The sequence below is a fragment of the Leucopleurus acutus genome (assembly GCF_964270905.1).
Source record: "Leucopleurus acutus genome assembly, chromosome: 1".
NCBI classification, from domain to species: domain Eukaryota; kingdom Metazoa; phylum Chordata; class Mammalia; order Artiodactyla; family Delphinidae; genus Leucopleurus; species Leucopleurus acutus.
In genome coordinates this window covers 168,053,427-168,197,605 of record NC_139142.1, presented here as the reverse complement: position 1 = coordinate 168,197,605, position 144,179 = coordinate 168,053,427, and the positions used below count along the sequence as shown (strand labels likewise).

Here is a 144,179-nt window from a genome sequence, read left to right as displayed (position 1 = left end):
ACTATTAGCACACAGGCAAGTCACCTATATTGGGGAATAAACCCAGGCAGGGTTCTGATCATCTCTAGAAAGACAATGCCAGAAGACAGGAATGTTAGACAAGAATAAAAACTCCATGCTTCACCTAACAGGATGCTACCATTTTTTGTACAATAAAGCTATCACACCCTTCCCAAAAAAGCAATACAGCCATCACTCTCTTCCCAAATAAGCAATATACAAAAACCTAACAGTTGCTATTTCCATCTCTGGGTGAGGCTAGTTTCTCTTCTAATTCAGTCAGAATCCCATGTGAACCATTTGGAACACAAAGACTAATATTAAGCCTTACATGAAATTGACCAGGGGAAAATGAACCCCATTTCTCTAACTGGTACTCAAGCTGTAGTTGTTGTATCCAGCTTCTTGTCTCACTATACATTTTAGTCCCCTTTATCCTCAGCCAGTCTCTTGGCAGATCCAGATTCTTTGGGGTAACCCAAACCTTCATTCCTGAACCATCTGACCCCCAGTGGTCTTCATTTAGTTTCCTATTAACTTTCTTTCTACTGGACGTGGAAGCACTAAGAGATGCCTTAAGAGAATCCACTGAGTTCCATTGTGTCTTAGCAACTCAGTTCCCTAATATGATTGGGATCACCCCAGCCAATACAATGACCCCCTTCTTTGCCTGTTAATTGAATGGCACATTAAAGTCCAAATTGGCCAATGGTAGTCTCAACTTATAACTCAAGGATGTTAATCAATTATGATCCCTAGTGGAAATATTCTTCTATTAGAAACTAAGACCTCTAAGCTAGCAAAAACCTATCATATTTGGAAGCAAAAATTTTGTGAGTGGGTTATTAAAAACACTCCCATTTCTACCCCTTGATTTTTAAACCCGAATATCCTGGCTATGGAAAAAATAGCACATAGATTGATCACTGGTACAAGAAGAAAAGAAACACATTTTGTAGGATATACCCCAACCTTTCAGAGTTATTGCCTTCCAACGTACACTGTAGCTGTCTTCAGTAGTTCATTCTACTGTTCTCTCAGGCCAGCTGTTTCTGAGTGTTGGGGTCCATGGTAAAGCCAGTGAATTACATGAGCATGAGCTTGTTGTGATTCTCCTTTCGCTGTGAAATGAGTTGTCTGGTCAGAAGTGATGTATGAAATACTTTCCTGGTGAATAAAGCATTCCATAAGTCCAGGGAGGGTGGTACTATCAGAAGCATTGCAGATAGAAAAGGTAAATCCATATCCATAAATGATTATTCCAGTGAGAACCAATTACTGCCTACTTCATAGTATGGTATCATCATTGGCCTGTGCTGTTGGCAGGTTAGACGTTCAGCTACATCATCCTGGTGAGGAGGAGGTCTACGTGTTGGGCCCATTGCTGCCATCACGGCCACTTTGAATACGGAGCATTCAGCAAGCAGTAAGGTGGCTGGGAAAAGAGGCTTGCTGACCTCCTCAGATCATGTCTTCTTATCTACTTAATTATTTTATGGTAGATGCCCTTTGGTGAGCACCCACATGGGGCATAAATATCCTTACACTCTGTGCCCGTTCAAGGAGGTCCATCTTCATATCTCTTCCCTAGATCTCCTTTTCACTCCAATATTGTTCTTTCCAAGACCCTGGCCAACTGGCCAACTCATAAACCTCTGCCAAGAGATAAATATAGATTCTCACCTCTAGTTATTTCATGTTGAATGAATTATCAGTGAAATGGACCACTTGAAGTTGTGGGAGGTGAGGGAATTTTTCTCCAATAATGTCTTTCAGGAATATTTCTAATTAAGGTTGGGGCTCGTTCCAAGACGGTAACAATCAGTTGAAGCTTAGCATGACTGTCCCTTTTATAAGGGGCTCCCCAGTTTGCCACAGTCCTCACTACTGCTTATCTTGTACATAGTTTGTTTCAACCACTTACATTTCTTGCCTAGCCCAGTAGTCATTTGAGTATAGCCAGTCTATTGAGAAATCCAACTCTTATTTTTTTTAATTGAAGTATAGTTAATTTACAATGTTGTGTTAGTTTCAAGTGTACAGCAAATTGATTCAGTTATATATATATATTCTTTTTCAGATTCTTTTCCATTATAGTTTATTACAAGATATTGAGTACAGTTCTCTCTGCTATACAGTAGGTCCTTGTTGTTTACCTATTTTATGTATAGTAGTGTGTATATGTTAATCCCAAACTCCGAGATTTATCTCCCCTGCCCCACTATCCCCTTTGGTAGTCATAAATTTGTTTTCTGAATTTGTCTGTGAGTCTTTTTCTGTTTTATTTATTTGTATCATTTTTTTTTAGATTCCACATAGAAGTGATACATTTGTCTTTCTCTGACGTACTTCACTTAATATGATTATCTCTAGGTCCATCCATGCTGCTGCAAATGGCATTGTTTCATTCTTTTTTATAGCTGACTAGTATTCCAGTGTGTGTGTGTGTGTGTGTGTGTGTGTGTGTGTGTGTGTGTGTGTATACCACGTCTTCTTTAACCATTCATCTGTTGATGGACATTTAGGTTGCTTCTGTATCTTGGCTATTGTAAATAATACTGCTATGAAGGTTGGGGTACATGTATCTTTTTGTATTAAGAGTTTTCTCCAGATATATGCCCAGGAGTGGGATTGCAGGATCATATGGTAACTCTATTTTTAGTTTTTTAAGGAACCTCCATACTGTTCTCCATAGTGGCTGCACCAATTTACATTCCCACCAAGAGTGTAGGAGGGTTCCTTTTTCTCCACACCCTCTCCAGCATTTATTATATGTAGAAGTTTAATGGCCATTCTGACTGGTGTGAGGTGATATCTCACTGTAGTTTTGATTTGCATTTCTTTAATAATTAGTGATATTGAACATCTTTTCATGTGCCTGTTGGCTGCTGTATGTCTTCTTTGGAGACATGTTTATTTAGGTCTTCTGCCCATTTTTTGATTGGGTTGTTTGTTTTTTTGATATTAAGCTGTATGAGCTATTTGTATATTTTAGAAATTAATCCCTAGTCAGTAGCATCATTTGCAAATATTTTCTCCCAGTCTGTAGGTCGTCTTTTCATTTTGTTTATGGTTTCCTTTGCTATGCAAAAGCTTTTAAGTTTAATTAGGCCCCATTTGTTTATTTTTGTGTTTATTTCCATTACTCTAAGAGATGGATCCAAAAAAATATTGCTGTGATTTATGTCAAAGAGTGTTCTGCCTATGTTTTCCTCTAGGAGTTTTATAGTAGCCAGTCTTACTTTTAGATCTTTAATCCATTTTGAGTTTATTTTTGTGTATGGTGTTAGAGAATGTTCTAATTTCATTCTTTTACACGTGGCTGTCCAGTTTTCCCAGCATCACTTATTGAAGAGACTGTCTCTTCTCCATTGTATATTCTTGCCTCCTTTGTTTTAGATTAATTGATCATAAATGCGAGGGTTTATTTCTGGGCTTTCTATTCTGTTCCATTGATCTATATGTCAGTTTTTGTGCCAGTACTATACTGTTGTGATTACTGTCACTTTGTAGTATAGTCTGAAGTCAGAGAGCATGATTCTTCCAGCTCCATTCTTCTTCTCAAGATTGTTGTGGCAATTCAGGGTCTTTTGTGTTTCCATACAAATTTAAAATTTTTTTGTTCTTGTTCTGTGAAAAATGCTATTGGTAACTTGATAGGGATTGCATTGAATCTGTGGATTGCCTTGGGTAGTATGGTCATTTTTAACAATATTGATTCTTCTAATCCAAGAACATAGTACATCTTTCCATCCATGTCTTCTTCAATTTCTTTCATCAGCATCTTATAGTTTTCAGAGTACAGGTCTTTTGCCTCCTTAGGTGGGTTTCTTCCTAGGTATTTAATTCTTTTTGATGTGATGGTAAATGGGGTTGTTTCCTTAATTTCTCTTTCTGATATTTCATTGTTAGTGTACAAGTGCAACAGATTCCTGTATATTAATTTTGTATCCAGCAACTTTACCGATGAGCTCTAGTAGTTGTCTGGTAGTGTCTTTAGGCTTTTTCTATGTATAGCATCGTGTCATCTGCAAACAGTGACAGTTTTACTTCTTTTCCAATTTGGATTCCTTTTATTTCTTTTTCTTCTCTTATCGCTGTGGCTAGGACTTCCAAAACTATGTTGAATAAAAGTGGCAAGAGTGGGCATCCTTGTCTTGTTCCTAATCTTAGAGGAAATGCTTTCAGCCTTTCACCATTGAGTATGATGGAAATCCAACTTATTTATTCTTAATAACCATTTATAAAAAGTTTACTCTGTGCCATGTATGTTCCTAAGTGCTCTACAAATAGCAAGTTGTTTAATCCTCAGAATAACCTTGTGAAATAGATACTCTCATCATCCCCATTTTACAGATGAGGTAACTGAGTCCCAGAGAAATTAAGTAACATGTCAAAGGTCACTCAGCATTAGCTGAACCAACAAGTCAGTGCAGGGAGTAGTCTGGCTCCAAAACTTGTTTTTAACCACCACTATGAAATAGTTTTATTTATTATTTTCTTCTCTGGAGAAATCTTTTTCCTGCTGCGGAGAGGGCTCTCTTAACCTCTCATACTAATTCCCTAAATTCAGTTACCTTTTCTTTTTCTTTTTTAAGATTCAGTCCAGTTGACTTTAATGTATCAATTGCAAATGTGGTTTAAAGCTCCCTCTCCACTTCACCATCCTGACTAGAGTCATGTTGTAAAGTGTTGGTAGCAGGATAGATCTGTTCAACCCCCACCTCTTCCTGGTGACTTCTTCTCTCTCCAGGGCAGGAGAAGGATAGAAACCTGGGGTTCTCCACGTTACAAACCTCTCTTAGCTCATTGTCTGTTGGTGTGGTGTGAACAATGGTGAGGGGTTAGCACTGGTGCCATTAGGAGACTTGGCCACATCTTCGCCATGATTCCCCAGCTGGTGGTATGGTGTTGCATTCCTAGGATACCTGTACAATGTCATTCCCCCTTGTGGTGGCCCCTGAAAGACTAAGGATCCCTATATCATCTGCTCTCCATGGCAACCTGTGTGACTATAAACAAAGAATATCATCTGCCATATCAGAAAAAAAGAATGTTGTGGCCATCAAGCCAGCAGCCACTGCAGCCACCCACAACGGTGCACCCTGAGGGGAGTCAAGATGGAGAAAAACAGGATCCTGGCCCTAGATAGTTAAGGTGCATATCAAAGGAATGATTTCATTAAGCCCAGTCTCTCGCATCTTCCTGTACATAGAAAAGTGTTAAATTCATTAACTTGAGGTATCTGGTTTTTCTTTAATTAGCAATCATCTTTTGATGCTCGATTACCTGATTTCTTTTGTTTTGTTTCGTTTTTGCAAAAATTCCTATAGATCCTGGCTCCTCCCTTACCTCTTTGGAATAGTCCCTCAGAGCTGAGAGGCTGCATCCTGGTCTTAAATCCTCAGCAATGCCCCAAATAAAACATAATTCTCAACTTTTAGGTTGTGCTTTTTTTCAGTTGACAGGCCCTTGGAGTTCTGTGGGATCTCTCTTCTATATGTTTGGCTTCTGCGAAGTACAGGACGTGGTCCTGGCCCCTCGTCTGTCTTCTGCAGTGCTCTTTTCCCTTGCTCTGGTATCCCAGGGAAAGGTCAGCAAGTCAAGTGACTAAGCAAGAGCACAATCACAAATGGAAACCTCAGCCTCCCCATCTCACAGACTTTCCCAAATTCTATGAGTGATTCCCTTGGGGAATCCCTGACTTGGCTTTGAAGAGGTAAGTGGAGGAAAGAGTCTCTTCTCAAACACTGCACTGCCCTGCAGGGTGTCTTCCTCCCCTTCCCACCACTTTGTGGAGAGGAAATCTTGTGCACTGAGGTACAACAGCATCTCCCAACCTCTGCTCCCTGGAGCACCCATCCTATAAGATGTTCCAAGAATAAAGGATCCTGAGGATGAATTCATTTGACATGAGCTACATACTTTGTCCCATTGTGAAGATTAAAAATTTTGTTAGATTTTTCCCCCATTTATTAGATTCTCTAACATATTAGAGGCTCTAAGAATCCCCACAGTAAAGATGGCTTAACTGTGCTTTAACTTAGCATTTGCCAAACTTATGTGACTATGTAATTCTTTTTGCCCTACACTTATTACTGTACCAGTCACAGATCCAGACGAGAGGAATCCTTGCCCTGGGCCCTGCATATCACAAACATTGTTCAGGACCCAGAGAAAAGCTTCTCTGCATCACTTTCCCTGCATCCTCAAAACCAAAGGAGACTGTGTCAAAACAAAATGAAGGTTTGTGGGTGGCTCTGCTGCCAGTGTGAATGATCAACACCGGCTGGAGTCTGGAGAAGTTCTGAGTGGGAGAAGTGCTTAGGTAAGAGAAAGGAAAAATTAACTTGTCAAATCCTTCTCTGATAGCTTGAATACGTTTTTGCATAACAAATATCTTCTCCAGTAGGACTGAGTTTACTTGTTTTCCTTTCTTTGTATTCCAATTCATCGTTCTGGTGTGAATTAGTAAGGTTTCAGCCAACAATTGCACAGGGTGGAGAAGAATATGTTGCAATACTAAACAATTAAAACTAATTTTAGGGGACTTCCCTGGTGGTCCAGTGGTTAACACTCCGAGCTTCCACTGCGGGTGGTGCAGGTTCAGTCCCTGGTTAGGGAACAAAGATCCCACATGCCACACAGCCAAAAAAAAAAAAAAAAAAAACTAATTTTAAATGTGTATACATATATATATTCATATAGGTATATCATATATATCATATACTATACAATACTGATTCTTTACCTTGGCATAAAATGGACATTTTATGCTCGAATGGCAAATGCTTTTATTTCCATGAAAATACTTTATGAAGTTTAATTGAAGTTAAAATTAAAACATTTTGGTTTGGGGACTTCCCTGGTGGTACAGGGGTTAAGAATCCACCTGCCAATGCAGGGGACATGAGTTGGATCCCTGGTCTAGGAAGATCCCACATGCTGTGGAGCAGCTAAGCCCTTGAGCCACAACTACTGAGCCCACGTGCTACAACTACTGAAGGCCCAGTGTGCCTAGAGCCCATGATCCACAACAAGAGAAGCCATCGCAATGAGAAGCCTGCACACCACAATGAAGAGTAGCCCCCCACTCGCCACAGCTAGAGAAATCCTGTGCGCAGCAACAAAGACCCAACGCAACCAAAAATAAATAAATAAAATAAAATAACATTTTGGTTTTATATAAATTATGTAAGTAATGTCAAAAATTGTTGAGGGGGCTTCCCTGGTGGTGCAGTGGTTGAGAGTCTGCCCACCGATGCAGGGGACGCGGGTTCGTGTCCCGGTCCGGGAAGATCCCACATGCCGTGGAGTGGCTGGGCCTGTGAACCATGGTCGCTGAGCCTGCACGTCCGGAGCCTGTGCTCTGCAACGGGAGAGGCCACAACAGTGAGAGGACCACGTACCGCAAAAAAAATAAATAAAAAATAAAAAAATTTTTAAAAAATTAAAAAAAAAAATTGTTGAGGGCTGTTTTTCCAAAGAAGATATACAAATGGCCAACAGGTAGAAGAAAAGGTGCTCAGTATCACTAATTATCAGGGAAATGTAAATCAAAACCACAATGAGATATCACCTCACACCTGTGAGAATGGCTATTCTCAAAAAGACAAGAGACAACAAGTGTTGGCAAGAATGTGGGGAAAAGGGAAGCCTGTGCACTGTTGGTGGGAATGTAAAGTGGTGCAGCCACTATGGAGAACAGTATGGAGGTTCCTCAAAAAATTCAAAATAGAGTTACCATATGATCAGCAGCCCCATTTCTGGGTATTATATCTAAAGGAAATAAAGTCACTCTCTCATATGTGAACTCATGTGTTCATTGCAGCATTATTCAGTGTAGCCAAGATATGGAACAACCTAAGTTCCCATCCATCAATGGATGAATGGATAAAGAAAATGTGGGGTGTGTGTGTGTGCGTGTGCGTGTGGTATGTTGTCGACTGAAAGAAAAATGCACAATGCAAGAGTTGTGAGTTAAACTTGCTGAGGACTAACTACAGCCCGGGAGAGCTGAAGAGGGTTCTGAGAAACTGCTCTGCAGAGGTGGCAGAAGCCTAGTTTATATGTGACTCTTTTTTTTTGCCGGGGAATACACGCAGCCAAGCATACATCTTTGTAAAAGCTTGCCACTAGTCACAAAGAGAAGATATCACAAGGTAATGATATTAGTGCTTTTCTATGTATGGGAAGATGCAAGAAGCTGGGTTCATTAAAATTCTTCCTGAGATACACCTAACTATCTAAGGGGTCTGCTTGTCCAAAGCACAGAGCATCCTCTTATCGCCTTTAATTTCCTCTGTCTGAAGCACAGATTGCTTCATCCTGTCATCACCTTAATTTTTCTGTCTGAAGCACAGGGTGCACTGTCAGTCAGCGACTACAGTGGGTTAATCTTTGTAAAACTGGATGGTGGGCAAAACACTCAGCTCTGCTTTTTTGGGATCTTAGTTCCCCAACCAGGGATCAAACCCGTGGCCCCTGCAGTGGAAGCACAGAGTCCTAACCATTGGACCACCAGGGAATTCCCTGTTGTTCTTTTGTTTTATATATATATATATATATATATATAAATGGAATATAATTCAGCCATAAAAAAGAAGGAAATTCTGCCATTTGTAACAACATGGATAAAACTTGAGGGTATTATGCTAAGTGAAATGTCAGACAGAGAAAAAAAAATACAGTTGACCCTTGAACAATGTGGGTTTGAACGGCATGGGTCCATTTCTAATCAGATTTTTTCCAATAGTAAATACTACGGTACTACACAATCGGAGGTTGGTTGAATCTGCAGATTTGGAACTGTGAATATGGAGGAACCACATATGCAGAGGGCCAGCTATGAGTTATATGCAGGTTTTCAACTGTGAGGAGAGTCAGCACCCCTAACTCCTACACTGTTCAAGCGTCAGTTGTGCTGTCTGATCTCATATATGGAAACTAGAAACACTAAACTTATGGAACAGAGAGTAGATTGGTGGTCGCCAGGGTACCAGGAATGGATGATGGTGGTCAACAGGTACAAACTTCCACTTATAAGATGGGTAAGGAGTTCCGGGAAGATGGCGGAAGAGTAAGACGCGGAGATCACCTTCCTCTCCACAGATACACCAGAAATACATCTACGCGTGGAACAACTCCTACGGAGCACCTACTGAACGCTGGCAGAAGACCTCAGACCTCCCAAAAGGCAAGGAACCCCCCACGTACCTGGTTAGGGCAAAAGAAAAAACTAAACAGAGACAAAAGAATAGGGACGGGTCCTGCACCAGCGGGAGAGAGCTGTGAAGGAGGAAAAGTGTCCACACACTAGGAGCCCCTTCGCGGGTGGAGACTTCGGGAGGCGGAGTGGGGGAGCTTGGGAGCCGCGGAGGAGAGCACAGCAACAGGGGTGCGGAAGGCAAAGCGGAGAGATTCCAGCGCAGAGGATCGGGCCGACCGGCACTCACCAGCCGAGAGGCTTGTCTGCTCGCCCGCCGGGGCGGGCGGGACTGGGAGCTGAGGCTCCGGCTTTTGTCGGAGCGCCGGGAGAGGACTGAGGTTGGCGGCGTGAACACAGCCTGCAGGGCGTTGGTGCGCCGCGGCTGGCCGGGAGAGAGTCTGGGGAGGGGTCTGGACCTGCCGAAGAGGCAAGAGACTTTTACGTCCCTCTTTGTTTCCTGGTGCACGAGGAGGGGGGATTGGGAACGCTGCTAGGGAGAGCTCCGGAGACGGGCGCGAGCCGCGGCTAAGAGTGCGGAGCCCAGAGACGGACATGGGACGCTAAGGCCGCTGCTGCCGCCGCCAGGAGGCCTGTGTGCGAGCGCAGGTCACTAGCCACACGCCCTTCCGGGGAGCCTGTGCAGCCCGCCGCTGCCGGGGTCCCGGGATCCGGGGACGGCTCCCCCGGGAGAGCGCACGGCGCGCCTCAGGCTGCAGCGTCACGCCGGCCTCTGCCACTGCAGGCCCGCCCTGCACTCCGTGACCCTCCCTACCCCCCGGCCTGGGTGAGCCAGAGCCTCCGAATCAGCGGCTCCTTTAACCCCGTCCTGTCTGAGCAAAGAACAGACGCCCTCCGGCGACCTACACGCACAGGCGGGGCCAAATCCAAAGCTGAGCCCCTGGGAGCTGTGAGAACAAAGAAGAGAAAGGGAAATTTCTTCCAGCAGCCTCAGAAGCAGCGGATTAAAGCTCCACAATCAACTTGATATACCCTGCATCTGTGGAATACCTGAATAGACAACGAATCATCCCAAATTAAGGAGCCCTGTGGATGAAAGGCTCTTGGTGCTGCAGCCAGGACTCAGTGCTGTGCCTCTGAGGTGGGAGAGCCAACTTCAGGACACTGGTCCACAAGAGGCCTCCCAGCTGCACATAATATCAAACAGCAAAAATCTCCGAGAGATCTCCATCTCAACGCCAGCACCCAGCTTCACTCAACGACCAGCAAGCTACAGTGCTGGACATCCTATGCCAAACAACTAGCAAGACAGAAACACAACCCCATCCATTAGCAGAGAGGCTGCCCAAAATCATAATAAGTCTACAGACACCCCAAAACACACCACCAGACGTGGACCTGCCCACCAGAAAGACAAGATCCAGCCTCATACACCAGAACACAGGCACTAGTACCCTCCACCAGGAAGCCTACACAACCCACTGAACCAACCTTAGCCACTGGGGACAGACTCAAAAAACAACAGGAACTACGAACATTCAGCCTGCAAAAAAAAAAAAAAAAGGAGACCCCAAACACAGTAAGATAAGCAAAATGAGAAGACAGAAAAACACACAGCAGATGAAGGAGCAAGATAAAAACCCACCAGACCTAACAAATGAAGAGGAAATAGGCAGTCTACCTGAAAAAGAATTCAGAATAATGATAGTAAGGTTGATCCGAAATCTTGGAGATAGAATGGACAATAGAATGGACAAATTGCAAGAATCAGTTAACAAGGACCTAGAAGAACTAAAGATGAAACAAGCAACGATGAACAACACAATAAATGAAATTAAAAGTACTCTAGATGGGATCAATAGCAGAATAACTGAGGCAGAAGAACGGATAAGTGACCTGGAAGATAAAATAGTGGAAATAACTACTGCAGAGCAGAATAAAGAAAAAAGAATGAAAAGAACTGAGGACAGTCTCAGAGACCTCTGGGACAACATTAAACGCACCAACATTCGAATTATAGGGGTTCCAGAAGAAGAAGAGAAAAAGAAAGGGACTGAGAAAATATTTGAAGAGATTATAGTTGAAAACTTCCCTAATATGGGAAAGGAAATAGTTAATCAAGTCCAGGAAGCACAGAGAGTCCCATACAGGATAAATCCAAGGAGAAATACGCCAAGACACATATTAATCAAACTGTCAAAAATTAAATACAAAGAAAACATATTAAAAGCAGCAAGGGAAAAACAACAAATAACACACAAGGGAATCCCCATAAGGTTAACAGCTGATCTTTCAGCAGAAACTCTGCAAGCCAGAAGGGAGTGGCAGGACATATTGAAAGTGTTGAAGGAGAAAAACCTGCAACCAAGATTACTCTACCCAGCAAGGATCTCATTCAGATTTGATGGAGAAATTAAAACCTTTACAGACAAGCAAAAGCTGAGAGAGTTCAGCACCACCAAACCAGCTCTACAACAACTGCTAAAGGAACTTCTCTAGGCAAGAAACACAAAAGAAGGAAAGGACCTACAATAACAAACCCAAAACAATGAAGAAAATGGGAATAGGAACACACATATCGATAATTACCTTAAATGTAAATGGACTAAATGCTCCCACCAAAAGACACAGATTGGCTGAATGGATACAAAAACAAGACCCATATATTTGCTGTCTACAAGAGACCCACTTCAGACCTAGAGACACATACAGACTGAAAGTAAGGGGATGGAAAAAGGTATTTCATGCAAGTGGAAACCAAAAGAAAGCTGGAGTAGCAATTCTCATATCAGACAAAATAGACTTTAAAACAAACACTATTAGAAGAGACAAAGAAGGACACTACATAATGATCAAGGGATCAATCCAAGAGGAAGATATAACAATTGTAAATATTTATGCACCCAACATAGGTGCACCTCAATACATAAGGCAAATACTGACAACCATAAAAGGGGAAATCGACAGTAACACATTCATAGTAGGGGACTTTAACACCCCACTTTCACCAATGGACAGATCATCCAAAATGAAAATAAATAAGGAAACACAAGCTTTAAATGATACATTAAACGAGATGGAGTTAATTGATATTTATAGGACATTCCATCCAAAAACAACAGAATACACATTTTTCTCAAGTGCTCATGGAACATTCTCCAGGATAGATCATATCTTGGGTCACAAATCAAGCCTTGGTAAATTTAAGAAAATTGAAATTGTATCAAGTATTTTTTCTGACCACAACGCCATGAGACTAGATATCAATTACAGGAAAAGATCTGTAAAAAATACAAACACATGGAGGCTAAACAATACACTACTTAATAATGAAGATATCACTGAAGAAATCAAAGAGGAAATCAAAAAATACCTAGAAACAAATGACAATGGAGACACAACGACCCAAAACCTGTGGGATGCAGCAAAAGCAGTTCTAAGGGGGAAGTTTATAGCAATACAAGCCCACCTTAAGAAGCAGGAAGCATCTCGAATAAACAACCTAACCTTGCACCTCAAGCAATTAGAGAAAGAAGAACAAAAAAACCCCAAAGCTAGCAGAAGGAAAGAAATCATAAAAATCAGATCAGAAATAAATGAAAAAGAAATGAAGGAAACAATAGCAAAGATCAATAAAACTAAAAGCTGGTTCTTTGAGAAGATAAACAAAATAGATAAACCACTAGCCAGACTCATCAAGAAAAAAAGGGAGAAGACCCAAATCAATAGAATTAGAAATGAAAAAGGAGAGGTAACAACTGACACTGCAGAAATAAAAGAGATCATGAGAGATTACTACAAGCAACTCTATGCCAATAAAATGGACAATCTGGAAGAAATGGACAAATTCTTAGAAAGGCACAACCTGCCAAGACTGAATCAGGAAGAAATAGAAAATATGAACAGACCAATCACAAGCACTGAAATTGAAACTGTGATTAAAAATCTTCCAACAAAGAAAAGCCCAGGACCAGATGGCTTCACAGGCGAATTCTATCAAACATTTAGAGAAGAGCTAACACCTATCCTTCTCAAACTCTTCCAAAATATAGCAGAGGGAGGAACACTCCCAAACTCCTTCTACGAGGCCACCATCACCTTGATACCAAAACCAGACAAGGATGTCACAAAGAAAGAAAACTACAGGCCAATATCACTGATGAACATAGATGCAAAAATCCTCAACAAAATACTAGCAAACAGAATCCAACAGCACATTAAAAAGATCATACACCATGATCAAGTGGGGTTTATTCCAGGAATGCAAGGATTCTTCAATATACGCAAATCTATCAATGTGATAAACCATATTAACAAACTGAAGGAGAAAAACCATATGATCATCTCAATAGATGCAGAGAAAGCTTTTGACAAAATTCAACACCCATTTATGATAAAAACCCTGCAGAAAGTAGGCATAGAGGGAACTTTCCTCAACATAATAAAGGCCATATATGACAAGCCCACAGCAAACATCATCCTCAATGGTGAAAAACTGAAAGCATTTCCACTAAGATCAGGAATAAGACAAGGTTGCCCACTCTCACCACTCTTATTCAACATAGTTTTGGAAGTTTTAGCCACAGCAATCAGAGAAGAAAAGGAAATAAAAGGAATCCAAATCGGAAAAGAAGAAGTAAAGCTGTCACTGTTTGCAGATGACATGATCCTATACATAGAGAACCCTAAAGATGCTACCAGAAAACTACTAGAGCTAATCAATGAATTTGGTAAAGTGGCAGGATACAAAATTAATGCACAGAAATCTCTGGCATTCCTATATACTAATGATGAAAAATCTGAAAGTGAAATCAAGAAAACACTCCCATTTACCATTGCAACAAAAAGAATAAAATATCTAGGAATAAACCTACCTAAGGAGACAAAAGATCTGTATGCAGAAAATTATAAGACCCTGATGAAAGAAATTAAAGATGATACAAATAGATGGAGAGATATACCATGTTCTTGGATTGGAAGAATCAACATTGTGAAAATGACTCTACTACCGAAAGCAATCTATAGATTCAATGCAATCCCTATCAAACTACCACTGGCATTTTTCACAGAACTAGAACAAAAAATTTTGCAATTTGTATGGAAACACAAAAGACCCCGAATAGCCAAAGCAATCTTGAGAACGAAAGAAGGAACTGGAGGAATCAGGCTCCCAGACTTCAGACTATACTACAAAGCTACAGTTATCAAGACGGTATGGTACTGGCACAAAAACAGAAAGATAGATCAATGGAACAGGATAGAAAGCCCAGAGATAAACCCACGCACATATGGTCACCTTATCTTTGACAAAGGAGGCAGAAATGTACAGTGGAGAAAGGACAGCCTATTCAATAAGTGGTGCTGGGAAAACTGGACAGCTACATGTAAAAGTATGAAATTAGATCACTCCCTAACACCGTACACAAAAATAAGCTCAAAATGGATTAAAGACCTAAATGTAAGGCCAGAAACTGTCAAACTCTTAGAGGAAAACATAGGCAGAACACTCTATGACATAAATCACAGCAAGGTCCTTTTTGACCCACCTCCTAGAGAAATGGAAATAAAAAGAAGAGTAAACAAATGGGACCTAATGAAACTTAAAAGCTTTTGCGCAGCAAAGGAAACCATAAAGAAGACCAAAAGACAACCCTCAGAATGGGAGAAAATATTTGCAAATGAAGCAACTGACAAAGGATTGATCTCCAAAATTTATAAGCAGCTCATGCAGCTTAATAACAAAAAAACAAACAACCCAATCCAAAAATGGGCAGAAGACCTAAATAGACATTTCTCCAAAGAAGATATACAGAGTGCCAACAAACACATGAAAGAATGCTCAACATCACTAATCATGAGAGAAATGCAAATCAAAACTACAATGAGATATCATCTCACACCAGTCAGAATGGCCATCATCAAAAAATCTAGAAACAATAAATGCTGGAGAGGGTGTGGAGAAAAGGGAACCCTCTTACACTGTTGGTGGGAATGTAAATTGATACAGCCACTGTGGAGAACAGTATGGAGGTTCCTTAAAAAGCTACAAATAGAACTACCATATGACCCAGCAATCCCACTACTGGGCATATACCCTGAGAAAACCATAATTCAAAAAGAGTCATGTACCAAAATGTTCATTGCAGCTCTATTTACAATAGCCCAGAGATGGAAACAACCTAAGTGTCCATCATCGGATGAATGGATAAAGAAGATGTGGCACATATATACAATGGAATATTACTCAGCCATAAAAAGAGACGAAATTGAGCTATTTGTAATGAGGTGGATAGACCTAGAGTCTGTCATACAGAGTGAAGTAAGTCAGAAAGAGAGAGACAAATACCGTATGCTAACACATATATATGGAATTAAAAAAAAAAAATGTCATGAAAAACCTAGGGGTGAAACAGGAATAAAGACACAGACTTACTAGAGAATGGACTTGAGGCTATGGGGAGGGGGAAGGGTAAACGGTGACAAAGCGATAAAGAGACATGGACATATATACACTACCAAACGTAAGGTAGATAGCTAGTGGGAAGCAGCCGCATAGCACAGGGAGATCAGCTCGGTGCTTTGTGACCGCCTGGAGGGGTGGGATGGGGAGGGTGGGAGGGAGGGAGACGCAAGCGGGAAGAGATATGGGAATATATGTATATATATAACTGATTCATTTTGTTGTGAAGCTGAAACTAACATACCATTGTAAAGCAATTATACTCCAATAAAGATGTTAAAAAAAAAAAAAAAAGATGGGTAAGTTCTGGGGAATCTAATGCACAGCATGGCGACTGTAATTAACAGTACTGAATTATATACTTGAAAGTTGCCAAGAGAGCAAATCTTTTTTTGTTGTTACATTGGAGTATAGTTGCTTTACAATGTTGTGTTAGTTTCTGCTGTACAGCAAAGTCAATCAGCTATACATATACATATATTCCCTCTTTTTTGGATTTCCTTCCCATTTAGGTCACTACAGAGCATTGAGCAGAGTTCCCTGTGCTATATAGTCGGTTCTCATTAGTTATCTATTTTATACATAGTAGTATATATATGTCAGTCCCAATCTCCCAATCCATCCCTCCCCCCTTGGTAACCATTCGTTTGTTCTCTATACGTGTCTCTATTTCTGCTTTGCAAATAAGTTCATCTATACCGTTTTTCTAGATTCCACATATATGCGTTAATAGAAATGGTAACTACATGAGGTGACGGTTGTGTTAACCAACATTATTGTGGTAATCATTTCACTATACACATGTATATTAAATCATCGCATTATGAACCTAAACGTACACAATGTTATATCTCAATAAAGCTGGCAAAAAACTGTCAAGGGTACTAACAGTTAAGAAAAGGGTGGATAAGCCAGAATTTTGGCCCTGGATATAGATGTATTTTTTGTGCCGTATATGGCATATTGTTCGAATTTAATATTAAAAGATGAGGCCTCATCTGTTCTGGTAAGAGACATACCTGGAAACAGTTCAAAGGTTATGTATAATATTGTAGGAGATCAGAAGATGCCACCTCAAAATATGCCTCTTTGGCATAAGGATTATTTTGAGCTGAAGGCAATTAAGAAGGTGCAAATGAAAAAAAAAAAAGCTTTTTCCCTAAAAGCAGGTCATAAGTTTCCCTTTGTGAAGGTGTTCCCCTTCCCCTCTCCTATACCAGGAGGAAAACGATTCTTATTACTGGAGACAGAAAGTCAGCACCAAGATGGGTGCTGACAAACAAATCTTACTAAAATCATCATTATCTTCCATTAGTTTCCTCCCTTCCCATAATTTACCACCCGTAGAAGCCCAAACCCCTTTTCCTTTGACTTGTCACTTCTCTGCATTGATTGTTCTTTGTTAACATGGTATACAAGCTCCTGGGTCTAACTGCTTTTTCGGGGTCCTAATTGCTTTTCTATGAAGGCCTCCATGCATGTAAAGATTAAAATACTAACATCACATAAAATTTGTGTGCCTTTCCTTTCGTTAATCTGTCTTTGTCAGTTTAACTCTCAGGCCCCAGTCACAGAACTGAAAAAGACAGAGGAATAGTTTTTTTCCTCCCTTACAATTTTTCTAGGTCTGCCCAAAGATAGAACAATATTGATGAAAATATATATAAACTGTGACCTTACAACCATTCTAGGACACTAATTATATCCAGCTGAATGTTGTTAAGTCTATTAGACTTAATTTAGACAAGATATGAAATGCCCAAAAAGAGTTCAGTGAAATCACAGAAAATCCTCAGATGAAAAACAAATCATGGTATTTGTTGGAAAATTAAAATAATTTTGAATTTGCATTATCCAGTTATTTGGTATAAACTGTTGCTTGCTACTAAAAGTATTAGCAGAAGTTTATTTTTTAAAACTATTTCACTTTTAAAAGGATTAATGCTTTTAATTTTTTGAGAACATGTTTTTCTAAATCAAAAGAAGCTACATATGAAATATGCAAAAAAAGTGATAGTCCAATAAAATAGTAGGATATCAGAACATGGAAACAGACAATTTGCTTGATTCTGAAGGAGAGGATTTACTTACAAATGATCCTAAAACTAATTCTGTGGAGACCCCTTTCTGGTCAAATTAAATCAAGAAGTAGTCTTCTTTGAAAGAGAAATTTGCACCAATGAAGCAAGATACTGCTATTCTGGTTTTCTATAGAATATTTCAACATTGAAAAATATTTGAAAATAATTGAATAAATACTGTATGTATACAGATATTCCTTTAGAAGATGATAAAAAATCATAATAAATATTAACAGTATATGATGAAATTAAAATATTTTTATAATATATTCTGTAATAATCATTTTATATATGCAACCCCATTGTTGCATATCATGATATACATGATATATAAAATATGTAAAATTCTTGGTTTCTTTCCAAATGTAGGTATTGCTTTGAGAATATTGGCAATTACAGTTGTTACTGCCCCAGCAGAGCAACATTTCTCCAAATTGAAATAATTAAAAAAATTTTTTAAATCATCCAAGAACTACAGTGTTATATTACAGACATTAGTAATGTCAAATTGACATCATCATCAATAAAATGCATGTTATGGAAATCTTGATTTTGCTGAAATGAAGGCAGGAAAATAAATGTTATGGAGTAAATATATAAACAATTGATTAACCATGTATACCTTTAATTTATTACTCACCCAAACATCACTGGACCATCAACAGAACAGGAAGACCTGCACGATAATAATTATATCCATCATCTTTGATTTTTGCCATGTTTCAATCACATAAAGATTATAGCTGCTTACACATTTTTCAGTTTTATCATTTTGAAAGTACGCTTGCCAAAGTTAAGTAGGCAGAACATATTTTATCTAACAGTATGTTAGCTTGACTTATAACTTCTAAATATTTTTGTATGATACCTGGCTTCAATTTACACTATTGGCCTGGGTCTCACAAATGTTAGGAAACCTGCTTGTGAATATCCTAAAAAAGCAGTATTTGTTTGGGAAAAGTTGATGTGTAGACACTAGAGGTCATAAGTACTATTTCTGATTCCCTTTCCATTTCACTTTGACTTACTGCCAACATCCTTTACTATTATTTTTCTTCCGATCAAAACTTAACTTCCTCCACAGTAATTATTTCTACAGATTGATTCACTGACTTTTCTCTAATATCATCCATTATTAGCTTAAAAGCCTTTGGTCCTATGGTGAGTTCCTGGGCAAACAATTCTCTTAATTGAGTGCTCTGCATCATCAACCAAGATCCCATGGTTGTGGCCTCTTTAAACCACAAATGACAGGTACGTGTTGTGTGTGCCATCATTTTTTATCTGGTACCTATGGCAGACACTGCTAACTGAACACAGAATCTTTCCCACTGATCCTGGATGCAGTTTCAATATACATTCTCCTACATGGTGTTCCAGGTAGCCATTATTAATAATTTGGAGTTGGCACAGTTAGTGAAATCTATTTGCCATCCCTGGCCTAAAGCTAGGTCAGACCTTGTGATAGGTGCTGGGCATACAGAAGTAAATGAAATAGTCTCTCTTCTTGAGAAGTTCAAACTTTATTGGTAAGTGGTCCTTGATGATCTGGAAAGGATTCTGTATACTTTCTAAGAATTATCTCCCTTTCCTGAAGTCACTTTGAAAGTCAGAAATCCCCTTTATCCTTTAGGGATTTGTCAAGGAAAGCAAACATTAGACATAAAAGCATGTACATGGAGTTGATTTCAGAATTTTTAAGCCATAGTCCACCAATTTTTAATTTGAAATAAACTTTATTCAAGTATAACAATTATAAAGATGTGAATAAACATGCCTGCCATGTGCACAGCGTGATTATCATAAAGTGAACACACGTGTGTAAACACCCCCCAGGTGGAAAAACAGAACATTACCAGCACCCAAAAGTCCCCTGTGCCCATTCCCAATTATCATCTCCATCTTCCTTCCTAAAGATAACCACTATCCTGACTTCTAATACCATGGATAACTTTTGGACTTTTTGTGAATGGAATCTCATAGTACTTATTCTTTCATGTGCCTGGCTACTTTTGTTCAACATTATGTTTATAAGATTAATCCACATTATTACATGTGGTAGTATTTATGGTATTTATGGGTATTGCATCCCATAAATTATTCTATTATATGACTGTTCCATTATTTATCCATTCTAGTGTTGATGAACATCTGGACTTATTCCATGTTTTAACTATTATGAATAACACTTCTAAGAAAACCCTTGTACATGACTTTTGTTGTACTTATGTTCACATTTATATGCCTACGGAGTGAATTGCTTTATATTAAACTTTAGTAAATATATTCAATTTCAGTAAAATAATGATAAATTATTTTTCAAATTGGTTATACCAACTTATACTTCTGCCAGCAGTGTTTGAGAGTTTCAATTACTCCACATTCTTGCTGACACATGGAATTGTTTGTGCTTTTAATTTTAGCCATTCTCTTAGGAAGATAGTGCTATTTCATTATTATTCTAATTTGCATTTCTCTGATACCTAATGATTTGAGAAGCTTTTCCTTTTTTTTCTTCCACAGGCCTAACATCTTTTGTGAAGTGCTTGTTCAAGATTTTTAACCATCTTTCTTTTGGATTGTTGCTTTTTCTTATTGATCTGTAGGAGCTTTTTGTATTTTCTGAATACAAGCCCCTTGTTGATTACATATCTTGCAAATATTTTCTCACACTCTGTGTGGTTTGTCTTTTTACTCACTTCTTTAGTGTTGTCTTGGCTATTGTTACCTCCTTGCATTTTATACAAGTTTTAGAAGCAGCTTGTCAATTTTCACCCCCCCCAAAAAAAATTGTTGGGATTTTAATTTGGTTTAATTAGATTCCATACATCACCTTGGGAAGGAATAACACATTTATGATATTGAGGCTTCCAATTTATGAAAATGGTATATCTCTTCATTTATTTAGTTCTTCTTTAAATTCTCTAAATAATATAGTTTCTGTGCAAAGTTCTAACAAATCTTTCATGAAATTTATTCCTAAGCAGTTGGTGTTTTTGATGCTATTGAAAATGATAGCATTTCTAAAATTTCATTTTCTAATTGTTTATTGCTGGTGTATAGAAATGCAATTGATTGTTTTTCTATATTGACCTTTTGTTGGTGACATTGTTGAATTCACTTATTAATTCTAATAGTTTATAGGTTCTTTCAGACTTAGTACATACATAATTATGTCATCTGCAAATAACAGTACATTTATTCTTTTCCAATCCTCATACTTCATTTTTTTTCTTTTTTTATAAATTTATTTATTTTATTTATTTATTTTTGGCTGCGTTGGGTCTTCATTGCTGTGCACAGGCTTTCTGTACCTGCGGTGAGCAGGTGCTACTCTTCGTCGTGGCGTGCGGGCTTCTCATTGCAGTGGCTTCTCCTGTTGCAGAGCATGGGCTCTAGGCGCATGGGCTTCAGAAGTTGTGGCTTGCAGGCTCTCGAGCACAGGATCAGTAGTTGTGGCACATGGGTTTAGTTGCTCCGCAGCATGTGGGATCTTCCCGGACCAGGGCTGGAACCCTTGTCCCCTGCATTGGCAGGCGGATTCTTAGCCACTGTGTCACCAGGGAAGTCCTTGTTTTTTCTCTTTACCTTAATTCATAAGCTAAAGAATCTAGTACAATCGTGAACAGAAGGTGTTATAGCAGATATCCTTGCCTTGTTCACAGTCATAGGGAAAATTTTCAATGTTTCACCATTAAGTATGATGTTTGTTATAGATTTTTGTATATACCCTTTATTCTATTAAGAAAGTGCCTATCTATTCCTAGTTTGCTGTTGCTTTAAAAATATATGCTGAATTTTATCACTTTTCCTAAATTTCTTAAAAGGATCATGTGATTTTTCTCCTTTACTATATTAATGTTGTGAATGACATTAATTTTCAATGTTAAACAATCTGCACTCTGGATTAGATTCAGATTTGTCATGATATATTATTCTTTTTATGTATACCAGCATTTGGTTTGCTGACATTTTGGTTGAGATTTTTTTATCTGTGTTGTGAGAGTGATTGGTATGTAGTTTTCCTTTCTTGTATTATATACTTGTCAGATTTTGATATTAAGATTGTGCTGGCCTCATAAAACAACTTTCCAGTCTTCTCTCTTTTTCTGTTCTCTGAAAGAGTTTCTGTGAATTGGCACTATTTCTTCCTAAAATGTTTGGTGTAATATATTAGTGAAGCCATCTGGGCCTGGAATTTTCTTTGGGGGCAGATTTCACTTACAGATGGAATTTCTTTCGGTAGTAGATTTAGGACTAGTCACAGTTCTCTTTCTTCTTGTTTGAATTCTGGTAAGAAGTGTTTTCCTAGTATGTTGTCAGTTTCATCTAAATTTCCAAATGTAACAGCACAAAGTTGTCTGCAATGACTTTTTTATTATTTTAAATATCTGTAGAACTTGAATTGATGTCCCCCTTTTCATTTCTCATTTGTTATTTGTTCTTTCGCTATTTCTTTTGATCAGTCTTGACAGAGGCTTATCCATTTTATTAGCCCTTTAGAAAACAAGCTTTGTTTATCCTATGATATATTTTTATGGTTTATTAATTTCTGCTTTTTGTTATTTCCTTCCTTCTCCTTTTTTGGGTTTACCTTTATGTTCTTTTCCTAAGTTGTTGAGATGAATGCTTGAGATCATTGCTTTTCATCCTTTTCCCCCTGGTATATGCATTTAAGACTCTCTACACAGCTTTAACTTCATCTCACAAGTTTAGATACATTGTGTTTCCAATATTATTCACTTCAAAATATATTTTGATCTCCATTGTAATTTCTTGACTCATGGGTTATTGAAAATTAGACACTAAAAATATTGTTTAATTCCCAAATATTTTGGAATTTCCAAGTTTTCTTTTTGTTACTGACTTCACAGCTTAATTCCACTGTGGGCAGAGAACACACCATGCCTAATTTTATCCTTTGGAAGTTGTCGGGATTAACTCTAAGAACCAGCATACGGTACGTTTTGGTAAATGTTCCATATATATTTGAAAATGTGTATTCTATAGATATTTGGTACTGTGTTCTAAATATATCAATAAGATTGTGTTTATTACTTACGTTACTTAAATCACATACATTCTTTTTTTAAAAAAAACATCTTTATTGGAGTATAATTGCTTTACAATGGTGTTTTAGTTTCTGCTTTATAACATAGTGAATCAGCTATACATATACATATATCCCCATATCTCCTCCCTCTTGCATCTCCCTCCCACCCTCCCTATCCCACCCCTCTAGGTGGTCTCAAAGCACGGAGCTGATCTCTCTGTCCTATGCGACTGCTTCCCACTAGCCATCTACTTTACATTTGGTAGTATATGTAAGTCCATGTCACTCTCTCACTTCATCCCAGCTTACCCTCCCCCCTCCCCATGTCCTCAAGTCCATTCTCTATGTCTGCATCTTTATTCCTGTCCCGCCCCTAGGTTCTTCAGAACTTTCTTTTTTTTTAGATTCCATATATATGTGTTAGCATACGGTATTTGTTTTTCTCTGACTTACTTCACTTTGTATGACAGACTCTAGGTCCATCCACCTCACTACAAATAACTCAATTTCATTTCTTTTTATGGCTGAGTAATATTCCTTTGTATATATGTGTCACATCTTCTTTATCCATTCATCTGTTGATGGACACTTAGGTTGCTTCCATGTCCTGGCTATTGTAAATAGAGCTGCAATGAACATTGTGGTATATGACTCTTTTTGAATTATGGTTTTCTCAGGGTATATGCCCAGTAGTGGGATTGCTGGGTCATATTGTAGTTCTATTTTTAGCTTTTTAAGGAACCTCCAAACTGTTCTCCATAGTGGCTGTATCAATTTACATTCCCACCAACACTGCAAGAGGGTTCCCTTTTCTCCACACCCTCTCCAGCATTTATTGTTTGTAGATTTTTGATAAATCACATACATTCTTATTCTTTTTTTTTGTCCACTTCTATCAGCTCCTAAGAGAACTTTGTTGAAATATCCCACCATAAATGTGGATTTGTCTCTTCTCCTTGTAGTTCTGTAAACTTTTTGCTTTATATATTTTAGGGCAATGTTATTAGTGTATGCATTAAGCTTTTGATTTTTTTCTGGTGAATTTACCCTTTTATTTTTATGTAATGTCCCTTTATAGCAGCATTTCTCAACTGTGGTGCTATTGACATATTGGGCAGGAGAATTCTTTGTTGAGTGGGTATGGTGGTGCTGTCCTGTGCACGGTAGGATGTTTAGCAGTATCCTTGTTGTCTACCCACTAGATGCCAGTAGCATCCCGACCCTACCCATGACAATCAAAACTATATGAATAGGGACTTCCCTGGTGGTCCAGTGGTTAAGACTCCAAGCTCCCAATGCAGGGGGCCCAGGGGTTAATCCCTGGTCAGGGAACTAGATCCCACATGCTGCAAGGAAGATCCTGCTCACGGCAATGAAGATCCAGCATGTGACAACTAAGACCCGGCACTGGGACTTCCCTGGTGGCTCAGTGGTTAAGCATCCACCTGCCAATGCAGGGGAAACAGGTTCAATCCCTGGTCCGGAAAGATCCCACATGCCACGGAGCAACTAAGCCTGTGTGCCACAACTACTGAGCCCACACGCCACAACCACTGAAGCCTGCATGCTCTAGGGCCCGTGTGCCGCAACTACTGAGCCCGCGCACCTAGAGCTTGTGTTCCACAACAAGAGAAGCCACCCCAATGAGAAGCCCATTCACCAAAATGAAAAGTAGTCCCCACTCGCCACAACTAGAGAAAGCCCGCGGGCAGCAACAAAGACCCAACGCAGCCGAAAAAAAAAAAAAAATGGCACAGGCAAATAAATAAATGTTAAAAAAAAAAAAAAGTCTAGACATTCCCAAATGTCCACTGGAGGGCAAAATCGCTCCTACTTGAGAGCCACTCATCTATAGTAATGCTTTGGGTTGTAAAGTCTATTTTGTCTGATGTTAGTAAAGCCATTTCTATTGATATTTGCAAGGGTTTTTTTGTTGTTGTTAATCATTTTACTTTCAGTACTCTTACAGTACCTCTCTTGAAAGCATAACGCTGATGTCTTTTTAATCCAGTCTTACAATCTTTTAATTGTAATTGGAGTATTTGTTCCTTTTATCTTTAATGTGATCACTGATATATTTGGGTTAAATAATTATGAATATTTATCTCATATTTAATCCGCTATTCTATGTCCTTTTTCTCTTCTTTCTTACCTTTTTGGGTTCTGTATTATTTTACTATTTTGTTATTGCACCCACTAGTTGAGAATTCTTTTATTATTCTTTTAGTTGTTATCCTACAGATCATAACATGAATCTTTAAATTATTAAAATGTAATATGTTTTTCCCACTTTCTGTACTATCTTAGGATCTAGGCCCTTTTTATTCCATGCACCTCATCTCACTTTTTGTGAATTTTTATTTCTCCATATATATAACCCAAGTAATTCATCATTCAAAATACATTTTAATCCATGCTTTAATAGCTTTAATCAGTTTTAGAAAATTCTTGGCCATCATGGCTTCAAATACTGCTTCTATCCCATTGTCTCTCTCTCTCAACATTTGAGACTTCATATTAGACTTTCTCACCATATCTCATAGATAGAAAATACCTTAGAAATACTAACCAATAGAAAGCTGGTGTGGCTATACTACATTCTTTTCTGTTTTTTCCTTCCTTTAATCTCTCTGGGCTTATGTCTGAATATCTTTCCTTTTGACCTATCTTCCAGATCACAAGCTCTCTTTAGCTGTATCTAATCTGCTAATTAAACCCTGTTTCAGTTATCTGTTGCTACATAACAACCCATCCCCAAATTGTGTGGCTTAAAACAATCATCACCATTTACTTGCACATGATTCTGCAATTTGAGCCAGGCTCAGTAACAACTGCCTGTAGCTTACAGGGGTTGGAGGACCCAAGATGGCTACACTCACATGTCTGGCACCTTAATTAAGTAGGGAGATCAGAAGAGTTGGGGGCCGTCTAGGTGTCTCTCTCTCTCTCTGTAGTCTTTCATTCTCCAGGGCCTGTCTCTCTCCACGTGCCCCTTCCCCTTCCATACCAGCAGGGTATTTGTAATTACAGTAACTCCCCTTCAAGTTGTGAAATTTCAAGGACGCGAACGTGCACCTGGTTCCAACAAGGAACCAGAACCTGTGCCAGCAACGTCAGGAGTGAGTGACATTGCAGCTCGCCCTCCATCTCCTATTGCTGACGATCCTTCAGCTCTACCATCTCCCACCTCCTCCCCCTCCTCCAGTCAGTAACTCTTCTTGCCTGTTCACTCGATGCCAGCCCCTGGATGCCAGCTGTCGTACTGTACTACTGTACTTTTCAAGGTACTGTACTGTAAGAGTCAAAATGTTTTATTTATTTTTTGTGTTTCTTTTATGTATTATTTGTGTAAAGTATGATAAACCTATTCCAGTACAGTACTATAGAGCCGATTGTATTAGCTGGGTACCTAGGCTAACTTTTTTGGACTTACGGACAGATTGGACTTCTGAACGCGCTCCAGGAACAGAACTCATTTGTATGTAGGGGACTTACTGTATTTACACGGTGGGCCAGGATTCCAAGAGGGTGAAAGTGGAAGTTACTACGCCTCACAATGGCTAGGGCTAGAGCTAGCAACGCATCATTTCTCCCACATCCTTCACTCCACACAGCAGCCCTTCAGATGGATACCATTAGATACACTGGCCTCTCGTAACTCCTGCAACGCTACTTCATCTGACATGTTTTTGATTCCCTCACCATCCTCCTTGTTGTCCATGACTTCTAGTCCTAGAACAATGACTGACACATAGCAGTACTTGACAAATATTTGTTCAATAAATCAATGAAGAAATGAATGCTAACTGTTGATCCAAGGCTCTCTTCAGCAGCATTTACACAAATATTGGAACAATACTAGCCAAAGTGGTCGCTAAATTTGCAAATTCTTTGTCTTTAGTACTTTCTACATATTGAATCACCTCTTCTCCCAAATAGCTGATAACTCACTAAAATTCTCCAGTTTGTTTCTCAGCCTGAGACAGGACAGTGAAGGCAGAAGAATGAGAACAGTCTTAATAGAAACAGCCTTGGACTCTCAGTATCAGGGAGGAAGATTCCCAGGACCTAAACAATATCCCTTTCCTTCCCCAAATAAGATCCAGGTGACTCAAGTATGTCTTCAGAGAACATTAACATGCATCTAGGGTTATTATTGGGGGGCTCTCTGTTTCTATACATTGTGGCCTGAGTACAGTTGCTGCTGTTACCCACCCTCCCTCCAGCAATGCTGACCCCAACCTTTGACCCCTACCCTGCCCCATCGTGGCCCATGCTGAGTTTATGATGCCTTTTGCCAACCTAGAACTTCCTGGCGCTCACACTGAGGTGGGAGTTCCCTCTCTCACCACAAGTAGTATATTACTTCTATTAATAAGGACTTCTATAGTCCTTCTATTTGACTGTCACAAAGGTGTCAATATCTTATGATCCTTTCTCTTTCAAAGAATATGAGACCAGTTCTTCTGGGACTGGGTCAAAGGACATTTGAGAGATAACCCTAGTGGCAAAAGTAATAGAAATGAACTCTGATGCAAAGTCCAGGTAGTGCCCTTCTGACACACCGAGTGTGTGTGTAACACCAAATTTTCCCAACTCCCTTTCCATAATTCTTTTCACCACACCATGTTAACAACAAAGACAACAATATAAACTAACATTTAATGAGCACTTAGTATGTGCCAGGCACTGTTCCGAGTGCTTTAGATATATAATCTCATATATAATTTGGGGTGGAGGAATAGATTGTAGGTAATTGAAGCATCGTGGAATGGTTGAATTGGGAGGCAAGATTTGAAGGAAATGTTAAAAGAGTTTTTTCAGTAAGCTGAGCCAAGATATGAAAGGGGAAGGTGAAAACAGGACAGGGTTGACAGCATGTGTGGATGTGTGAGTAAGGAGTGGCAAAAAATAGATCAGGTAGCCAAGGGCAGGGAGATGTAGTAGCCCATCGGGATTTGAGGATGCTGAAATCAGGTGATCAAAGGAAGTTGATATTATCACCATTTGTGAATGGAGATCCTTTCAATTTTCAGGTAAAATTAATGTATTCTATTTTGACATAGCAAATAGACCAGCTCTTGGGGCCACATTGATTAAAATAAAATACATCAGATTCTTTTAATGGTCTTAGTGGTATCTCTAAAGGGTTACTTATTATCTGTTAAATATTTGACTAGAGCATTGTTCTGGAATAGCCATAGGAACAATCCTTTGCATAAAAGCGAAGGACCCAGTCTGAAAGCTCTGTCTGCAGTGAAAGCCACAGAGCAATGCTTCATCCCTGGCAAAACTGTGTTGACAAGGTGGTCTGCATCCAACCTGGCTGCAAAACAGATGGGCTCTTAGCCAAGCACATTAGGAGATTCCCAATGACCAGTCAGAGGGAGCCTGTAAGGGGATCCCATGTGCGTGTGTCATTAAGTGTGACTTGGTACGGCAGGAGAGGCAGGCAGAAAATGTGTGCTGAGCAGTCAGGCCGAGGCTCAATTAAAAACCTGAAACCAAAGCCTAGACTGGGAGAAATCTCCACAGTATCGATATAACCAAACCCCCATCAAGTGTCCCTTCTTTGGACTCTGTCTTCAACCACTCTACTGGCTCCTTCTCCTAATAACAAACTCAAATTTCTCCAATCTTTAAAATCCAGCCAAATAATCACAACAGAACAACTCTCCCGGCATGCTTTTGGGCTATTCCTTCTCCGTGGCTGGGAATGAGCTGTCTACACTTCCTGCTTCCACATGTTCACCTTTCATTCCCATCTCAAGCCACTGCTCTCTGGTTTCTTCTCATCACCATTTCAGTGACACAGTTCCCAACAAGGACACCAAATACTTCTCAATCACCAGATTAAATGGAGCCATCGCCTCCCTTATCTTAACTTGACCTCCCTGTGGCATGTATCTGGACATCTCCTTCCTTCTGGAAATTCTTTAATTCTTTGGTTCCTACAGGACCACACTCCTCGTCTTCTTCTGCCTGAACCTTAAATGTTGTTGTTACCTGGCTCCATCCTCACCACCGCTTTTTACATTCTACACGGTCTCCTAGGAACCTCCCTCATGGTTTCAGCCACCACTTATCTACTGAAGTCACTCAAGTCTCTATGTTCTTCCTTGACCACTCTCCCTACGCTGTGTATTCAGCTCTCCACTAAAGCATCTCTCTCTGGATACCCCGGGAAATCTCAACACACAAAACCACTCATGATCTCATCTCCAAATTGCCCATTGTTCATGGATTTCCTCATCTCAGTGAATGTCAAAACTAATCATCCCGGGCTTCCCTGGTGGCGCAGTGGTTGAGAGTCCGCCTGCCGATGCAGGGGACACGGGTTCGTGCCTCGGTCCAGGAAGATCCCACATGCCGCGGAGCGGCTGGGCCCGTGAGCCATGGCCGCTGAGCCTGCGCGTCCGGAGCCTGTGCTCCGCAACGGGATAGGTCATAGCAGTGGGAGGCCCACGTACCGCAAAAAAAACCAAACAAACAACAAAAAACTAATCATCCCATTCATTGCTTAAGCCAGAGACCAGGGAAGAGTTTTTGACTCCTCCTTCTTCCTTGCTACATACTGCTCAGTGAGTCAGCAAGGCCTGTCTCAGCTCTTGTCTTCTCTCTTCTGGAGAGAGCCCCCCACCCGCCAGCTGAGCTCCTGCCTCCAGACTCTCACCCTCAAATCCACCTCCACCCAGGCCCCCAGAGTAATCTGTCTAAACCCAAACTATGATCGTGCCCCTCCCCTATTTAAAGTCCTCCCATGGCTTCCAACTGACCACCTTTCCCCTCTCATTTCTCTCCTCTCCCCTATCTCTAATTTGTGCCCAGAGGGAGGCGGGACCATGTGAGGAGAGCAGCCAACAGCTAGGGCTTTGGCAGCTGCTCAGAGGGATCTGGTTTTGGCATAAGAGGATATAGGAACCATTCACAGGTTCATGAGCAGGGCATGATGACATGATGACAGGTATACATGGCAGTCCTAGAGGTGGGAGACACATTAGCAGGCTGCTATAGACTGAATGTTTGTATCCTCCCAAAATTCATATTAAATCCTAATGACCAATGTATTTGAAAGTGGGACCTTTGGGAGGTGATTAGATCATGAGGATGGAGCCCTCATCAATGGGATTAGTGCTCTTATAAAAGAGATCCCAGAGAGCTCCCTCACTCTCCTCCCCATTACCCCTTACCCCATGTAAGGACACAGAGAAAAGACTATTTTCTGTGAACCAGGAAGCACGCCCTCACCAGACAAATGAATTGTCTATGCCTTGATCTTGGACCTCCCGGTCTCCAGAACTGTGAGAAATAAATTTCTGTTGTTTATAAGTCACCCAGTCTACAGTATTTACAGTATTTTGTTATAGCAGCCCAAAGGCACTAAGACTTACACAGGCTCTTCTTGCAACAGAGGCAAAAGGACCTAGACTAGTCTACAGTGAGAAAACAGGAAAAGGTGAACCTGTAGGACTGGTGAGGAAGGGTAAATATCTAAAAAGGAAAATCACCAGATGCAAGTAGTAAGGAGATGCATTAGTAGATAATGTTAAGCACTATTAAAGGAAACAATCCACAGGAAGCCTAGAGAATTTAAAGCCCCATTAAAGGAACACGAGCAGGGGTTAAAACACAACACACAATTCTACACAGCAAGTGAGGAAGGCAAATGCTGGGAGGAACTGTAGCTTCTATAAAAGGGGGAGAGGGCAAGAAAGCCTAGAAAAGGGGACAGACACAAACAAGGAGACAAGATGAGGACCACAGAAAGTCCGTTACGCTCAGGAGCTGCGTCAGCTGATCTCTTAAAGATGAGCTTCAGAATGATGAGAGAGGCAGCATTCATTGGGCAGATTCAAAAAAACTTTGTCCAAAATGTTGCCAGGACTGGAAACGAGTGACCTGCCAGAATAAGTCCCTTTCACAAAACTACAGGCCTATAAGGCCCACGCATGGAAAAGCATAACCGCTTCCGGACTTTGGAGTTATGGAGATCCGTGTTCGAATCCCGACTGTCCCCCTTGGCAAATGAGATAACCTCCGGTGACTCCAGTCAGCTTGCCCTGGGTGGGTCACACCGCATTGTGAGGGGCAGGCCTAGGGCGAGACCCCAACAAGGTCGCTGACTCCAGAGCGGTGCTCTTTCCAGCAGCCTGATGCTCTGGGCAGCGGGTCCCCTCGCGCGGCCGGCCCCCGGCCTGGAGCGCCTTTGTGCCCCACTCACCCGAGAGCACTCGCAGAAGCGGCCCGCGACGGGGAGCCGGGAGGGAGACCAGTCAGCAGGAGGTGGCCGTGGGACTGGGGACGCCGGTGGGAGCGCCCCCGATGTGGCGCGGACGGGTGGGGAGGGGGGCGGCCAGGTGGTGATTGGCTGGGCTGCGGCTGGCAGCTCCGGGCCAAGAACAAAAGAGAGCGGGCGGCGGGCGGCCTCTGGAGTAGGCGCTCCCGCCCGCCCGGCGCGGGCTTCGGTGCTGGGGGAAGACGCACCCATCGCCCGCCCGCCGAGCAGCCGGGCTGGCGCGCTCGGTTTCTGCGCGAAAGCCGGCCGTGTACCTAGGAATTAACCGGCCGGCCCTGGAGGGGAGGGGTGGGGAGCGGGAAGTGGTGGTGGTGGGGGGGATGTTGAGCGCGCGCGAGAACAATAATAAGATCGTGTTTGCGGTCGCTGCCCGAGGAGGAATTCGGAGGAGGCGCGAGGCCCGGTGCTCGCGCCGCGCCCGGGAGCCCAGGAAAGAGGCCGCCGGCGGCAGCGGCGGCATGAGGCAGGCGACGCGGCGCCTGTGAGCAGCGCGCGGCGGCGGCGGCGGCGGGGAACCTCAGCGCGGGGAGAGCCGAGCGGCCGGGGGCTCCCCTCCCCCGCTGCCGGGCGGTGATTTGCCGGGCCTGCTGCGCCCCCCGCCCACCCCTCGCCCCAGCTGCCGCCTCGCCGCTTCCCTTCGTCGGAGCGGCCGCTCGTCCGCCCGCCAGCCCGCCCGGCTCGAGGCCCGCGGGGAGCGCGGCGCAGTCTGTTGGCCCGCGGGGGGGCGGCCTCCCGGCATCTTCGCGGCGCCCAAGGACGACCAGGAAGGGGAGCGGCCGGGATGGCGCGTCCGCGGCCCCGCGAGTACAAGGCAGGCGACCTGGTCTTCGCCAAGATGAAGGGCTACCCGCACTGGCCGGCCCGGGTGAGTACGGCGGCCGCGCGCGGGCCCGCCCGCCCACCATTTTCCCCTTCATGATGGCGCGCCCGCCCCCTTTCCCCATCGCCTCAGCCCGGAGCGCCGAGCCCGCCGCGAGCGGCCGACTGCGGCCGGGGCTGAGGGCGCGGGCGGCGCTGCGCAGGGAGGACGGGGCCGCGCCGGAGGCGAGGGTTCCGGGCCGCGCCCGCACCCCGCGAGGGCCGCCATCCTTCCGCCCACTTTCGAAGGCGGCTCCGGCCCCGGCAGGCCCGCCGCTGTCTTCCTCCCGGAAAGCCGGTGGTGACCGGGAGCCCGTGCCGCCGGGAAGCGGGCCTGGAGTGGAGCCATCGCTCCGGCCAGGGTCGTTGGTAGACACCGCGGTCCCGGGCGAACGTCGGGGTACGTAGGGGAGCGTAGTGCAAATGGCTGTCGGAGAGCCGGCGGGTGCCTGCGGCGCAAATCCTGGAAAGGGGTAGTGGTCATTCAGAGCCAGCAGGAGCCTCTTGGCAGTCATTCATCCGTCTCTCGTTGCATCCTTCGCCTTCCAGACTTGTTGAGTTTTCCCTGAGCGCGATTCCGGGTGCCCCGCCAGCCCTATCCTTGTCCTGGGGTACGTGCATCCTTGGTGCCCATGGTTCTTTTAAACCGACACCAAATAGCCGGGAGCTTGCAGCTTGGCACTGGCTGGTGTGTCCTGTAAGCTCCTCGTGCCTTTTCACCTCCATGTTTGTTTTAGGTCAGATCCCAGACCTTATCCTCGGCCTCCCACAACAGTCCACAATAGCGCTCTCTTTCTGTGTAGCAGGGTTTTCGCTGGGCTCTTTCTCTAGAAAGCATCTGCGTGTAATACATAACATTAAATTTTATTAGGTCCTTTGCTAACATGTGTGCTTTGTGTCTTAAAATAAATCCCTTTTACTTTTATTTTATAACAGTTGGCAGTTAATTGCTTGAAATAAGAAACAGTGAAAAGGAGGGTCAAAGCATGTTGAAGATTATGTTAGTAAACTTGAGGAATAGAAGTAGACATGGGAAATAGTGGCATAAATATGAGTGCAGGCTCTAAATATGTTGTATTATATGCAAGTGAAGGTACTGAGATTCCCCCCTCCCCCAAATACACCCATTCACAAAAGGAAGTGACATCATGGGTGGCCAGACTGAAATTTAGTGAAGTTGAAGTAATGGATGGACATAATCACTTTTTTTGTTTTTAGTTTGTCATGATTGTAAAATGGAAAGAACACTGGGTCAGGAATTGGGGGACCCTGGCATCTGATCTGGGCTCTGTTATGGGCTAATCATCTCAACTGTCTGAATATCCATTTCTGCAACTGTAAAATGATCATCTCTAGGATTCCTTCCAACACTAACAACCTCAGATTTCAAGGGGAAAAAACAGTCTTATTCAGATTTCGTGAGGCTGTGCAAATAACTTTTCTCCACATCTGAACTGTAGGTTTTCCTTAAGTAAGGCAAAGTTTTCATGGTGGAATAATGGGTTATTTTTCCTACTACAGTGCCATAATGTTTTGGGGCAAGATTTGTTACTTTAGGAGTCCTTTAGGGAACCCCTTGAGTATACTCATCAAGTAAGAAATAAACAGCTATAGGGCACATATGTTTATACATAGTTAAAAGTGAATTGAAAGTTAGCATCACCAGTTGGTCATTTTCTTGTAACACAATGGCTTTCTTTAATCTTACCTCTGAAAAATATCTCCTGAGGGTCAAAAAGAAAATAGACTTAAAATTTCATTAACATGTTGCTTGCATATGTTGGCCACCTGTAGTAATTTTGAAACAAAAAAGTGCTGCAGAAGTAGTCATAGTTGTGTATTTAATTGTACATAAAATTCCTAGGAGTTATAATTCCAAACCAAGGCAAAATGGAAAATAGAATGAGGAAATAAAATCAATTACATTGTTAGATAAGATACAGTAAATACAGGGGGAAAAATGTGTGTCTGTTCACATTTAACGCGAGCTCCTCAAGGGAAGGCCCTAAGTCTCTCTAATTTTTAAAAAATATTTTATAGTGAGTGGCATGTTGTAATTTCCAAAGAAAGGTAAAGGTTAGAAAAAGAAGAAAGATATTTGAGTCCCTACTCTTTGTTACAGTTGAATGTGTCAGTGTTCTCGTTTTATTTTCATTCCAATTCTGTGAGATAGTATCCCCACTTTACACCTAGCTATAGCTTTGTCGATGATGATATTATCAAGTATGGGGGGGGAATCCTACTTATTTAAATTTCAAATATTATCCCTTGATATGAAGGCCAGCCATGTTGGGATTCTATCAATATATGGCCATAAGGAATGAAACATAGGAGGGAGAACATGGAGGAAACATTTCTTCAGGCTCTGGGGAGGAGCTTTCTGATGGTCAGAGCTGGTCCAGGTGGCATGGAGAAGTGACTTCTCTGCTGTAGAGAAGACATTTGTTTTGGTCCTAGGAATCCCCTTGTGAGGAATGTGAGCCTAGAGGATTCAGACATCTAGTAAATTTGATCAGGTTGGTTTCAGCTTTTGGCTGAGCTTCACACTCTGTGCCCAGGGTGTGTTCTGTAATCTAAGTTTCAGTTTACTAGTCTGTAAAATAGGGATAATTCTCACCTCACAGATTTAGTGTATGTAAAAGCACTAAGCAGCAGTACTTGAATGCTTCCATCTTTTTTGCTTTTTGAATTTCTAATTTTTCCCCTGTATCACTACACTATTTAAAATTTTCAGCTATTACATAGATTTGTTATTTGTCCAGCATTTTATCATGAAAAATTTCAAACATAGAGAATTTTAAAAATTGTATAGTGAACAGCCATATATCTACCACCTAGATTCTGCACTTAACATTTTGTTATACTGGCTATATCACCTATTTGTTCACATATCCATCCCTCTATCCATACAGCAGTCCATCTTTTTTTAATGCATTCCAAAGTAAGTTGCAGATAATTTACTCCTAGACACTCCAGACTGTATTTCATTAACTAGAGGTCAATATTTTTAATAGATTCTTTTTTTTCCTTTTGAGGTAAAATTTACATAGACTGAAACGCACTTACCTTAAATGTACCATTCAGTGAGTTGACAAATGTATACACTGGTGTAATGCTAGCCCCTACTGGGACAGAACAGTACCAGTACCCAAGAAAGTTCCCTATGCCTCTTCCCAGTTGATTCTTGTCCTTCTCCCTTTTCAGATATATTATTTTAACATTAAATAGCAACTGGCTGTTTCTAATGGAGTATACTTGCTGTATATGACTTTAAAAATTAGAAGTTCATTTATGCCTAAGGATTAACTAGCTTAATACTAAAAAATACTTATGCTAAAACAAGAGTCTCCGAAGCTTTTTTTTTTTAATTTTAAAAAAATATTTTATTTATTTTTTATTTTTGGCCGCATAGGGTCTTAGTTGCGGCATGCAGGATCTTTCACTGTGGCATGCGGGCTTCTCTCTAGTTCTTCTCTCCAGTTGTGGCGTGTGCGCAGGCCTAGTTGCCCCATGGCATGTGGGATCTTAGTTCCCTGACCAGGGATCGAACCCGAGTCCCCTACATTGGAAGGTGGATTCTTTACCACTGAACCACCAGGGAAGTCCCTCTGAAGGCTTTTGATTGTGTACCTTGTTGGTAAAGAAAAAAGAAAAATAGAGCATGCATCTCTAATATGTGTAAATTTACTTTAAAATTACATCTACTTGTACTTTGTACTATTATATATATTATAAGATAAATACAAAAAAACTAATAGGGATGACAGATGATATAGATGATATTTTATGTTTTAAAATTCTTATTGGCAAAATGTCATTAATAGTACTAGATTAAGTTTATATTTTAAAAAGTACTAATTTTTGGAATTTTTTTGCCTCCTTCTTGTGAGATCTGACTAGATTGTCACAGTTTTTATCTTTTAAAGAGATATTATAGACTAGAACTGTCAGCTTGGCCATTTCCTTGTTTGCTTGTGCTTACATTATTAGTGTCATCTTTGTAGGACTCCTTTAGCCACTTGTTCATTTAGCGAGAATTCTGTTAGAAGTAGATGTTCCATAATTCTACTCAACCAGGCACACACAAATGGCAGTAAGTCACAGTATGCCTAAAGTGAATAAATATAATTATGTAAATAAGCACACTAGTGTTGATTGATGTATTGGATATTAGTAAAATTTACTTTTTAGGCGGAAGAATAAGAAACTAAGATAGAAGTTGTACTATTTTCTTCACAGACCCCCTAAAATCATCTTGTGTATCCCCCGAGGTGTGAGCACTCTGCTTATGTTACCCCTACTCTAAAAAATGGAAAAACAAAAAACAATACAAAAACCAAAGTCTTAAAGCCCTTGTGTTTCAGTTAAAGAGCTTTTTAAAATACAACTTTATATGAGAACTCTCAAGCATCGTTAATAGGAGAGTAAATCGATATAACCACTTTAGAAAACTGGCCTGATGTACTGTAGTTAAACACATGCCTGCCTTGTGACTTGGCAGTCTGTTCTAGGCATATACCCAAGAGAATGGGTGTTTATGTCCACCAAAAGACTTGTACAGTAATGCTCATATATGGCGGCTTTATCCATAATAGCAGAAGACTGAAACAACCCAGGTGTCCATCAACGCTAGAATGGATAAGCAAATTTGTAGTATGTTTTATAGTGGAGTACTACCCAGCAATAAAAATGGGCAGACTACTGATGCCCACAAAAATATAAGGTTGAGTGAAAAAAAAGCCAGACACAAGACAGTACATTCTGTATGATCCCATGATGTTCAAAAACAGGCAAAGCTGATCAATGGTGACCAGTTTGTGGTAGGTGGAGGTGGTGGTGGGGTTACTGACTGGTAGGAGGCACTGGAAATGTTCTGTATCTTGATGTGGGTTTGTACGTATGTAAAAATTTATCAGGCTTGCACTTGGGGATTTATGCACTATTATGTATATAATGCCTCAATTTGTGTATATAATGCCTCAATTTTAAAAACACACACTTTGTATGAGGTGGGGAAAAAGAGGAATCTAATACTCCAAGTTTCTTCATGGATTCGATTTCACCATACTTAGCTTTCAGTGAGAAATTTTTTCCTTTAAGGCTTCAGTCCTACAAAGTTGCATCTTCCTTTCTATTTTAGAAACTTCATTTACTACTTCACAGCTTTCTCTTGAGGCTTCTTTGTAGTTCTGGATTCTGCCTCTGTCTTTTGCTTAACTCTACTAGAGTCTTTCTATTCCTTTCATGCTAAATCATTCATTGCTCATCATATTTTTGATCTAGCTCTCCACCTATCACTTGTTAAAACTTAAGAATAAAGCATTTGACTTACCCCTCTATGACAGTTCAAAGATCTGAACTCTCATTGAACTTTTATTGAGTACCTACCGTATGTAAGGCACTGTACTAGGTGTATTTTTTCGTTTTTCTACCAACAGATTAAATTTGCAGCAATTTAAAAACATTGTAATTGAATAAAGTGTTTCCCTATCCTCTATTAATGTAAATACTGGTTGGGAATCCTCAGTTTCTGACCCATAGCACTTTCCATTTTTTTTTTTTGCCTTTGACAGTAAACTGCTAGACTGTGAACCTTTATTTCTGCAGACCAGGTTACATATTTTCAGAGAATCAGTTGACACTTAAATTCTTTTTAATCTCGACATAAAGTAAGATGTTTATAATCTTTATTACTTTGTCCTGAGTCCACAGAAATGCATCATTGGTTCATTCCTCAGGTAGAGTGGCACAGGCTCACTCAGCCTTTCCCCAAGAGACTATATTCACATTGCCAGTTTGAGACTGGCAAACTGTCTCATTTTCTTCAGCTTAACCCTGGGAGCAAACAGGCAACTTAAACTCAATACCAACATTTACATTTTCCGTCAGCCAGGTGCATCTGTGTATGTGGCATATCCCCTTTGGAATGCCCTAATGACTACTTGTTGCCCCATGATTTGAAGAATATTAATTCTCTTAATTCCACTATATGAGGTTGTGTTTGATTCTTTTGGAAAATGATGGTTTAAAATGATATATGACTGTTGAAAATGTCTATTAGCATTAGAAAAACATTATAGACTAATAAGTATAGTAGAGCAAGAGCCGAAATATTCCTGTTTATTAGAGAAATATCTTCTATTGCAGAAGAGCCTCCAGATGTCTGATCAAAATATAGTCCACTTAATACGGTTGTTAGTCCACTGCAAAAAGATTTCTTAATCATTTCAAGCACGTACTGAAAGCATGGTCTGTGGACTGTTACCTGTCAGTGACAAGATAGATATAGAAATTGAGAACAAGAGTTTAGAAATTTTTTTAGCAATTTGATAGAATAACTTTTTGTTTGTGAATCTGATTTAAAATTGGGGTTTGTATGCCTTTTAATTTTAATTTTCTAATAATTCATCTTTAATCTATTTTATTAAAATGTCTGTAACTAATTAGATTTTTTTTAATTGCTCCTTCACCACAGAATAGAAGTACTGACTATATAGGATCCTTAACAGTCAATAGCGTTCCTTGCACCGAAAACAATTTGCTCATACTGTAAACTATTTAAACTATGCTTATTTAAAAGAGAGAATGGACTGACCTTCATGTTATATATTAATTTCAGCTGTGTAACAGAGTTACAGTTATTACACAAGTAATAATGTTCACTGTAGAAAGATTAACATCCCTAGACATAATTACAAGCATCATGAATATCCACCTATGTTTAGGTACATAATTTTTGTAATATATATACAGTTTTGCAACCTTTTTTCCCCACTAAACACTGTATCTTTAGAAGACTTTCAATGGCAATAAATATGTTTTTATAACATTATTTGTAATAGCCATCTGGTAATTTATGGCATGGACTTATTTTTATAAATTATAACTACTTGCTATTATAAGACATTTATTTTGTTTCCAGTTTTATACTATAAAAGAATACTCTGAGAAACATTCTTTTGGCTTAATTGTTATTTCCTTAGGACAAGTCTCTGGAAATTATATTTCTGAGTCAAGGGGCACGTGCATGTTTTAAAGCTTTGTATTACAAAGATTTAACTATCTTATCTTACCCACTACCAGAATAAGAGAATACTTGTTTTCTCACATATTCATTAAAAGTGGATGATTCAAACTTTTAAAAATCTTTCTCAATTTAATAAGCACAAATATTTAATAGAATTAATTTCTTTGGTTACAAGTTAGGCAGAATATATGTATCATATATGACATTCTATCAATAATGTATATGTGTCTTGATTATCAAATTAGAATGAGTATATATAATAACACTACTATGAGGTAGATATCCTCATAAGAGAACCAAGACTTAGCTTAAGAAATTCACCTAAAGACAACTTAATTGTCTTAATCCCAGACTATTAAGAATGCCACAAGAACATAAGAAATGTGATATCAGATTAGGTAAAGGACTAAAGAAGCATTTGGCAGTATGTAAAAAGAACATACATATATGTGTGTTTGTAGGGCTACAAGTTTCTGTGAAGCTGGAAATCTTCAGTCAGAGAACATTTACTATTGTAACATTTATTATATTATCTTTATATCTCTTTGAAAGTCCTTTGACACAGGGCAATATAAAAATAAATATTAGCTGTGCATTTAAAGAAAGCAGAGACCCGTTAAAATCAATTCTGAATGAGTAGCATGATGTTGACTCAGTGTAAGTTCTAAAACCTTTATGTGTGAGAGAACACATCTACTTTGAACATCAAGTAGGGTAGTTATGAGAGTTACTGGTTCAGTAGAGCCTAGAAACTAAATCATAAGAACTACTACTACTAGCCTGTGTAACTTCTTGCCAGTTTACTGCATTCCCAATCTCTGTAACAGCATTTTCCTATGTACAGTATATCACTGCCATTTGTATATGTAATCTCCTTTCAGCTGATTAAAATGGAGGTAGTAATTGAATTTTTCTACTATATCTTCTTACTTGATAAGAATTTGCTGTAGTCAGTCAGGTAAGTACCATCTGTAGGGTCACAGAGAGCCACCTAGAGGTTAAAAAGAGTGAAATAATCCAATGATTGGTGAGCTCAGACATTTAGAGTGACATCCTCCAGATTTCTGAGCAAGACTTCCTGCCATGTCGGGGAAGACAACTAGACCAGGAGTTAAAAGATAAGCACCTCATTCTACCACTCTCTTGGTTTGTTAGGTTTGGGCATCTTTTTTTTATTACAACCTCTTTGTAAAACAGGGAGAGTGATAATTCTTAGTCTCACCCTTTTTCCTAGTAATCAAATGTGAAAATATACATGAAGAAAGTGTTTGCTAATTAAGTACCTAATAATTAACCTCCTAGAAACACCGGACCTAGTAAAGTCTCAGTTATGCCACAAATGTTTTTGTGGTTTGGCAAGTGTGTCTTTCAGCAGTTTCCTTGTGACTTTATAATAGTGAGTTGGCTTTAGGCTCTGGAAGTTGTAGGGACTTCCCATTAATATTACCCCTCCAGATTTATGAGTGTGATGAGCCATCTCTAGAGGGTCCACATAGCTTCAGGATTTGGGGGCAAACTAAGCTGGACTTCGTTGGCAGTTAAATGGTGCCTATGAATCAACTACTCCTCCCACTTGATCACTGAAACTCAAGCTCTGAGTGGATTCCCTAAGCCTGATTATAGAGTCTCGAAGGCTCTCCAAAAGTGGACTGGGTAGTTCTTACTAACATATTAGTAACTTCTTAGTTTCTATCAAAATATGTTTAAGACGAGAGTTGTTGTAAGTGATGGGTTCATTTAGGTTCAGTAGTGGTTAGCAAATATAAAAATGAGTTTCACAGAGATTGAAAAACTTTTATGTAGGGAAAAATGTCAAAAAATAAACCCATGCTTTTAGAGCTTTTCTTCCTTTTTGTCACTGAAGTAGACTTTTGTACTAATGGCATCTTTAATTTTGGAGGAAATGCATATTTAGAGGGAGCAGTGTTATGAATTCTCAGTTCATTTTTTTTTTTGGAGTTAGCATATGTTAAATGGATTGAAAATTAATTCCCTCAAGACTTCTGTTTGACTTTCAAAATGAGACCAGCTATTTTCAAACAAGGCATAACTGTTCTTATCTCCTTCACTGGACTGCTACATGAGGATTAAGTCAATAATTTTGAAAAAGTATTTAGACCTTGGAAATGAGTCATGGTTGCTGATTGATTCTGTTGCAGTCTAGTCTAGTGGCTTTCAGAATTTTTTTGGCTGTAACTGACAATAGGAAATAAATATTAATTTCATACACACACACTAGAAAAAGATTTTCACCACATCATACTATATGTGATGCATCCTGATGTTTTTATATTTCATTTTGTATAAAATCAGGTTGTAACCCACAAAATCAATTTCACTACCTGTAGTTTGAAAAGTACTGGTCTGGTCTGTTAGGCCAAAGGGAAATTAATCTATGTGAGTTATATATGTTTATATAGAACAGTAGTTGGATTTTTGAGATGAGTTAATAGTCCTGAGCTTTTTATTCTGCTGTAGCCATAGTCCTACATGGAGGTCACATGAACATAAGAAATGAAAGTTATGTTAGGACACTTAACCACCCTGGCCATTGTTTTACTTGATCTCCAAAGGTATACAGATCAAATATTTCTACTCTCATTTTCCTTCTATTCTTTGAACTGCAAATATACCTACTACTTTCTTAGCTTTCTCTATGAAGCTAATTATAGTTTCATACATATGGCTTGTTGAGGGTAATAAGCTTCATACATTTGCTAACTAGTTAGTGATAAACACTATCTAGTGTTCCCTGGCTGATAATATTGAGGTTCTGGGGTTTTCTTGGGCTTTTGAGACTAGACTGTGGAGGTATCAGGCTATCTATGACTGGGATTGATATGGGCTTTTGTTAAGTCCAGAAAACCTATAGGTGGGGTAGGTTTGTGGTACCCTCTGAAGTGGATGTAAAGTCATGGGACTACCACATTTCTAATGGTTCTGTATTTTCTTTACAATCACTTTTGTCCAATCAGAAAGATTTCCTTGCTACTATTTAGATAACAGCAATCTTAGAAGAGACAATCTAATATTGATGATAGTAAGACACTTCAATTTCTGAAAAAGATATATTTCTGAAAAGTTATAGTAAGCACAGTTTTATATCTCACATCTGGCTGACTGACTCACACAAAATAAGTATACTTCTATTGGAAAATAGCCCCACTATACTAAGTGGAAGTATCTGGAAACAAAAGGGTTAGGTTAATCTTTGTGTTAAGTCAGGTATTCAAGAACTCTCGTGGTTTTCCGCTCAGCTTTTTGTCACTGCTGTTGTTCACTGGCCCTGTCTTGTGCTAGGTGGGGTGGTGGGTGAAGGACAGAGCCTTTGATAGAGTTATGAAATTTGATGGTCTCCATTGTTCATTTTTAATAAGCTCCTTGTCTGGAGCAAATATTTATTTAACTACAAGGGATCAGGTAACCCAGAACCAATGTGTCCCTTGTTTTTAATATTGTCATAAAAGCAAATTACAGAAGTAGGGCAGCTCAGCAAGAGCGGGCGGTTAGAGAAGTTTGTTGAAGTGAAATAGAGATGATGGTGATTGAAGACCCCTCCTTTGCGCCACTAAAATTGCTTCTCATTCAGTATTGTAAAATCCAACTACTGTGACCTCTCCGTTTTCTCTGGGTATCCCAGCTACCTCCTGGCTTCACTCCTTCCTTATCCAAATTAGACCTACATGATTACTTGAACTGCTCTCACCCCATGCACACTTTCATGCATTCACCCTACAAACTCCTGCTGAGACCAACTAGACATAATCACAAAGGCATGCAGACTGGGACTGCTCCAGGATTAATTTTGTTAGGTCCTCAACACTGCTCATCACTCCTTTTACTTGACCTGGGTCAGTTCCTTGTCCATCCTCCTCAGGTGTTAGTAGATATTTTTACTACCCTCTTCCAACTCAATCTCTTTCCCCTTATTTTCAGCAAATTATTTTACTTTCATATTTTATATGTTCATTTTCAAGGTGCAGTGGAAGAGCAGGAGCTTTATGTGCAGATAAAGCCGTGTCTGCTGTCTCTATCCCTCAACAGATGAATGACCTTGGGTACCTAATCTCTTTGCTTTGATCGACTGTAAAATGGAGACAATAATGCCTTCTTTTCAGGGTTATTTCAAGGATTTTGAACATAAAGAATCTGAAGTTTTGTGGGTTTTTTTGTTTTTTTTTTTTTTAAGAACCTGAAGTTTAACGGATGATCAAAAAATGTTTTTTTCCCTCTCCATCGCCTCTTCCCCATCCTCCTTACTAAGACCCTCCCCTTCTTGCTTGACCCCACCCTTTTCCTTTCTTCATTCAACATTCAGCAAATATTGATATTTTTGAGTGTTTGCTATGTCCCAAACACTAACACCCTCATAGATGCTGGGGGTAGAGAGGTAACCTAAACAAAGTTTTGTTCTCATAGACTTGAAGTCATCAGCCTCTTCCCCTCCACTGACTTTCTCTCTACAGACTAGAAAGAATAATCTCTCCTATCTTCCAGGCACTGCTCTCTCTGCTTTCCTTGGTAGCCATGCTTCTTTAAATAACTGACCTTACTGTCTCTTTCTCACCCCTCTCCCAGAAGTCACCATCACCTGCCAATTAATAGAATTCATTTCAATCCTAATTGTTGCCTCTGTGGAAATTAACACTGCTATTAAAAAATTCTCTTCTCTTGACTTCCCTCCTGTGTTTCTTTTGAAAGATTCTTCTGCTTCTCTAACCATACCTGTACAGGTTCTTCTTTGGCTTCAAGCCACCATTCTTCTAAATTTCTGTTTCAGGCCCAGACTTACTATTGTGAGCTTCAAATCCATACATCCATTTACCTACTAGACAGCTCCATCTAGCTGTCCCTCAGGTACCACAAATTCATCATCAAAAGTAATCTAGCCACCCCTCCCAACCCAAGTATTCCTGTTTTACTTAAAGATTACTATTTAGCCAGTCACCCCCAAAAACAAAGACCTCAAATTATCCTAGATGCTCCTTATTCTTTGCCTCTAACATCTTATTGATCACCTAATGATGTCAAGATGGGCTGTGCAAATGGAGGCCTGGTGGTAGTTCTGATAGAGAAAAATACTGTGAAATTTGATTCATTATACAGCCCAGGGCAGCGTAAGAGTGCTAAACACAAAAGAACCTGAGGCGTATTCATGTTGTAAACAGGATGTAATTCCAATAAAACAGTATGACATTAAATTATTAATTTAGATTTTTTGGTGTCATTTTATTTCTACTTAATATATAAATTTATCTTGGTTTTATAATGTATTGTTATAATAGTACTGTTATATTTGTGCACATTTCAGAACATGATAAAATTTTATGACAGCTGGGGTCCACATCATGTTGATATATTCCTTTTTTTTAAATTCATTTTATTTAAGTATAGTTGATTTATAATGTGTTAATTACTATACAGCAAAGTGATTCAGTTATACCTATATATACATACTTTTTCATATTCTTTTCCATTATGGTTTATCACAGGGTATTGAATATAGTTCCCTGTGTAGGACCTTGTTGTTTATCCATTCTATGTACAATAATTTGCATCTGCTAACCTCAAACTCCCAATCCATCCCTCCCTAGCCCCCCTCCCCCTTGGCAACCACAAGTCTGTTCTCTAGGACTGTGAGTCTGTTTCTGTGTTGTAGGTAAGTTCATGTGTCATATTTTAAATTACACATATAAGTGATATCATATGGTATTTTATCTGACTTGCTTAGCATGATGACTTACTTAGCATGATAATCTCTACGTCCATCCATGTTGCTGCAAATGGCATTATTTCATTCCATTTTATGGCTGAGTAATGCTTCATTCTATATATATACCACATCTTCTTTATCCATTCATCTGTCAATGGGCATTTAGGTTGTTTCTATGTTTTGGCTATTGTAAATAGTGCTGCAGTGAACATTGGGGTGCATGTATCTTTTTTTTTTTTCTTTTTCCCGGTACGCGGGCCTCTCACTGTTGTGGCCTCTCCCGTTGCGGAGCACAGGCTCCGGACGCGCAGGCTCAGCTGCCATGGCTTACGGGCCCAGCCGCTCTGCGGCATGTGGGATCTTCCCAGACCGGGGCACGAACCCGTGTCCCCTGCATCGGCAGGCGGACTCTCAACCACTGCGCCACCAGGGAAGCCCGCATGTATCTTTTTGAATTACAGTTTTCTCTAGATATATGCCCAGGAATGGGATTGCAGGATCATGTGGCAACTCTATTTTTAGTTCTTTAAGGAACCCCCATATTGTTTTCCATTGATGTATTCTTTTATTCTTATTTTTCTAAGAATTATCAAGAATGGAAGTTAAATTTTGTCAAAGTTAAATTTTGTCAAATTGTAATAGTTTTGTAAGTTTTCTCTTTTGGCCTTGTTATTAATTATATATTTTAAATATTAAATTGTACTTGTATACCTGGAATACACCTTACTTTGTTTCAGTACAGTAACCCCCCCTTATCCATGGGGATACATTACAGTACCCCCAGTGGATGCCTGAAATTGCAGATAATACTGAGCCCTGTGTATACGTTTTTTCCTATACCTATGTACCCATGATAGAGTTTAATTTATAAATTAGGCATGGTAAAATATTAAATAAATAATAAAATAAAACAGTTATATCAATACACTGTAATAAAAGTTACGTGAATGTGGTCTCTCTCAAAATACCTTATTGTATAAATTTAATGCCTTTTCCATCTTAACTAAACACTTATAATGCACTATGGCCATAACTTTTGCAGTTTGGAGTGCAACAGCAAAACTAGCATGAATTTCTTTTTCCTTCACAATTTCATGGATAGAATATTCTTTCATACAGTAGATCTTAGCAACTTCAACAAATGGTATTTTTTCTCTCCTTATTAAGTCGAGAACTTTCACCTTTTCACTTAATGAAAGCACTTCACAGCTTCTCTTTGGCATATGCCAGCATCACTACTCTTAGGCTTTGCAGCCCTCATTAAGTAAAATCAAGGCTACTTGAACACAAGCACTACAATACTGCAACAGTTGATCTGATAACTGAGATAGCTACTAAGTTATTAACAGGTAGGATATGCTGGACAAAGGGATAATTCATGTCCCACTCCAGGATGGCTTGAGATTTCCTAACACTACTGAGAATGACGTGCAATTTAAAACTTATGAATTGTTTATTTCTGGAATCTTCCATTAAATATTTTTGGACCATGGTTGGTCACAGGTAACTGAAACCACAGAAAATGAAACTGCAGATAATGGGGGACTATTGTACATACATTTCTCTTTTTGTTGAGATATAATTTAGGTAACATAAAATTCACCTGTTTAAGTTATACAGTTCAGTAGTTTTTATTGTATTCACAATGCCGTAAAACGATTGCTAATTCTAGAACATTTTTATCACCCCAAAAGGAAATGCATACCCATTAAGCAGTCTGTCATCATCCATCCTTACCCCCAGTCCATGACAATCACTAATTTACTTTGTTTCTAAGAATTTGCTTATTCTGGATATTTCATTTGGAGGTATCATAGAATATATGGCCAATTGGACTTCCCTGGTGGTGGACTTCCCTGGTGGTGCACTGGCAGGTGGATTCTTAACCACACAGGTTCGAGCCCTGGTCCGGGAAGATCCCACATGCCATGGAGCAACTAAGCCCATGCACCACAACTACTGAGCCTGCGCTCTAGAGCCCGCATGCCACAACTACTGAGCCCACGTGCCACAGTTACTGAAGCCCACGCACCTAGAACCCATGCTCCACAGCAAGAGAAGCCACCACAATGAGAAGCCTGCGCACTGCAATGAAGAGTAGCCCCTGCTCGCCACAACTAGAGAAAGCCCGCGCACAGCAATGAAGACCAAGCATAGCCATCCATAAATAAATAAATAAATAAATAAATAAATTTTATTATTTTTTTTGCAGTACACGGGCCTCTCACTGCTGTGGCCTCTCCCGTTGCGGAGTACAGGCTCCGGACATGCAGGCTCAGCGGCCATGGCTCACTGGCCCAGCCACTCCACGGCACGAACCCGTGTCCCCTGCATCGGCAGGCGGACCCTCAACCACTGCGCCACTAGGGAAGCCCAAATAAATTTATTTTTAAAAAAAGACTATATGGCCAATTATGTCTGGCTTCTTTAATTTAACATAATATTTTCAAAGTTTATCCATGTTGTAGCATGTATCAGTAGTTTATTCCTTTTATTTATTGTTTATTTAATATTCATTTATTTATTTGGTTGTACCAGGTCTTAGTTGCAGCAGGTGTGCCCCTTAGTTGCGGCTCGCTAGCTCCTTAGTTGTGGCATGCGAATTCTTAGTTGCGGCATGCGTGTAGGATCCAGTTCCCTGATGAGAGATCAAACCCAGGCCTCCTGCATTGGGAGCACGGATCCCCAACCACTGTGCCACCAGGGAAGTCCCAGTAGTTTATTCCTTTTAATGTCTGAATAACATTCCATAGGTACTCCACATTTTGTTTATCTGTTCATCAGTTGATGGGTATTTGGGTCATTTCCACTTTGGGCTGTTATAAATAATGCTGTGATGAACATATGTGTACAATTTTTTATGTGGATTTAATGTTTTCAGTCTCTTGGGTATATACTTAGGAATGGAATTGCTGGGTCACATGGTAACTCTTTGTTTAACCCTTTGAGAAATTCCCAGCCTCTTTTCCAAAGCTGTTATACCATTTTACATTTCATATAGCCTAATGACCTTGACTAGAACCTCCAGTACAATGTTGAATAGAAGTGGTCAAAGTGGACATCCTTGTCTTGTTCCTTATCTTATGCAGGAAATTTTAGTCTTCCACAATTAAGTATGACGTTAGCTGTGGGTTTTTCATAGATGCCCTTTATCAGGTTGAGGGTGTTTCCTTGTATTCCTAGTTTGTTGAATGTTTTTATCATGGAAGGATGTTGGATTTTGTCAGATGCTTTTCCCACATCTATTGAGATAACCATGTGCTGTTTTGTCTTTTGTTCTATTAATATGGTGTATTATATTGATTGATTTTTGTGTGTTAAACCAATCTCACATTTTTGGAATAAAACTTCTTGGTCATGGTACATAATTCTTTTTATACATTGCTGGATTCTGTTTGCTAATAAGAAATAGAATCCCTGACACATGACGGTTGAACTTATAATTTTTCGACTTCATGATGGTACAAAAATGATACACATTCAGCAGAAACCACACTTCAAGTTTTGAATTTTGATCTTTTCTCAGGCTAGCGATATGCAGTAAGATACTTTCTCCTGATTCTGGGCAGTGGCAGTGAGCCGTAGCTCCCAGTCAGCCACACTGTCACTAGGGTAAACAGCCAGTACACTTAGAACCATTCTGTATCCATACAACCATTCTGTAGTTCACTTTCAGAATGGTATTCCGTAAATTACATGAGATGCTCAACATTTATTATAAAATAGGCTTTGTGTTAGATCGTTTTGCCCAACTGTATGTTAAGTGTTCTGAGCACATTTAAAGTAGGCTAGGCTAAGCTATGATACTCTGTATGTTAGGTGTATTAAATGCATTTCTGTCTTAATGATAATTTCAGTTTATGATGGGTTTATTGGGATTAACTCCATCATAAGTTGAGGAAGATCTATATTTTTGTTGTAGATTTTTGCATCTGTAGTCATAAGTGATACTGATCTATAGTTCTGTTTTCTTGTGATGTCTGTTTCTGGGATCCTGGTATCAGAGTAATAACAGTCCTCAAAAAATGAGTTGGGGAGTGTTCCCTCCTCTTCTGTTTTTTGAAAGAGTTTGTGAAGGATTGGTATTAATTCTTTAAATGTTTGGTATGATTCACCAATGAAGCTATCTGGACCTGAGCTTTTCTTTGTGGGTGTTTTTTTTTTATTTTAAACAGCTTTATTGAGATTTAACTGACATGAAATATTGTGTAAATTTAAGGTGTACAATGTATTGATTTGATACACTTACACATAATAAAGTGATTACGCTAGTAGGGTTAGTTAGCACTTCAGTCACCTCACATAATTACCATTTCTTTTGTAGTGAGAACTTTTAAGATTTACTCTCAGCAACTTTCAAGTCTATACAGTATTGTTAATTATAATCACCATGCTGTATGTTAGATCCCCAAAACTTACTCATCTTATATAACCGGAAGTTTGTATCCTTTGACCAACATCTCCCAATTTCCCCTACCCTCCAGTCCCTAGCAACCATCATTCTACTCTTGTTTCTATGAGTTGCGCTTTTTTAGATTCTTTGTGGTAGTTTTTTTTTTTTATTATTTATGGTATTTTTTTATAATTCAATCTCCTATTATACCTCTACTCACATTTTCTGTTTCTTCTTCAGTGGGTTTCAATAGTTTGTGCCTTCCTAGGAATTTGTTCATTTTATCTAGGTTATCTAATTTGTTGGCATACAGTTACCCATACTATTCCCTGATAGTCTTTTTTATTTCTGTAAGGTCAGTAGTAATGTTCTCTTTTCGTTCCTGATTTTAGTAATTTGAATCTTCTCTCTTTTTTCTTAGTCATTCTAGCCTAAGATTTGTCAATTTTATTGATCTTGTCAAAGAACTAACTTTTGGTTTCATTGATTTCCTGTATTTTTCTATTGTCTATTTTACTTATTTTCACTCTAATCTGTATTTTTTTCTTCCTTTTATTTGCTTTAAGTTGGTGCTATTCTTTTTCCAGTTTCTGAAGGTAGAAGGTTAGGTTATTGATTTGTGATCTTCCTTTTTTTTTTCTTTAAATTACATGAATGAATCAACAGTTTAAATTTTATTTATTAATTTATTTATTTTTGGCTGTGTTGGGTCTTCGTTTCTGTGTGAGGGCTTTCTCTAGTTGCGGCGAGCGGGGGCCACTCCTCATCGCGGTGCGCTGGCCTCTCACTATCGCGGCCTCTCTTGTTGCGGAGCACAGGCTCCGGACGCGCAGGCTCAGTAGTTGTGGCTCACGGGCCCAGTTGCTCCGCGGCATGTGGGATCTTCCCAGACCATGGCTCGAACCCATGTCCCCTGCATTGGCAGACAGATTCTCAACCACTGCACCACCAGGGAAGCCCCATGATCTTCCTTTTTAATATAGGTGTACATAGCTATAAATTTCTCTCTAAACATTGCTTTCACTGCATCTCATAAGTGTTGGTATATTATGTTTATGTTTTCATTCATCTACAAGTAATTTTAATTTTCCTTGTGATTTCTCCTTTGCCAATTGTGTATTTAGTAGTGTGCTAATTTCTATATATTTGTGAATTTCCCAAATTTCCTTTTATTAGTAATGTCTAATTTCATTACCTTGTGGTCAGAGGACATACTTTGTATGACTTAAGTCCTTTTAAATTCATTGAAGCATGTTTTATGACCTAATGTATGTTCTATTCTGGAGAACACTCCATGTACACTTGAGAAGAATGCGTATTCTGCTGGTATTCAGTGAAGTGTTCTATAGATGTCTGTTAGGTCTAGTTAGTTTATAGTGTGTTCTGTTTCCTTTTTGATCTTCTGTCTAGTTTAGTTGTTCTATCCGCTATTTAGAGTGATGTATTGAAGTCTCCATCTATTATTGTTGAATTGCCTATTCTCCTTTCAGTTCTGTCTGTTGTAGTAAGTCTTTTGTCTGATTTCTTTCGCAGCTTTGCTGATTTGGTAAAATGTGTGGTAAGCTTTCCAAGTTTTAGATGCCCTAAAATAATTTCTATTTTTAAAAAAATTATTTTTGTTTATTTATTTTTGGCTGCATTGGGTCCTCATTGCTGCATGTGGGCTTTCTCTAGTTGTGGCGAGCGGGGGCTACTCTTTGTCGCAGTGTGCGGGCTTCTCATTGCGGTGGGTTCTCTTGTTGCAGAGCACGGGCTCTAGGCACACGGGCTTCAGTAGTTGCAGCATGCGGGCTCAGTAATTGTGGCGCATGGGCTTAGCTGCTCTGCAGCATGTGGGATCTTTCCGGACCAGGGTTCAAACTCGTGTCCCCTGTGTTGGCAGGCGTATTCTTAACCACTGTGCCACCAGGGAAGTCCCTAAAATAATTTCTATTTAGCAAGCAAGCAAGTCTATTTCCAAGACTTGAAAGACCTTAAAGCCACTTCAGGCCTGGAAACTTTTTGAGGGTTTTTTCGGGCATCTTTTAAATCAATTTCATGGTTATTGGTTTATTCACATATTACACTCTTCTTGAGTCAATTCTACCATTTTTATTTTCCTAGAAAAGTGTCTATTTCATAGATATAGTAAACCTTCTAGTGTAAATTTTATATATATATATATCATTCTACTATAATTTTTAGTCTCAGTCACTATAGTTACATCTCATTACTAATTTTATATATTTTAAAAAAAATTTTGTATTTAGATTTGCCAAAGGTTTGTCAGCTTTATTGTCATTTTTTCACCAAAACTCTAGCTCTTGGTTTTTATTTCTCCCTTTTTTTTTTTTTTTTTTTTTGGTTAATCAGTTCTCCTATTTTTTTTCCCCTACATCATGAATTTCTGATTTCATCTTCACTACTTTTCTTTTCTTCTATTTCAAAAGTCATGAAATTTCTTTGAAATTTTTTTTGAAAATGAAAATTTTTAAAGCTAGTTTTCCTAAGGTCAGATGTGGCTTCAACATGTAGATTTGGGTAATTGGTGTTTTATAATCATTTTCAACATAGATTTTAATTGTGATTTTCTTTTCTTTTTTGGCCTAAGAGATGTTTAGGAGATAATTTTAGAAATTATCATTGGTTAAAAGTTTTTATACAGGGCTTCCCTGGTGGCGCAGTGGTTGAGAGTCCGCCTGCCAATGCAGGGGACACGGGTTCGTGCCCCGGTCTGGGAAGATCCCACATGCCACGGAGCAGATGGACCCGTGAGCCATGGCCGCTGAGCCTGCGCATCCAGAGCCTGTGCTCCACAACAGGAGAGACCACAACAGTGAGAGGCCCGCGTACCGCAAAAAAAAAAAAAAAAAAAAAGTTTTTATACAATGTTTAAATTTGTTTTTTTAGCATGATTACCTTGTTATCAGAGTATGTAGTCTTTTAAACTATTTTTTAATTTGAGTTTTCTTTTAATATGTGATCAACTTTTTAAAAAATATTTATTTGTTTACTTATTTGGCTGCACTGGGTCTTAGTTGCAGCATGCAGGATTTAGCTCCCTGACCAGGGATTGAACCCAGGCCCCCTGCATTGGGAATGCAGAGTCTTAACCGCTGGACCACGAGGGAAGTCCCCGTGATCAACTTTTTAAAAGTGTTCTTTGTATTCCTAAAAAGAAGGCTTCTGTAGCAGTCAATATTTAGAGATGCAGAAGTATAGCTACCATATCTATTATATTTCTACATATCTCTCACAATATTTTTGACCATTTAGGAAATTTCAGGGCTTCACTTGCCACGTAAATGTTTAGGACTTATAACTCCAGGGTAGTGTACCTTTTGTCAGAATATAATGATCCAAGTGGGCGCCTCTCTGTGCACGGGAAGATGGCCATACAGGTGACCAAGTCAGTGCTGTTCGTGTGTCTGGGTAACATCTGTCGATCACCCATTGCAGAAACAGTTTTCAGGAAACTTGTAACTGATCAAAACATTTCAGATACTTGGAGGATAAACAGTGCAGCAGTGTCCACGTTTGAACTAGGAAACCCTCCTGATTATCGGGGGCAGGCTTGCATGAAGAAGCATGGTTATCCCCATGAGTCACGTTGCCTGGCAAGTTACCAAAGAAGTCTTTGCCACTTTTGATTATATACTATGTATGGATGAAAGCAACCTGAGAGATGTGAATAGGAAAAGTAATCAAGTTAAAAACTGCAGAGCGAGAATTGAACACTTGGGAGCTAGGAGCCACAGGAACAACTCATTATTGAAGATCCTTATTATGGTAAGGACACTGACTTTGAGACCGTCTACCACCAGTGTGTGCGGTGCTGCAGAGCCTTGCTGGAGAGGGTTCACTGACCCAGGTCCAGTCCTGCTGTGGCCCAGGCTTGTCCCCATAGGCCCGCATTCTCAGTGGAGCGACACAGTGTCACCATTCCCTCGCCAAGGCCGCAGCCCTTTCTTCAGTTGACTCACTGTTTCCTACCTTAAAAAATAATTGTAGATGGAAATCAGTTGTTGTGTTTGGTGGAAGAATAAATAAAAATTTTGATTCAGGCAGTTTATGGGGTAAATGTTCTTAGACTAGATGAACCTCCCACTTCACCCCACTTACAAAAATAGTGGAACAAACAAAATAGTAGAGCAACAAAATAGAACATAATGAAGTAAAACATCACTGTAAGGCCCATTAGCATCTGAGCCCATCGACACTTCCAAGAATCTGCACTACATCTTCCCTCTGTGTGGACGGGGCCCCCTGCCCTGCACTACCTCTTGATGCCAGGGCCTGGTGTCCAGTGATATTGGTGAGAAGTGTTCATACACGCTCACAGTGCACACTTGTGCATTGACAAGACAGGAATGAGGAAGATTTGTGGGATTTATCTTTAGCACCTTCACTCCTTAGTTTGTGTCTGTCTAGTTTATTTCATAAGGAAGTTAGCTTATTTGTTCCCATTTGAACCACTTTGCCTCTGGAAATGTAATCATGTCTGGGAAGAAGGACACTTGTGTGCTGATTTACCTTAGGTTAGTTTGAGGACCGCACCTGCTTTTACATGCAGATAATTAACCTGAATGTCAAATACTGATCAGCTTAGGTGGGAAAAAAATAATAAGTTGGAAAAAGTCCTTTTATATTGGAATGCTTAAATATTGATACGTTAAGTGTTCTTTTTTCAGTGGTTAGTTTATAGTCAAATATAGGTAATTTCTGTACACTTGGAGATGACTGATCTAAAATTTGTATGAATATATGTCAGAAAAGATTGTTTTCAAATAAACTGGGGAAATTACAAAAAATATATGTGTAATGATCCACTCTACCACTTCATACTTTTTTAGCTTGTAAGTTATGGTACTTGTAACTTGTAACATGCTTTTATTTTTGTATAGATTTGGCTGTTGTGTCTTTATCCAGCCTTTTACTCATAACTTTTCTTTCCTGTTTTAAGATGTAAATTGTATAAACAGTATATATGTAGCTTAATGTTTTTTGACCACCCCTGGGAGATTTTCCCCTATTCCACTCTTTGTTAACAGACTTCCTCAAGATTTTATCTCCTTTTTTTGGTTAGCAGAAATGCTTCCTGGTTTTAAACAGTTTGTTGTGTAACATTCTTAATTTCTGTCATTGAAACTTTCATCTTTTTAATTTCCAGTTATTTCCTTGTGAAGGCGGGGCTGTGTGAATTGGGTAACACTAGTGTTCCATCATCATATTCCCATTAAGTGTTCATTGAGTATATACTCTGGGTTAGTCTCCATGATAGACTTGATAGACTTAACATTACAAAAATGAATGAGACATGACCTTACCTTGAAAAAGCTTGAGATAGGTTAAGGAAGAGAACCATAGATGCATAAAGGAAAAGAATAAAAGTGAGATGTGTGCAGAAAGTGATGAGAAGATTTTCCTATCAACAAGGCAGCTAGACTAAATGAACAAGTAATAAAACTGACCAACCCAGAAGGAACATGAAAAAGAGAATAGAGACATTTTTTATTGGCATTTCCTTACAAAAAGGCTGGGTTTCAGCCCTTTTTTGGTTATAGGACATTGAAATGTAGTTTTTAGAACTATTTATTGTCCTATTATTTGTAATAGGACTTAACACAATTTAACTGTTATAGAGGGAGAACACTGCATCTTGAATGGACCTTCCTTTACATTTTGTGCTATTGCTTCCTGCCTCCCTGCAGTCAGTTTTGAAGTCGTTAATGGAAAGTTTAGTGATAGTACCTTCTGAGACATAAGATTTAAGATGACTTCCAGTGTTGTTACTTTGAGGGGAGGGATGAGAAAACTAAAATGCATTAAACTTCTTGACCAAGTGACTTTCTCAGAGTTACAGAGCAAGTTAGTAGGAAGAACTGCAGTACAATCCATTGCCCTCTTTACTCACCTGCGCAGGATGAGAGGGAGAAGTGAAAGAAAATACGGAATTCACTCTAACCATTTTGACAGTTAGACAGAAACCCTTATTTAATTTAGAAAATTTGAGGCTCAGGTAAGAAAAGGGTTTAAAACCAGTCTTAGGATGAGCTGTTTATGTGCTAATTGTAATTTTTTCTTTTTAATTGTGTTAAAATATACATAACATAAAATTTACTATTTTTAAGTGGACAATTCATTGGTATTAAGTACATTCACATTGTTGTGTAACCATCACCATCATCCATCTTCAGAAATTTTTCGTATTGCAAAACTGAAACTCTGTACCCATTAAACAATAACTCCCCATTCTCCTCTACTCCCAGACCTTGTCAGCCACCATTTTACTTTCTGTCTCTATGAATTTGACTTCTCTGTGTACCTCATATAAGTGGAATCATACAGTACATGTCTTTTTTGTGACTGGAATATTTCACTTAGCATAATGTCCTCAAAGTTCATCCACGTGGTAGCATGTATTAGAATTTCTTCCGTCTTGAGGCTGAATAATATTTTACTGCATGTATATCCCACATTTTCTTTCTTCATTCATTCGTTGATGAAAACCCGGAATGCTTCCACCTTTTAGCTATTGTGAATAATGCTGGTATAAACGTGTGGGTACACATATCTCTTCGATACCCTGCCTTTAATTCTTTTGGGTATATACTCAGAAGTAGAATTGCTGGGTCATATGATAATCCTATTTTTAATTTTTTTTAGGGAATACCATAATGTTTTCCATAGGGACTGCACCATTTTACATTTCCACCAACAGTGCACAAGGGTTCCAGTTTCTCCGTATCTTTGCCAACACTTTATATTTTCTGGGGTTTTTGTTTTTTGGGTTTTTGTTTATTTGAAAGTAGCCATTTTAATGGGTATGAAGTGATATCTCATGGTTTTGATTTGTGTTTCCTTAATGATTATCCATGTTGAGAATGTTTTCACGTGCTTTATTGGCCATTTGTATATCTTTGGAGAAGTATATCTTCAAGTCCTTTGCCCTTTTTTTTTTTTTTTTTTGCGGTACGCGGGCCTCTCACTGTTGTGGCCTCTCCCGTTGCGGAGCACAGGCTCCAGACGCGCAGGCCCAGCGGCCATGGCTCACGGGGTCCATCTGCTCCGTGGCATGTGGGATCTTCCCGAACCGGGGCGCAAACCCGTGTGCCCTGCATCAGCAGGCAGACTCTCAACCACTGCGCCACCAGGGAAGCCCCTGCCCGTTTTTTAATTGGGTTATTTGGGGGGTTTTGTTATTGAGTTGTAAGAGTTCCTTATGTATTCTAAATATTATTAACTCCTTATCAGATATATGATTTGCAAATATTTTTCCCACTATGTGGACTCCCTTTTCACTCTGTTGATCATTGTGCTTGTTATTTGTTTATTTATTTTTAAGTCTTTATTGCATTTATTGCAGTATTGCTTCTGTTTTATGTTTTGGTTTTTTAGCCATGAGGCATGTGGGATCTTAGCTCCCAGACCAGGGATTGAACCCACATCCCCTGCATTGGAAGGCAAAGTCTTAATAAATGGACCGCCAGGGAAGTCCCTGTAATTTATTTTAAAATAAGCAAAGAACAGGACTCTGAACAGATATTCCTGGGACAGTGAGTTTTTATGGACATCCATATGCAGCATATGTGGGGAAAGCAAGAGAAGTGAAATATGAGGTCCTGGGGTCATTGTGATCTTATTAGAAAGATGAAAAGGTAAGAATGAAGACAAAGCACAAGTTTGCCCAGGCCTAGCCTTATATGAGGCAGTTGGGTATAATTGAGAACAAGGAAAATGAGATACAGTGTTCAGAAAATGCCTGTGAGTGATTATTTAAATGTTTAAATGAGCTTTTGCATAGATGAGGCAGTCAAGATGGTTTGGCTAAGCTACCACCTTTATTTGTCAAAAACAGGCACAGTTTAAGACTATCATATGCTTTAATTTTGTTTTATGTGTAGAATTATTCAAATTTACAAGTGATGAATTTCATCCCTGAGACATAAACTGAAGGAAAGAATCTCTGAGAAAATCATCCTGTGGAATTTTTGGTGTTTCTTCCTACTGTCTACTTTCTATTATCAAATATTTGTTTAGCAACCCTGTCAGGAACACAGTCATTACATTTTTGGGGGGTTTGTTCTTTTCTTTTTTTTTTTTTTGGTCGATTGGTGCTTTTGGCAGAAAGACAAAACTAATTTCACATCTTTATCCTTAAAAAGAGATAAATTACAATTGGATACATTTAGCAGATGGTTCTAAATGCTTAGAATATTATTAATGCTGCTATAGGTTAAATTTCTGAGGCACTAGATGGATTATCATACCTGTACTTTGCTTCTGTGATTTTGCCTTTTGTTTGATATCAGCAGTCTAGGGCATAGGTCCCTGTTTTCAGAGCCATTCAGGATAATTGCTTCTATACTAAATTTGAAAGTATGCAAAGAGTATTTGCTTTTTCCAAGCTTTATGCTGTTTCTTCCCTTTCTCGCTGGCTTTTTTAAAGTCCTTTTATGCTATGCCTTATGATTGTCCAAAGCCTTTCTTTATGGTACTGTAACAAGTCTGTGTTCTTTAAATTTTTTTTTTTCGGTAAAGAACATTAGGATGTGAACAATGACTATTAAATAAGAATAGCCAGAGTAGAGTATGTAAACACCTCAGGTAACAAGCAGAATCAATAAATTAGTCAAATAGAAGACAGACTTTGAAGAACATATCTAGAAAGCAAAAGAAGTGTTTGGAGACAAATATAAGGGAAGAGATGATAAACAACAAGTATATTTCAGAGAACGTCAGCTTGCTAACAACATGAACTCTAGAAGACAGTACAGATATTTCAAAATTAATTATCTGAAGTATAATAAAGGAAAATTTCTAGACTTTGATTAAGGAAGACCTATCATCAGAAATAGATAAGGCTGATCACATTTTAGATTCTAATACATATTTTGGTTAAAGTTTTATATCTTATACTAAATTTATAATTCTGTATGCTTCCAATCAAGCAGTGAAGGAAGGTTAAACAGTATATTAGCTTGTCAAGATTCACAATAAACTATGTTGGGATTTTGATTGAATTTGAATTATATTTATGGATTAATATGGAAAATTTGACATCTTATTAAGGTTTCTAATACATGAATGTGGTCTATTTCTTCATTTATGCGGGCTTTCTTAATTGTTTTATAAATCTCTGTACATTCTTAGGTATCTTATACTTTTTGTTGCTGTTGTAAATGAGTATTTGTTTTTAAATTATGTTTTTGTTTTGTTGTTTAAAATATATATGGAAGGGTAGATAACGAAGACAAGACATTTCTGAACAGTAAGAACAAGATGGTGGGACTTGTCCTATCAGATATCAAAATGTAGAATTGTTCAAGTAGTAGTTAATAGTAAATTAAGACAGTGTTTGGCTCAGGGAGAGTTGTACTGACCAGTAGAACAGAATGGTTACCCAGAAACTGGTCCACAGATATATGGACAAGGGTGGCATTGCAGGTAGGGGAGGGGGGATATGGAGAGAGTATTTTTAAACAATGCTAGCATGATTAGTTATCCATATAGTATCCATATGGATCCCTATTTCATACTATATACAAAGATCATTTCTACATAGATGAAAGCATAAAAAGCTTTTAAAGCATATGGGGAGAATATATTGTATCCCTGGAGTAGGGAAGAATTTTCCATGACAACACAGAAAAAAATTAGCCATGGAAGGAAAAATTGATAAATTTTAGTATGTTAAAATCGAGTGCTTCTGTTCAGTTAAAAAATCCTTTAATGAACTTGAAAATATAAGCCACAACCTGAAGGAAGTTGCTACATACAGAACCAGCAAAGCTTTAGTATACAGAATGAATCAATAAGAAAAAGACAAATAGCTGGATAGTAAAATAGGCAAAAAGACATGAACAGCCATTTCATAGAAGAATTACATAAGGCCTACAAATATAGTTAAAGATGCTCAACCTTATTAGTAGGGAAATGCAAATTAAGATCATAATGAGATTGCCAAAAATTAAGAGATTTTCCAGTATCATATGTTGGAGAGGATGTGGCTCAATAGGAATTGTTTTTTGGCCATTATCTGTGTTTTATTAGACTCCGTGATTTTTTATTTTGAGTATTTTTTTTCATTTTTTTTATTGAAGTATAGTTTACAATGCTGTGCCAATCTCTGCTGTGCAGCAGAGTGACTCAGTTACACACATACAGACATTCTTCTTTAAAATTCTTTTCCATTATTGTTTATCCCAGGAGATTGGATATAGTTCCCTGTGCTATACAGTAGGACCTTGTTGTTTATCCCAATAGGAATTCTTTTATTAATTGTTTTTAAATTTTTTTATTTATTTTTGGCTGCGTCGGGTCTTCGTTGCTGCCCACAGGCTTTCTCTAGTTGTGGTGGTTTCTCTTGTTGCGGAGCACGGGCTCTAGGCACGCAGGCTTCAGTAGCTGTGGCTGGCAGGCTTAGTTGCTCTGCAGCATGTGGGATCTTCCCGGACCAGGGCTCGAACCCGTGTCCCCTGCATTGGTAGGTGGATTCTTAACCACTGCACCACCAGGGAAGTCCAGCAATAGGAATTCTTATACACCACTGAAGGAATATAAATTGGTCAACCACTTTGGAAACAAATTAGCTTTATGTTGTGAAGTTGAATTTTGCATACTTTCTGACGCTACATCTGTAATCCTAGAGAAGCTCACATGTGTGTACTAGAAGATGTGTACAAGAATATTCACACCAACATGATTCATAATAGCAAAAAAACTTGGAAGTAACCCAGATGTCCTTGACAGAGAATGGAAAATTAAATGGTGGTATATTGATGTAAAAATATTAAACATTAAAAACGAATGAACTACAGCTATATATTGGTTCCTTTCAATGTAATTAGGCTAGCTTTGCAATGATCAGTGTCAAAAAATAATAAAGCAACACTTAGTCATTCTTGAAAAAAAAAATTACACTGAATTCCTGCTATGTGCCAGGCACTGTTTTGGGTGCTAGGGATTTAGTAGTGAATGAGAATGGACGTGTTTTCTGTCCTCATAAAGCTTATGTTTTAGTTTAGAGTGGGACAGATGACTAAGCAAGCAAGCAAAGCAATCTGTAATTTAATGTAACCATAAGAGATATGGAAAAAGATGAAGCAAGCAAAGAGGATAGCATATGATGTGATGCTGTGTGGGTGGGTGTTTCTGCACAATCAAGGAAGGGTTTTCTGAAAATGTGACATTTGAGCAGAGTCAAATGTTCGAGAGGAAGGAGTCGTACAGCTCTGGGGTAAAAGTTGGAATGAACTTGGCATATTCAAGGAAGAGCAAGAAGGCAAATGAGGCTAATACAGAACGAGCTAGGGCTAGGGGCAAAAGGGCGGGAGATGAGTTCAAGGAGGTAGACAAAATTCCTATCATGGGTCTTACAGCTTTAGCAATGAGTTTAGAATTTTTTAAAATATGGAAGGTCATAGGAGTGTTTCGAGCAGAATGACATGATCTGACTTATGTTTAGGATCTGAAGAATTGATTGTTGGGGGCAGAGGTAGGGGCTAGGGAGGTGGATACGAAGGGCCCAGTTAGGAGCCTTTTGTAGAAGTTTAGGCATTAGATGATGGTAGAGTAGACCAGAGCAGACAGAATTGGATGTAGAAAGAAATGGTTAGTTTGGTGATATATTTGAGGGGGTATAATTGAAAGAAATTAGTGTTATTGAGACATATCTGTATGGGAGAGAAGTAAATCAATAATGACTTCCAGTTTTCGAATAGGAGCAGCTGGTTGGACAGTGATGTCATTTACTCACATTAGAGAATACTGAAAGATAAACGGGTTAGGCCATAAGATTAAGAGTTGAAATGCCTATGAGACACTGAAGTAGGTGAGTCTGACGCTCAAAAGGGAAGTCTGGATTTTGGGGGTAGAAATATGAGACTCGTCAGTGTATAGATGGCATTCAGAACCATGAAACTGGATGAAATCACCAGGGGACTAAGTCTGTGTAGAGAAGAGGAGCTGTGAAAAGAAGACTGAAAAGAAGTGGATGGTGAGAAAGGGAAAAAAATATATCAGGAGAGTGTAGTATCCTGGAACTCAAGAGAAGAAAATGTTTCAATGGGCATATTATATAATAGAGAAATATATTTACAATGGAGAGTATAGATATCAGGTTAATATATTACAAATGAATAGTAAAAAGACAGAAGCCTATAGAGAAATGCAAAAGTGATATGAATAGGCAATTCACTGAAGGGTAAATCCTACTAGCCGATACACCTATGAAAAGATGCTTAACCTCACCATTAATCAGGGAAATGCAAATTTAAAAGAGCAGAAATGCCTAATGCTGTCAGAGATTGGAAGGGAGGTCATTTTCATATCTTGGTGGAAAAGTGAATTATTATAACCTTTTTTGAAAGCAGTCTGGCAATATCTATTAAAATGAAAAATACCTCTAATATATGATCCAACAGTCTCACTCCTGGAAATCGTATCTCATGGAAATAGAAGCACCAGTGCATAAAAATCTTAAGTATGTTTGCTGTAGCCTTTTTTAAGGGCAAAAACACTAAAAATAAGGTAAATTCCTTATTTAACATTCCTCAGGAAAAAGTTGGGTAAATTATAGGTTATCTAATTACTGTATTATTATGCAGTCATTAAAAATAAATGAGTTAAATCTATGCCAGTTGACTTCAAGGACTTTTAATAATGCAGAGAATTTGATAAAATGTGATTCATTTTGTGTGCATGTGTGTGTGAGAGAGAAACACCATAGTCACCCCCCCCAAAAAAAAACACTTCTGCCTGTGTATAAAATATTTGTATATTGGGCTTCCCTGGTGGCACAGCGGTTGAGAGTCTGCCTGCCGATGCAGGGGACACGGGTTCGTGCCCCGGTCCAGGAGGATCCCACATGCCGTGGAGTGGCTGGGCCCGTGAGCCATGGCCGCTGAGCCTGCGTGTCCAGAGCCTGTGCTCCGCAATGGGAGAGGCCACAGCAGTGAGAGGCCCGCATACCACAAAAAAAAAAATTGTATATGAACATGGAGAAAAGCATACTTTGCTATGAATAGCTATGTCTCGATATTCTCAGGGGGATTGGTTCCAGTACCTCTGCATATACCAAAATCTGCAGACACCCAAGTCCTTTATATGTAACCTACACACATCCTCCCATATACTTTACATCATCTCTAGCTTACTTATAATACCTAATACAATGTAAATGCTGTATAGTTACCAGCACTTGGCAAATTCAAGTTCTGCTTTTTTGGAATTTTTTTTTCTCAATTTTCATTCCACGGTTGGTCGAATCAGCAGATGAGGAACCATGACTACAAAGGTTCCAACTGTAATCATTACCTTGGGATAAGTAGGTCTGAGAGAGGTTGTAGAGGTAAACCTCCACTCACCTACCACTCAGTATGTACACACGTACACACACACACACACACACACACACACACACACACACACATCTCTATTTAAAAGAAAAAGGATCTCCATGATAAAACAGCTTCTGTGACATATCCCATTTATGTAAAATATATGTGCATGTATATAAAAGACATGAAAAGATAGTCACCAAAATGATAAAGTATAATTCATTTTTTTAAATAAAATGCTAAATTGGGATATACTTGTCATCATTTTTTTCTCCTTTCAGTACTGGTTCAGATGGAGAATCTTGATATTGATCAGGTAAATTCAGTTTTCAGATAGAATAAAGATAATTTTGAAAAAAATTTACAAGATTATTATCATTTTGTGCTCTTTACTAACTTCTGTTTCAACATCCATATTTCTTTTGCAGTCTTAACAAAGTTTATTTTGGATATAAGCTAAATAATATTGAGACAAAGAATAAAAATGAGAACAGATTAATGGTCAAATCCAGAAGCAGCTAGCTGTGTTCAGTTGAGTGATAAACCTAACTGAATATTTCAGTCGTGAATACACTTACCTACTATTGCTGCACATATTTGCTCAGTAGATACGAAGAGGCTCTCATACTTTTTAGAAAGAAAGTATTTAAATTATTGTATTTATTGATTTTTAAATTGAAATTGAAACAGATACCATGACTGTCAATAATGCAAACTTCTCAGAGCACTGTGAAGACCTGTGGGTTTGGAAACTACCATTTACAAAATGTTGGATTCTAGCCTAGCTGATTTTCTCTTGCCTTGTATTCATGCATTACTCAGTATTCATCTTGACCTACCCCCACCTTTGCTATTTCTCTCTATGATTTAGCTGCTCTGACTTCTTTCTTTCCTCATTTTGCTTTTTTGAAGCTTTGTTTTGCCTCTACTCTGTTCATACCCATTTTGTGATGCTAACATTGCTCCAGTCCCTTTGGATGAAGTCCTATAACTTTTCTGATCACTCTCTGCTAATGAGAAGTCCTCAGAGCAGTTCTAGTACAAAAGCAGACTAAGTTCAATAATTAATATGGTCAATTCTGTATAATTATTTAAAACTTCAAACTTTATTTAAAGCCAAAATTTCTCCCTACCAAAGGTTGGCCTACTGTATTAAGGGGGGGTCAACTAATTTTTTTGACCTTACTTAATGTATTGACTGCTCATCCAACATTCTTCAGCCCTCTAGGGTTGAAACGGGTAGAAGGTAGCAGTAAAGTTCTTATTAGACTAATAGCTGTTGTGAGCTGGTGTTGATGCTGTCTGGACTGGGCAGCTGTTTAGGGCTGATTCTTTTGCTCATGAATTCTTTTTTTTTTTTTTTTTTTTTTGCGGTACGCAGGCCTCTCACTGCTGTGGCCTCTCCCGCCGCGGAGCACAGGCTCTAGATGCACAGGCCCAGCAGCCGTGGCCCACGGGCCCAGCCGCTCCGTGGCATGTGGGATCCTCCCGGACCAGGGCACAAACCCATGTCCCCTGCATTGGCAGGCGGACTCTCAACCACTGCGCCACCAGGGAAGCCCCATGAATTCTTTTGTACTTTGTTTAGAGCTACCCTATTTTACCTTTTGCTACATAACAGATTACTCCAAAATTTACTGGCTTAAAACAATAAACATATATTATTTCACAGTTTCTGTGGATCAGGAATCTAGGCATGGCTTACCTGGACCTTCTGCCTCTGTCTGTCACAGTCATCTTACGGCTTGACTAGGGAATGGATTTGCTTCCAAGCTCACTCCAGGAGTTGTTGGCAGGTTTCACTTCCTCATGAGTTATTGACTTTAAAGGCCTTATTTCTTCATGAGCTGTTGGCCAGAGCCATCCCTGTGTTCCTTGCCACATGGGCTTCTCCACAGAGCAACTCATGATATGGCAGCCAGTTTCCTCAGAGCAAGCAATCAAGAGGGCAAGAGTCTGCAAGCTGGAAGTGACATCCCATCACTTTTGCCATATTCCATTCATTAGAAGTAGATAACTAGATCTAGCCCACACTCAGGAAGAGGGGATTACACAAGGCCATGAATATCAGGAAATGAGGATTATTGGGAACCATTTTAGAAGCACCCTACCATCCCACCACCAGTAATCCTGGGATTATCTCATCTTCACTTCTCTTGATACAGGCAAATGTATCTCCTGTGAATAGTCACTTAGTCCAGTCCCTCCTCCCTAGACATGTCACGGTACATTTCTGCCTTCTTTCTGCCGTGGTCCCCTCACCTCCACATGGCCCTCTTGGATAGGATTTAAGACAACTTTCATACTACAGTAAGTACCCTACATACGTATAACAAGTTCTGTTCCAAGAGCGCATTCGTAAGTCTAGTTTGTTCATTAAGTCCAACAAAGTTAGCCTAGGTCCCTAACTAACACAATCGGCTATATAGTACTGTACTGGAACAGGTTTATAATACTTTTCACACAAATAACACATAAAAAACACAAGAAAGAAAACATTTTGACTCTTACAGTACAGTACCTTGATTGATTTTATTATTTTTTTTAAATATTTATTTATTTGGCTGTACTAGGTCTTAGTTGCAGCATGTGGAATCTAGTTCCCTGACCAGGGATAGAACCCGGGCCCCATGCTTTGGGAGTGTGGAGTCTTAATCACTGGTCCACCAGGGAAGCCCCTCAGTACCTTGAAAAGTACAGTAGTACAGTACAAGAGCTGGCATCCAGGGGCTGGCATCAAGTGAACAGGCAAGAAGAATTACTGACTGGAGGGAAGGAGAGGAGGTGGGAGATGCTAGAGCTGAAGGATCGTCAGCAATAGGAGACGGAGGGCGAGCTGCAATTTCACTCACACCTGACGTCGATGGCACAGGTTCTGGTTCCTTGCTGGATTCAGTTCTATCTACTCTCTTGAAAAGAACCCAGTGATGTCTGGGTACTAGCTCTTTTTCTCATCATAGATGACACGGTAGCACTGGATTGCATTCTGAATGGCTGCTGCAAGCTTTGTGTACCATTCTACGTTCGGGTCCTGTGCCTCAAAAACTAACAGTGCCTCCTCAAAAAAAAAGAAAATCCCCTTGCCATTTCCTGCGTCGTGAATCTCTTTGGTTCTTCAGTTAATTCTTCCTCTTGTCTCTCTTCGTCCTTTCTCTGGGCCTCCAGTTCCATCAGGTCCTCATTAGTAAGCTCCTCATGTTGCACAGCAAGAAGTTCAGTGAAGTCATCCTCCTGGAGATCAAGCTCCAGCTTCTCGCTGAGGGTCACTAAGTTGCTGAAGACTTCTTTGGACTCCTCATCCACCTTCTAAAATCCATAAAAATCGTGAACAAACTGCGTGAACAAAGGTTCTTCCAAACCCCATTCATGGTGACGGCTGTAACCTCACGCCAAAGTCAGTGTTTTTTCTGGCCTTGTAGATGTTACAGTCCTTCCAAAATTGTCTCAAGGTTGTTCCTGATCTGTCACTCGTCTTTACTGCCTGATGAAAAGTGTGATGCAAATAATATTTTGAAAGTCGCTGTAACTCCCTTGTCCATAGGTTGGATAAGTGACGTAGTATTTGGTGGCAGATGCACTACTTTGACGTTGGGATGAAAGTCATCCATGAATGGGGGATGGCCTGGAGCACTGTCAAGCAGCAATAGAATGTTGAATGGGACGTCCTTCTCTATGCAATATTTCTCTACCTCTGGGTTAAAGTAGTGGAAAAACCAGTCCTGGAAAATGGCCTGTGTAACCCAGGCTTTGGGGTTACTCTTCCACACAACAGGAAGAGCCCTTGGCTATATTTTTAAGGGCTCTTGGGTTCTCTGAATGATAAACTAAGAGAGGCTTCAGCTTCATATCACTGGAAGCAATGCCACCAAACAACAAGTGGTAGCCTGTCCTTTGCTGCTTTATAGCCTGGCATCAACTTTTCCTCCTTACTGATGTAACTTCGGTCTGGCATCTTGCAGTACAGTCCTGTCTGATCCACATTAAAAACCTGCTTGGGTAAATATGCACCTTCATCAATAATTTCTTGAAGCATTTCAGGAAATCCCTGGGCAGCTACCATATCTGCACTCACTGCCTCAACACTTAACTTTTACATTGTGAAGGTTGGCTGTAACCTTGAACCAATGAAGCCAGCCATGGCTGGCATTAAAAGATGTGCCCTCTGATTCTTCGCCGTGTTTCAAGTCTTCATGAAGGCTTTTAGATTTCTCTTGAATCAACATTAAGCTGAGCAGGACTCAGCGCTGATGCTGATCCTGCATCCACACACTGAGAAGTTTCTCCATGTCCTCCATCACTTTTCCACGCTTCTTCAATATTATTGTCAACATCATCAGCACGGCAGACTTCACATTTTTCATGATCGTCCTTGTTCTTTAGAATCATGCTGATGGTTGAACGAGTCGTAAGAATGAGCAACGCCTACCATCTTTTCGCCTCGTTCCACTCTCAATTATTTTCACTTTTGTTTACATCATTACCGCTTGGCGTTTCTTAGCGGTACCAGCTACATCACTGCTGCTTTTATGCTTGCTTCCAGACATCCTGACTTGAAATAAAGATACTGTACTACCGTACTCTCTACAGTGCTGTACAGTAGAGTACACAAAAGCACAACCACTTGTAGAGGATGCATGCATGTGACAGTGTATACCAGACATGTGAACTACCTTACGTGGTTGGACGTGCGGACGCATGTTTGCATCTTTTAAAAGTTCACAACTTGAAGGTTTGTATGTAGAGGACTTACTGTATCTCTAGCTAATGGTCCATGGAAGACTTGCATTCTTACCACAAGAAACTCTTGAAGTGCAAGCCAACCTCAGTGCATTCATCACCCATTTCACTCTGCCATCAGAGGAACTAACCAGGAAGTCCTGTACTCTTTCTCAGGATTTCTCAGACTTGAGTCAAACACCAGTCTCCTGTGACTCCCAAGCTCTAGAAGATATATCTTAAGCTCTCCAAGTAGTCTTCTTGAAACTTATTTCCCTAGGTCAAGGTACTTGGGGAAAAGAAGCTTTTTCCAAAAATCCTCTCCTAATCTCTATCTCTTTTCTTGCCTTCTCCAACCTTTCTTTGTTTTGTTTTGTTTTCTTATTGTGCTAGAGCTAAAGTTTACAAGGTTTTTTGCCCACATTCTTTGCAAGTTTGGCATGGTGGTTACTCACCTCATTTTGGAATGTATTATCTGTTGTCTTAGATCTTCAGCTGAAACTGACACTCAGGTAGTTCCATATCAACATCCTGTTTTATATGCTTTTGCCTTCTTCCTGCTCCTTCTTTGAAGGCGTCTCCCTTGGATAGTTGCCTACAGTCACTATAACAAGAAAAGTGATTAGTAACTAATTTATTAAACCAAACAGTAAAACATAATAGAGAAAAGATGGAGGGAAGATTAATAAAGATTGGGAAAGGGAAGAAGAGAGGGGAAAGCACTAAATATTTTGTTTCAGATTAGAATAAATAGGTAAATATTATCTTAATATTATTTGTAAATATTATTTTAATAGTGTTCTTGAAATATAGGAAGTACTTAGTGAATTAAAAATGAGGTATTTGAGTTACAATTCATGTAATAAAAATAAACATGAAGAGAAAAAACAGAGGCATAAAAAGCCAGACATTATGTCACAAACATAAATGGTTCTCCATTTGGATTGATAAATAAAACCCAGCAATGCAGTGTTTAAAAGAGACCGATCTAACACAGAATAGTAGAAGACAAAAATTTGCCCCAGTTGGAAAGATCTATTTATCAGATTTGAATAAAACAAGAAATGGCAGTAATTTATATCATATAAAGTAGAATTTAAGGGGAAAAAAATAGATATTGTATATCATTTTTTGTTGACAACATAAAGCTTGATGAGTTGACACCAAAAATAAAAGATGTTCCCAAATTGGTACAAATACTGTGAATTAGATTCACAAGTGTCTGAATTTAGTTTAACATGATTGTTTTTCTTTACATTTTTTTGATGGGGGAGGCAGGGTTTGGAGGATATGAGTAAAGCAGTGAATTCTCTCCCCATTAAAATGTGCTATATAAAATCTTGCATATAATTAAGGAAATTTTGCTGGAGGAAGACCAGCTAAGACTCCTTACTAGGGAAATAGAAAAGGGAAGGCTAAATTCTGCAAATATAGTGTCCTTAGAAATTCAAACCAAGTATATAGCTGGAGACTCATTCCAAACCCCCCTTGTAGTGGGAAAAGGTGCCTTTATATCTGATCAGGTGAGGTTCTCCTTGGTTCAGAGGGGCTGAACCACAGAGGGGCTGACGGTTTAAAGGAAAAGTCATCCAGCACACGTAGACAGTAGAGTCTGGAAGCTTAATTGTCCATTTGCTCTTTACCTAATAAAAATTCCATTCTGCTATGATTTTTTTAATCAGATTTGCCAGGGAAAGCCCTAAGCATCAATATTTTTATTGGGTTACTCTGACAATATTTTTGTTTATTTTTAATTTCAGAAGAAATGTTTTATAGTGCTACCGTTCCTACCCCATTGAGATAACTAGCATTGATAGTTTGGCGTGTACCCTTCTTAATGTTTTCCTCCACTTACATAAGCATTCACATGCACGTATGGTTTTATATAGTTAACATTTTTTATCCTGCAGCTTGCTCTCTTCACTTGTCCTTGATATATTGCTAACTTTCCAAGTCAGTGCACATAGATCTTGGCTATGAATGTGCCATACTATGACTGCACCATAATTTAGTTAACCATTCCTACCATGAAGGCCCGTTAGTTGTTTCTTCTTTGGCAGGAGAGCCTCAGTGAACATATTGGTTTGTTTATGTTTACATACTCACTCATGTTCTTATTTCTGTAGGATAGATTGGTTCCTAGAAGTGGAATTGTTAGGCCATGTGGTATGTATGTTTTAATTTTATAATATATGCAATCATATCAATTTCTTAAATGTTTGTAGCAGTTTATAGTCCTTGTAATTATTTATGTGGGTGCTCATTTCCCTACACTTACTATTAGGCACATTTCTAGCTTAAGAAAATAATTCATAGAATTATTTTGTGACTTGTGAAATCACAAAAGTAATACAAGAGAAAATATGGGATAATTTTGGGGTAATCTTAAAGTAGGAAAGGCCTTTTAAGCAAGATACAAACCCATAAGCCACAAAGGAAATGATTAATAGCTGTTACTATATAAAAATTAAGAAATTTCTGCTAGCAAAAAAAATTTTGCAGATTAAGTCAAGACAAACGGTAAATGGGTAAAAAACGTAACAAATGGTAGGAAAAGGGCTGACATAGGTAGACAGACAGACAGACAGGCATACAAACAAAATGAGCTTTTACTGATCAGTAACAAAACTAGACAACAACCCAGTAGAAAAATGGGCACGGGATATGAAAAAGCAGTTTATAGAAAACATAATACAAATAACTTTTTAACATATGAAAAGATGTTCAACATCATCTATAATTAAGAAAGTACAAATTAAAACAAAACAGCATTTTTCACATAGCAAATTTAGATAAGATAAAAAGATAATAAATTATTCATTATTAGTGAAGATGTAGGGATTTAGGGACTCACATGATTGGTGGAAGTGCAATCACTAATTGACAATTTGGTGGTTTTAAAAACTTAAAAAAAATTTTAAAATTGAAGTATAGTTGATTTACAATGTTGCGTTAGTTTCAGGTGTACAGGAAAGTGATTCAGTTTTTTATATATATTCTTTTTCAGATTCTTTTCCATTATAGGGTATTATAAGATATTGCATATAGTTCCCTGTGCTATACAGGAGGTCCTCCTTGTTTATCCATTTTATATATAGTAATGTGTATCTGTTAATCCTAAACTCCTAATTTATCCCTCCCCTGCCTTTCCCCTTTGGTAACCATAAATTTGTTTTCAATGTCTGTGAGTCTGTTTCTGTTTTGTAAACAAGCTCATTTTGTATCTTTTTTTTTTAAGATTCCATATATAGTGATATCATGAGATATTTGTCTTTGTCTGACTTCACTTAGTATGATAATCTCCAGGTCCATCCATGTTGCTGCAAATGGCATTGCTTCATTAAAAATTCTTTGTTGAATTCAGTTGTTTTTAGCTTAAGTATTGTATGTACACAGTTTTAAAAACCAACTTGGCTTATAAGAAAGCGCAACAGTTTCCTGTCTCTCTTTTTTTTTTTGGCTGCATTGGGTCTTCGTTGCTGCACATGGGCTTTCTCTAGTTGCAGCGAGTGAGGGCTGCTGTTTGTTGCGGTGCGTGGCCTTCTCGTTGTGGTGGCTTCTCTTATTGTGGAGCCTGGGGTCTAGGCAGGAGGGCTTCAGTAGTTGTGGCACACAGCCTCAGTAGTTGTGGCGCACAGACTTAGTTGCTCCGCAGCATGTGGGATCTTCTGGATCAGGGCTCGAACCCATGTCCCCTGCATTGGCAGGCGGATTCTTAACCACTGCACCACCAGGGAAGCCCCTCCTGTCTCATACTGATTTATTGACTAAACAATATCAGTTGACTCCATTTTAAGAGCAGGGTTATAACCAACTTGTTATACTACCCTCATCCTCTCTCCTCTCTTCTCCTATTTTTACCAAAATATTATTATGAAATTTTTGAAACGTATCAGAAGTTGATATAAAAAGTGAACACCATAACCCACCACACCTAGAGTCTACAATTAGCATTTTGCTAGGTTTGTTTTATGACATTTGTATCCATCTAACAATTTCTATCCATCCATCAATTTATTTTTATGTATTTTAAGTTAATTTACATACATTATTGTATTTCATTCCTAAACACTTTAGCATGCATGTAATTAACTAGAATTTAATGTTTATTTACATTTTTGAGGTGAAAGTTACATACAGTGAATATTCCATTTGATGAGTTATGACAGATTTATACACCCATATAATGCAAACCCCTATCAAGATATGAAATATACCATCACCCCAGAAAATTCTCTTATGCCTCTTCCCACAGTCAGTTACCACTCCCACCTTCCCCCAGAGGTAATCACTGTTTAGAGTTTTCTTTCATCACAAATTAGCTTTTTCTTTTCTGGAACTTCATATAAATGGAATCATGCAATATTCCATTTATTCAGTATTCCAGTATTACCCTTTTATGCAGACTTCTTTCATTTACTATAATGCTTTTGAGATTCATCCATGTTATTGTATGATTAGTACTTTGTTCTTTTTATTACAGAATAGTATTCCCTTGTGTGAATACACCACAGTTTGTTTAACCATTCTCATGTTGATGGACATCTAGACTGTTTCCAGATTTTCACTATTATGAGTAAAGCTGCCATATACATCCTTGTACAGATCTTTGTATGGACATAAGCTTTCATTTCTCTTGGGTAAATGTGTAGAGCACTATGACAGTTTGGTATGTTGAAAGATATCCACAGTAGATACCACTTCACACCTGTTAGAATGGCTAAAGTTAAAAAGACTGTCCGCACCAAGTGTTGGTTAGGATGTAGAGCAACTGGAACTCATGTATTGTTCAAGGGGGTTTAAAATGGTATAACCGGGCTTACCTAGTGGTGCAGTGGTTAAGAATCCACCTACCAATGCAGGGGATACGGGTTTAAGCCCTGGTCCGGGAAGATCCCACATGCTGCGGAGCAGCTAAGCCTGTGTGCCACAACTACTGAGCCCGCGTGCCACAACTACTGGAGCCTGCGTGCCTAGAGCCCGTGCTCTGCAACAAGAGAAGCCACCGCAATGAGAAGCCCGCACACCACAACAAAGAGTAGCCCCCGCTAGTCGCAACTAGAGAAAGCCCGCATGCAGCAACAAAGACCCAACACGGCCAAAAATAAATAAGTAAAATAAATTTTTTTAAAAATGGCATAACCACTTCAGAACACAGTGTGGAAGTTTCTTACAAAGTTAAACATATCCCTACACTATTACTCACTAATCCTTTTCCTAGGTATTTATCCAAGTAAGATGAAAGCGTATATTCCCTCCAAGAAAGGTACAAGAATAATTTTAGCAGATTCATTCACAATAGTCAAAACTGGAAACAGTAACAAATGTCCATCATCACATAAAGAGAATGGATGCAGTAGAATACTACTTGGCAATATAAAAGAATGATATTAGAATTATATTACTAATATAATATGAATTCATCTCAAAAAGACATGGAGCGAAAGAAGCCAATGACCAAAAACTTGTTGCTTTTTTTTTAAGTTCAGGAACAGGCAAAACCGATCTGTGATGATGGAAATCAGGAAGGTGGCTGCCTGTAGTGGATGAGAAATAACCAGTAGGGAGTAGGAGGAAATGTTCTGAGATAAATTAAAGTTCTGTACTTGATTAGGGGTTGGTTAAATGGGTATATGCATATATCAAATTCTCGTTAAATATATTCAATACATTTAAGATCAGTATATTTCATTATAAATTTTACTTCAAAAAAATGCAGATAGAGTGCTTCCCTGGTGGTACAGTGGTTAAGAATCCACCTGCCAGTGCAGGGGACATGGGTTCGAGCCCTGGTCCGGGAAGATCCCACATGCCGTGGAGCAACTAAGCCTGTGCGCTCAACTACTGAGCCTGTGCTCTAGAGCCTGCGAGCTACAACTACTGAGCCCACGTGCTGCAGCTACTGAAGCCCGCATGCCTAGAACCCGTGCTCCACAACAAGAGAAGCCACTGCAATGAGAAACCCGCACACCGCGATGAAGAGTAGCGCCCACTTGCTGCAACTAGAGAAAGCTCGCGCGGCAACGAAGACCCAGCGCAGCCAAAAATAAATAAATTAAATAAGTAAAAATTTTTAAAAATGCAGCTAAACCCTAAAAATGAGTTTATTTATACCTGTTCAAGATTGAACCTGTGTGGACAATTGCTTAAGACTGAGGGAAAGTTGGGGGAATAGGCCAGATTTTTTATACGTTTCAATTTAAAATGTGCCTGCTATAATTTAAAAAAAAAAAAGAGGGATCTGGCAATATAAATGAAGATCTTATATGAAGATCACACCAAATCCCTCACTTTTTACTATTCAGCCTGAGTTTTTCCATTTGTCAGATTGGCTCTCCCCAGGTATACTGTGAGGATGTGTTAATGCCCCATATATGTTCCTCCTCCAGAATCAGCAATGTAACATACGAATGAGGGACCTCAGTCAGTCATCTGGCCTATCCCCTACATAAAACCTACAATAAGTTAAAAGCACTGTGTTCTAAGTGTATTGTGACCTCTCAAAATTATTTATAATTTTCTAAAGATGAAAATGGCGAGGTTTTTGAAACTTTAATTGAGTGAAAAACAAAATGTCTTTCAATGTGAAATTGCTCTGTCAACTAACAAGTGATGATTTTTATATTCTTGAAGATAATTACGGACTGGTTTTCAACAGATTTTTTGAACTGTTATTTTGGAAGTTACCTTATGTTTGGGGTCCTAACAAAGTGTTATTTTCAGATATTAAGTTGATCAGTTACCTGTTTGTTAATCCAGATATACTCAGATTTTAAAAATTCTTTCCCCTTCCTCTTGTATACATTTCCTTTTTCCATAGTGTGCTTTCCCTTTCTTCCCCTACAGTAAATTTGTTGACTCATTTATAGACTTCTCTTTATCTAAAGCCATTTTATAATATCACAAGCGTTTTTCCCCTCTGTAATTTAACCTCACTTCATAAACTTTAATAGGTAAAATGGTCTTTTTTTCCTCCGCATTCTTAGTTAGCTAGCCCCAAAATTCTTCTTATTGGCATATTCAAAGAGACAAGTTTGTTCTTATTTCCTTTTCTTAAGCATAGAGACTCCTTTATACTATAACCCCATAATAGTTTTTCTTAGTAATCTATGATTGAAAGTGGTCTGTGGTGTACCTTTCTCTTCTTCACAGCCACGGTCACTGATTCTCATCATGTAAGTATAGGCTTCTTCAGGTCCTGAGTCAGTAAGGAAACTTTGGTCCTCGAGGAATATTTATTATGCACCAGTCATGTATCAGGTGCTGCTTTAGGCAGTAGAGCTATTGTGGAGAACAAAGCAAGTTTCCCTCTCACAAAGATTATATTCTAATGTGAAGAAACAAACAAATACTCAAGGGCAGGGAAATTCTTACAATAAAAATAAAGCAGAATAAAAGAATAGAGAATGACAGGGTAAGAGGTATTATTTTAAGTTGGGTTGTAGGGGAAAAGCCCTCTGATGCAGTGCTATTTGAGCAGAGATTTGAACAAAGTATGGGAATGAATGGGCCATGAGCATTTCTGAGAGAAGAGACACTGCCAAGGGAGGGACCTTGGTATCTCTGCCTAGCCCTCTGGCCCTCAGGACTTCTCTTCCTCCACTCAACCCCACCCCCAACTACCATCTGGACTCGGTACCTCTAAGCTACCACACATTAATAAATTTGAGCCACTGTGTGGAACCTCTTACCCCAGCATTCTGATAAGATTCCCTTGGTGTTGGTGCCTATCTGTATTTTAATCACTTCCTATTCACCCTATTGGTGAGAGAGAGGATTCCCACCATATGTTTTTGGGAATGGCTCAACACACAACACTGGGCAGATAAGATAGGCAGCAATGTATTAGTTACATAAACTCACATCCCAGAGGAGGAGGACACTGCCTGCCTTACAGGGCGACCTGGAGGTTACACTCAGAAACAGTGAACAACTCAGGCAATGGGAAGAAGACTTTGTAGTATCAAGAGAGTGGGGTTCCCACAGGAGGATGTGATTGGCTTGTCTGAATAATTCCGAGGCTAGCAGGGAACCAAAACCGGGGAGAAAGGCTAGCAGGGATTAAAAAGAAACTTTGCTTGGCCCCTTTAATGAAGAGAATTTTTTGACTAGGGGACCTTATCCACAGGAGCAGAGCGAGGAAGAGAACTTGCAGGTAGACCATTCAAGACCATCCCAATTTTACAAAATGTTGAGGCAGCACGTAATACTGCACTTTGGGTCTTACACCACAATCTGAACCAAATCATTTGTTACACAGTGAGTTCTCTGAACTCGGCAGCATCACAAGAATTATCAGACTTCATTGCTTGATTAAGATAGGAGCTTAGATATCTGAAGATAATGGATAATGACTTAGTCAAAGTAACAATATAATGTTTTAAATTAACATAGAAAGTGGTGACCCAGTTTTTTTAAAGAACTTTAACTCTTTAGCAAGGAACTTTTGTTGTTTGTTTAAAAACAAATTTAAAGATATGACAGAGTCAGCACAAAGTCCAAGAAGTTATTCTAGTGAGATATGGCTATCTATGCAGATTACAGGAGGTAAAGAATAACCTTTTACCATATTTTGTTAAGAACAGAATACTCCAAGACCAATTTCTTATTTTAACAGAGAAAACCAAATTCTGGTTTTATATTAATAAATATTTGACATTAATGGATTTAGAAACTTTCCCTTTTTAACCTTATGAATAAATCCATCAAAACTGAGCCAGCTTTGGAAAAATTTTAATATTTCATTGCATATTTTAGACTGTTATTTGCAGTTATTATAGTCCAAGGCAAATAAATTTCCCTTTCCACAAATCTACAGCTTTCAATATCCAGGTTTGTCCTTCATTATCCTCTTACACATTTTGGAACAACCTAGATACTTCACTTCAAGGACAAGACTAATCTTTTCCCATTAATAAACAAGAACACATGCCATTCATTACCTTTGCATACATGGTTGTATTTCTGTGTCACTGTTGTTCTTAGTATAGTCTCAATCTGCATATCAATTATAACTTAACCAAGGTAACTAACTTCTGTTTCACAGAGAAACTGAGAAATTTCTGTTATATACAAGTGTTTTAACAAACCAGCAAAGCTCATGGATACACCTAATACACATATCCTTTCCACTACATAACATATAAAAATTAAAATCATATATATGTTAAAACTACACTTGCTGACCAGTGTTTCAGTATTCTGTCTTACTTAGGAATTATTCAGAGATGCAAAGATGATCCTTTAACTCAATTTAATATTAGTCCAAGGTCTTAAAGTTAACTGTTGGAAATTATGTTTAATCTTAACATACCACAGAACATAATTACTGTTGATATAGAAAAGTTTGTCAGAATTATAATTTAAGTTTACGTTTTCCTTCATCTTAAACATTATATGGAAGTAATATTAGCTTATCAGTAGACCCTTTTTTCCTTTTTTTTAATGTCCATTTTTTCTTTTTTTAATTATTTACTTATTTGTTTTTATCTATATGATGATGCCTTTTTTTTATTATGATTTATTTTTGGCTGCATTGGGTCTTCGTTGCTGTGTGCGGGCTTTCTCTAGTTGCGGTGAGCAGGGGCTACTCTTCCTTGAGGTGCGCAGGCTTCTCATTGCAGTGGTTCTCTTGTTGCGGAGCTCGGGCTCTAGGTGTGTGGGCTTCAGTAGTTTGTGGCATGAGACCTCAGTAGTTGTGGCTCGCGGGCTCTAGAACGCAGGCTCAGTAGTTGTGGTGCACGAGCTTCATTGCTCTGCAGCATGTGGGATCTTCCTGGACCAGGGATCAAACCTGTGTTCCCTGCATTGGCAGGCGGATTCTTAACAACTGCACCACCAGGGAAGTCTACCGAGGGAGGTTAGGTAAGAACTTCAGAACTTAAGGAATTCAGATGTAAATTAGTATCTTCATGAGAAACCCCAATTTTATTTTCTTAAATTTACTTATATTACACTCTACAATGATTAAATCCAGATAAAGACAAATAGTTATTTTTAAACCAAAATTGTAAACCAGTCTGATTTGTTCAAAGATTCACTTTGATTACTTTAATTTGGATTCTTATATAAGAATACTTACGAGCTAACAGTTCCTGTGAGAAGGGTTTTTTCCTTAAAAAGCCACCACATTTAATATAGTGTAGCACTCCTTTAATTAAAAAATAGAAAATTGGACATTTTTAAAAATATTAGGAAAATAAACGTGCACTGATGCAATTTTGCGGTCTCAGGGCAAAAATCCCACAGATTTAAGCAGACTTAATGTTTTGTTGTTGTTGTTTTTATAACATCTTTATTGGAGTATAATTGCTTTACAATGGTGTGTTAGTTCCTGCTTTATAACAAAGTGAATCAGCTATCCATATACATATATCCCCATATCTCTTCCCTAAGCAGACTTAATGTTAATCAGAAGAAACAAAGGCAACTCATCCACAGGAACCACAGCAGGAGGATGGAATGCTTTATAATGTATATCAAAAACAGCTGGAGGCTTCTTAAAACCCTGATTCTTGGGCCTAACCCTCATTAGGGTTCTGGGCTGAGAACTAGCATTTCTAATGAGTCCGCAGGTGACACTGATGGTGAAGGCCCAGGGATGAGCTCTGAGAACAAGTTTTCTAGGAAATGTGAGGCTGCCTGCCTCCAGGCCCCAAGTCCAGCCTCAGTTCTAACTGACATTGCCTGTGTCTCTGCAGTGAACAAAGCAGACAAATAAACAATGAACGATAACAAAAAGGCCACCGTATTTGAAGTATTCTACATTCACTTTTTAATTTCTTGAGGATTCTTAACGTTCCTTTATATTAGATTTTTGTAATCTTATTAGTGTCTGTAAATCAGTAAAAACAGAGCTCTTTCATTTTAAGAAATTTATATCTAATTTGTTAATACCCTTCCCAGAAACAGGAAAATGTTTCAAACTCACCCAGGGAAGGGTAAAGACTCTCAAGTATGATAGGCACACAGAGAGCCTACGGCTTCAGGTCTACTTCAGTTACAGGTTAAAGGAAACACAAAATACATATACTCACTGATCTAGATCTCAAAGGGCTTTTCTTCTTTCCAGTAAAAGCAAGACTTATTCTTCTACAAACCAAAAGACTATTGTACCAGATTATTTGCCCTGTCATACCCAAAAGAGAATAGGTCCCCATCCTCCTATTAATGGGGAATAACACACTGGCTGTGTGCAAACCAGAATCAGAACCAAACATAGCCAAGAACCAGAAATAAAAGTGAAAATAAAAGTCAGGAAAATAGAAACAGTAGAAAAACAGAAACTCTGAAGTTAAAGTTCTATTGCCACTTGGTATTCACTCTAGAAGCCAAAACTAACAAACAAAAACCAGTGCCCAGGAGGTACACTCTTTAATTGGTTCAAGAAGGCATATATATCCACTTGAACAACTTCGTATAATTCCAAAACTGTCAAAGTGTAATTTTCAAAACAAGACTCAGTAAGATATAGTGAGTGCATGTCAACATTTAACACCTTTATGAGGGAACCAGTGTGATGGTAAAGCCACTATTTTGGCATTATTTATTACAGGGGTGTGAACTCAGATATTCAAAGGGGCCAGGCAAGCAATTGTAAGTAAGGGAAGCAGGCATTAACAACATTACCTAGAGAGTGGTGGGGAATGTAGCAAACTTGAGAGAACATACCTTGTCTGAAGGCAGCTGTTGATCATCTTCAGCTAATTGTTGCCTCCTGGGAATGCAAGCTTAGTGTTGCTTATCCCTATCTTCCATATTTTTTCACAGAGGCTATTGTTCTGGGTTTAAGATGAATCTTCCAGTTTTAAAGTGTTGATACCTAATTCAGTTTTTTAAAAACATTGTATGAGCCAAACAAAACATTTCTTCAGGCCAGACATGGCCTAAGGGCTGTCAGTTTGCAACTTCTACAGTAGATGTTAGTTATATAACACGGTGAAGGAAAAGTTTAACCAAAAGTTGTGTTTTATTTGAAAGAAAAGTTTTTTTAAAAAGATACACTTTCAGTTTTCTCACAAGAGTGAAAAAAAAACATGATGTGATAGTGTTTTGTCGGCTAGCAATTAGTGCCTCCCACATACATAAACATACATTTCCATATTAAGTTCTATTTTTTGTCCATTTAAAATATAGTTATTCATTTTCTGGAGATCTATATCATAGCGTGAATATTCTTAACACTACTGAACTGTAAATTTTAAAATGGGTAAGATAGAAAATTTTATGTTATGTATTTTTTACCACAATAATATATGTATGAGAGAGAGAGAGTGTGTGTGTGTGTATAATTGAATTTTATTCAAAATGAAATTACTCATTTTAAATTGTCTTTGTAGGGTAGTGTATTGAATGTAAAACATACAGGGTTTACCCAGAAGTTGTACAGTCGGTAACGGGAAAGCCCAGAGGCAAGGAGATACTTTGACAGGCTGCTGTGGCCTTGTCAAAAGATCTTGAGAACTTTTTTAGGGAACTAAATTTAGTAATGGGAATGGTGTTCAATTTGGAGACATTTCAGGAGCCAAATTGGGGAATTTGGTGAAAAACTGAATGTGGAGCTTGAGGAAATAATAAAAAGATTAAGGTTTCTTTCTTGGTACTGAGTGTACCAGTACTTAAGATAGGAAACAAAAACAGATTCAGAGAAAATTAGTTCAGTTTTAGGCAAGGCATGGAATTTCAGGACTTGAAGGAAACCTAGAGGTTACCTAGTGCAACCGTCTCATTTTACAGATGTGAAAGTCATTAAGTGATATCTTCGATATCACAATTGAAGTCAGAAGCAGGACTAAAGTTTCTAGACTGAAAGTCCATCTTTTCTCAGTACACCAGGGCATCTGTTCTGTGACACATGGTTCTTTCAGTTCAGAGATGAATGTTGTGATGCTGTAGTAATCCTCAGGCTGTCGCCATATGTTAGTTCAGAAGGCCTGCAGATATCTTTAGGACGCAGGATACCAGACCCTTTTCCTTGCTCTATAAACTCCAAGTATGCCTCTTCTGAAGAACTCCAGGCCTTTTCTTCATTTTAAGTTGCTTGTAGGACCTGTAAATGGAAATGGTTTGTAGATGTTTGTAATTTCATTCCTGGAGTTCAAAGGAAAGGTTGGGACTACAGATGGAGATTTAGGAGTCAAGGACCATTTCTTGAAACATTCTAGGGAATGATGTTTATATAACTATGTAGCATTCTAAAGAATTTAGACTTTATCCTATGAGAAGTTTTCAACCTCAGCTGTACATAAAAATTGCTGGGTCTGGGGAAGGATTGATGATCTTTGGTTTTTAAAAGCCCCAGAGGTTTCAGATGCACAGCTATGACAAGTTGTTGAAGGATTTGACACAATCAAATATGCATTTAAAAAGGTAATGTGAGCTTCAGTGGATGGGGAGAGACTTGCTCTAGTCCAGGCAAGAGATGATATCTTTCAATGACTACATAATATTTTGAGTTAATTTTCTATAATTCTCCTATCTTGTAGGGTGGGATATAAAAGTTTGTTACTATCCCCCAAAAGTGCATCTTCTGTTTCTTTTTTGTTATTCTTTTGAATTATTTCACTAGGACACATTCCCAAGAGTAATTCTATTGAGTTGAAGGAAATGAGTAGTTTTGGCTCCTGATTATGTATTACCATAATAGTTATAATCAATTTACAGTGTTATTCTCCATATGGTGTGCCAAATACGACCTTTAGAATCATTTTATAAGGTTCAAGGAAAGGAAAACTGTTGGGATTTTTATTAGAGTGATTTTATTTTGAAATTAACAATAAATTATCGGAACAATGTTTATATCATGTTTATGCTATTTTACATGGTTTTATCTTTAATAGATTGATGAACTCCCAGAGGGAGCTGTGAAGCCTCCAGCAAATAAGTATCCTATCTTCTTTTTTGGCACCCATGAAACGTAAGTCAACAAAACAACTTAAATTTTCAACAATTCTAATTTGATTCTGCTAGACTACATTATATGTTGTGAAAATCACCTTATATTATTTTATATGTTGTTAAAATCATTATAATCAATTATATAAAATTGCAAAGATAATATATTTTTTCTTAATGTAAAGATTTTTCATTAATTTGGCTTTTGAATATCATTTCTGTTTCTGCTTAAATGTTGGGCATGACCCAGAAGTTTCCTTTAGGACACTTTTAAGACCTAGAGAGATGTCTTCCATTCATATTTCACAGAACAAAGTAATGTTCTCTCAGTCTCCTTCAATTTGTCAGACCCTGAAGGAAACATACTACCTTTCTAAGTTTTTGTAATTGTGTTGGTCAGAATACAGATTAAGCTATTGAATAAAGGAAACTGAAAATACAGTGTCTCAAATAATATAGGAATTTACTTCTTTTTTTGGAAACAGTCCAGGGATGAGGGATCTAGATAGATAGATAGATAGATAGGTAGATAGATCTGTCTATCAAGGTAGATAGATCAAGGTGGATGTTCCGCTCTGCTCTAGGGACCCAGGTTTCTTCTGTTGTGTTGTCCTACCATTCCCTAGGGCATTCATTGCCCTTGTCTGCTTATTTAAAAAAAAAGCAAAAACTGGCTCAGCAGTACCTGTGCATCTTCCAGGTAGAGGGAAGGGGGAGAGAGAAGAGGTAAGGAAATGACACAGCAGTTGAATACGTGGCTTACAGTTGCATTTATACCAGTGGCAAGAACTTGGACATATGGTCACATCTAGCTGTAAGGAAGCTGGAAGCATAGTCTCTAGCTAGGCCACTTTGTTGGGGAAGCAAATTGGGAGGAGTATCCATTAAAAGAAAGACAATGATAATGGATGCTAGGGAACCATAGGCAGTCTTGACACACAGAACCTGACACACTGAGAACGTATATGGTTATTTACAACAAGGACACAAATGGAATAGAAACTGCAAATGGGGGGGAAAGCTAAAAACTAAGATGAAATCTTATATTCAGGGTCACCCCCTATGTTCATGTGAATGTTAGTAGAGCCAGGCATGAACTTTTTTTTTTTTTTTGCGTTACGCGGGCCTCTCACGGCTGTGGCCTCTCCCGTCGCGGAGCACAGGCTCCGGACGCGCAGGCTCAGCGGCCATGGCTCACGGGCCCAGCCGCTCCGCAGCATGTGGGATCCTCCCGGACCGGGGCACGAACCCATGTCCCCTGCATCGTCAGGCGGACTCTCAACCACTAAGCCACCAGGGAAGACCTAGGCATGAACTTTTTCTTTATTTGCTGTCTCTATCACTCTGACATCTTCCTCATTCTCGTATTGAAAGAGAGCTAGCTGGGAGAGGGCCGTTTAAGGCATATTTCTTTCTTGTCTTCATGTGAGAAATTTATGTTTTTTTCAAGAGGTTAGTTTTATTTTCTTTGTTTTATTTTTATCTAATAGACACTTGTGGACTATGCAACTTAACATGTTTTTCTCCGTGAAGAGGTTGCTCGAAGCTTAGAAATAAATGTTTTACCTATAGTAATAAGTGCGTAGGGGTTTGTGATACCCATTTTTGTATTTCTCTCATTCCTGCTTCCCTTTTATGTCTGTACCATTATTTTGCTTTTCCTTTAGAACCTAATTCCAAGTGATCTGATTGTACATCTAGAACAAGGCAGGATTTGATAAACAAGATTATGACGTTTCCATTGCATACACCAAAATCAACCATTTACTAATATTATGTGGTAACTTTCATTCACTTAGTAAACATTTTCTAGATATTCTTTAAGGCACTGAAAATAAAAGTTGCCCTTAAAGAATTTGCCACCTAGTATATTGCTAGTACAAGTAACAGAATCATTCCAGTAAACAGTGTGAAGGATTTTATGGAGTTATTTCTTATAGCATCCTTAATATAAGTCAGTGGCATAATTCCAAGTCTCAATTCAGTAAAAGCAATTCTACCAAGGAACAGTGTGATACAGTCCATATGTGAGTTTTTTTGCTGGATTAGAAAACCTGTTATAACATTGTTTCAGCTGATCATTTACTAAGTATTGGGTGTCCTTAAACCTGAGATTATATGCCCTGGCAAGTACCTAATATTCAGTCTCCCTGTGAAGGCAGAGATTCTGTGGATGTTGCTAAGCCCTATATACACAGTGCTTTACACAGTGCCTGGCCCATGGTAGGTGTTTTTTTGTTTCTTTGTTTTTTTGAATTTTATTTTATTTATTTTTTTATACAGCAGATTCTTATTAGTCATCAATTTTATACACATCAGTGTATACATGTCAATCCCAATTGCCCAATTCATCCCATCCCCACCCCCCGCCGCTTTCCCCGCCTTGGTGTCCATAAGTTTGTTCTCTAAATCTGTGTCTCAATTTCTGCCCTGCAAACCGGTTCATGTGTACCATTTTTCTAGGTTCCACATATATGCGTTAGTATACGATATTTGTTTTTCTCTTTCTGAGTTACTTCATTCTGCATGACAGTCTCTAGATCCATCCACGTCTCAACAAATGACCCAATTTCGTTCATTTTTATGGCCGAGTAATATTCCATTGTATATATGTACCACATCTTCTTTATCCATTCGTCTGTCGATGGGCATTTATGTTGCTTCCATGACCTGGCTATTGTAAATAGTGCTGCAGTGAAAATTGGGGTGCATGTGTCTTTTTGAATTATGGTTTTATCTGGGTATATGCCCAGTAGTGGGATTGCTGGATCATAAGATAATTCTATTTTTGGCTTTTTAAGGAACCTCCATACTGTTCTCCATAGTGGCTGTATCAATTTACATTCCCACCAACAGTGCAAGAGGGTTCCCTTTTCTCCACACCCTCTCCAGCATTTGTTGTCTGTAGACTTTCTGGTGATGCCCATTCTAACTGGTGTGAGGTGATACCTCATTGCAGTTTTGATTTGCATTTCTCTAATAATTAGTGATGTTGAGCAGCTTTTCATGTGCTTCTTGGCCATCTGTATGTCTTCTTTGGAGAACTGTCTATTTAGGTCTTCTGCCCATTTTTGGATTGGGTTGTTTGTTTTTTTAGTATTGAGCTGCATGAGCTGTTTATATATTTTGGAGATTAATCGTTTGTCCATTGATTTGTTTGCAAATATTTTCTCCTATTCTGAGGGTTGCCTTTTCATCTTGTTTATGATTTCCTTTGCTGTGCAAAAGCTTTGAAGTTTCATTAGGTCCCATTTGTTTATTTTTGTTTTTATTTCCATTACTCTAGGAGGTGGATCAAAAAAGATCTAGCTGTGATTTATGTCAAAGAGTATTCTTCCTATGTATTCCTCTAAGAGTTTTACAGTGTCCGGTTTTACATTTAGGTCTCTTATCCATTTTGAGTGTATTTTTGTGTATGGTGTTACGGAGTGTTCTAATTTCATTCTTTTACATGTAGCTGTCCAGTTTTCCCAGCACCACTTATTGAAGAGACTGTCTTTTCTCCATTGTATATCCTTGCCTCCTTTGTCATAGATTAGTTGACCATAGATGCGTGAGTTTATCTCTGGGCGTTCTGTCTTGTTCCATTGATCTGTGTTTCTGTTTTTGTGCCAGTACCATATTGTCTTGATTACTGTAGCTTTGTAGTTTAGGCTGAAGTCAGGGAGTCTGATTCCTCCAGCTCCGTATTTTTCCCTCAGGACTGCTTTGGCTATTTGGGGTCTTTTGTGTCTCCATACAAATTTTAAGATGATTTGTTCTAGTTCTGTAAAAAATGTCATTGGTAGGGCTTCCCTGGTGGCGCAGTGGTTAAGAGTCCGCCTGCCGATGCAGGAGACGTGGGTTCGTGCCCCGGTCCAGGAAGATCCCACATGCCGCGGAGCAGCTGGGCCCGTGAGCCATGGCCACTGAGCCTGCGCGTCCGGAGCCTGTGCTCCGCGACGGGAAAGGCCACAACAGTGAGAGGCCCGCGTACCGCAAAAAAAAAAAGAAGAAATGCCATTGGTAATTTGATAGGGGTTGCATTGAATCTGTAGATTGTTTTGGGTAGTATAGTCATTTTCACAATATTGATTTCTCCAATCCAAGACCATGGTGTATATCTCTCCATCTGTTGGTATCATCTTTAATTTATTTCATCAGTGCCTTATAGTTTTCTGCATACAGGTCTTTTGTCTCCCTAGGTAGGTTTATTCCTAGGTATTTTATTCTTTTTGTTGCAGTGGTAAATGGGAGTGTTTCCTTAATTTCTCTTTCAGATTTTTCATCATTAGTGTATAGGAATGCAAGAGATTTCTGTGCATTAATTTTGTATCCTGCAACTTTACCCAATTCATTGATTAGCTCTAGTAGTCTTCTGGTGGCATCTTTAGGATTCTCTATGTATCTATGTATGTATCATGTCATCTGCAAACAGTGACAGTCTTACTTCTTCTTTTCTGATTTGTATTTCTTTTATTTCTTTTTCTTCTGTGATTGCCGTGGCTAGGACTTCCAAAGCTAGGTGGAATAATAGTGGCAAGAGTGGACATCCTTGTCTCGTTCCTGATCTTAGAGGAAATGCTTTCAGTTTTTCACCATTGAAAATGATGTTTGCTGTGGGTTTGTCATATATGGCCTTTATTATGTTGAGGTATGTTCCCTCTGTGCCCACTTTCTGGAGAGTTTTTATCATAAATGGGTGTTGAATTTTGTCACAAGCTTTTTCTGCATCTATTGAGATGTTCATATGTTTTTTATTCTTCAATTTGTTAATATGGTGTATCACATTGATTGATTTGCGTATATTGAAGAATCCTTGCATTCCTGGGATAAACGCCACTTGATCATGGTGTATGATCCTTTTAATGTTTTGCTGGATTCTGTTTGCTAGTATTTTGTTGAGGATTTTTGCATCTATATTCATCAGTGATATTGGTCTGTAATTTTCTTTTTTTGTAGTATCTTTGTCTGGTTTTGGTATCAGGGTGACGGTGGTCTCGTAGAATGACTTCAGGAGTGTCTAAAACTAGCTGTTGAATGAATTAAAATTGATTAAATGAAATAAATGAAAGGGGGGAAGGTATGTGGAAGGTGAGGAACTTAACAAAAAGACTGTCAGCAGGAACACCCTCAGGCAGGACCAGAATTTTCCTTAGAACATGGCTTTGAATCTGTTGCTCAGACAGATAGGTGATTGGAGCCCCAATTTCTTCTGCTCCATATAACTTTACCCCAGTAGTTTTAGTCTGGACAATTTTCAAGGCAGCCTTTGTCAGGAAAAAAAATAACATCCTTAGATCTTGTAACTTTGAACAATTCCATTTTCTGGCCTACCCTTTAAAATTTATAAAACATACAGCAAAGTTAACCAGTTGAGAGGGGATTTGATTTGTGGAATTATCTATAATCCAGGAAAAACCAAGATTGTCTATCAAAAACAAGAACTTGTTTCAGAATAGCTCATTCAGTGTCCCTCTTTCTGGCAGCAGCCAACATGGCCAGTTGAATCATTAACCTTGGCTCCTGTGGCATAATTAAAGTACAGACAAGCTCTGGTTAGCATCTATAGCTGACGTGAACCTCAGGCAGCTTAGCCCACAATTCCTATACATAGAGTCAAGGACTGGAGAAAGGTCACAAGCCACAGTCTAATAATTCATGTCAAATTGCTCTAAAAGTGAAATCACCATACCCAAAGCCACATTTCCTTCTCATGCTCAGTTTGTTAGGCATTTGGTTAGAATGTCCAGTATCCTAATAAACTATCTCTGGATTCAGTGAAATGCAGTCATGCTGAACAGTTAAAGGTGAACAGTCAAGGAAAGTTTGGTGATTGGGGTCAGAAAGCTTCCTCAGGTGATTTTATCAACTTGCATTCTTGACCAGCTGGGCAGTGTAAGGAAGGGATCAGTACTAAGATCCAGTCAGAAAATGGAATTTATAAAAATCAGCAGTAAACTGTTAACCTATCGTCTCAAAGCTTTCAACATCATCTCTGCGATAAGTTCCAAATATTTATCTCCAGCACAGACCTTTCCCCTGAATTCCAGAATCACCTGCCCAGTTGCCTACTTGACATCTTCACTGGGATATCTAACCAAGTTTTCAAATTCAACATCCAAAACTAAGCTTTTCACCTTCAAATCTTGTTCTCTCAAAAATCTTTCCATTTCAGTAAATATCAACTGCATTCTTCTAATTGCTCAATCTAAAACCTTGGAGTTTTAGATTCTTCTAAATAGCAATTCTTCTAATTGCTCAATCTAAAACCTCAGTTCCACCCTCTCTCTCACGTGCTGTATCTAGCCCATTAACAAATACCTTGGCTCTTTCTTGAGAGTGAATTCAGAATCCAGCCACCTCTCACCAACTGCACTGCTTACAACTGGTCCAAGTCACCACTGTTACTTCAATAGCCTGATTAGTCTCTCTGCTTCTACCCTAGTACCCAGCTCTTCAGTGTGTTTTCAACACAGCAGCCAAAGTGGCGCTGTTAAAACACAAATTGTCACTTCTCAAAACCTTTAATGGCTTCCCATATGACTCAAAGCCTTTGTAGTGGCCTCCAAGGCCTGACATAATCTGTGCTCCCACCCTGTTACCTCTCTGACCTCATCTCACACAGCTCTCTCTTCACTCATTTCAGTCTAGCCACACTGGCCTCTTAATTTTTCAGACACACTAGGCATTCTCCCGCCTCAGGGTCTGTTGTACTTGCTCTTCCTTCAGTCTGCTCTGCTCTTCCCCAGATAACTGCATGGGTTCTTCCTTCACCCTCTTCAGTTCTTAGCTGTTCCCTTTTCAGTGAGGCCTTCCTTCTTGATCTGTATTTCTAAAACTGTAAAATCCACCCCAGTCCTTAACCATCCTCCTCCTCTGCTTCATCTATATATTTATTGATTTATTTTCAGCACACAGTACTATGTATTTTATTTATTTGTCTTCTTTATTGTCTGTTCCCCTACCCTTGCTAATAGAATGTATGCTCCATGAAGGCAGAGACATTCATCTCTTTGTTCCCTGAAGAATCCCCAGCACCTCTGGAATAGTGCTTTACACATTAGAGATGTTCGATAAAATTTGTTGAGTAAATGAAATGAGTCTCAGCCAGCATGTGGGCCTCCACCATCTCATTCACCAGGTTAATATCATAGATAATAATGCTGAAGACTCTAGTTTAAATGCTCAGATCTGTTAGCCAGCCCCAGGATTTATTCTAACTCATTTTCTTTTCATAATTATGACTCATTTAGGATAAGGTTTAAATTGGATAAGATTCTATCTACTTTGCCACTTCTGATTTTTTTCTTGTGTAGTGCCTCATTAAACACTAATGCTTTTTTAATTTATAGAAATAATAGTGAATAAATACACTAATGTGGCATAAAGAGTTAAAATCATTTTTTAATCCAGTGTTTATGTTTTTACTGTGAGTCTTACAAAACCCTTACCTGTGAAAGATTAGCATAGATAAGTCTTAGTTTAAGATGATGATTTAAGTGGTCAAAGTAGACATCGTTAAAACTACTTTTAAAGTAGTTTAGCTAAAAATCAATTTCAAAACAAAAAAGAAATTAGTAATTTAAAAGTAAAATCAAAGTAGCACCGTTCAGTGCTGCTGGCTTGCATACCTAGCTGTCTATTTTTTCTACCTTGAAATATATGTGCAAAACATCTTGTGATATGTGTCTAACTGAGAGGGTTTATATATACTTTTAATGTATTTACTAAAATATGCTCTGACACTTGAGTTGATATTAAAAATATCTTCTATTTGAAGGTCAGAATATCAAATCTCTTTCTAATATATCTCTGCAGTGCATTTCTAGGTCCCAAAGACCTTTTCCCTTATAAGGAATACAAAGACAAGTTTGGAAAGTCAAACAAACGGAAAGGATTTAATGAAGGATTGTGGGAAATAGAAAATAACCCAGGAGTAAAGTTTACTGGATACCAGGTGATGGTTTACTTCATTATCACTTGCTGCATCTCATTTTTTATTTTAACTCTTTTTTGGATCTTTCTTATATGTCCTTTGTACTAATGATTACCCACCACCCATTTGAAGTCAGAATTCTTTCTGGTTCCAGTAGCACTTTGGATTAAATGTACAGGCATACCTTGCTCTGTTGCACTTCACAGATACTGCATTTTTTACAAATCAAAGGTTTGTGGCAACTCTGCTTTGAGCAAGCCTGTTGGCCCCATTTTTCCAGCAGCATTTGCTTACCTCGTGTCTTGGCATCACATTTTGGTAATTCTCTCAATATTTCAAACTTTTTCATTATTCTTATATTTGTTATAGTGACCTGTGATCAGTGCTCTTTGATGTTACTATTACAATTGTTTTGGGGCACCACAAACCACACCCATATAAGACAGTAAACTTAATTGATAATGTTGTATGTGTTCTGACTGCGCCACTGATCAGCCGTTCCCCTTTCTCCCCCTCCTTGAGCCTCCCTATCCCCTGAGACACAACAGTATTGAAGCTGGGCCAGTTAATAACCCTGCAATGGCATCTTAAGTATTCAGGTGAAAGGAGAAATCACACATCTCTTACTTTAAATCAAAAACTAGAAATGATTAAGCTTAGTGAGAAAGGCATGTCGAAAACTGGAATAGGCTGAAAGCTAGGCCTCTTGGAGCCAAGCAGTTAGCCAAGTTGTGAATGCAAGGGAAAAGTTCTTGAAAGAATTTACAAGTACTACTCTGGTGAACACATGAATAATAAGAAAGCAAATCAGCCTTATTGCTACGGTGGAGAAGGTTTGAGTAGTCTGGATAGAAGATCAAACCGGCCACAACATTCCCTTAAGCTAAAGCCTAATCTAGAGAAGGCCCTAACTCTCTTCGATTCTCTGAACACTAAGAGAGGTGAGGAAGTACAGAAGAAAAGTTTGAAGCTAGCCGAGGTTGATGCCAGAGGTTTAAGGAAAGAAGCCATTTCTATAACATAAAAGTGCAAGGTGAAGCAGCAAGTGCTGATGTAGAAGCTGCCGCAAGTTATCCAGAAGATCTAGCTAAGATAATTAATGAAGGTGGCTACATTGAACAACAGATTTTCAATGTAGATGAAATGGCCTTCTATTGGAAGTTGCCATCTAGGACTTTCATAGCTAGAGAGGAGAAGTCTATGCCTGACTTCAAAGCCTCAAAGGACAAGCTGACTCTGGTTAGGAGCTAATGCAACTGGTGACTTTCAGTTGAAGCCAGTGCTCATTGACCATTCTAGAAATCCTAGGGCCCTTAAGAATTATGCTGAATCTACTCTGCCTGTGTTTTATAAATGGAACACCAAAGCCTGAATGACAGCACAGTCTATTGACAACATGGTATACTAAATATTTTAAGCCCACCGTTGAGACCTACTGCTCAGAAAAAAGATTCCTTTGAAAATCTTGATATTACTGCTCCTTGACAATGCACCTGGTCACCCAGAAGCTCTAATGGAGATGTACGATGAGATCAGTGTTGTTTTCATGCCTCCTAACACAACATCCATTCTGCAGCCATGGATCAAAGAGTAATTTAGACTTTCAAGTTTATTATTTAAGAAATACATTTTGTAAGGCTATAGCTGCCATAGATGATGATTCCTCTGATGGATCTGGACAAAAGTCACTTGAAAACCTTCTGGAAAGTATTCAGCATTCTAGATGCCATTAAGAACATTCATGATTCATAGGAAGAGGTCAGAATATCAGCATTAACAGGAGTTTGGAAAAAGTGGATTCCAAACCTCATGGATGACTTGGAGGGTTTCAAGACTTCAGTGGAGGAAGGAACTGCAGATGTGGTGGAAATGGCAAGAGAATTAGAATTAGAAGCAGAGCCTGGAGATGTAACTAAATTGTTGCAAACTCCTGCTAAAACTTGAATGGATAAGGAATTGCTTCTTATGGATAAGCAGAGTGTAGTTTCTTGAGATGAAAGCTACTCCTGGTGAAGATGCTGTGAAGATTGTTGACATGACCACAAAGGATTCAGAATATTATATAAACTTAGTTGATAAAGTGGTGACAGGGTTTGAGAGGACTGACTCCAATTTTGAAAGAAATTCTATGGTGGGTAAAATGCTATCCAGCTGCATTGCCTGCTACAGAGAAATCATTTGTCAATTGATACTGCAGACTTCACTGTTGTCTTATTTTAAGAAGTTGCCACAGCCTCCCAGCCTTCAGCAGCCACCACCCTGACCAGTCAGCAACCATCAGCATGGCTGACCCTCCACCAGCAAAAAGATTAGGACTCGCTGAAGGCTCAGATGATGGTTAGCATTTTTTAGCAATAAAGTATTTTTAAATTAAGGTATACACATTGTTTTTATAGATATAATGCTACTGCAAACTTAATGGACTACAGTTTAGTATAAACATAACTTTTATGTGCACTGGGGAACCAAAAAATTCATGTGACTTGCTTTATTGTGATATTTACTTTATTGCTGTGGTCTGCAACTGAACCTGCAGTATCTCCGAGGTATGCCTGTAATTCTATTACCTTAAGAGGGTTCATGTCAATTGGTCACTGGAAAATTGAAGTTGACAGCCGTTTATTTTGAAAATCTTGAGTAAGCTGAACTTCTTCTAATTAGAACAGAATGATTCTTTTCATAGTCTGTAGTCTTTGCTATTTTTCAAAAATGTAATTAGCTAATATTTTATTATCTCTTAGGCAATTCAGCAACAGAGCTCTTCAGAAACCGAGGGAGAAGGCGGGAATACTGCAGATGCAAGCAGTGAGGAAGAAGGTGATAGAGTAGAAGAAGATGGAAAAGGCAAAAGAAAGAATGAAAAAGCAGGCTCAAAACGGAAAAAGTCATACACTTCAAAGGTTACTAAGAAACCTTTCCCATTGTTGTTAATGCTGTATGCATATTCATTAAAGGTTTTTAGATTACTTTTAATTCATTCACTGGGCACATAGAAATATATTAGCTCTGTGGAGCCTCTGCCTTTAGAGACAGTAATATATCTGAGGGGAATAAGACAGGTGATCTTAGATGTGAGGTTAACTGGTATTGACTCATAAGGGCTGTTGACCCTGAAAATAGCACCTTCTCTGTTGGAGGAGGACTGCTCTTTAATCAAGGATGTAAGAATAGGTATTCCTCTTATAACAACCCCCGGGTGAGCCCTGAAGAATTTAGGAATATAGGAGACTCAGTACAATTTAGGACTATGTCTAGTATTATAGATGTAAATATAAAGATAGACTCTTTCTTGTCTCTCTGCTTTAAAGAATGTGCTTTGGTTCTTTATTTGTTCAGTCCTCATATTTCCAGGTCACCTATTCTATGTCAGACACTTGTACTAGGTAGATAGTGGTGAGCAAATCCAACGCCATTCCTACCCTCATGTAACTTACAATACAGTGGGTTGGAGGGGGTGGAAACACAGAGTTAAAAAACAAATAATAACTGTAAATTCTGAAAGGGCTATGAAGGAAATGAATGGGAGCAGGGAACAACAGAATAAGTGTATCTATTTAGATAGAGTGGCCGGGCCTTTCCGAAAAGATGAAATTTATGCCGAGACCTGAAAGAAGAGCATGGGACGAGGAGCGCGTGTGGCAGAGCAGCAAAGCTCTGAGGGAGGGAAGAGTTTGACATGGCCTGGATTGAAAGAAGGCAGGCATGATTGGAGAATCATGATCAGGAGGGAGAGACAGGCAAAGGCTAAATAATGGAGACTGGCACACCATGTTAAGGAGTTTGAATTTTATTCCAGATGTAACAATAATTTATTGGAGGCGTGACATGATCCTTGATTTACAAATTGAAAGTTTAGGTTTTTCATACAGTAATTCAGAAATACAATTGAAAAAACTATGATATTGTGGAAATTCTTCACCTTTTAGAAACTTAAAGCAGGGTAGATGGATCTTTGAAGATAAAGATGGGTACAAGTTTTGCTGCAATTGGTCTGTCACACAGTTGAATACTTGGACAAATTACTTCCATTTAGACTCTGGTATTTAGTGGCTGGATATACTTAGGAAATTCCTTAAAAACAAGTATCAAGGGTTTCTTAGACTTTCAACATTTTATTTTACAGTCTATAAAATCCACCCAACTGGCATACGGGTAAAATTGTATGAATGCATGTTACTTCCTGTACACCTAATGAAAAACATGGTATCTGCCTTAAATGGGGGTAAAGTTTGCAAATGGCAACAAAATAATTAGAATTTTCCCTAACAGACTGTATATTCCATAGGGGTTATTTTTTTTGGGGGGGGGGTTATTTTTTAAGCTGAATTTCTTTTAACATTTTGGACTTCATTTAAACACCAAATTGAATTTAATTTAGTTTATGATTGCCTGCTGAGCTTCTGTGTAATGTGTTGCACCACCCTAAATTATCTAAGCCCTCTAAGGTACCTGAGGTATTTAATAGTGTGGATATGTGGCTTTTAAATGTCATTATTTCATCACTCTTGTGAAAGCCAGAAGTAATAGGGCTCATACCTGGGGTGGATTTATAATTTAAAGTAGTGAAGAGGTAAAGACATACTTTACTTACTAAGGCGTATCGATTTTAAATTAAAGAATCATTTCCTTTGCTTTCCTTCAAGATCACAACTTTCATGATCACTTAAGAACCATGATTTTTAATTTTCAATATCAACCGAGTAACCTAGCAGAATAGTTCTCAAACTTTTGCATGCATCAGAATCACCTGGAGGGCTTATTAAAACACTTATTGCTGAGTGTCAGCACCCCCCACCATTTTCTATTTTAGTAGGTCTAGGGCAGGGTCCAGGGTGGGCAATTAAATATCCAGTGAGCTGGTGTTGCTGATCTGGGAACCACGTTTAGAGAACCACTTACCTCGTATAACCTCACTGCTCTCTTTGGCTTCCCAGATGTTTCCTTTTTACATCTGTTTTTACATCTGTTTCTTGAATAATCTTCCTTTACCACTAAACTTTTGGTTCACAAACTTTTTTGACTGCATCCAAGTTAGGTTGAGGGAGAAGTCCCACTTTCCCTCTACCTCACCTAATTCTGTTTTTTCTGTGGAAAAAAATGTTCATAAGAGCCATAGTATAAGCACATTTGAGGGAGGTTATATATATATATCATTTTAGCAGTAAGTGTATGTGTGATTCATATTTGAGCCATAACAGATACTAGAAAATTATAAGCAAAAAATATTTTGCATGCAAGTTATTTACTGTATAAAGTAGGGCTAATCAGAGAGCCTCACAACAAACTAAACTGATGATGATAGTAAACCGTTAGTAATCTTAGTTAAAAACCAAAGATAGCAACAGCTGGACACACAACCTATTCAAAACCATATTGATGAAACTGATGAAGGGTCCTTCCCCAAAATTACAGGAATTGCGACGATCTGCATAAGCACAGTAAGCGCTTTCTAAGGTTACCAAATATAGCTTGGCAGCCAGATTTCTTAGTAGAATACCGAATGTGACTCATTAGCAAAACATAGTAATGCCCTAATTCTAGTCTATGTATATCAAATTATAAAGCTTAAAAACTCACTTGTAGGATTACTCGTAAGTATCCTTTGTAAGCACTATAAATTTTAGGGAGTTCTGCCTATTATCTGTAAGAACTGCAAGTCAAGGACTATTACTTGAGAATTATTATATAAAGCAACTATTGCATGTCAATAATTATACTGTATTTACTAGGAGAACAAAAGTATTTCACTTTTTACATCATCATACTTGATCTAAACTTTAACTCCAGGCACTCCATGTTTGGATTATTAAATCCCTGCTTTCCCTCCTTGTAAAAAGTAAAAATGAAGTCATTTTAAACTGACATGTTGGGCTTGGTTGGTAGTTTCATTTAAGTAAGATAGAAGCAGTGTAATTCCATATTCTGTCACATAGCTAGAAGATATTTTCTCTTTGAAAGTTGCATTTTAAAATATTGATTGTCTCAGGAAGCTCAGATTTGCTAATTCATTTCTGTAAGACCAAAAGTGACTTGCTTTAATGAGTTTTGCCTTAGCTGTTATTTACCATGTGCTTAAAGATTCATAAAATTTCTCAAAAAGGAAATGTAAGTGAAATGCTACATTTTATTTTCTTAAAGGTACACAGTGGGGCCAGCTTTTGATCATTTTAATGCTGTTCTGCAAAGCAGCTCTGGCTGCAAACTATAATTGTATTTTCACCTTCACTGTAGAGTTCATCTTGGTTTCAAATGCAAGTTGATAAGAAAAAAAGGGCTAGTTTACCAGTGTGGCCTTGAGTTCTTAAATAACTATCCATAATTTAAAAGATTAAAGTTAATTCATATCATATGGTGATAGAAAAGTTTTGTCAAGATCATCCCATGTATACCATTAACCAAACAGCTTCCATAAGTGTTCCAACATGAATATCCATATAGTATCCTAGATAGTTTACCTTGCTTCTCTGGACCTCACATTTCTACTGTGAAATTATGGGGAAGGACAAGGAGACCTTTAGGGTGCCTTCTAGCTCTGTAGCCTTCCTAGAATGGTGTCCATCAGCTATATTTATTCATTGACAGTGTTCCAGGTATGTGAATCTCTATTTTCTGCTTTTAATATCACACTACTGGAAAGAACTAGAAGGTTATCTAGTCCACCTCTACTTCCTTTCCAGCTGGTGAGTGAGGTGAAATCACTTGTCCAAGGTCACCTAGCTCAGTCGTGGCACACTGCCATGTTGTATTGGTATATCCTGTATCAAGCCACAAAGACTGGATATAGGTCAGCTACTTCTACATTTCTTACTTACATTTGTGCATTTGGGTTTCTACTTTTGACTATACTTTTTAACTTGTCTAAATATTTAGAAATCCTCTAAACAGTCCCGGAAATCTCCAGGAGATGAAGATGACAAGGACTGCAAAGAAGAAGAAAATAAAAGCAGCTCTGAGGGTGGAGATGCCGGCAATGACACAAGAAACACAACTTCAGACTTGCAAAAAACCAGTGAAGGGGTAAGAATATACCTGTGATTTCTCTTATCTTCCTGTTAACTTAGAAGACATTTTGCCTCAGAACAGGTTTCATTATCTCAGCATTAGTAAACGTTGCCTTAGTAAATGGAGAAACATTCTCAGCTTGACATATACATTCACTCCCAGCTCCTGAATAAGTGATCAGATGCTTAGAGTCTGAGAACAAAAGAGAGCTGGGTGGGAATTACACCTGTCTATCAGTTTGGAACTCTGACAGGTTTATTCTTTTTTAAACTAACTTCAGCACCTTGAGAGTTTTTTAGAAGTCTGGCATGAAGTATTGAAATTATGAAATGCCACCTCAGAATTTGACAGTTGTATTTCTTATATTATAAAATGAATGGCATGTTCAAAATAGGGTATTTTATACTGCTCCTTCTTTCTTAGAAGCAGTATGTAATTTAATATACCCATGGGGATTTTAAACATTTAAATATTCAAGCTATATGTGAATATTAATGTTTAAAGGAACCAAGGGGAAAACTTGTACACTTTGAATCTTGTTAACTTTTGTTAACCTCTGTTAACTTCAAAGTCACAGGCAAGTCCACCTTCGTAAAAGTTTTAGTGAAGGCAGATTTTGCCCCTGGTCATTTTCCATGAGTCTTTATGAAGACTAATTGGACAGCAGCAAATCATTTTAAAACAATACTGATAAAATAAATTATTATTACTCTTTAGTTAAATTCTAGTTTCAGCTGAGTTCTTGCTTACTCTTTTCATTACTGTTTACCTCTCAACTGTCTCCTCCTGCTTGCAGTTACCCATGATTTTTCCCAAGTTATGATTCTATTTATTCCCTTGTTTCTCTCACCCAGCTCAGTTTACCCCATCCTCTGCCTGTCTTCCTTCTCTTGACCTCTCTCCAATAAATTTCTAGCTGTACTTCCCATGACAGAGGAAGAGGTAGTTTACACCTGTACTACTCAGTGTGTGGTCTGCAGACAGGTAGCATCAACATCACCTGGGGGCTTGTTAGAAATGCAGAATCCAGGCTTAACCCCAGAGCTATTAAATCATAGTCTGCATTTTAACTAAACGCCCAAGTCATTCATATGCACATTAAAGAGAAGCACTAATCTGCACCTTCCTATCACCAGAGTCCAGAATATTATCTCCTGCTTTCTCCAAGGCTACACCCCATCAGTGGTCCCCTTTCTCTCCTATACCTTTACTTTCTTTTCTGCTGGCTCCTTACTCTCTGCCTATAAACAGTATCAGGTCTCCCTTAACCTTAAAGATACCTCCCTTCCACCAGGTATCCTACTCTTTTCACCTTTCTCTTTATCTCTAATTTCTTAAAAGAGTTCTTTTTTCTCCCAGCGTCCATCTTCTCACCTACTCATGCCTTAACCCAGGGGTCCCCAACCCCCAGGCCGTGGACCGCTACCTGTCCGTCAGAGGCCTGTTAGGAACTGGGCCACCCAGCAGGAGGTGAGCGGCGGGTGAGCAAGGAAGCTTCATCTGCCGCTCCCCATCGCTCGCGTTACCGCCGGAACCATCTCCCCCCCGCACCCCACCCCAGCCCCCGCACCCCAGTCCGTGGAAAAATTGTCTTCAATGAAACACAGTCCCTGGTGCCAAATAGGTTGGGGACCCATGGCACTCTTGTTTCTTCTTTGACCGGTTCATGGAAACTGCTCTTGTAAAGGTTCCTAGTGATCCTCTCATTGCCAAATCCAGTGTCTCCTTTAGTCTTTATTTTACTCTGCAGCATTTAATACCATTAGCCACTTTCTCCTCCTGACTTTGCCTCCAGGTCACCAGTCTCTTCTGCTTCCTCTCCCAGTGTCTCCTCAGTCTCCTTCTAGAGCACTTTTCTCTAGGCTGTCTTGGTACACTTCCAGTCTGAAAGCTTCCCCTGTTTCCATCTTATGCACTCATGTGGTTTCAGCTGTTAGGTGTTACTGATGACTTCTCACTCTAGCTCTTGCATTGTAGATTCATTTTTCTAATTTAATAAAACCATTTCTACTTTAATAACTTGAAAGCACCTCAGAAGATAGTTGCTACTAGAAGTAACAACAGCAGCAGAGTCAGAGTAGTAGTGGCTAACATTTTTACCATGTGCCACATACTGTGCTAAATGCTGTACATGCATTTGATCCTCATACAAATCCCAGGAGGTAGGTGCAGGTGTTATTTCACTTTGTAGCTGGGGAAACTGAAGCTGAAAGGATTGGGCCAGGGTCGCACAGCTAGTCAGAGCCTGAATTTGAAGCAAGAGCCTGAGATCTTTTTATTTTTAACCTGTTTCTAATAATATAATTTTATACACAAAAGGATATATATATATATAATATAAAAATAAAGTAGTAAGCATGGTAATTTAATGAATAGCAGAGACCCTACCACTCAGCCAAAACTAGAACATAACAATAACTTGTATCTATATACGTGTTCTTCCCCATCCTATCTTCTTCCTAACCAGAGATAACCACTAGCGTTGTATTTATTATTTCCTTTCATTTTCAAAATTTTAGCCCATACCTAACATATACGTATATACTTAAATAATAATATAATTTTGCTCATTTTTGAGCTAATGCACATAAAAGAGTTTCTTTAGGGTATGTAAACTCACACTGGACATGCTGAGTCATGAGTTTAAGGTTTTTAACTTTACAAGGTAATGCCAAAGTATTTTCCTAAGTTGTTGGATCCATGTATACTCCCACCATCAGTGTATGAGTTCCCTGTGACTAACTGGGCATTGTCAGACTTTAAAATTTTTGCCAATATAGTGGATGTAAATTATAGTCTAAATTTGTGATTCTTTGATCAATAATGAAGTTGAGCCTCTTTTCACATGTTTATTGACCACCTCTGTTTCCTCTTCTGTGCAGTGCTTGATTTTGGTTTTTTGCCCATTTCCTGTTGGACTTCTTTTCTTACTGACTTGTAGGACTCCTTTACATATTCTGGATTCTCACTGCCATGAGTGGTCATATGCATTGCAGATATCTTCTCTAAGCTGTTAGTGAACAGACTTTCTTAATTTTATTGTAGTCAAATGTATCAAACTTTCCTTGTTATGGTTATCGTTTTTCTGTCTTGTTTGAGAAGTCTTTTCCTATCTCAAAGTCAGAAAGGTATTCTCCTATATTTCCTTTTAAAATTGTAAAGTTTTGTTCTTAACATTTCAGTGTTTAATCCATCTGGAATTGATTTTTGTGTATAGTATGAGATAGGCTCCCACTGCATTTTCCCCATAGCATAACCATTTAACCAGCACCGTTTATTAAATAGTCTCTCCTTTCCTCTCTGATCTGCAGTGTCATCTGTCATATAGCCATGGGTCTCTCTCTGGGTTCTCTATTCTGTTCCTTTGGTCAGTACTAAACTTTCTTAAATTTTAGTAGCTTTATAATGTGTCCTGATATCTTATAGGGCAAGTAGCCTAATTTTTTTTTCAAATATTTAATAGACATGGTCCAGGATAGAAGGTCGGAGGGGCTTTTTTTTCTTGATGGGAGAATATACAGCACATATGCTGATGAGAATGATCCAAATATGGAATGATCACAAAATAATAATGTAAGAAAAAATTGCCACAGTAGTGCTCTACAGAAGGCAAGAAGGCATAAAATCTAGTGCACATCCGGAAGGGTTACCTTACTCCATCCACTGAAGCAGGAGGAAATGCAGAGCGTTTGGGCACAGGGGCAGGTAAATGAGTACTTGGGGTGAGAGCATGCAAAAGTTCTCTTCTGATTGCTTTTATCTTCTTAGGAAGCAAGGACAACATTTGAGAGTGAGAACAGGAAGAAGTGTTGAAAGTTTAAAGAGAGAGGAAAAGGGATAAAATAGTTACTTAGAAGAACAGAAGAGTGATTGGACTTGGGAAATGAAGTTGAATTGCCAGACAGCGGTAAGGGCCCACGTGAGGTTAGTGGTCATGAATTTAAAGTGAGAACAGTCAGATGGCTGTGTGTTTTTCTCCAGGCATATTCAATTGTGCAATCATGGAGTGGCAGAGAATTGCATTTAACTAGAATTGGTGCTTGCCCAGAGAATAAAGGAGGTTCAAGACAAGGGAGTTGAGGATGTATGCAAGGAAGGGATTAATTATAATGATGGACCCATGGAATCCAAAATATGTTCAGAGGGAAATAAGGCTGTGAGGAAGGAGACAGGATCAACAGATTTTGCATATCCAAGAATTCTTGGAGTTGGAGTACTGGATAAAGGGAGCGAGCTGGAAAGATAGGTGGTGATAGAATAGGAAGATGTTTAGATCAAACTGCGGAAGGGTGGCAGTAGGTGCTGATGACAGTGCAGGTGAGTTTGGTATTTTGAGTGGGACAGTTTTTCATTGTGTGAGCACTGTTCACATCGCAGGACATTTAGTACCCTTGGCCCCTGCCCGTTAAATGCCACAGGACCTCCAAGTTCTTATAATAACCTAAAATGTTTCCATAATTGCCCCCAAAAGAACAGTGACTTAAAACAGTATTTGCAAATACTCTTCAGTGGTTGAGAAACACTTGTCTACGAAATAGCCATGGAAATGAGTGACTGAGGTAAGGTGGAAGACGAGATCTTTGGAGAAGAGGAAGTCTAGGAACTTAAGAGGCCAAAGTGTTGGAAAGACGATCTCTCTGCATGTCGACATCCAGCAGTTATTATGCTATTGAATGACAGTGGGCCAGAGCTAAAGTCTTCAAGGAGAAAAGGGGAGTGACCTGGGGTGTCTGGAGGTGACTGCAGTAGGGAGGGGTGGTGGCTCACAATATTGAGACTAAAAGCTAGAAGGATTATTTTTCCTGGGGATGGAAGCACAGGGGAGAGGAAGAAGAGCTTGGAAATAGTCATTAAGATCAAGGACACCTTCCCCACCTCGGGGGCCTGTAGTATAAGAGCTGTGGCAAAGGAAATAGTTACCATCTGGGGGTTGCAGGAAAAGAAGCAGCACTATCTTCAGGGGAAACCAGGTTTCAGTTAGAACAAGTTGATGAGTAAAATATATCATGAATTTAGGAAATTTGCTGATGGCTATGATTTCCAAGGGGCCCAGTGGAAGAGATTAAGGAATCTGGGTTGGGGGCGGTGGGAGCATTTAAGAGATGAGGTTATAAACAAACATGTATAAAGTGACTGAGGATGAGAGTCCAGGAAGTGATAGGAGATCTGGAGCCCATCTTGTGGCAACCGAAGTAAGCAAGAATAAAGGGCGTAAGGAAAAAGGATTATTGATGGCTCAAGGCAGATAGATAGTGGTGTTGAAGTTATGAATATCGATAAAGAAAGGAAAGAAGAGGTTCTTACAAGGAACCCACAGACTTCTGAGACCCCCTTTATTTCCAGAGGCTCTCTGCCTTCATCCTCACCCCTGCTAGTGGAAGCATGAGGCAGAAAGGGGTAGGCTCCAGAAGACTTAGAGCTCTCCTTCCTGATTCATGTGGCTATAAAGTGGAGGGGACTAATCTTTGTGGCCAGGAAGCCATGCAGATAATATACCTGTTCTATTGTCTCTTGCCATGTAACAAATTATCCCAAAACTCAGTGGCCTAAAATAGCATTTTCTATGAGTCAGGAATCCAAATAGATGTAACTTGTTGATATTTCTATCTTGATCTCTCCAAAGCTGCAGTTAAAAGTATTAGCAGGGGCTCAGATCATTTTGAGGCTCGTCTGGGGGGTGCGGAGGGGTGGTCCTCTTCCAAGTTCACTCAGAAAGTTGTTGGCAGGATTTGGTTACACACAGCTTACTGGGCTGAGGGCTTCAGTTCTTCATTGACTGTTGGCCAAAGGCCTTCCTTGGTTGCTTGCCACATGAGTCTCTCCATAAGGCAACTCCAACATGGCAGCTGGCTTCATTAGCAAGAGAGAGAATGCTAGCAACACAGAAGTCAGTCTTTTGTTATCCCATCACTTTTGCCTCATTCTGTTTATTAGAAGCAAGTCACGAGGTCCAGCCCACACTCAAAGGGAGGGTATTACACAAGGGTATGAATACCAGGAGGCAGCCATCATTGAGATCCATGTCAGAAAGCTGCCCATCCCTGAACCAACCACTGATAACAATGGGATTAGAACTGGCTCAGACCAGTCAGGTTCTCCCCATCCCTGGAGCTGGAGTCAAGTCCCCAAATCACAAGGCTATCACATAATTGTGGGGAGGAGCAGAGGATAGAATAAATGTTGGGAGGACAGCCAGAGAGTTCACTGTAACCACTAACCGATATTCATACCTTTATTCTTCTGACTCTGGAACTATTGTTCTTCCTGCCATATGGTGCTGCCTCCTTATGTCTTGCCATTGCCCTCTAGATCAAGCCCAGACTCCTTATTTCAGCATATAATGGCCTTCACACTCCAACCCCAGTTTATCTTTTCAGCCTCATTTCTCACCGTTCACTCTCATTTATTCTAAGCCAGTGGTTCATCAAGCTGGCTCAGGACCCCTTTAATACTCTTAAAAGTTATTGAGGGCCCCAAAGAGTTTTTGATATAGCTATTGATATTTACTTAATTAGAAATAAAAACAAAATTTTAAGATACTAATTTCCTTTAAAATAATAATAAACCCATTACTTAGTATATAAATAACACGTTTTTGTGAAAAGTGCATTTTCCCCAAATTTTTTTGAGAAAAATGGCACGGTTTTACATTTTTTAAAATCTCTTTAATGTCTGCTTTAATAGAAGACATCAGGCAGGATTCTCATATCTGCTTCTGGATTCAGTCTGTTGTGATGTTATTCTGGTTGAAGTATAGGAAGAAAATGTGGTCTTACATAAACATGTAGTTGAGAAGTGGAGTTATGCGTATTTTAATAGTCTCTTCATATCATTGTGTGTATTCTCTGATATTACACCAATTCTGTAAGTGGTAATTTCTCAGAGGTTAGTTGCAGTGTGGAATCTGAACCCTTTGTATTGTTTGGTTAAAATCCATTGGACTGTCTGGCACTTTGAATAGCTTTCACACATTTGGAAAATCTTTGTTCCCTGAGTTATTCAAGTTTTCCAAATATTTCATTATGAAATCTTTTTAGTCACATTTTAAATATCACTGCCTGTCTTGTCAGAAGAATCTACGTTTTGGGAAGCTGTTGGCTGTGGAGGATTTAAGTTTTCTAGAATTCTAATTTTCACTTAAAAGCTCAGATTTTATCATTGGCGACAAATACTGCCATTTTCCTTGAAATAATAGGCTCATTTCATTTATTTTTGACAAAGTGCCAAATGCCCAAGTCTGAATAACCATAGTTTATCTGTCATCATTTTTCGCAGTAAAACTGGTGCTCCATAAAATGATCCTATGGGGAAAAAAAAAAAAGATCCTATGACTTCACCTGCCTCATAACTTCTGCTTCCTATGTTCTGGGTGTCCTTCAGCTTCACTGCCACCCTACAGCCTTTCAATGTGTCTCATATTCAAATGCCTCAAGAGAGAATCTGATTGGATTAGCCAGCCATTATCCAGTATAGAAGTGGTGTGGCGCTGAGCATGGCAACCAGCGCGTTAAGGAACAAATTCTGGCTGCTTACGTGGAGGAGACTTCTAGTCTAGCAAATACTCAGAACAGTGTGTCCAGGACATTCACCATTATGAATTAACAAGATATATTTTCACACACAGGCGCACAGTGTGATTATGGTATGAGAAGTTAAAAAAATTAGATTTATAATTTGGTTTTATAAGTACTCATTTGATAGCACCTTGTTTAAAGACCCTGCCCCCCAAAAAGCATGTCCTTAAAGTTATAGTCACATTTTGCTACCACTTGCACTTTGTTTGGAGCACTAATAATATTCTGAGGCTGCCATCAGACCATCTGTTCCAAATATACTCTTCAACATGGATTGAGTAGTTGTTACTATGAATTTTCTACCAATGTAAACATAGAATGTATTGCCTTTCACATTAATATTAATAAAAAGACATTGTTACAAAGAATTTTCTTTGGTCGATTAACAATTTTTCATTGTTTTAATGGGTGTCTTCCTCCTTCACAAGGGAGGAAAATCCTCTAAAGTCTGTGAGTATAATCTTATTTCTAGTGTTTTTCTTTGTTAGGAGTCACGAGGCACTGAATCTTGCAAGTTCACAGATTTTAAATGTAATTTTTATTTAAGATTAGCTTTCTCATTTTGGTAGGAACAAAGAAGGCTAAGAAATGTACTTCTGCCATCTTGAGTGGATGGTAGGTTTAGTAACTTTTCCTATTTGAAGGTTCTGGAATTATTTGTATATTGTATTCTGTACGGTACAGGATAGATTTTGGCTGCATAAGTGAAAACATACCCATGAGTGAGCACATGTATGCTTACAAACAAGTTCATTCACTCAGTGAAGTAAAGAGCTGAAGCAGGCTGTTTTTAGAAAAAATATTGGGGGCCCGAGTTCCCTCTTTCATTCATCTCATGAGAACATTACTAAGGGGTTTAATGTATTTGGGATAATGATGAAGAAAACAAAAATAGCATCCCTGTGGGGAAATGTAATCTGATACAATTTAAAGTGGGACCATAATTGAAACATAATTCTTTTAGGAAACGGAAATATTTTATCTTTGTCACATGGATGTAATCTAAATTTTAACAGAAATCTAGGCTTCCGTTCTTTTTGTACATCTTGATTTTATTAACTTTTGTATTTCTTTGAGCCATATGTCACAAGTAAGTTGTAAATATTATACAGAATAATCTGCATACTCTTCAAATACTTTTTTTTTTTTTTTTTTTCCGGTACTCGGGCCTCTCACTGTTGTGGCCTCTCCCGTTGCGGAGCACAGGCTCCGGACTCGCAGGCTCAGCGGCCATGGCTCACGGGCCCAGCCGCTCCGCGGCATGTGGGATCCTCCTGGACCGGGGCACGAACCCGTGTCCCCTGCATCGGCAGGCGGACTCTCAACCACTGCGCCACCAGGGAAGCCCCCCCCTTTTCTTTTTCTTAATGGAACACTAAAAATGCCCTAGTCGTTCCTTTAGCTTTTTGCACTAATAGGTATAAAGCAGAGCCTCAGGGGCTGTTCTTGCTAAGTATTGTTAATGCTGCAGTGCAGGTTGGAATCTCAGAAAACCCAGTTATATACTATAAAGGTGTGGCTAGCTTTTATTCTTAATATCCAAAATCATCTAAAGGCTTGTTTTCTTTCTTTTTTTTTCAGACCTAACTACCATAATGAATGCTGCATATTAAGAAAACCACAAGAAGGTTATACGTTTGGTTGTCTAATATTCTTGGATTTGATATGAACCAACACATAGTCCTTGTTGTCATTGACAGAACCCCAGTTTGTATGTACATTATTCACATTCCTCTCTGTTGTGTTTGGGGGAAAAAAGACATTTTAGCCTTTTTTAAGGTTATTGATTTAATTTCATGTTATTTGGTTGCATGAAGTTGCCCTTAACCACTAAGGATTATCCAGATTTTTGCACAAGCTTATACAAGTCTAGGATCCTTTATCAAGGCAGTTATGTTCATCAGTCTCCTGCCTTTACTCCACCATCACCAAACACTCAGTTAAATATAAATTAGCATTTTTTAAAATGACCACTCAACATAATGCTTAAGGGATTTCCTCTCTGTGACAGAACCCAGGAACCAATTCCTAGATACACAATGTTGGCATATTGAAGATAAACTTAAAATTGTTCTTCAGTTTTGAGGCCATGTGTAAAGTTTAATCATATTGTAAAATATCTATTCCATATTAGAAATAGCTAGTTGACAGCTTATACTTCTCAAAACTCATGTTGTTAACGTACACAAACTCAGTTTCTATATGTGAAGTTAGTGAGTCTTTTGTGTTACTCCAAAATAAAGGCAATGATTTATTTTTTCCCAATCTCACTACAATTTGAGCTAATCACTCAAGCTGGATTCTTTACATTTTAAAGCTGGAATCAGCAGTAGCCCTATGGGAAGTAAGACAAAGCATTGACTTTTAAATATAGACTTTTAAAATGATCGGTTGTTTTCTTTTGGAACTAGAATTAGAATAGTTAATACTCATCCACAAACCATTATTATGTGTACATTATTGTTGCAATTGTGATAACAGAAAATTTTATTTATTTTTATGCCAGCTTATATTGTGAGAACACATTTAGTCAGTTTGGGTTTTATCAGTCCTGATATGCTTGTCCTTGGAACATCTTTCGCGTATTCGAGGTTTGTAGTTGAAAAGTTTACTGTAAAAAAAAATCAAAAACAAAAAAATGTATTGTTTTTACAGAATAAATTTATTGGAATGTGTACTGGGAGTAAGGTTTGAGGTTGTAAACAACTAAGTTAGTGTAATTTGGCTTCATATATGTAATGTGAGGTATTAATGTAATTCATATATTAAAGCAAAAATTGTTAACAGCAAGTTGACAATAGAATCAAGTGCAGGGGAGGGTTTTCTTTTTTTTTTTAACACTCTATGGGTTTTAGGGTTTTTTTTAAACACTGTGGGGAGGGAGAGGAACTGGCTACATGATTGCTTGCACGTCTATGATACTTACCAGTTCAGTGGACCCTAAATTCACACACTTGACATTATCCATGCAGTGATTTAGACCCCATTTTCTTTGGTTTTCTTATTTTGGTGAAGAGCTTGTAAATAACTTGAAGGAAAAACATGAGTGGCCCTAAAAGCTTAGGGCCGTTGATGATGATGATGGTAGTGGTGGTGGTGGTGGTGATGATGGCAGCTGAGGGCATGAAAGTGCCACTTACCACTCCCGGGCTCTGAGGCGGCAGCTGGATTTTTGGTTGGTTTCTCTTACTTAGCAAATATTGATTTTCCTCTATTATACTCACTCACACTTCCAAATATGAAGAGTTCATTAAAAGATAGTAGGAATGCCAGTCCACTTCTTTTTCCTTAAAAGGTACTTTTTAATTTTGAATATTTTAATTTAAAAGTAATGAAATTTAATTAATTCATGAAAAGTCCTCTTCATTGCTCACACTAAAACATGAGAATGTAGATGACATTTTGAACTGGAAATATAGCTGACAGATTTTTAAAACAAAAGGCGTAAAGACTACAGAACTTTTTCTGAAAAAAAATATACAAAATGTTTCAAATTTAGTAAGATTTGTCTTCATAAAAGACCAAAAATAATTTATTAAAAATACACACAGAAATACAATAGAAACATTTCCAGTCACCAATAAAATAAGGGTAATGATAAAGTTATAGATCCCTCCTTAGCTATTTAGACTCACAGAAAAATTTCAGTAAAAGCAGTTTTTGAAACAGCAGTAAATAATATACTTTCCTTGGGAAAACATTTTTCAAACAACATTTTTAAATATTCTGATAATTTGTCTTTTATATTGAGGTTGATAATGAAACATATAGATCTTATATGCAAAAATATTTCTCCATCTGTATTTGCTACTTTGAAATTTTTAATATGCATAGACCATTTTCACTTTTGAACAGTTTCCTTTTCATGCTCACTATTATAGGAGCTAAATTGTAATTTTTCACTTATATTTAAAGTGTGCAAACAGAATATTGAGATAGGTGGTCAAGTTTATTCACAAATAACTTGAAATATATTTCTTTAAACAAGCTTTCTGAATAACTTCAATTTTCCTTCAAAAAAAGAAAATTTATCCACATAATTCCTATGATAGCTCACATATACAGTACGGAGCAAGAATTTATGTATTCTTAAATGTTCCTGTATGGGAAGAGAGTGGAATGGGACCAAATATTGGTACCAAAATAACAAAAGTCAGTAATCTAGAGAGAAAGAACATAAAATAATGCTTTTATTCAACTTTTTCATCTGCCTTTGTTTTTATGAAGAACTCTGGTTTGTAGATACAACGATAGGCCAAGAGCTGAGGAAGAACTCCATATGCTATGTTTAATGTTAAAAAAAGGATTTTCGCTTCTTCAGGGACTCTGTAGACATAAGCAGTTCTAGCATGAAGAGAAGCACCGATGTGAGAAAACTGAGCCTGTGGCATTAAAAAAAGGGGGGGGTGGTAAGCATGGATTTTGTGTTTAGTTGGATGCACGATGAGTTCTGAATGGTTCATTCAGACCATGCTCCTGTGCCCTCAAAACCAGGACTTTCAAACAATCCATAGTCTTCAATATTTCATTGAATTTAGGGCTATTCTTGACTTAACTGTTCAAATAAAGTAAACCTTTAGCACGTCTTTATCAGGCTAGCTGTTTTTTAACGCATCTAGTGCCCCCATACCAAACAGTAGTGGCTCAATTTGACAAAAAATCTGAATAAAATCTGCTTTTTCCTGATTTACCTTCTGGAGATATCCTATATAGGAACTCAGTTGTGGCTCACAAAATGTGTTCCAATTAAAATGAAGCAAGTACAGAGTTTAGACAGCTTAAAATATTTTTAGCCTAACTATTTAAAGAGAAGCACTGAGAGAGGGCCTCAGCTTCATTTATCAGTTCTTTCACCTACTCCTTGGAGCAAGAGCTCAGAGCCTTTCATTATGCATTTGTTTGTTTATTTATTCACATATTTGTTTTTTTATGCAACTTAAAAAATACTAAGGGTTGTTTTGTAAGATAAGGGTGGGTGTAGGGATTTGGTTGCTCTTTATAAAATGGCAAATATACATGCAGGCAACCTTTCAAATCAAATTATTTAGAAGTATGGCTTGTCAGCATAATCTGAGTTTACAAAACAGAAAGGCAAGAGCTTCCCATTTGTACTTAGATTACTTGTTGAGAACATACATTCAGAATGTGCCAGTTGGTCTTTTTTGATACTTTTCGTAAGCACAGGGGAATCTATTAGAAAAGGCTTCTGTGAAAGTATTTCCTCAGGATCCTTGTATCATTACAGAATGCAGTCCTGGAGTCTGCATTTCATATCTTACTGAAATTCAAGATATACACAAAGGATTGGGAATCTAAATGTAGTAAGTGGTGACTTAGTTCATCAGGATCAAAGTGAAGAGACAGAAGATACTATAATCTAAAGAAGGCACAGAAGTAACAAGAATGAAAACTAAATAATTTGCTTTAAATACATATGAGTTATCTTACATTTCCTTCCATATGAAATCAGTTTATTCTGCTAAGTGGTTAATAAATCAGTTTATTCTGCTAAGTGGTTAACACAGATAAAAGTGTTACTTAGCACTTGACTTTACTATGATGAGCAAAGGACAAGTTTTCATAAGCAGTATGTATACAGATTGTATCAGTGACAGATTTTAACAGGTTACATTTTTGCAAGTTACTGATACATTCTGGGGGCTTCTGGTAGTTTTGCTGCTTTCTGGAGATAGAAGTTAAATTAATGTGGTGTGTTGCCAAGGACCCAGGGACCAACGCCAATGCCAACGCAGGAATCGTCTGTCTGCATTGTGATCTGTGAGGCACTGAGAGGGCTCTGCCCTCAAACACACCTCCCCCGGGGCACATGCCCAAACAGAACCCAGCAAACGTTAAATATTTCATCTCTGGGCTATGAAGACAAAACACCTTGAGAGTAAAGGGCATTTGAGAGGCTGCCCTGAGGAGCTGCTCTTGTGGACATTCTAGGAACACTGAACAGGAACTTGGCCCCCGTCACTATTTTCTTCTAGGGCCTATTTTGAATAACAGTATTTTCCTGAATATTGTAACTAAATTTTTTCTTCTGGACTAGAGGCCAGATTTGAACCATGGTTTTAAGAAATGTGCATTTGGTGTCTATCTTTATAGACACTTATACACATCTCAAAAATCACCAAATTTGGGGAAATGCGGACCATAGTTTGAGAGAATAATATGAGCAATCATGCCTACTTGCATAGGGAACCTGCTAAAGAGTCTGATTTCGTAGGCTTTTTTGCTGCACTAACCGGTGCAGTTAATACCTCATTTTCACAAACAGCAAACTCATGGCAACATTAAAAAATGATCGTGTCCTTAGATTAGATTGTAAGCCCACCGGGCAGGTACTGTGTCTGATGTTTTGTGTGGCACCTATCACATTGTTAGAGCTCAATAAACGTTCAACAGTAATGGTCTTGTGACTGTCAAAATACAAAAAAGCTTCTACAAAGCATTTCTCTATTTTTATACCTATTTTAGTAGGCCTTTTGCTTCAAAATTGATTAACAAGGGGCAAAGATGATTGCATTTCTAATCAAAAGAGGTATGTAATTGAGAGAAAGAGCCTGAGGCCAATTTTCTGCAGTTCCAGTACTGCTCATGGTTCTAATGGGTGTATTTATAGCGGCCTCACCTCTAGCTGAGTGAGCAATCCAACCATAGCTTCCTCCCAAGACATATGGTGTCCAGTTTCCAGGGTGCTGAAGTTTCAGAAAACCCTCAGTCTCACTTGAGAAGGGTTCCCTTCCCAAGCACATAGCTGCTAAGGGGCTGCACCGTGTCTCCTGGGTGATTTTCCCACCAGCACATGAGACCTCCTTATGACAGGGCCGAAGAGCTCAGCCTGAGCACTGTGCTAGTAGGATCTGGTGGCTTGGTGACCTCAGTGCTGCTGAACTGACACATGGCCAAGATTACATGTTCAAGTTATGGGTCCCAGAAATTTCTCCAAAATTCAGTGATGTGAGGTTGAGCCCCTAATAATTTTTCTTCTACTTCATTCTAAATCATTTTTCACCTTAAATTTAGTTAAGAGATTTACTTTGGGTTTTTTTTTTTTTTTTTAAGAATGGATGGTTGGGATGGAAAATGAGGCAACAAAGTCAAAGAAAAAGGTTAAATTTTAATAGCTGTGTTTTCCTATAGAGACAGCCTGGAAAGAATTTGACTAAAAATCACAATCTTGGTTCCAGAAAGGAGAACTGAAAGAGTTTTGTGTGTCCACATAAATATTATAGGCAAAAACTAATGTGAACATTGGGACAGTAGCCAGGTTATTTGGCTGATACGGTATAAATAGCTAATCTAGAACCGTGTTACCGTTTCTTAGGGTTTTCTGAGCGCCATAGTCTTGTGGTTAAGAACACTGAATCTGGAACCAGATTGACAGCGTCAAATCCCAGCTTCACCGAAAACCAGCAATATGACCTTGTGTTAGGTATGTAACTACCTCTGGCTCCTCACCTGAAAAGCAGGAGTCCACCTCATAGGATTGTTATACAGGTTCCATGAGTTGATCTTTGTCAAGTGCTTAGGACAGTGCCAAGCACATGGAGCTCTTCCACAGACAGATACAAAACCCAAGTAAAATACTTGCTCATGATCTGGCACTCTACTTGCTTGAAAACCGGGGCCCTTTGTTTTTAGATTCCCTTGCTAATCTCTTGACAATTTCAAGACTGTCTCCACCAAAGGATAACAAGCATGTAAAAAGACATTAAACCCAAGCTCTAGTTTTAATACTAAAAAAGATGTTTAGTGATGAATCACATCAGAAGCAAATGATTAAAATGAGATTTGCTTTAGTATCCCAATTATCCATGTTCTTCCTAAACCTTTACTTTCAGGTTTTCTTAAAGGCTTCCATAAAGGAAAAAACTTAGTAAAACTTGTCCCCCAGTAGAGTCAACTCTTGACAACCAAATTATCCACAGATGAGCCTCCAGACCCTTTTGTGAGAAAGTATGTGGCACCTGCATAGCCAGGGGGTGGGAGAGTCTGAGGCAGCAGGTGGGAAGGGGCACTGGCATTGCCTGACTGAAGTGGAACTGCTCCTGCTTCCATGGCTGCGAGCTGTTAATTGGATGGCATGGCAGGCTCCCTGCCAAACCCACTGTGAATCTGTCCCAGAGCTTTCTTCCAGTTTCTCTGATTTTTAGGTAATTATACACAACACACAGCTACAGATTAATGTATCTTCTGAGCAACATAAGGCATTTCTCCTCCGAACTCTTACTGGGAAGCTTCTAACAACAACATTAACAAAAGCAACAAAGAGGCCCACGGCTTATAATGTGCCAGGCACTGCTCTACGCCCTTTACACATATTACCTCATAAAATCCTTAACAGCAGCTCTATGAGAAAGGTACTATTATTATTCTTACTTTACAGAAGAGGAAACGGGATCAAAGAGGTGAGTGACCAAGGTCACTGAAGTGATCAGTGAATGAGACTCGAACCAGTCTGCCTCCAGAGCTCATGGTCTTAACCATATTAACTATATCTTTTCTTTTAATTTTCAGTGATATTTTAGCAGAGAAAAATTCTTCAATTGATTAAAAAATGCTAATAAGTAGATCTAAACAGCCTGTAATACTTTTCAAATTAGACTTGAAACTTTGATTTTATATGAAAAGACCCTTGGGTTAAAGTCCCCAGTGGAACTCTTTGGTGTAAAATGTGTCCTGGTTTTATTGCATTTTAGTTTACCTTTTGATTTATCTTTTGATTTCTGAAGGCAGCAGGTTTGGCAGATTCCTAAATGGTGTGAAATGAGGGACCTAATAACTACTAACCATGTTTTTCCATTGACTTGTACTGGTCAAGAAGTTTTTCAAGGATTTTTTTCTTATTAAGTCACAGGTTGTTGGGAGTTCACTAGATCTTACAATAAAAGCATTGATAAAGTTAGTGGGATCATGAATACATAAAGCTTCTAAATTAGGAATGGCAGTTTTAGCAAGCTCGGGGTGCTAATCAAGGTAATGGAGAGCTTCTATGATGAATGTGTCCGATATCCTCTCAAGATGAGAATTCATTTCGTGAGCAAGTATTTGCTTCATATGCACTGTTTTGTTGCAGTATGATCTGTAACTTTTCCTTAGGCTGAACACTCTGAATAGGTAGATATTAAAGCCCAGCTAAGGGTTATGGGAATGTCAGACACATAATTCTCAGATTACACCATTCTTCTGTTGGGTTGGGAGAAACATCCTTCTGACATTGATAGAATCTAGTTGACAGCCTCAGGCTACCTTTGCAAATTGGGCAGTGATGGATGAGACCAGAGATTTCTTCAAGGCCTGGCGTATGGCTGAAACTGCCACTGCTGCTGCCAGCCGCTCTGCTATCCACACTGCCTTTCCCAGAACCTCCTGGCTGGAGTCACAGGTGCCTGTCTGCAAGCTTAGCCTCACCAGCAGGTACAGGGTAGGGTTCATCTTACTGTTACAGATTTAAGTACCCATTCGCCCCCAAGCTCTGACCATCCTAAGCCTCCTGACTCTGCTGACCCTGTGCACATGGCTAGGCCCTGGCCTAGGTCTTCTGCCTAGTTCTCAAGTTGTCTCCTGAGACTTGACCAGGTCCAACACTTGGCCTCACTCTTGCCAGCCTCCTAGCTGATGACACTCGGTGTTCTTGCATCAGGGCCTGGTGCAGGGCAGACCAAGGTACATGGCATGCAGAGGAAGCTGGATTGTGCAGGCAGAGCACACGGGTAATGAGTAGATGTTGAACCCTGAACAATCTAATCAAGGGGCTGGTAAGAGTGGGGCGAGTGGGAGGCCCTCTGTACCCTCTAACCAGGGCACACTCCAACATCTAAATGCTTCCGCAGTCTTTTCAAGTCTATTCAGCCAGTAAAGCCCACAGCTCAGGTGTCATTGCCTCCCACTCCAAGAAGGTCCTCTAACTCCTACATGCCACGTACAAAGTCTTACTCTGCTGTAGGATTCTGGAGCATAGTTAGTTGTTTGCATGAGGAGAGGGATAACACAACAGAGAAGAATATGGGCTTTGGAGTCAGATGGGATTTTATATCCCTCTTCTAGTAACTTTGTGACCTTAGGCAAGTAACTACCCTGGGTCTCGGCCTGCTTATCTTTAAGTGAGGCTTTTGAAAAACTTGCAGAGATGATGCTATGTGTTCACACAGTTTCTTCTGAGGCAGACAGGAAGACCACATGTATCAGCCTCCTCTGCAGTTGGGTCGGTGCCAGGCCTGACTTTTGAAAATATCCCACATGATCTTTGCACAAGCAATAAATAAAACTTTATTTTTAACCACTGGGTATTTGCTACTCCAGCAGAGCACACAGCCTGTCTTTACACAAATAGGTAAGTAAAACACTTAGCATGGCTTGCCTTGCATGAAGTAAGGTAATGAGAGCTCAGACTATGGTAGTGGCAGTGGAGCTGTAAAAAAGTGGTGGATTTGCAAAGTACTCTGGCGAGAGAACTAACCCGACCTAGTGATGGGCTACATGTAGACGGTAAGGGAATGGGAAGCGTAAAGAACTACTCCACATTTTTGACTTGAGCTGCTGGATGCCAGGAAGGGCTATTTTCAGAGATGGGGAGATGAAAGAGAAGTTGTGGGGCGGATCAGGAGTCCTATTTTAGACATTAAATCTGAGATGTCAGTAAGACACCCAAGTGAAAAGAAGGAGTTCGGAATTAAATATAAGAGTCTGGGAACAGTTTGAGCTAAAGATGGGAAATGAAAAGTCATCACCTTATAGTTGGTATTGAAAGATATGGAAATAAAGACCCACACCAAGGGCTGAGAAATAAGGTATTCAGAGGTCTGCAGAGGGTACATACTAATTCTCTTTCCTTATGTCCTTCAAGGAAAGGACAGGAACCATTACTTCTGAATACTGCATCAACTTTTTTTGATATTTATATTCTAATTCTGTAGTTAAGAAGAAGTACCTCAGACTGCAAAGATTGAGCCCAGTGTATTAACCCATAAATGCTGTTACTGGTTTTAAACCCTGTAAATTCTAGTGTGTCTTTTTGCCATCATAATTATACCGTAAGTATAATTAACTGTATATGCCTAGAGTTCCTGGATGAACCTCATTTTTATGCCTGCTTAAAAAGAGTGGGACAAAGATAATGATTTTAAAAGATGAGTTCACTTGGGTTTTCTAATTTACAGTAAGAAAAGAACAAAATAATTTTCTTCCTTGTTCATAAGATCAATTTGTTTTGATAGGTTGTTATCTTATAAAAATATGCTTTGAATGATAATTCCATAGATAATTTCATTCCCAGTTCAATGAGGTAAGCATTCACTGAACATCTACTGTAGGCCAGAGGCTTGGCTAAGTAGCAGAGGGGAGGAATGGGATGACAGGCCCAGCTTCCCAGGAGCAGAACTTTTTTAAAACCAGTTTCCCTGGTCCTGTGTAGCATAATATAGTGAACTTCTGAAATCTTAAATTCAGGTAGACATCTTAATGATAACAGCTCTCAATTCTCTTTTAGTAGCTGTGGTGTTCAGAGACTGGGAAACAGCAGTGCCGCTTGCTGGGTATGTGACCTTGAACAAATCATTTAACCTTGCTGGGCCTCAGTTTCCTCATCTGTATAACTGAATGGCGCACCTACCAGATTATGAGATTTAAATAATGCAGAAATGTCTTCCAAAGAACTGTAAAGCAAAGGGCACAACATATCTAATAACTGTTCCCAACCCTAAAACACAGAGCAGAGATATTTTTTAGACACTCAACAATGACAGCCACATCCCCAATAAACTTTCTTAACAGCATATTCTTAGTACCTGAGCTAGACCTCCAGCATGTATCAGTGTTATGTCAGGCATCCAGGAGCATCCAGGAACCACCAAGCCATAGAGCGCCATCACAAAGTAAGGGACGGAATAGAACAGATACGCCAGCATCTACATTGAACAGGGAAATAACGTCATCAGTAAACTAATAGTTAATCTGGCCTTACGAAAAGCACAACATTTTCATCAATTAACATTTTCGCCTTAGAAAACGTTAACTCCTATTTCCTACATGGTATCACATTTTCCCATTCTTAAAAAAAAAAAAAAATTAATTTTAGAAAAATCTTAGGCTTCATAACTACTTGACCTGGATTTTAGCATAAGCAGCAGGATCCTTTAGGTAGGGCTCTTGAAATTGCGTATATAATCGGCAGAGCTCAGCTGGGCAATCCAAAGCAATCTACGAACAAAAATGAATGCATTATAAAGATACAGTCACATCTGGTTCTTATGTCTGCTGATAAGGCTAAACGTGCCAGGTTTAGTCACAAGCTGCTTTCTGTTTAACAAAAGCTATTTTAGAAGCTCATCAGTAAAAAAGGAAAGAAAATAAATATTCTACAGATTTACTCTGAAGAGATTAAGTAGAGGTTAATAGTGGAGAAGGAAATGGAAACTAATGCCCTGTTCTTGGGATCTTCCGAGTATTCAGTTTAAATGTCTAGGTTTGGCTAACCAAAGCACAGCTTGCTTTAGATCATCAGTTTCACTTTTCCTGGGAATAACTCACCAACTATTCCCGGCAGGAAGAAAAGTACATTTCTATACCAAATTCATCTTAACTGTGCTTTGCAAGATTCAGAAATAGCATCCTCCTATCTCCAGTGCCTCACAGAGTAAATGGCCTTTGGGGGCAGTAAAGGATAATGATTTGAAAGTGAGGTCCTCTCTGAAGCCACCTCCTATATCCACTTTGAAAGAGGGCAGAGCAGATTTAGTCACGGCAGAGTAGACTTTAGGCCACAGAACAAAGTGTCTCTCTGGCACATTACTGGGTCCCCTCTGAGTCACCTCCCTCAGGTACCATTGCTTGTGTCCTTAGCCATAAATGTTGTCCCACCTAAATAACATGAACACGTCAGTGGCAGAGTTGGTAAAAATGGGCCCCAACCTTAAAGCCCCACCTACCAAAGGGTACACACTCGCCCATGCACACGTTTTTCTCATGTGCACAGGGGAGTGGAGATGGCTATGCAAGAAAACAGTTGGGGCTCATTTTTATTGTTGCTGTTTTTGTTCTTTTGACTTTAGGAATTACAGCAAACTAAACAAAGAATGGTTTCAGTGCTCTGTGGTCCGAGCAAAGCCTATGGCCCTGCTTTCTCCTTTACTTCCCTTCCCCATGCCACTCCTATTAGCCAACTCTGCTCCAGGAAGTTTCTGATGATCCAAAGAGGGAGACAGCTCTTAAGGCTACTCACCCTGACCCAGCTAGCCGCCCCAAAACAATGAATCAGCTGCATCAGTTTACACTTGCCACTCTGCCCCCCAACTGCTGTGCAATGCCAGCAGCCTTAGAACAGTAATTGTCATTAAAGCTGAATATAATTACCCGTATAATTCTGGCTGCTCAAATTTATTGCTACTGAGAATAAACCATGCAACTGGGATATTGTGAAGGATCCTTGATCAATAAAAATAGAGCAATCACTTACTGAGCGCTTATTAGGTATAAGGCCCTCTGCAAGTGTTCGACGTGCCTTATCATTTAATCTTCAAACAGTACTGTAAGGTAGGTACTGTTATTTTACAGAGGAAGAAACTGAGGATCAAAGAGGTTAAGTGGTTTTTCCAAGGCCACACAGCTAGTAAATGGCCAGGAATCTAACACTGTACTCTGGTACCCCTTCCTCAATCCCATCTCCCTACTCCTGAGAACACATGGATGCTCTGTGCCACAGTCTGACTAGTCTTAAGTTACCACCCTTACCAAAGATACTTAAATCAGAAACATCAAAGGAACCAAAAGAATGAGACTCATGGCTAATTTTTCAGGAACAGAGCTTGATCCAAGGACCTGAAGGAGGTGGTATGGAGCAGCCCAGAAGGGACCTACCCCTCTGGGAGGAGAGGTCTGGGGTGAGGGTAGGAGAGTCAGGAAGCAGGTCCAGGCCTCCAGGCTCTAATGGGAGGTATGTTTTGTTAGTGCACTAGGAAATCTGATTAAAAATATACTTTATGTTATTATGATCTCTTATGCTTACCAAGCCTCTAAACAGGCAAAATCCAGTTGCCAGAAGGAGACACACAACCAACATTAAATCACATGGTCTTCTCAGCAGATCTTTCGCTTGGATTTCTTGAATGACCTAAAGTAGAGTTGGTAACTAATGAGCAGGCCCAAGGTGCCAAAGAATAATCTGAGATCTACTGAAACACAGATACAATGATGATGGGTGATAAGAGAACGCTGAGGATTCAAAACCACTAGCCATGCAACAGGAAAATAATTTCTCCCCTCAAGTCTCAGTTCCTCATCTGTGAAATGAGACTGGGCCAGGTGATCTCAAAGGGCCCTTCTGGCTCTATGAGGCCATATTTTTTTTGAAAAAGCATTTTTATGATTATAAATGTAAAATATACTCATTTTTAAAAAATAAACCATTAACCCATCATACTTCGATTACCAGTTGTTATATTTTCCAGTCACATATATATAGTTATATATATATATATACACACACACACACACACACTGTACTACATATGTATGTATGATATATAATCTACATTTATTTTTTCACAAAATTAGGACTTAATGTATAAACAATTTTGCATTTGTTCTCTTGCCTCTCACTACCTATCAGTACTTTACCACATTATTAAAAATTCTTCTGAAACAACATCACATGGAAGTGCCATATCTCTGATTATTGGACATTTAGGCATTTTCACTGTTACACTTAATGTGATGATGAGCAACTTTGTACATAAATCTTTGACAGCATCTCTGATGATTTTCTTAGTATAGTGCCCTAGAAGTAGAATTACTAGATTAAAAAGTTAGATTTGTTAAGGTTGATAACACTGCCAGGTGGCTTTGCAGAACGATTCTGAATTTATGTTCCTACCAGCACTGTATGACAATGCCTATTTCTCCCCGGCCATCACTGTGTTTTAACAGTTTTTTTAAATGAACAGTCTATGTGTCTTACAACATGAACGGAACGGTGTTGATACACTGACATGGAGCCGAGTGAGGACCAAGGCTATGGTTACTGTTTGCTTATTTTTTAACCATCACCTCATTCCTCAAGAGGGTGTAAGGGAGTACCAGTTGTCAATGTGCCAAGCTGAGTTTACATAGCATGTGTCTAAATGTTTACAAATGAAGTGTCTGTAAATTAAAATGTATTTTAATGAATTCTATTGTAAGTCTTTTTGTAAAATGAAGAATCGTGTTCTGATTATCTCTAGTAACTCATATTTTCATATATCAATTTTGCTTAAAGGATCTTGCTTAAGGATCTAATACCTATGAAAGGAAGAGAAACTTAGAAAAATGTCACTAGCTTAGAAATGAAGACCTTAACAGAGTACCTGCCCGGCCAGTATTGTTTCACCTTGACCACCTCGGCTGTGAATGGAAGGGAGGTGTCTCAGAAGACGTCCTGTAGCCAGTCTCCATGTGCCTGGATCTCTTGGTAATCAGACCCTATGTCTGTGTGTGCTACCTGGAACAGCAGTATATCTCCAGCCTCCCTTTGGGGCAGTAGTGCATAGATATCTCTGAAAGAGGTACCCAGGTGCTCAGACTCCAGGCTGTTAACAGCCCCAGACAAACCTCACGCTCCACACACTAATGCGGAATCTGATGGGAAGAGCCAGTGCAACCTCTGGCACAGGAAGTTCCAAAAAGCATGGCCTGGCCAATCAAAGCAGATCTGTTCACGCAGAAACAGACCATTCTGGCCACCGTAACTAAGGTGTGAACCAATGCTGCAGAATCAGCACAGTCACACTGACTGAACGCTCCAAAGGCTCCATCCCTGGAGGCATGGTTCAGTCCAGTATCCAGTGGGTATGAGTGAGCCCTGTGAGTCTGAGAACAGGTTACATTTAACTTAATAAAATCACCTTTGAGGGATAATTATAATTTTCTGAGGGCTGATTATAGATTCTGAAACCAGCCCAGACAGGAAGACAAGTATATGGTATGCTTAAGAAAAAAGCAGGGCAAATGCGTGTTCCATACTTCCCTATTTAAAAAAGAGAAAAAAAGAGAAAGTCAAAAGTATATCCAAACACAACATGTAGAACACCTCCCCGTCTCAAGTCATCTAAAATTTTGATATAGGCCAGACAGTATTTTTAATGAGACCAAAAACAGGTCAATTTAAAATTATTAGGTGTTTATTAACAGGCATGCCCTATCTACAGTAGTTTAAAAATAGACAATATAATATCCTGATTTCTTGCATGCATAAATAACTCTTCTACATTAGCTTTCAAGAATCTTAATTTTCAAGTACATTTATCAAGTTCCCATGGTGTGTCAAGAGTTATATATAATACAAAGAGTTGTAGGAAATATTTTCACACTGAATGTAGCCACAAACACAATACTTACCCCACTAGATCCTTCTAAAAGTCAGGAAACACTGATATTAGATAGTCTAATTGTTCAGTGTACACTTCTGAAAACTGCTCAAAAGCATTTCTTAGAAGGTGAGATGGAAGGGAAAAGGAGTAATTCTGCAAAACAGCTTTTTTGGTATACTTGGAATTTCTTGGTTCTATTACAACCAAAATAGCTTCCCTATTTAAAAACAATTCCTATTGTTTCAGAAAAGGAAAATGAACTTTAAGATAAAGTTTCTTACCTACAATGTTTCCTGGCACAAAAACAACAATGCTCATAATAATAGATCCGACCCAATATAGGCCAATGGTTCTATAACTTTCCCTGTAATGAAAAAAATCCTGACTTAACACATTTGTCTTAGAATACTATTAGTATAAGATGCTCCACAATATTATCTTTGTTCTAACTGGTAAAGTACATGAGCCAAAATGTACTGAATCAAGAGTAATAAATCAAATACAAGGAACCCTGGTGATCAAACTGCATTTCCATATGTGATATGCTATAGAACCTCTTTGTGTCCTTTTGAATAGGAAATTATGCTTGCTACACTGATCTATTAAACCATACCATGGTCATCACTATCAAAGGAGTCCTGCATTTCACTATTACTTATGAAACTCACAGCATGAAAGTAAAAAAGAAGGTTCACAGAAAATTGGATCCACATTTTAAACCATTATTAGTAGGATGTTAAGTGGACTTTCCCTGGTGTCACAGGATTTTAGCTAAAGCCCCAGAGATAAGTATAATAAGTGATACCTACCCCATGTTCTGAAGGAGCTGCTAGACACATACCCCTCATCTTAATAGGCGATGTTGACAAAAAGTGTTTGCAACTGATAACTGACAGTCACCTCCATAAGGGGCCATGAGAAATTCAAAAAGAGATTCTCTGACGGGAAAGAGAAGTGGAGAATACTGTGTGCTTCCTGCCCTGCCCTACCCCCACAAGCCACATGCATCAGATCCCAAGAGGCCCGTTCACAGTGACTGGGATTGTCAGCAGGGGGACAGACCAGAATCTTCCTCCCCAACTGAATGCTAACCGAACCATAGAAACACTGGCCCACTCCTGGCAGCAAGCAGAGCCTGAGCATTCTCAGAAATACCTGATGTGTTCCCTGGAGCTTGGGAACATTCATGAAGAGATGGGCGGGGGGTGGGCCTAGAAAAGTCCAGAAATTAGTTGGAACTGTCCTTGAGTGGATGACTGAGGGCATGGGAGGGGCACAGGACAGCTGGTCAAGCTGAGTTTCAACCTGGTGTGGGGCAAAATGCACGGCTTTCTCTAACCTGGAGCCAAGGGGAGGCCTGGGAAGGTAGCTGGGCTTGAGCCACCTTTTAAGGATCCCCACCCCAAAGGGCGTGCCTCCTGGGTTGCAGAGGCCCCAGCAGAAAGAAGCTGTGGGTGTACCACCATGGGCAGGAGAGTCACACAAATTCAGTCTGAGAGAGCATTGCTCATTTCAGGGATCAGTGTAATGCAGAGGTTCCTTCCTGTGGTAGGGGTCTCCAAGAACCCACACATGTGCCCCACAAGACAGAGCCAGCATGTCATAACGGAGGCTACCAATTCCCAGAAAACAGCAATTGTCGTTTTAGACTCTGCCCCTCTTCCTTTAACCCCATGTACATACACACATGCTCCCAGAGGAGCCAGCCGCGGAGCAAGCTGAGAAGGAATCAAGGGACAGACCACGCACCCCAGCCTCAAAGCAGGCCGCCAGGCCGCTAAGCTTCAGGGGTAAGCCTGAACTGGAGGGAAAGAGAGCTCTGAACTGATAGGAGTTTGAAGTTTTGAATTACTATGTGCTGGGCTTTAATTTCTGAAAATGAGACTGCTCTTATAAGAGAACATAATCAGAAAGTTAGGGGGTCTGCCCGAGCTGTCCATCATGGCAGAGGAGAAATCCAGAGGCATATGTTGGAAAGGCAGTGACACAAGGAAAAATAAAGCCATGTCTAACTTGTCTCCATAGACCCTAGATTCATGTCCATGTGTACCTGCCTGTGTCTGTGCCTCTCTACATCCATTTTCCTTACCTACCCGCCTATCGATTGCTAAGGTAACAAAGGCACACCCACCAGGCGAACTGACTTACTCCCAGGCTATGGCTGCCACCATCACCAGATACATCAGATAATGAGCAGAGCCATCCCAGTAGCAGATCATGTGCCCATAGGCCGTGTTCAGATACGGTTCACCCTAAGGAAAGCATTAAACAGAAGTCCACTTTAAATATGACTCAGACACTTCAACACAGAACACCAGACCTGTATTGAAAGTAAAATAAAGCAGCAGAACATCTTCGTCTGCTAAAATGAAACTATTCTTAATCCCATACAATTACACAATTGGTAGAAACATGAAAATATACATTTACCCTGGAGCCGCCAGAACTAGGGTCTGCCACACGGAGTGGAATTAAGAGAATGCCTGGCCTATGCTAGGTCAACACAGGTGTGCACAGTGATGCAAAACTGATGGCGTTACAGGCAGTCCTGGCCGCATGATGAACTCACTGAGGCCAAGTCTAATCTGTGACTAAAGGTGTTTGGCTCTGGGCAGAAGGGGTGGCCAGGGAAGATCCTGCTGACCAGAGCCACTGGCTGACCTTCAAAATTCATCCTGACCCAGAGGCTTGCTGGGATGAATGTGAGGAAGGCACGTCTTTCCCCCGCCTCTGTCCCCAGTGCAGGCACAGACCGGCAGGCACTATACTCAGAGCTTCACACCCAACCCCTCGTTCAGCCTTCCCAACAACACTATGGGATAGACACGATTGACTCCATTTTACAGATGAGCAAACAGAGGTTGGAAGAGGTTACCTGACCTGCCTAAGGTCACACAGCTAATTCCTAGCAGAAACTATACTACCAAGAAGAGCTATACTTCCGAGAAATTTTTAATTTTATAAACACAGATTATATGATGAACGACATTTCCCTTTCCCAGGTGCTTATGTTTCCAGGTGGCTACTGTACAATCACTGTCAAACTTGCCTAGGTTTTTAGTGTCATTCTGGCTCCAACTCACTTTCCTTTCTTCTTTCTCCCACATTTGTGATCTCCTGCCTTGTTTCAGATGTTTTCCTAAGATGCCTTAAATCCTTTCTACAACAAGGAACAGAGCAGATCAACCAGCCCATCAGTCAACCAACCAAGCAGGGGATTCTCTGAAGCTCTGCACTCCCCTGGGGCAAAGGCTGCTCTCTGTCATCTTGCCTCAAAAATCACATTAAGTGAAAATCACAGAGGTGGAGGAAACAACGTGAGTCATACTTCAGTACCCATGCCTGCCCCACATCTTTTCTCTCTGACATGATTTGATTGGATAATACTATCCAAGTTCATGGTTTTAATCATTGATGCGTACACACCTGGCTCTCACGGCCAGTGCTGACCTCTCCTGGTGGCTTGATGGGTATCTTCAACTGTCTGGTCTGTGGGCCCTTCAAACTCACCTTACCTCCTTTAACTCATTGGCTTCCCCCTTCAACCAAGCCCCACCTGGCCTCTCTATTTTCATGGCGACACCATTCAACTTACCCAGGTCAAAACCACAGGGTCGTTGTTCATTCCTTGTTCTCTTATGCAGTCTGTTGGCAAGTCCTATCAATTTTACCTCTATAAGGTCACCCCAGGCAACCCTCCCTCTCGTCATGGCCTAGTTCAAGCCCTCAGTGCCCCTCACTGGACCTTTCCCACATGGTCTTCCTACCTCTCTCCTCTCCTTCCGATTCACCTCACCGCTGCCCTGGCTCTTGACATGTCACTCTTCTGCTCAAAAACCTGCCAAAGCTACTGGTGGCTGCAAGACCAAGCCCCACCTCCTCTTATTGGCAGCCGGGTCCCTGAGCCTGGCCCTGCAGACCCTCCCACAGTTACACCCCAGCCCCCCATCTCATACCCTGTCTCACCACCCTCACCAGCTCAACCTCCAGGCCCTCTAGGTGGCTGCCTCCTTCCTGAAACCTCCCCGCTCTGGACTCAGTGGCCCTGCACTCTCCAGGCTTTCCTTCTGCCTCTTCGCCTGTCCCCTCACAGTCCACTTCAGAGGCTCCTGATCTTCTGGCCACGGTCTCCAAAGTTCCACCCTCGGCCCTCTCCTCTCTACCCTCTCCTTTCCTCCCAGACCTTCAGGTACCAACTGTACTCTGATGGTCCTTGTTCTCCTCCCCGAGCTCAACAGCTGCAAAGCCCTGCCAGCTGGGACACCTGCCAGGATGTTCCTTACCCACCTCAAACTCCACACGTCCCCAGATGAACCCAGCATCATCCCTGCACACGTGTGCCCCAGGCTGGCAGTGGGGAGACATATGCTGTTTCTCCTCTCTAAGCCTCCTTTTTTTTTTTTTTTCTTTTTTGGCTGTGCCGTGCAGCTTGTGGGATCTTAGCTCCCCGACCAGGGCTGGAACCCACGCCCCCTGCAGTGGAAGTGCGGTCCTAACCACTGGACCGCCAGGGAAGTCCCTTCTCTCTAAGCCTTTGCCCACACTGTCTCTTCTCCTTGGCATGCCCTCCACCCCCTAGTCTATCTGGAAAACGTTTATCATCCACGGCCACTGCCATTTTTAAAAAAGCCGAGGGCAGCGTCACCAATTCGCTGAGGCTCCCCCGAGTGCTCCCAGAGTCAGTTCTTCCTCAGTGTGCGCTGCGCCTGGCGTGAGCCTCCGTCTCTGCGCCTAGGACCATGCCATCTCACTGCCACATTAGCTCCTGGAGGGAGAAAGCAGGTCTTGTGACCCCCACAGTCTGCTCACCGAACATCTGTGGAACTGCATTTCCCCTTTTGTCCCTCTCCGGTTGAATAACACCAGCGTTCTTCCAAAAGCAGGAATCAGGATGGCGCCTCAGCCCTTACTCTCCCCATTGCCCCCAACTCATCCCCGAGACCTACTCATTCCAGCCGCCCAAGTTCTCTGAAGTCCGTCCGTCCTTCTCTACTGTCCATGCTTGGCCTCCGTCTGGGCCATCTTCATGCCCTCGCTGGCCCTGCAAAAGCCTCCTGACTGGTGTCCCAGCTTATGACATCAACCCTTTCCGTCAAGCCCATCCTTCTCAGAGCTGACTGCACTGTTCGCTGACTTAACATCTTCCCTCACATGCGGGACAAAATCCAAACTCCCTTAGCTTGCACACAAAGCTCCCCATTGTTTGAAACACAGATGAAGACTACACTTCCAGCTCTGCTCCTTATTTCCTGTGTGACCTTAAGTACGTTACTTAACCTCTCTGGGGCTGGATTCATCACATCATAAAATAAGGAAAAAGGACTAGCTCTGTCAGGTGCCAGGTAGGTCTATCATGCTGTGATGGGGGGAGGAGTGCATGTTCATCCTCACAATCAAATGGCTTTACTAACTGCCTCAGTGTTTGGGGCTTTATACATTTAAGACTGACCTGGGCTTTCTTAGAGAGGAGTGTATTAATAACAGGAGATACACAGATACTGGATTCATTTAAAGTAACCTCATTTATATTAAATACAAGTAAAGGGGAAAGGTGGTGGGTTGGGTGTGAGGAAGGAGCTGTAAGACCGAACGCCGAGGAGAACTGCCTCCCATGATCCAATCCTAACTTTCTGCTTCATCTTCCACGTGACTAAGTGTCCTGTGTCTATGGCAGCAAATGAAATACCGTGTGTCATCCCTGCTTACACTAAACGAAAGGATTTCCATCTCGAGCAATGCTGTTGGGGTCGCAGACCCTTTAGTTCAAGGCTCATACTCGCTACCGACCCCGTACCTCTCTCAAGTAGTATGTCATGAAGCCGTCAATGATCCCGTCCTGTTCCAGTCCTATGATGAGGTTCACCACGCTGGTAAATCCAAAAACTGCATACACTAGAGCAAAGAAAGCAGGAGTTCAAAAAGCCGTAGCTCAGGGGACGTTGCCTAAGAGCCTGGCGTTCGCCAGTAATGATTTCTTTTCCTGTTTTCCAGAAGATACTGTGGACGTTGTCAATACGGACTAAAAGAACGTACCTCCTGTGCATGCAGCTGGATCTCTGCCCGTGTTGTGGAGCTGGGAGAGGACACCCCCCGACCCAGGGAGTAGCGAGTGACAAAGTCACCCACTGACTGTCCCAGAGGATTCTACCAGCCTGCCCCACCCATCCTCCACTTCCTACACGTGGCTGCCAGGGCCACATCTGCATCCCACCTGGGTAGCGGGAACAAAACCATTAACCAGTGGCCAAGGAAGCACAGAGGTGACCCCCAGGTTTAAAACATGGACTCAAAAGAGATCATTCATCTCAATGGTTACCAAGCAGTCTGCCTCACGGTGTGTCCAATGCACTTGCTTTATCCCACACTGGAGATCCGAAAGACAGACAGTGGCTGACGTGCAAGTGACAGTGGCTTTAAGAAGAAAGGCCAGTGATTTTTTTAAAAAATGGATATGAGATGGAACCGGTGAATGTTAAAGAAGGAAAGCCGTAGCATCTTAGAGAATCTCACCAAGGTTGTGAGAATCTCCTCAACGGGCTGAAAACTACCAGCAACAAACAGCTTAGGAATAACACGTTTTAAACAGTGAGTGATCAAATTTAGCATGTGGCAGTTTGTCAATAATGCTGCACGTTCAAGCTGTAACAAATCGGTGTCAAACTATGTGATGGGCATGGATGGTAGAAACATCTGATGATGAATATCAAAACAGCTGTGAAAAAGAAATGGAGAGGAGAGAGGGGAAGGTTAACTCACAGAGAAGGGAAGCTGCCCTTGCCCTGAGTCTGCGTTTACATCTTCCCCAGAAGGAGCAGAAGGCCCACACGTGCCCGGCCCTGTAGACCCTGCCTCCCCGGGCCTCTGTGCAGGCCTCTGGTCCAGATCCCGCTGACAGCGATGAGCCATCAGGTGATCAGCCACTGCGTGTCTCCCAGGAGAGGAAGCCTTCAGCACATGCTCATTCGGCTATTCTACCAACAATCGCCGATGCCAATAGGAGCGTCAGACGCTGGGTCAGAGATGGCAAGGACATTCTCTGCCCTCCAGTCTGGCCCTGTGGCTGCAGTGACAGACATGAGGACAGAGGGCTGAGGGGGTAGGAGCAAGGGTCCTCCACCCTGAGGAGTTGGGAGAGACATGAGCGCAGCTAAGCGTGGGCTCCACGGAGTGTGGAGGGAGTCGGGGGAAGACGGCAGCAGGAGACCAGTCTGCAGAGGGGGGCAGAGGCCAGATCAAAGGCAGGTGGAGTGGGGCCTTGAACTCAGACAGGCCCAGCTCATCTCCTGACCGGCTGTCAGGTCTTAGGTAAGTTACATCATTTCTCTAAGCTTCAGCATTTTTTACATGCAAGTTGGGAGAAATTGTGCGGGTCAGTGCTGTCTCACTAACTGTGACCTTGACCACGTTTCTTAGCACCTCTGAGCCAGATTCTTCATCTGTGCAGGGAGGACATTTGTTGTGAGGATTAAATAAAATGATACTGCTAATGTGGTCAGAGTCACACCAGGCACACCACAGGTGCTCAATTAGTGGTGTTTTTTTTTTTTTTTTTTCAGTGGTGTTTTTATTCCTTTAACATACAAGCGTACTTGCCAGGCAGTGGTCTAAGTACTTTACAACTAGTATCTAATGTTGGTACCAACCCTCCATGGTAAGTATTGATACTATTATTTTCCTCATTACACAAATGTGCAAACTGAGGCTCCATACGGCTACGTTCCATGCCAGGTGGAGGGCGCTGCAAACAGCAGGCTGAAGGCAGGAAGCCAGGAAGGAGCTGGTAAAACAGCCGAGGTCAGAGGTCAGAGCATGGCTGGGCACAGGGGAGAGGGACGGAGGGGTGTCCTGCCTGGCCCTGGCAGCGACCTTCCCTCCACCAGGCTCCCAGCTGCGACAGGGTGGGGTCCACAGCCTGGGAGAGACTTTAGCTTACAGGAGAACAAAAATACTCCCACCCTTCCCGCCGCTTTACCAGGGGGCTCAGAGTATTCACAACCACAGAGGGAAAGAGACTGAGGCCCCAGTGTTGTGCTCTTAAGTGGACACAAAGTGTTTCCCTCCCATGGAGACGTACCATAGAACAGTGGGTCCCGGGGTGGTTTCCTTTTGACCAGGACACGAGCCAACAGGGCTACCAGGAACAGGATGAGGGCAGCCACCCCTACAATTGTCCAGGAACTGCAACGACCAGAACAGGGAGGTGGTCACTTATCAAAATAAACACACTGGTGTATGGAATTCCCTGGCTATTGAATGCATTCTCTCGCAGCTCTGCCTCTGCCTATCCCTCAAGCACTGTGGAGTTCATGAAGTTTATCCGCAGCACTTGGGCCCCTCTGGGCTGCCCCTGTGACTTTCAGGGACCAGAGGTACTAGGTCCTCACTCTCCTGTCATCCTGCCCACCTGGGTGAACCATGTGTCCGAGCGCCCTCTGCTGCTGTCCCGCTGCCTCTGTCCACCTGCTCCTCCAAGCCCTGTTCCCAGTGTCTGACAGGTCTAACCACTGAATCTGCCTCCTCTCTCAGGGCCAGCTGGAAACCCTCAGACCGAGCTCCAGGGAACACACAGGAGTCACAACTACGTACACCCTCTCGGTGGACAGGCCACAGGCTGTGTGTGTCATCAAAGGGGCCAGAGGACAAGGCCAATCCAAGGAGGGAAGAGCCTAGGCCGGGCCTAAGGCCAGAATGATGCCAGCGCCCCAACACCCAGGAAGCCAAGCCAGCATGCAACCCCATGCCCAGGAAGCCAGGGTGAGGCTAGGTTGGGCACAGCCCCCGGTCTTTCTCCTGGGAAAGGGCATGGCACCAAGGAGACTGGGGACCAAAGGCCCTCCTCAGCAGGACAGCACTAGGGCACGAGGCTTGGTGGAGTCAGCAGTCAAGGGACCTGGAGTCCAGTACCTACTCTGCCACTCCCTGTGTGACCTTAGGAACATCATGTCATTTCATCATCTGTTTTTTAATTCATTAAAAAATATATCGAGGGAAAATGCCTTGCACACCCCTATGTGCCAGGCACTGTGGATGAAAAAGAGATCCCTGTCTACATGGGGGGAACCTATCTCAATAGGCTCTGAGCTTTCTCACCCAGAAGGCTACCTCCAGTCCTAAGAGATGTTCTCTCTCTCACTCCTCCACACCAACAAGGCATCCAGTTCTAGACAAAGCACTCCCATGGCCTGCTACACTCCTCAGTAGCCCTTGAGAGAGGCTGCAAGCACCACTCCTTAGCCAAAGCCCTCCACAGCATCACAGAGGATTTCTGGATAACGTTTGCCACATGCCCCAGGACTTCTGGAAAGTATCCTTCACAGCCCACCAATACCTACTAATATCTGAGGGACGAACTTATGCTGAAGTTCGCTCCACACACCTACAGCTGGAATGGGTGCTAGGCACCAGTCAGACATCTGCCCCTAATGTCAGAGAGGTCAGTCAGGAAGTGATCCAACTCCTTGCAGGCAGATGGACCCCAAGGAGACTGGCCCCAGGTCCAGGAAAGCTGTGTCCCCAGCACCTGGCCCCAGGACCCACTTAAAGAGTAAAGGAGTGGGCTCTGGGCATCAGCAGCGCCCAGATTTCCAAATGCCACCCTAGACCTACAGAATCAGAATACTTCAGGGGTGGGGTATGGGAACGTGCAACCTTTTCCAAGAAACCGGGATGAGTATGCACAGAAAGTCTGCCTCGGGACCTCTTTTAAGGTGTTCAGGAATTGGTGGATGAATGAGGGAGGGAAGGAAAGGGAGAGGAAGAAAGGAAGGAGAAGTGGGATGGATGGATGGGTGGATGGATGGTAGATGGATGGACAGATGGATGGTAGATGGATGGATAGCTGGATGGATGACAGACGATGGGTGGTGGGTGGAGGGATGGATGATGGATGGTGAATGGATGAATGGATGGATGGACGGATGGACGATGGACAGTGGATGGATGGGTGGATGGACGGACGGTGAATGGATGACATAGTTCTATGACAAGGATGAGGATGACCATGTCAGTGACCAGGCAAGAGACTGAAATAGGAGGTTTCTAGCGGTACACATCAGGGGATGCTCCAGGCTCCTCCTGTAGGGATGAGACAAAGGAGGGGAGGATGGAAGAGGAAGCTAATGTGGGTCAGACACATGGTGCTGGGCTGAAGCATCCGGTGAAGAAGGAAGAGGATAGTGTGTGATGTAAGCTGACAGACATTTTAATCACAGCCTGAGACAGGTAGTGGCCAGGAGACAACTCCCATCCCTGCTCCTACCAAGGACCTAGGCTCGCAGCCAGCACCGTCACACAGCTGGTGCTCTTCTGGACTATGAGAGAGCAGTGTGAACTGGTTCACGGTGTCCTCTCACGCTCTCCACCTCTGGGGGAGGAGCAAAAAATGAAGAGAAACTGGGGCAACAGATCACCTGTGTCTCCCAGTGACAGCCAAGTGCAGGGCCTGCTCAGAACAGGGAGAAATGGATCCAGCAGGGACTCGGGGTGTGGGGGGAGGGGTAAGGGCTGCCACTAACCCAAGGGTGGAAATGTTGTTAGTCTTGGAATGTGTGTGTGTTTTGGGATGGGGAGCGGGGAGTTACTGATGCCCTTCCATGAACAGACAGCTACTGAGCGGGGTCATGTATGGGTGAGTATGAGCAGAGTGTTTGTGTGTGCGTGTGTGTTTGTGTGTGTGTGTGTATTTGTGTGTGACAGAGAGAGAGATCCCACCCTTTTCTGACTCCTCGACTTAATCTGATTTTTCTGTTTTTCAGGCTTTTGTAAAAGGTCTGGTGGGAAGGAAGCTTCAACTAAGTCAACTAATGCAAACTTAACGGGATAGCCCACTAGGCACGAGGCCCCGTGCTGGGCAGGACAATACTAAGGGGAGCTATGGCCTGAGAAGGTAAGTTCTGACCACAGGAAAGTAACTCTTGTGGGAAGAGCACAACCCAGCCGGGCTCAGAGGAGGGAGAGATCACATCTGCTTGGAGGGACCTGGAAGAGGAAGAGGTGGCATTTTCCTCTGGGCCATAAAGCCCAGGTGTGGCTTCAACAGTCAGCTACAGGGAGGAAGGCATCCCCGTCAAAGGGAACAGTGTGAGCAATGGCGAGGAGGTGGGAAAGTTAAGGAGTGTCCTAGGGGCACAGAACAGTCCCGTGTGGCTGAAGCACCAGCACAGTGGGCTGCGCTGGTGGGCTGAGGCAGAAATGCACAGGGCACTGGGGCAGGAAGGGGACCTCCCGTGGGAGGCTTTGCCATGGGCTGGGCCAGAGAGGGCCAGTGCCAGGGGAACAGGAAGGAGGAAACATGCTAGCCCAGCCCGGGGAATTAGGGAGAAGGAGACAGTGGGAGGGCTGGAGGGAAGGAGTGGAGAAAGAAGAGGGAGGAATCAAAAGCTACTGGGATTTTAACCTGCAGGACAGGAAGAATGGTTGGAACCAATTATTCCAAACTCTGCAGGGCTTAGCAATGTGCTCAACAATACACAGCAATACATAATTCACCATGTGTTCAGTAAATGCCATCACCATCCTCCCAGTGGCTGAGGCCAAAATCTCAGTCATCCTCAGATCCTCTCCATGCCATGTGATCCTTCAACAAGCTGCACTGCCCCCCCTCCCAAATATCCCAGCACCCAGCCACATCCCTCTCCCTGCACTGCTCCCTGTTCCCCTACCTGGAAAGCTCTGTCCCCAGATCTTCCTGTGGCCACCTGCTGCAGCTCAAGTCACCTCCTCCAAGAAGCCTTCCCTGACCACCAGTCCCCCTCATCACTCTCATGTCGCCCCACTTTCTGTGCTGATGTCTATCTCAACACATGCCTCCCCAATCTCTTGTGGTTTGTTCATAGCTATTTCCCCAGCACCTGGAACAGTGCCAAGCATAGAATCTGTACTCAATAAATATTTGCTGAACTGCCCATAATGCCATTTTAGGAGGGCAGGGTCCTCCATGCACTATATTCACAGACATGTGACATTCACTGCCCAGAGATGCTTCTTCCAGGAGTTGTGCCCCAAGACTGGGTCAGACCGAGGGCTGTCACCGCCCATGCCTAGGGAGCACTCAGTATGGATGGGTGCCATCTGGATAAGGCTGTCAGCAAGTGGTGGCCCCAGGAACAAGAGAGGAGCAAGTCACCGCCCTGTGGGCAGACACTTCTCTACAGCCTGCAGGTCTGGAGGGGGTCTGCAGCATACAGACTGATGCAATCTCCTTAGCACCAACTGCTGTGGGACACATAACAGGTTTACTTCCTCTTCCCCGCAGAGAGCAAGAAACATCAGCAGGCCCGGGGGTCTGTCTGGCACCTTTCCCACTGCTGGAGCAGGCTGGCTGCTGACTGGTGCCCATTGCTTGACCAGGGATCCCTCACAGAGGAGAGGCAGGGCTTTGAACCAAATCCATATGCGGCCTCCTTCAGCCCCACCCATTTCCTTAGCATGGAACTGCCCTGCCTCTCTGCCTCGCTGCCCATCCTACACAACACTGCGCCCTTACGGCTTTTTGGATCCCGACAATAGGATGCAAATATAGGCCATTTGACAGGAGAACTGAGGTCGGGCCCCACGGTTAGTGCCAAAGCCAGGCCTAGAACCCAGGTCTTTGTCTGTTCGTTCTGGGCTATTTCTGCTAGTCATTCACAACAGTTTCTAAAATTAATACGAAATGACAAGTATGCGTGTGTGCATACATGGAAACGTTCCTGAGAAATGCGAAACGAACAAGGCACAGCCTGAGATAAGACCAAGCTCCCAAGTTGTCGGTGTGTGTACCGCCCCACCCCTGCCCCTGGGCACTTGAAGGTTAGGGGCATTGCCTTATTGACCTCTGTAACCCCGGATACCTGGCACGGGGCGGGCACAGAACGGACGCCCAGCACTTGCCCCCAGAATTGCGCCGAATGTCAGGGATGCCAGCCTAAGCGAGAACCCCGGCCCGCACGACTCCGGGCGCCTCCCTTCCTCCGGCTGCCCGCGGGGAGCCCTGGAGGCCGGCGAACCGCTGCCCTGCAGTTTGCGGCTCGGCCCCCTCTGAAAAGTTGCTGGGGCTCCTGACGCGCCGACCCCCGTCGCGCGCACCCACTCACTCGTGCTGGGCCGCCAGGTGGTTGAAGACGTAGGTGACCGGGATGGCCGAGAGGGACAGCACGAAGACCCCTGTGGCCGCCGAGGCACTCATCGCCGCCGCCGCCGCGCCGCTTGCCCTTCACCGCATCCCGCGCGGGCGCCCCGCCCCAGCTTCCGGCTGCGCCCGCGCCCCTCGGCCGCGCCCTTCAAGGCGCCCCGCCCAGCGCGCTCCCCGCGCTGCGCCCTCAGCAGCGCCCTCAGCAGCTCGCCCACGGCTCGCCCGCCCGCAGCCTCCTGGTATGCAGGGCAGGTGCACAGGCCCGGGAGGTCCCCTGCTGTCCTCCCGCCCAGGGCTGCTGGGGCTCCACCGCGAGCGCCGGGCGGCGCCGAGGAGCGGCGACAGCCCCCTGACCGCGGACAGGTGTCCCCGGAGGCGCGCGCTCTGCGGGAAGGCGGCGGACCGGGAGGTGGGCGCGGGGCCCCGGCCCTGGGCGCAGCCGGGAGCTTGTCATCGACGAGAGAGGCTCTGAAGAGTGTCTGGGCCGAACTGCGGGCAGGCAGAGGGTGGAGCCAGACCCGGGGGTGTCAGAGCGGGAAGAGCCCGCGAGATCATCCACGTGGGGAACCCTCGGGCCGGGGATAGGAAGGGATAAATGATCCCGAAACCTTGGAACCTCTCCACCGGAGCAGCCAACAACCGGCAGCGAGCAGTGCTCCTACGCCGAGTCCGAATTCCGGTTTAAACCCCGTCTGCTCACTCACCAGATGTCGACCTTGGTCAAGTACTTAACCTCTCTGTGTCTTTTCCCTTCTCTACCAAATGGGAATAACCCACGTCAGTGTGATTGTGGGATTCACTGAGTTAATAGGCATGGAGTGCGTGCCCAGTACTAATCAGTACACTGCTATCACCTGCAATTCCCATTTTTACTTGGAGCTGACACTCCGAGGAATACGATGATTTAAGAGACTAGAACGCTATCCATTTCTCTTACAGGTAGCGTTCCTGGAAGCCAGCTTACCACCAGCCAGCCTGCCCTAGGCCATACAGAGTACAAGGAAGCCAAGGACTCTGCCGTCACCCTGCTGTCAGACAGACAGACGCCCACTCGTTACAGAGAATAATGCGGGCCAAGTCTGTCCTGGCTGCTTGACCTTGCTGCGGGGCGGCCTCAGACAGCCCCTGGGACAGACCCTGGAGTCCTCTAATGGCTGGGAAAGGGAAGGGAAGTGAGTTTCAGACAGAGGACAGCTCAAGCAACCAAGGAAAGCACATGTACTTAGTGACCTTACACCTGCTAACAAGCTGAAGACACCAGCAGCTCGTTTTAGAGGTGAGAGAAAAGAGTGGCAAAGAGGCTCTGAGCTGCCCCAGGGCCACTCAACTTTTCAAAAGCCAGCTTTCCCAATCCCCTATCCCAGCTATTCTTGGAGGCTTCTCAAACTCTGAGGACATAATGATAAAGCCTTGGCCCAAACTGTGACACATCCAAAGCTTTCCCAAGTGATGTCCTTACCTGTGACCTGGACATCATCCTCTTCCACAGCTACTCCTAACCTTTACCAGCTCCTTAAACTCTTTCCTCCTCCCCGAGGACAAATACCTCATCGGAGACCCCTTCTCTCCTCCCAGCCAGTCTCCCAGGCCAGCCCAACCCCTCCATCACCAGCCAAACCTTGCCGAATCAATCTTGCCTTCTCTCTTATACCGTGAACCCCTCTAGCCACCCTGGGTCCTTCCCCTCAACCTAGACATATGCTCGTGTATGATCCAGTTTAGAAAACTGCTCCCTGGACCTGTGTGTCCTTTCCATTTGCCATCTTCTCTCTTTCCTTTCCCATCCATGCTGGGTGGTTGTTGTTATTGTTGTTTTTGTTGTTTTTATCCCTTTTAAAACTTTTTTTTAACATCTTTATTGGAGTATAATTGCTTTACAATGGTGTGTTAGTTTCTGCTTTATAACAAAGTGAATCAGCTATACATATACATATATCCCCACATCTCCCTCCCTCTTGCGTCTCCCTCTCTCCCTCCCTATCCCACCCCTCTAGGGGGTCACAAAGCACCGAGATGATCTCCCTGTGCTATGCGGCTGCTTCCCACCAGCTATCCATTTTACATTTGGTAGTGTATATATGTCCATGCCACTCTCTCACTTCGTCCCATCCATGCTGGGTTTTAATGACCGTGTCTGTGCTAATAGATCCCATTTCATTATTCCTAGCACTGATGTCTCCCCTCAGCGCTGCTCCCTGGCATTCCACGGACACCTCACCCTCAACATGGCCAAAATGGAATTCCTCGTCTGCCGCAAGACCACTCCAGCTTTATCTCATCCGGTGGCACCACCATTCACCTGGTGATCCAGAAAACTGGCAGTCCGCATCGGTTCTGGCCAATCCCGAACTCCTATGATTACCACAGTCCTCCTGTTACTTCCCAAATATCTCTCAAGTCTGTCTCCCTATCTGTACCATTGCTGTCTCAGTTCAGGTCTCTACTATCTTCCATGTGCCAGCCTCCTCCCTGCCTCTGACCTCACGTGCTCCAGAAGACCTTACCTGGCCGCCCTCCTGTGCCTCCTCCACCCTCTCTATCAAGTACCCTGCTTTGCTTTCTTCATAGTACTTTACTTATACTGTCCAAAATCATCTTGTTTACACATCTGCTTCCTGTTCTGTGTCCCTCTCTCCATTATGACATAAGCTCCCTGAGGTCAGGAACCTTATCTATCTTGTTTACCATTCTATTTCCATCACCTAGACTAACACCTGTATGGAGCAGGTACTCGAGAAACATTTGTTCACAGAATGAACGCTCTAGATCATCATTGCCTGACGGAAATATAATGCAAGCCACAAATGTGAACCGCATGTGTAGTTTTAAATTTTCTAGTAACCACATTAGAAAAGTAAAAAGACAGAGGTGAAATTAATTTTAATAATATATTTTATTTAACACGATATGTCCAAAAGATGATCATTTCAATGGTCATCAATGTCAAAGGTGTTAATGGGAAACTTTACATTCTTTTTTTTTTTTTAATACTAAGGCTTTGCAATTTTGTGTGTATTTTACAGTATAACTCATTTCAGGCTAGTCGCATTTCAAGTGCTTAATAGCTACCTGTGACCAGTGGCGTCTGTATTGGACTTCACAGTTCTATATGTATTCCTCCTATCTCATCAAGCTGGCTTCGGTTATGCTCTCTGCTACTTTAGGAATGGGTGTGACAATTAAATCACTAACAAGAGGACTCAAACATCCTCAGAGAGTCTACCATGTTTCCAGCATTGTTCTAAGAAGTGGTCACACAAAGATGAATCACAAACACATTTCGCCCCAAAAGACCACAGTCTAGTGTGGGAAAAACACATGTAAACAATTAGCATGCAAGGTGATAAAAGATTTATGTACAAATTGCTGTAGGAATCACCAATCTTGTCTGAAGGAGTCAAGAAAAGCTTCAGAGAGGAGTTGAGGCTTTAGACCAGCCTTGCAGAACAAGTAGAAGCTGGATAAGCAGGCAAGGACTAGTGGGATTTTCCAGAAAATTGAAATAACACATGTGAAAGCCAGAAATATAAGAGAGAGCATGTCAGTCAATGAACTTCAAGCTGTTTGCTCTTCTTGGAAACACTCGTGCATGAGGGAGGCTGGCGGGAAGTGGCAATGGAGAGGTGATCGGGGATTCAGTCTCAGAAAACCTCAAGGGCAGGGAGCATTTAAGATTTATGAGTAGGAGGAGAGGCTGTCTTAATCAGAGTCACTTTTTTGGAGCAGGGGGTCCTGCCACGAGGCTTGTGGGATCTTTGTTCCCTGACCAGGGATTGAACCCTGGGCTGCGGCAGTGAAAGCACGGAGTCCGAACCACTGGCCTGCAGGGGAATTTCCCAGAGTAGCATCTTCAAAGATCTGCCTGGCTGCTGATGCGGACCATGGTTTAGAAAGAGGAGAGGTAGGAGGCAGGAAGTCCAGGTGGGAGGCTTATCCTAGCAAGAGATGCTGAGGACCTGAACCAAAGTGATGGCAATGAGAGGGAAGAGGAGGGGGCAGATATGAAAGATCTGGATAGGACTTGTAAGAGGAGAGAGCCTGGAGAAGGGGGCTTGAGGATGAGTTTGGTTTTGGATACGTTGGGTTTCCAGTACCCATGGGGCTCCCAGGAGGAGCCGTCCCATAGGCAGTTGGGGATACTGGTCTTTGGCACACAGAGAAGCGCAAGCTGCAGATACAGATTCGAGGGTCACCAGCCTAGAGGTGTGGCTTAAAAATCAAGGAAATGAATTCAATGTCCAGGAGGAGGGTCGAGTCAAAGAGAATGGTAACAGAGGCCACCTGAGAGGGGCTGGTGAGCATTTCCATCAGCAGAGCAGCCCAAGGGCATCTGAACTCAATGGCAGAAGCATCCAACATCCCACACCTGTGAGCTGCTCCCTAGGAGTCTGCCAGGGACCCAAGGGCCATGGCAAAGCTTTGGGGTACTTTGGTATGCATGTTGGAGATTATATTATTTTGTTGACAACAATTTGTCTTAATGCTGAAAATATGAGTGGTCAAAATGCTTGTAGTGGTGAAGAAACCCTCCGCAGGTTTCTGGGGAGGGCACAAACCCATTGAATATAATCTCATTCTCCAGCACTGCAGTACTCTGTAAATTATAAAGGAATTCCATCAACATTATCCTATAATCTTCACAGCAGTTCTCTGAAGAGTATGGAGCCATTTATGGATGAAGACACTGGGGCTCAAAGAGGTGAGGCAACTTGTCCAAGGTCAAAGGGCTAAGAGAGGGTGCACTTAAATTCAGATTTGCTGACTTTAAGTCACTATACCCATGATGCCACAGCTGACCAGCAGCAAAGCACCACATCGGGCACCTTAGAAATGGTGGGTGGACACCCTACAAATTTGGCCAGTTGACTCATTGCTTTAGGAGGCTGAGTTCTGGAGTTCTGCTCTATGCAAATCAGTAATTATTAAGTTGCCCCTTCTCTTGAAAAAGGGTTGGGTATGACTTAGAATAAAAGGCATTCAGACAATAAATTTGTTTTTTGATTTTCGGTTTTTGTTTTTTTAGGACCATCCATCTTGCAAGCCGTGAAGGCTAATATTATAGCTGTGAAATTTGACTCCAAGCTTCCTGGAAGCAAAAATAGACACACAGAGGTCTGTACTCTGCCCATTCCCTGATGAGAAAGACAGTTTTGGGTGTATTGGTTCAAAAGAATTGACAAATCTGGAATTACACGGAAGGGCCCCTGACCGTGTCTGCTTCTGCCATAGAGGGGAAGTGAAAGCAAAACATCAGAGAACCTGGTCACATAGGAAGTAGGAACTAAGGAAGAATACTGCTGGGCAGGAACTGAGGGAGCACAGTGAGGCTGTTCTGGAAGAGTGTAGAAGTCAGCCCTGTGTTCACTCGTTAGTACCCAGCCCCAGTGGCGTCTTCCCCTTTCACATGCTTCAGTTTTCCACTATTTTTCTTCCTTCCTTTTTTCTTTCTTTTTTTTCCTTATTGAAGTATAGTTGATTTACAACATTGTGTTACTTTCAGGTGTACAGCATAGTGATTCAGTAATTTTTGCAGATTCTTTTCCATTACAGGTTATTACAAGATACCGGGTACAGTTCCCTGTGCTATTCAGTAAGTGCTTGTTGCTTATCTATTTTATATATAGTAGTTTGTATCTGTTAATGCCATACCTCTAATTTGTCCCCTCCCCTCTTCCCTTTTTTTCCCACTTTTTATCCTTCTGATAAAAGTTGTGATCGCGGGCTTCCCTGGTGGCGCAGTGGTTGAGAGTCCGCCTGCCGATGCAGGGGATGCGGGTTCGTGCCCTGGTCCGGGAGGATCCCACATGCCGCGGAGCGGCTGGGCCCGTGAGCCATGGCCGCTGAGCCTGCGCGTCCGGGGACTGTGCTCCGCAACGGGAGAGGCCACAACAGTAAGAGGCCCGCGTACCGCAAAAAAAAAAAAAAAAAAAAGTTGTGATCGTGTTCTTTGGAAAGGCTGAACACTCTAGACAAACATAAATGGGGCAAACAGATTGCTCTGTGGGGTGTATAGAGACAGAAAAAAAATGACCTGAGAGTGACCAGGGCAAGGGTAGTGTATCTTAGTGGGTACATTACTAGGGTCTTGTCCCGAGAAGGGACCAGAGAGTGACCAGTCCACTCAAAGAAACATTAAGTTATCCTAAACACTAAGTCACATTAAACACTGGGTTTGTCTTTGGCCACAAGTGCCCTGACTGTCTTAATATGCTACAATGATTAACATGGATATTTTTGGGTAGTGCCAGGCATAGAGCAGGTGCTCAATAAATGCTAACTGAAGGGAGAGGTAAAGTTAGTATGTAAAATGTTTGTCAAAAAGTCTTGTGCAGTTGCTAGATGAGATCTGCACCATTGCCTTGGGTTTCCTAGCAATCAAAGCAAAGAGGGAAACATAATGTTATAACAGTCAGTGTCCGTAAGATAAAAACAGATCATAGGCTCAGAAGATCTCTCTCATGGCTCCTCTTAAAGGGAACACCATGTCATATAGTATGTCCTCAGCAACATTCCTACAATAAATATAGAAATCTAATTCTGAACAGTTGTCTCTCAGTATGTCTTCAGTGCAGGTGGCTGGCATATTGCCAAGAGTCACTCAGTGCAAAGGAGCCAAAATAATTCCTCACAGATAAGCAGCTCTCAGAAGGTTTGGTTTGGTTCGATGATAGACTTTACGATATCTGGGGGCAGAGGCGGAAATACCTTCCCGGCAAGCACACCACCACTTCCAGTCCAAGCCCAGAGCATCAATGGGTTTCATTGATCATTCACCAATGATCCATGAAACCTTCTTCTCCCATGGAGATTGGACATCACCAATAGGCTTCTTCTCACTTGCCAACTTAAATCGATCTGCCAGCTCTGATCAAAGGGTATTCACGAATATCCTTCAGGAGATGTTCTGTGAATATTATTTCACATAGTAACATCTTAATACAAATGAAGCGACAGAGAGTTTGAAATTTCAGTGGCTGGCAAGAGAGAAGAAACATTCTGAGTGGATAAGTAAGGACAGAGCATTATGGTTTGACAGGCAAACAAATGGAGGGTAATTTGACACTCTTGCATGAAAAGGATGAGCATGGGACAAACAAACCCGAGGTTGCTGCATTGTTCAGACCCTCCTGAGGTATAACAAAAAAAGACTTCACATGTCAGGGTTTGGGTTAGACAGAACCCATTGGAGGGGAGGTTGAGGGACTTCCTTGACATTTACTTTTCCCCTCTAGATACCTTTTCAACCTCTGATGCAAGAGTTAACATAAGAATAGTTAACATAATTAACTGGCCAATAAATACATTTTTTAAAAAGACTAAGCAATACAGTGCTTGAAATAGGAAAGAGTACTCCTAGTAGACCTGAAATCTGAAGGATACATAGAAGACTGTGGTAGCTGTTACTTGGCTGGTGTCCTGAACCACACTTCTCAGTATTTGTGCCCTTTGTAGTTCCCTACCACACTGACTCTGGACTTGGCAGGTGGCTAGCTTGCTCTGGCCAATGGGACATTAGGAAGCATAATTTAAACAAAAGCTTATAAGAGCTTGCCCATTAGAGTCTGTCCTCTTATGGTGCTCTTTCTTGGAACCAGCCACCATGCTGTAAGGAGGCCCAAGCAGCCATGTGGAAAGGACAACACGGAGAAGAACCAAGGCCCCTGGCTGACAGCCCAAGCTGAGATCCCAGCCAGCAGCCAGCACCAAGCATGGAAGAAGGTTAGTTTTGACCTCCCAGCCATCCCAACATCAACACCACATAAAGCAAAAGAGCTGCATGGTCAACCCACAGAAGCATGAAAAAGGAGACATTTTTGATGCTTTAAGCCATTAAAGTTTGAGGTGGTTTGTCATGCAGTCATGGATAACGGAAAAATAGGAAGCAGTAGTGGAGAAAGAACAGAGGCAACTTAAACCTGAGACACCAAAATTCTTCCCAAGGGAGAGAAGGAGCAGGTCCAAGTTCAGAGTCAATAAATGCAGAGTAGGGGGGGTTTGGACGAGCATTGAGGAACAGTATTGTGGACAGCTCAGATAGTCAGCCCTTCCTTCTCTCCTGGCACGAAAATGTAATAGGTGAAAGCAATGGCATTCTCATCATTAATCAAAAAACCTGCTCTCTAAAGAAAGAGGAAAATCTGTTTAGAAGATGTCTGAGGGGGCCTGTAGGAGGGCCTGAGAATTAAGCAGAACCCAGTTAGAAATTCTAAAGGGCTCTGCCCCCAGAATAAAACCCACTTGGACAACTGTGAGGGTCTCTAACTTGACTACTTCCCTCTTATCCTGGTACCCTAAAAAGGTGTCTATCTTCTGAAACCCTACATGCATAGAACTCTCAGACAATTCTGTCAGCCAGGGGAGAGGCCTGACAGGGACCAACAAATCTGCCAAGATGTTCAGGAAAGCTACCCACACTGCTTAACATACACCTTTATTCATAACTATAAGCAGAAAACCAAGGTTGCTAAATATATTAGGAAAATCAGCAGCATGAAAGAGAAGGCCCAGGTTGAACCAATAGAAAAACTGACCTTGGCGGAAACAGAGACAATTTAAGAAAGAAGAGAGAACTTTATAAAAATTGCAATTAACATCCTCAGAGGCATTGCAGTTGAGAAATGGTCAGAAGTGGCTAACAGAAAGGAGCAAAGAACAAGAAAAAGTTCTAGGAAATTAAAAATGGGATTGCAGTAGGGAAAATTCAATTCATGGGCTGAAATGATAATTTGGACACAGCTAAAGACCAAGCAGTTAATCTACAATCAAGGAATCTCACATAATATAGAGCAAGAAAAATAAAGAGGCAGAAAATATAAGAGCATGGAGCAGGGACCCAAGAGGTCCTGCACCTGTCTTATTAGCAAAGAATGGAGAAAATAGAGGAGAGAAAATAGCAAAGAAGTAACAGAACAATATCTTCTTAAGCTCAAGAATTACACAAGTCTTCAAGACTGAAAAAGCCTACTGAACAAAATTAAAGAAAAAAGACTAAGCTCTCCCCACCAGCATTCCCAGAACACTTTACACTGATCTACTCATTCCTTTTTCCCATAGCATATTTCACCTGTTGGCATACTATGTAATTTTCTTATCCATGCATAAGAAATATGCATGTTATTTTCAGCCTGTCTCCCTTGCTAAATTGTCAGCTCCAGGAGGGCGGGAAGCTTTGCCTGATTTGTTCATTGTCCAGTGAACCTAGCGCCTTGAACAGTGCCTGGCCTTTAGCGGGCATCAGTAAATATTTGTTGAATTGAATTAAAATCTAGATAGACACATCCTGGTAAAATTTTATAATTGTACATGTAAACAGGAAATCCTAAAATCTTTGGGATTTCCTACTAAAGAACAAGACACAGAACTGTCATCTAACATTAACAACATTGAATCCTGGAAAACAGAGTAGTATCTTCACAGTTAGCAAGGAAACCAGTCTCGGACCTAGAATTCTAAACGCTGCCACACTGCCAGTAATTTGTGAAGGCAGTAATAAGGCATTTTCAGATATGCAAGAACATTTACTATCCATGCATCCTAGATGACAGATTATGCCAGTATATTTTCCAGCAAAATTTTTTTAAAAGTTCAAGAAAAGACAGCATGGAATACAAGAAACTGAAACCCCAAGGACGTGAAAAAAGCCAGCAAGAAATCAAAAGAATTGATCACGTTGGGATGATTGAATGGATCTCCCTGGACCAACAATGTTTAAATGACATGAGGATTTACATTTATTAATATTCTCTGGCTCCAATCACACGAATTGTTTCTTTAGTGACTAATATTTACATGTCACAAGACTATGCTATTTAAAAGTTTTCTAGGGACTTCCCTGGTGGGGCAGTAGTTGAGACTCCACGCTTCCACTACAGAGAGCATGGGTTCGATCCTTGGTCGGGGAACTGAGATCCGTGGTGCAGCCAAAAAAAAAGTTTTCTATTTTTGAAATAACTGGAAAACAATTACAAAACAAAATGTAAATATTGTAAACCTTTACCCTGTAAGAATCACAGCTACAAAAATTGAGAGGGGCTGACAGAGAAGAAGGTGTTTCAAAGCCTTTTTTTTTTTAAATAAAATTGAAATTGAAATCCCCTTCCCAGTCCCATTCCTCTCCCTCCATCTCTAGAAGTAATCACTACCCTGTAACTGGGGCATATCCAGTCTTTATTTATATATGTCTCTATACATGTAAACAATATATAGTTATTTTATAAAATTTATATAAATGATAATATTCTTACATATTTTTTTCACTTAACATTGAGTTTTTGAAATCCACTGATTTCTATACACTTGTTCATTCATTTTCACTGCTAGAGCATTCTACTGTATGACCATACCACGATTTATTTTTCATTCCTCCACTAATAGATCTCAGAATTGTTTTTAATTTTTCACTTCTATAAACAATGCTGTAATGAACATCCTGTGATTCTCTCCTGTGCACACATCAAGAGTTTCTCCAGGTGGCAATACTTAAACACAAAACAGCCAGGTCAAGGTGTGCCTGTTGTTTGGAGCTTCTTTACACTTGTTCAGTCCAGGGTCAGTTTCCTGCAAGTTTCTTCATTGACCTGATGAGCTTTGAAAGCAAAGGTCCTTCCCAAGAGTCGGTGAGCTTGGCTCTAATCCAGAAGTTCTCAAAGTTATCTCCAGTCTACCCTCTGAGAAACACTGCCCTAATCCATGGCTGGAGACAGATAGTATCTTCAAATCCAAATCAGATGTCAGGAAAAGATGCAATTGATCATAAGAAGAATCAGATGGGAAAGATCAGTAATTTCCCCCAGAATATTCTGGTAGAAGAAATTCAGATCTCAAACAATGGTATAGAATGGCTACAGTTTTACAAGGGAGAGCTTCCCCCACTACTCTGAGCTCAGGACATGACCTATGATCTTTGTCTTTAGACCCTTTTGTGGTGGGACATTTTTTGCTAGTTCACACTTTCATCACAGGTTATGTCTCCTTTAAAGGTCCCAGCTCTCTGCAGGATGTCAGTTTCAATGTTCTGCATCCAGTGAACTCAAAGCCAGGTCGCCTAGACTAGTGTAGACATAAAAACCAGGTTTCCAGGTTATTGAAATGACAACCTCCCTGGAGCTGTAGGCACTGCATTTCTCACTGACTCCAGGTCCCAGACTTTAGTTTTAGCCTCTGGGAATTTCACTTACTTTCTTGCAGTCTAGGCTACATGTTTAAGTGCTCCTGTTATATTGTATCCAGCATTTAGGTGTTTTTATTTTA

General features: G+C 40.6%; 2 protein-coding genes and 1 pseudogene across 5 annotated transcripts; 2 read left to right on the top strand and 1 right to left on the bottom strand.

Annotated features, from left to right (window-relative positions):
• Positions 1–31,454: 31,454 nt before the first annotated feature.
• On the top strand, positions 31,455–107,633 carry HDGFL3 (HDGF like 3). Its single transcript, XM_082847907.1, has 6 exons — positions 31,455–31,921; positions 80,921–80,997; positions 88,776–88,914; positions 91,635–91,793; positions 95,764–95,910; positions 105,051–107,633. The coding sequence occupies exons 1-6, from the start codon at positions 31,838–31,840 to the stop codon at positions 105,054–105,056; spliced, it is 612 nt and encodes a 203-aa protein (XP_082704033.1). The 5' UTR covers positions 31,455–31,837; the 3' UTR covers positions 105,057–107,633.
• LOC309967335 (low molecular weight phosphotyrosine protein phosphatase-like) lies at positions 52,416–52,892 on the top strand (annotated as a pseudogene). Its single transcript has one exon. The product of its transcript is annotated as a low molecular weight phosphotyrosine protein phosphatase-like (transcript).
• Positions 107,634–107,640: 7 nt separating the features above from the next.
• Positions 107,641–132,983, bottom strand: TM6SF1 (transmembrane 6 superfamily member 1; the record flags this gene model as incomplete). Of its 3 annotated transcripts, XM_082847881.1 has the most annotated exons (10): positions 107,641–107,851; positions 115,265–115,384; positions 115,584–115,676; positions 117,481–117,585; positions 119,354–119,475; positions 120,100–120,182; positions 121,967–122,070; positions 125,613–125,710; positions 127,893–127,996; positions 132,892–132,983. In XM_082847881.1, the coding sequence occupies 10 exons, from the start codon at positions 132,981–132,983 to the stop codon at positions 107,660–107,662; spliced, it is 1,113 nt and encodes a 370-aa protein (XP_082704007.1). The 3 variants fall into 3 exon arrangements, with proteins under 3 accessions (XP_082704007.1, XP_082704008.1, XP_082704009.1); XM_082847882.1 differs by lacking the exon at positions 115,584–115,676; XM_082847883.1 differs by lacking the exons at positions 107,641–107,851; positions 115,584–115,676; positions 117,481–117,585; positions 119,354–119,475 and having other exon boundaries at positions 115,299–115,384.
• Between the last annotated feature and the right edge of the window lie 11,196 nt (positions 132,984–144,179).

Excerpts from the sequence above, each read along its gene's own strand:
- HDGFL3 (XM_082847907.1), top strand. The coding sequence starts at position 31,838 with ATGGCGCGTCCGCGGCCCCGCGAGTACAAGGCAGGCGACCTGGTCTTC. Across the intron at positions 31,922-80,920 it reads ACCCGCACTGGCCGGCCCGG|ATTGATGAACTCCCAGAGGG; the intron begins GTGAGTACGGCG and ends TATCTTTAATAG. Across the intron at positions 91,794-95,763 it reads AAAAGTCATACACTTCAAAG|AAATCCTCTAAACAGTCCCG; the intron begins GTTACTAAGAAA and ends CTAAATATTTAG.